Source organism: Ceratotherium simum, unplaced genomic scaffold (genome assembly GCF_057802395.1).
Source record: "Ceratotherium simum simum isolate JZ-2026a unplaced genomic scaffold, ASM5780239v1 HiC_scaffold_45, whole genome shotgun sequence".
NCBI classification, from domain to species: Eukaryota; Metazoa; Chordata; class Mammalia; order Perissodactyla; family Rhinocerotidae; genus Ceratotherium; species Ceratotherium simum.
The window spans coordinates 129982-232144 of NW_028261261.1; the positions used below are offsets into that span (position 1 = coordinate 129982).

The following is a 102163-nucleotide window of genomic DNA, read 5'->3' on the forward strand; positions in this document are numbered from 1 at the left end:
GCCTTCTCATCCTGTTGGTTCTTGGGGATCTGGGCTTAAGTGGAGGTGGATAAGGTGCCCACACCAAGCTCCCTCCAAATCTAGGATCTAACCGCCAGAGGCTCTGATGAGACTGCTCGTTCACGTCCAACCAACCTGTAGTGAGGCCCGACTCCTTGCCTGAGTCACGGCCCTGTGTGATCTGGTCCAGACACCGTCCCCAGAGTGCACCCCTCACCGCACCCCACCCTCCCTAGAGCCTTCCTCCCCAAGGACCCTGCCAAGCCCCTGCCCCATTCAGAGCTCCTAGCCTGCAGTGCCCCTCCCCCGAGCCGCCATCCAGGATGCACTCACCTCTGTGCTGGACTCACAGGCCACCTCCTCAGGCTCCTGTGCTAGCAGAGCCTTTAGGGTCAGATTGACCTGGGGTCAAACCCACAGCTGCGTCACCTCACAGCCCTGTGACAGGCAAGGTCATGTGGTGTCTTCTCAGAGCCTCAGTTTCCTCCATGAAAAATGGGGTCAGTGACTCTGACCTCAGGAGGGTGTGTTGGGATTCAAGCAGGGAGAAGAAGATGCCCAAAGTGCTTGGACTCAGGAGGTCGCCTGGCTGGGGGAGCCCCAACGCACGACAAGGCCTCGATGGTCAATGCTGGGCTCAATGCTGGTGAAAATCAAGGATTTCTAGTCCCCTGTTCACATCTGGACTTGGTCACTTAGAGCAGAGTCACCTTGAATGCTGGGACCACTGGTCATCTGTAAAATGGGGTGCAATCACTCAGCACCCAGGGGGCTCCCTAATAACAGTAACTCCCTCCACTAGTTGTCCAGCTGGGCTCCCTTCAGCTCCTCCTACACCCGCCAGGGCTTCAGGCAGGGACTGGCTGGACCTCATGTGGCAGGGAGGGGTGTAGAGGAGGAGGGAAAAGGGCGGCCTGGCCTTCTCCCTGCCCAGGGTCTGTGTCCACCACTGTCTTCGTGTCCGCAGGACCAGCCATGCATGGAGCTGGACCCTGGGATGCAGTCTGTGGACCAGGACAGTGAGGTCGGTGTATATTCAGTGACCCTCACGTCCCCAGATGTCCAACCTACCCAACTGCGCACCGTGTGGCCCACCTGGCTTGTGTGGCTTGTTCCCGGGACGTAGGGGATGTGAGGGTCACCGAGCAGTTGGCTGGAGGAGGGGACAGATGAAAGCAGCCATGTCAGGGGACCGTTGTGTTACACGTGTGTGCTGCGGGCTGTGTCACCCGGAAGTGCTGTCTGCAGGGCCCCTCTGTGTGCCTGACCGTGGACAGGAGGCCTGGTTGCCCCACAGGAGAGAGGCCTGTGAGACCGTGAGGGTATCCCTGCCACACTCATGCGGGCAGAGATCCCGGGCCATGTCCATGCTCATCGGGGCTGATGTTGCTCCGTGTCCAACCCTCACAGGACAGTTGAGAAACTGAGGCCAGGACAAGCAGGGACAGGCCCTGGGCCCAAGAGGTGGGCAGAGTCCAGAGGAGAAGAGAGCATTCCAAGCTCTTAGGACAGCCTCAACACTTCCAAGGGGTTTGCTTTGGGAATGAGAGCCCCTAAGATCCTGGCGGACCCCTGCCAACATCCCCCATGTAGGGCCTTTTCCTCTACGCATCCCCACGTGGACACACTCACACACACAAGCATACACACACACTCTGACTGCCCAGCCCTGTGTCAGAAGGAAAGTGCACACTGGGGAGGTGACAGGAGGAAGGAAGAAAGAGGTTGGAGGAAGCTCTGCCATGGGGCAGGGGCATCCAGTCCCCTAGCAACATGTGCAGGCACATAGCATGAAGAGGAGAGATGCCAGACTGGTGGGCAGGGGGTCCCCAAGGTGCATAGGGGGATGCAGGGGTTGGGGCCATCCCTAGAGCAGCCTGCAGAGAACCAGGTCTGACATCCTGTGTCCACCACTCTGGGCACTGGGAACTAGGATGTGACCCCCTAGGGGGGAGGGGATACAGGAGAGAAGGCCTGATCTTAGGCCTCTGTAAATTGGGGTGCATAGATGGGGTGACTCTAAGGGTCCCACAGGCTTGTAGAAGAGTCTATTGACCTTCGTTCTCCATCCATGACCCACTGTTCTCTGAGTCCTTGTAAAATGCATTCCATTCCCTCGAGGTCTTGCTGAGCAGAGGGCAGCCTGAGAGCTTGGGGACTGGGGCCCCAGGCAGTGCAGAACATGGCAGAGCACTGGTCGACTTGTCTGGGGACCAGGGACAAGGCCATCCATGTCGGAGCCTCGGGGGCCTCCTTTGGAAGTGAGGTGGAGTCATTGCCCTGGCTGGGGTGAGGAGGCCTTGTGAGTCAACTGGACACACCAGGGCCAGTGTAAGGAAAGCGGGGAGCAAGAGAGGCTTCTGAGGTCCCTCACGTCCCTCCTGGAGTCCACAGGTCCTGCTCCTTTGCGCCCTCGGCCCTGGTGGAACCACTACCTTGAGGACCCCAAACAAAGAAAGGTGTGTGTTTTGCTTTCTGCTTTCCTGTCTGGGGCTGCAAGGCTGGGGCTGACCACCAGGGGTGTCCTGTGTTTACTCGTGCTCAATGGAGCAAGTGGGGCAGGGAAGGGACGCCCAGGGCTCTCGTTCTGGGTGTTCCCCTGTCCAAAGCAACAGGCATCTTTGATTACTGGCATCCACGTCCACAATGGGAGCTGCTCAGAGGCGGGAGGGGACTCTGAGATCCTCCCATGATTCTGTCAGCTACTGTGGCCCCAGCACTCACCCTGAGCAGGGCCCATGTTAGTCCTGAGGGCAGTGCTGAAAGCACCCGCATGGTCCCTGTTCTCCAGGAGCTCACAGCCTAGAGGTGGAAGGGACAAAATCATGAACAAATCCATGCGAAGAAGAGCAGGTGCTACAGGGCAATGAAGCAGGGTGCTGGAGGAGGGAGGGCCTGGAGCCCCTAGGTGGGTGTACAGGGCCCCCCTGGGGACATTTGTGCCCTGAGCAGAAGGACAAGAGGAAGCAGCCCTGCATCTGTCTGCAAACAGCGTGTTGGGGGGAAGCTCAAAGGCACAGAGACTTGGAGGCAGAAGAGAATTTGACGAGAGAGGAGGTGAGAAAAGAGCCAGTGTGGCTAGAGTGAGCTGGGGAGGAGAGAAGTGAGGGAGAGAGGATGGCAGGGCCAGACCCAGGCTTGGAAGGAGGTACTAGCTGTCTATGCTGGGTGACAGCATTAGCCTCACTTAGCACTTATGAGACCTATCATTGAGCATCTGACAGTGTCTCTACCAGGGTCCAGGCTCAGGTCAGCTGGGAGGCTCCCCGTCAAGGTCTAGCAGGAGGCTTGGGCTGTGTTCTCCACTGAAGCTCGATAGAGGCAGGAGCCATCTCGGAGATCATTCACAAGTATCGGGGCAGTGGTAGGATTCAGTTTGGATGGGGGGTTTCAGGCCTTTTCTGTCTGTGGGCCGGGACCCTCTGCCAGTTCTTTGCATTAGGGGGTGCCATAGGGAAGGAAGCTCATAATATCTGATCTGGCTTCTCCTGAATAGTGGATCAGAGAGACAGAAAGAGAGAGAGAAAGAGAGACAGAGACACACAGAGATAGAAAGATGGGTAGGAGAGACAAAGAGAGGAGACACAGACAGAGACAGGGAGACAGAGAGGAGAGACAAAGAGAGAGACAGAGAGACAGGGAGAGACCAAGAGAGATACAGACAGCCAGAGACACAGAGACAGGGAGACAGAGACAGAGAGAGAGACAGAGACAGAGAGAGAGAATGAACACAGGAGAGACAGAACCAGGCAGAAGTCACAGACTTTTCGTTAAGCCGACCGTGGAAGGACATCCCATCACTCGGCCCTATTCTATTGGTTAGAAGCCAGCCGCAAAGTCCATTCTCACTGAGGAGCGGGGATTACGTAGGATGTGTGCCTAGGAAGCGGGAACGCTGGGAGCCATTGTGGGGGCTGCCCACCACATAGGCTGAGATGACCGCCACTCAGGCACTTGGACCTGAGTCTAAACATAACAGGAGGCCCTGGAGGGTTGCGAGCCAGAAGGAGATGATGTCTGAACGTCATTTCATTTCAACCCTCCCTAGGGACACTGGGAAACAGGCAAGAGGGGAAGTGCCTCTCCCAAACGCCCAGCAGACCCAAGCCTCTTTGCGTTGTATTCTCTGCCACAGCCAGCCCTTCCTGTAATCCTTGCACTGCCAAGTCTGTGCAGGAGCTACGTGTGGGAGCAGCCCACGGGATTCACAGACTCTGAAGGGATCTCTAGGTCTATACACCTGATGACATCCCTAGGAAGTAGATGCTAGAATGACCCCCACTACACAGAGAGGGACATGAACACAGGAGAGACCCTGAGAGGGGAGGCCCTGAGAGGCGCAGGGTTGTCCAGGGTGACATCACTGGCAAGAAGCAGGAGCGGGACTGAATTCAACTCTGTGTCCTCAAAGCTGGGGCCCCGGTTGCGTCCAGACCTCCCCAGAGGCTGTGGGGTGGACTGTGTTGGTGTGACTGTGTCTGGACAGGGTATGGAGATGGAGAGTGAGCAGTCAGCAGCCCGGGGGGCCCTTAGGAAGGTCTTGTGTGAGGAGGAAGCTTAGGTAAGTGGATCCCAGGAAGTGACCTCACAGAGCCCAACAGAACTTGGAACCCTGGTAACTAGGCACCCACATCCTAAACACAGCCCCCAAGCGAGCTCACTTGTCTAGCACTTGTCTAGAAGGAGCAACATGTTTAGTTGCTGCTTCCCAATGACCAGGGGCCGGAGCCCCAGGAAAGCCCCCAAAGACCGATGCAGACGCTGGTGCCCCTCTCACGGCCGACGGCTCTGGCCGTTTACCCGGAGGGACGGAAAGGTAACACCGGGAGGCCCAGGGAAGGCCATTCCAAACCAGGCTACCACTGTGGTCCCATCTGGGCAGCCCTACATCCCCTCCCCATGTGTGCCTGGAAGGGCGGGTTCATGTGGGTGGACCACTGTGAACAGGAGCAGTCGGTGAGATGTTAGAAGCCTGGGGGGGTCGGTCAGGTTCAAAGCCCAGGTCAAGGCCGGCTGGGTGGGACATGGAGTGCAGGGGCGGCGCCCTTCTGCCTGAGGTTTATCCCAAGCCCCTGAGGTGTAGGTCTTTCCTCAGGGGCGGAATACTGTGCAGACACAGGTGTGTGCCTGATCTGGGAGAATTAGGTCCAGAGGGCAGAAGCAGCAGCAAGGACAGCTGGGCAGGGCTCTGATGCCTCTGGGACGGAGCCAGTCACTGTCTTTGCAGAGCTCCAGACAGGAGATCAGCATGGAGCTGCTGGAAGGGGATATTCCATCCATCTCCCCGATGGAGGCGCCGGTGTCCCACAGGACTGGATCAGCAGCTACCGGGAGAGGGTCTGCAGTGACAGTGATAAAACCCTCAGAGCCACCAGAGGACCCAGCCTCAATCCCGGGAGAACAATCATATCCACCATGTCCTGGAGCAGACCAGGAGGCAGCTGAGGCCCCAGCCTCCATGCAGGGAGCGCCATCCCCTGCACAGGCTCCTGTAGGATACCAGGAGGCAGAAGAGGCCCAAACCTCTGTGCAGGGAGAGCCATGCCCTGCACAGGCTCCTGCAGGAGAACGAGAGGCAGCAGAGGGCCCAGCCTCAGTGCAGGGAGAGCCATTCCCTGCACAGTCTCCTGCAGGAGACGAGGAGGCAGCTGAGGCCCAAGCCTCTGTGCAGGGAGAGCCATGCCCAGCACAGGCCCCTGCAGGAGAAGAAGAGGCAGCTGAGGGCCCAGCCTCAGTGCAGGGAGAGCCATCCCTTGCACAGGTGCCTGTAGGAGACAGGGAGGCAGCTGAGGTCAATCTCTGTGGCCGGGGAGAGCTGGCTCGAGACCCTCCCTCATTAGCACCTCCAGTCCCACCTATTCCACCTACTCCCTTACCACAAATTTCCTTCCCCACCCTCCTAATTGTGTTTCTCTATTTCTTGGTTTCTTACATTGATTTTCTTTTATTGTTTATATCTTGATTATTAAAAATAAATTTCACTTTCATCTTTTAACACTTTAATGTTTTTCATTTTAAATTGTACACTTCATGAGCATTAAGTACATTCACAATGCTGTGCAGACATCACCGCTGTATGGGTTTAGAATATTTCATTCTCCAAAAGAACACCCTGTTCTAAAAGCACTCACTCCCACTTTCTCCCTCAGGCCCTGGCAACCCCTAATCTCTTTTCTGTCACTGTTTGTTTGTTTTCTTTTAAATCTGTTCAAGATGTTTCCTATAAGTGAAATCATGCCGTAGGTGGCCATGTGTGTCTGCCCATTTATTTTCACACGACCTGATAGGTTTTCCTTTTCTGTTTTTATTTGTAATAGAATTTCTCTAATTTGATAGGAAAATCCCAGATGGAATCTAGATTTGATGTATCAAAGAAAGCCCTTTTGGTAAATATGTGCATAATCTTGGGGTACAGACTGCTGTTCTAAGTGGGACACCAGAGCCAGCAGCCACACACGAAACGCGTTGCTCTTCCTGCGGCCAAAACAAAAACAAGAAAGGGTAGAAAGCTGGAAAGACAAACCACAAACCGGAAAGTATTCCTCACAACACGAGGCCAGGGAAAGGTTACGCATCCTTGGGGTCCAAAAAAATGCTCGAAAGTCAGAGTTTTAAAAAGAGATAAAGAGCAAACACATTGAACGCCAACGAGACGTGATACACAGGGGCAGCATGTGTCAGAGATGCTCGAGCTCCCCGAGGAGGAGACGCGCACATGGAGACAGTGTGGAGAGGGCACTGGGCCCCATCATACGGGCTGGGTTCCAGTGTGGTGACGACCAGCCCTGGTGACAATGTGAGGAAGCAGAGGCCCCAGTAGACCCCTAGTGACAAGTGTTAAAGGACACTCCTCTCTGGAGACCAGCCTGCAGGACACATCGCAGTCCCCAGAGGCACGCCTGTGCTGGCGGTGCTGATCCCAGGACTTCATCCCACAGAAATTCCTGCTCAACTTTTCAAAGATGTATTTTCCAGACTATTCATCACAGCACTGGTTGCAATAGCAAGCAATTGGAAGGAACGCTACTGTCCATGGCGAGGCGATGGGATCCATCCGTCCCATCTGTAAGACCACGTATATGTGATATCAGGCGGGAGACACGCATCTACGAAAATGAATCTGTGTGTGAGAGAGAGACAGAGACAGACAGACGGAAAGAGAGAGACAGAGCCAGAGAGATACGCACCAAATTGTCCATGGGGTTCAGCTCTGGGGATGGGAATTGCCACTCGCTTCTCTTCTCCTTTAGGGGCCTGCGTGATGTTTCACCTTGATAGAATGTGCCTCTATTCCTCTTATAATTCTAACAAGATTAAAATCACATGGTTAATGTTATCCATTTATCACTCATCTTTGGACTGAAGTACATTATTTAGTTTTTCTTTGTAAAGGTTATTATTACAAAGACAATGAACGTTTATTATAGTAAAAGAATGAATTCTAAGGGAATTAAGAATTAAGTGGAAACTCAGGAGTGCCCTTAACAGGCAGTGTTCACCGTTTCAGTCCTTTGCCTTTGTATGCACGTGTGTGTGCACGTGTGTGCATGTGCCCATTCAGCTGTGTGCATCTGTATGCACATGGGTATGTCTATGTGCAAGTGTGTGTGGGTGTGCACTTGCGGCTATCGTGTGGGAAGGACTGCAGGGGGTGTGCTCTTCTGGAACCTGATTTCCCCAGGGCTGGACCCTGGCCAGTCAATCCTCTTCCTCCTCTGCGTCGGCCTCAGAATTGCCTAAGAGCCTCTGCTGGGCAACACGGATCATTTCTGATTTTTCACCCCCGTCATCTTGCTGAAAGGAACACCTGCATCCATAAATCTCTACTTCTTTAGGACCGATCCCTAGAGGTGGAGATTCTGGCTCATAATGTAAACGTGATGTTAAGGTGTTGGTCACAGTCTCTGACACCCAAGGTCTCCTTCTATGCTGTGATCTTGTTTGGGAACAGAGAGTCCAGAGACCCTGAAGCAGAGACCTGAAGGAGGGAGGGAGGGAGAAGGAGGAACAGCTAGGATGTAGGGGATGAAGGTACCTGGGGTGACCTGCCCAGCTGGAAGGCCCCGCTCCTGTTGCTTCTGTCCCTACCACTCCCCTCACCCCCGGCCCCGCCCCTACCACACCTGACTCCGCTTTGGCCTTGCCCATGCCCCTCCTGCTCCCTAACTCACCTGAGCTGAGCAGCCCGGCCTGCCATCCAGGACAGATGATGATGAGGGTCTGGACACTCCTGCCTGCTCCCTCTCCCTCCAAGCAGAGAGCCCCATCCTCAGTAGGGAAAGCACATCTAGGGCAGTGCAGTGAGTCACAGGGACCTCCTTGAACATGCTCCCTCCAGGGGGAGTTCTCAGTTGCAACAGCAGGACCCACTTGAGCTTGTGTGAGCAGAAGTGACTTTGACAAGACACAGTGGAGGTGTCATAGAAGGTGCCAGAAGGTCAGAGCACGGGGCTAGAGGCTTTGGAGAAGGTCATTGTGCACAAAGCACACCTCAGGGTCTTCCAGGAGTGATGGCTGCCTCAGGCACTGTGCCAGCCCCAGCCCACATATCCAGCACATTCAGCCTCTGCGATGGAGGGGCCCTGCTCAGTGGAGATGAGGGAGAGAGCCCTGGTGACCTCGGAGAGGCACTGCCATTGGAGCCTCGGTTTCCTCACCTGTGAAGTGGGGTGGCAGCCGACATTTCATGGTGGTGTCAGACAAGTTCGCTGAGGCTGCACCTGGAGTGCCCTGCACCTTCTCAGAGCTCAACAGCTACTAGCTCTAATGAAGAGGAATCACGGGAGGAGAGATGGGGCTGGGTCCTGGATCCCCACCTGGCTGGCTGACAGCTGTGGGACGAGATGGGGTGGAGAAAGGCATTCCAGAGGAACAGCAGAGTCAGAGCGAGTGGGGCATGCCTGGTAGGAGAACAGAGTGTGCAGAGGCGAAGGGCCCCAGGGGGCTCTCAGTGGGGTGACATCAGCAGGAACAGCTCACAGTGATGAGCACTTACCGGGGCCTCTGTTCTCCTCTTGAGCTATCTCCTTGAATCCTCCCCACAACTCCTTCGGGGAGGAGCAATTATTGTCTTCATTTCACTGATGAGGAAACTGAGGTTCAAAGAGACTTGCCCCCTCTGTGCCCTGCAGAGTGGCAGAGCCGGAATTTGAACCCAGTGCCTCTTAGACCCCATGGGGCCTGCCTGAGAAGGGCTCCCCCATGCTGAGGGAGGGACCTCTTTTCCCTAAAGTTCTGAGAACTTTTGTTCCTGATGCCCAGAGAGACCTCACTCTGCGGGGGGATAGGCTGGTCCTTGGTACTGGGAGAGCCCACAGCGCCCACGGCTGGCCATTACCCGGCCACCCTACCCAGCCCCAGGCAGACGGAGTGGCCCTGTCCCTTTAGTTCAGTGATGGCTGGAGGCCAGAAGGGTTCAGGCCCCCGGGAGGCCAGGACCCCTGAGCCCGAGGAGGCCACAGTGCAGGACAGTGGTTTGCAATGATCCGAAGTCAGAGAAACAGGGGTCCTCGTCCCTACTCAGCCTCTTTCTAGCTGGGGACGCAGGTGAGGCTCTCAGCCTCAGTTTCCCCATCTGTACAATGAGGAAATAACTTGGCCTCCTGATGGGCTGTTGGGAGACTTCCCTGAGGAATGGCTTGAGCATCTCTAGCCTGGTGCCTGGAGCGTGTTAAGAGACCCCTGCCAGGCTGTCACAGTGGTCCTCCAGGGTGCAGGGTCTGGGAAGTCCCTCCTCAAGTTCCCTTCCTGCTGCCCTGCTCCCGGGAACATTCAGCATTGTTTGAGGAGGAGCTGAAGAAGATCCAGGACCACACTGTGTTGCAGGTGACGAGGCTCAGTGCTGGAAGCAGAGCTGAACATGCTCCATGCCACCGTGCAGGGCTGTGCTGTGACCCCCTGTGAGCCCGCCACACTAAAGTCTCCTCCTGTGTGGATCAAGCTTGTGTGGTTTATTCACTTCTTACTTCATTCACCCAGTCATTCCTTCACTCATTCCCTCACTCACTCACTCCTGCACTCATGTACTCATTCATGCATTCGTTCATTGTTTCACTCACTCATTCAGCCAATACACTCTGGTCCCGGCCATGGGCCGAGCACTGTAACTTCACCAGTGAGTATGACCCGACGTGGTCCCTGCCCACCTGGAGCTCACATCCACTGTGTGACCTGAAAGAGGGCTGTCCCTCAGGTTAGCAGGGGTGATGAGCACCAGGAATCCACTTCTGAAAGTAGAGGCCACCCATGCAAAGAGAAGAACGGAGAAAACCCACGCTTGGCACTTCATCGACAAAAAAAATAATTAAAAGTTAAGAAAAATAAAGATAGTCTATATTCAACAAAATGTGGGTTCTAATCACAAGTGTGCACTCATTCCTACAACCAATGAGAAGTAATTCAGAGTGGACTGGGTATTTGTAACACATTTTTCTGGCCAATAATAGCATTTCAGTAAACATACTCCAGGGCCTCACGCTATTCCTAAGGCCTCTGTGATCCTGCAACACTTAAATCTTTCTCCTTGGAAGCCTCTGTCCTGTCACCCTCCTTGTCGAATGGCCCTTCCACTGTTCGGGGGCCTACCCTGCACGGCCACACTCGTCAGTGACTCTCCACGTTGTTTGGACAGGCTGCCCGCGTTCCTCCCTCAGCCTCACGAGCTCCTGTTTCTTTGGCAAGGTTGGTCTTTTCACTGGGTGATCACCTGGCATCCCTCTTTGCAGTGGTTTGCGTCTTCCCACGCTGTGTCTCCTTTCAAGACTCCGGGAGGCAGGCCTTTTGTCCCCATCTTACAGGTGAGGAAGCTCAAGTCCAGAAGGCTGGACGACCTGCTCCAAGTCACAGCCAGCGTGGAGCCTCGGCAGGGTTTGGGCCCCCAAAGCAGACAAGGATATAGGGCAAGTGGTTTGTTTGCAGGTTATGGAGGAGTCCCGAGGAGGCCAAGGGGAAGGGAGCCTGGAGGAGGAGAGCCAGTGCGGGGCCTGACGAGGGAGCACTGAGGTGAGCATCCCTTCTAGTCCTCTTGGGAGACAAGATCCCACCTGGACTGGCTCTGTCCCCGTGGGTGGAGGGTTTACCCAGGGGTCGTGAAGGCTTCTGTGCTACAGGCTGGCACAGGCTTGCAGGAGAGGAAGCTCCCGGTGCAGGAGAGAGCCCTCAGGCAGAGAGTGGATGCAGGTGCTCCAGGGGGACACTGTGGGCCTGCTGGGGACTGGCTCCCAGGGACTGCAGGGACTCAAGTGGGCTGAGGGAACTGAAGGGCAGCAGCAGCAATGTCTGCAGCGGGGGTCTGCACACATGTCCCACACTTATGCCCCCAGAAAGGCTGCTCTGCATGGCATTTCTCCTCCTAGATGCGTAGTTGGCCCAAACCGCCCCTCCACTCCACACTCCCAATTCCTTTCCACTCGTCTCAGGTTACTAGAAATTCAGAATATTTTAGTTGGTGTTGGAGCCCAGAGACTTTTGTTTGTCCTACCCATGTTCTAACATTGCTGGCTTTTTAAAGATCTCAGGGCTTTGACTCCAAAACAGCAAGATGCTGAGGATCCCAGAGAGCTTTCTGGAAGCAAGACTTTATGCTTTGCAATACTGCCATCCCACCAGCTCTTCTCAAAATCCCTTCATGACACAGACTCACAATCTTGGGTCCTCAGATTGTTGAAAGGATGCGCCTTCAGAAAGTGATCGGGGTGGGGCGGCAGGACACACCGAATGGTGGAGTGAGGCATTCAGCCAATCCTCTTCCCAGAAGCCACGATCACACTGGACATGCTGTCAGAAAACAACTCTGGGAAGAGCCCAAAGACATACAACCAACTGAGGAGCATTTGAAGCTGAGGGAAGAACAGTGAGAGTTGTGGTGTTTTTGCCCAGGGCAGGTCCCGTCCCCACCCTCTCAGTGTGACGGCCCTGTGAGCGGCACAAGCCTGAAGGGGGGTGGCTTCACTGTCAGAAGTTGCCCACTTGATGTCACCATGGGTGGGCAAAGCCCAGCCCCTAAGCATTTCTGGAAACAGTAGCCATCTCAGTGGCAAGCTGACGTGGAAGGTCAACTTTGCAGCCGCCTGAGGTTGGATCTAGAACAGAGCAGCGAATCAGCCAGGAAGGTGAGACAGACAACCACACAATGAGACAGACACAGCAGCCTTGATGGGCTGCACATAACCCCAGGGGGTCTGAAAGGTTGTGTACTTGTGCAGGCCTGTTCCCAATCAGGAGAGACCAGGAAGATGGGCATTGTGGGGATGCTTAGAGACCTGCCACCAGCCTAGGCCCTGTCCCCAGGGGTTGCTGCCTCCAAGGAAGTCCAAGTTGACTGAGGGGACAATGCCCAGCCCTGTAGAACGTCCCTGTCCACTCTGGGGCTCCCATGGAGAGAGGCCTTTCCACCTGCAAACTTCTCCCCACGTCTTCTTCAGAGGCTGAAACGAGGTGCTCTCAGAGCAGAGAAGATGGTGAGCAGTGAGGAGAGGCTCCTGACTAGTCGGCCCTCCTGGGGAAGGAAGCAAAGGAGCTGGGAGGGGGGAGTGGTCCCTGCTTGCTCTGGCCTCAGCCCCCTCAGTGTACATCTCCCTCCTGGAGGGGACAGGAGCCCAGGGAACCCAGGAGAGCACACCCGGGCCCCGAAGAGCAACACTCCCAAGGAAGAGGATCTGAGCTCAACATAGGATGAGCCCAGGTAGGAAGGGAGCCTTTCACCACCAGGACAATCGAGTCAAGGTCAGCTTGCCCCTGCAGGGATGATCTCCCTGCCTGTTCTATACGTCCCTGTGGACCAATGACAGCTTAGGGATTGGCTCTGACCAGCAGACCAAGCACAAGTGACAGGACGACCCTTCCCAGATTCCACCTCCGAGGCTGTCATTCTCTCTCACTCACTGTCTTGTGTTCCCTCTACCCTCTCCCATTGCTCCCCTCTCTCAGTCTGTCTGACCCCTGGACCTTGGGACATACATGGATGTCCTGAGCTCCCCTATGTAGATGCCCACACAGAAGAAACCAAGGGAGTGCCCTGGCCAACAGACAGAAAGGAGCCGGGGTCTCAGTGAAGCTGATCCTGACGGAGCCCACAGGAGTTAGCTTGACAGCACATCTCATCCTGGTTCAGACTCAGTGGAGGCCACAGCCCCAACCTGGAAGAAGCGATGAGCAGAGGCTCCAGCTCAGTTGTGCAGGATTCCTGGTCCACAGAGATGGAGAGAGAGCGAATATTTGTGGTTTAAAGATGCAGGGTGGGGAGCAGTGTTGTCAGAGAGGAGGAGACACCTCACACCATCTCCCAGTTCCCGGGTCTGGCCTGCCCCCTCCCTCCTCTCCCCTGCAGGCTCTCTGCAGCCACAGTGCCCACCTCTCTAACCTCCTCTGGCCAAACTCACTTCTGCCTGGGTGTCTCCACACCAGCAGTGCCTTCTCCCTGGCACGCTGATCACAGGTGAGTGCAGCGCTGGGTCCTCCTGTCATTCTGGTCACAGCAAATGTCACCTCAGTCAGGCCTTTCAGACCCTCCTACCCAGTGAGACCCCAGCCCTCCCTGCAGGACACTCTTTATTTTCATTCCAGTTCATGCTCTTCTCTTTCACGTGTCTCTGATTTTGTGCTTTTGTCCATCTGCCTCCAGACTGAGCTCCTGGTGGGCAGGGACCACTGGGTAGATTTCAGCACCACCCTTGGGTCCACCAGGGCTCCTGGCCCAGGGTGAGGGCTTGGCACGTAGCTGCTGAATGAACAAAACGGGGCATCGTGGATCCCTCCTTCCTGCTTTTGCTCCACTCAGATGGTGAAGAGGAACACTAGTAATAGGAAGTGCAAGTGGGTCCTGAGGCAGGCGGAGGGTCAGCATGACTTCTGCATGAATCCTCCTTTCTCCAATTGCTCCAGCAAAGCTCAGTGGGCACCACTGACACAGGAGGCTGCCACCTGGTGGCCGTCACAGGAACTGCAGCCTCAGGCAGGGACAGCACAGCACCAGGCAGGCATATATTTCTTGTGGAGAAATGCCTATCCAAATGCATTGCCCATTTTTCATTGTGCTATTTGTATTTTATTGTTGAGAGGGGAGAATGTATTATATATTCTCAATAGTAGACCCTTATCAGATATGTAAAGATCTGTAAACATATTCTCCCCTTTTGTGAGTCGTCTTTTCACTGTCTTGATCGTGTCTTTCAACGCACTCAAGTTTTACTTTTGATGAAGTTGAATTGATCTGTTTTCCCTTTGGTTGCTTATGTGTTGGGTGCCATAATTACAAAAACATTGCCTAATCCAGGGCCATGTTTTCTTCCAAGAGTTTTATAGTTTTAGGTCTTACATTTACATCTTTGATGGTAAGATGATGTAACATTTTTGTATACGGTGTGAGGTAGGGGATCACCTTTATTATTTCACATGTGGATCTCCAGTTGTCCCAGCACTACTTGTTGAAAGATTATTCCTTCCTCATTGTCTTGGCATCTCAAATAATTCTAGAATCTGTGGTTGTTGCAGGTGGTGTGACTTACAGTGCCTTAGAATTTTTCTTTACACGATGGTTGCTTTTCTCTGGCCTTGTGGACTTTCACCCACTGCATATGTAGACTGATCATTAGCGAAATAATCATATCACGTATTTTGACTAGTCTTTTCTTTGCTTGCGGTGGGTATGTAAGTCCACACCCTGTTACTCCCTGATGGCTGGGTACACCACATTGCACCATTGTTCTGGCTTGGATTATCGCTGTATCCTTCTAACTGGTTTCTCTGCCTCTATATTTGACCCGCAATCTATCCCCAATGCACCAATTGGAGTGACCCTTTAAAACCAGATGTCACACCCTGACATTGTGAAATCTCTCAAAGGGCTCTCCATTTCTCTCAGGGGGAAAGTTCAAGTCCTTATGATGGACCTCAAGCCCCATACAGTTGGTCCCACACTCTCTCTGACATCATCTTTGGCCAGTAATCCCCTGTACCTCTGCCCTCCATTATGCTCCTGGTACATGCCAGGCACTCTCCCACCTGTAGACTTGCACTGTATGTTCCTTCCACTTGGAATCCTCTTCCACATGATGACTTCATGCCTCATCTTCTTCACTATCTTTAATTGTGTTCAAATGTCATCTTGGTGAGGCTGTATTGACCATGTCATTTAAAATATAAACTATCCTCTTGTCCTGACACTCCCTATCCAACTTGTTCCCCTTTCATTTTTCCCCTTAGCACTAACACCCTATAAAATAATATATAATGATAAGAATCAGTGTTCAATCAGGACACGGAAACCAACCAATAGATTGAGCAGGGACAGTTTCTATAATGAACAATTAACCATAAACCTTTAAAGGGAACTATAGAGAATAGCCCAGAATTACAGTAGAGTAGTTAAGAAAGAAACAAATTTGGGAGAGGACCCCCTCGCCAAGGCTGCCTTCAGGCCTTGTTGGAGAAGGAATGATTGCAGCACAGGGATGGTGGAGAAGATTGTCATGTTTCCCAAGGCCAGTACCGGTCCCTGGTCAGGGCAGAGCTCAGCAGGTAGGGAACAGCAGGCTGAGACTGGCAAACAGGAAAGCCCTGTCCCCTCCTGGGGGCAGGTAGGCTGAGGCTGGGATGCCAACTGGATTCACTGGGATTCCACTTGCAGGGGTGCCACTCATTCTCCTTATTAAGCCATCCAAGGGGATCCACTGAATCCACTGTGGATCACCCACTGTGGCTGAGTCCCTGTAGACACCCCTGAATTGTGCCACTGCTGGTTGTACTGCAGGAGAAAGAAAAAGAAAAGAATGGAAGCACCCTGGAATTAGGAAGGAAGGCCCTTTGGCCTAAACCTTCTCTGACAAAGCTTAACCCCTGCCAGGTGCAAAAGAGAAATGTCTACTGGGTGCAGCTCCATTATTGCAGAACAGACAATAGAGGCAAATACTCTGATGTTGTTATACAGGGGCAATCCATTGATAACTGGCACCATAATTCCCTTATTATTTTGTTTACGTATTCCATGCTTTTACTTCCAACTTGCCTCTATTGCTTTATTTGAAGTAAGATTTTGAAGACAGCATATGGTTGTATCAAGGTTTCTAAAAAAAGGTATTTTGACCCCCCAAAATACCATTATTAGATCAAAACAACAGAAGAATGAAAAGTACAAAGTAGCTATACTATCAGTATCTGCCTTAAGTAAATAGTTTACTGTCAAATTCCTCTTATATAAGAAAGCACCATGCAGTTTCATTTTAATGATGTTAGCCTCAATAATCTAGTATAATAATAAACTCCTTTGTAATGATTAACTATATAAAATGAAGTTACAATAATTTACAATTTACGTCTGTGACATGACCCAACTACTCTCTACAAGCACCACTGAAATCTTGATTGATGCTTGGCTACCTTGTTCTACTAGAACTAACGGGAATATTTCACTGCCAACAAATTCTGTTTACCTGCTGTGTAGTTTATAAGGGTTGAATTCTTCTCTACTTGAAAATCACCATTTTCATCTCTCCATATGGATACCTGTTTATCGGCAGATAGCTTTGCAGCCAGTATAGTTTTTTTCAGGAGAGTCTTATATAAGAAGTCATAAAAAATGAGTATAAATAACTTACACTTAGGGAATTTTTCTTTTTCTTTTTTTTTCCCTGCTTGGAAAGATTTGCCCTGAGCTAACATCTGTTGCCAATCTGCCTCTCTTCTTTCTCCCTTCCCAAAGCCCCAGTACATAGTTCTATATTCTACGTGTAAATCCTTCTAGTTCTTCTACATGAGCCACCACCACAGCATAGTCAATGAGAGACGAGTGGTGTGGTTCGTGCCTGGGAACTGAACCTGGGATGCCGAAGTGGAGCGTGCCAATCTTTAACCGCTAGGCCATCAGGGGTTGTTCCAGGAAATTTTTCTAGAAAAAAATTGGAATCAAGATGTATGATTTATTTCTAAAAATTTCATAACATACTTTAAAACATGAAATGCTCAACATGTTTAAAAGCACTTTACCACTCAGTTAACCTTAACAAAGATATAGCAAACATTTTGAGAAATGTACTTTCAACAGGAAAGTCCAATTGTAGCTTTATGCTTTTGTAGACCACTCCCAATAACGTGGCTTAAAAAATATAACTGTAAGATTCTCTCAAGAAAATGTATTTCATTTCCATAAACATCGTTCTTTACAGTGTCTCAATGTTTGTTTCCTACTGAGCTTCTCAATGTTCTTTAGGCTTAACAATATAGTAGAATCAAGCTCCTATAATCTAGCTTTTAATCCCACAATCCGGAAAGCTCTATCTCAAGGTCATCAATGACCTCTTAAATCACCGAATAATATTATTCCCATTTTATAAGTGCGAATACTAGGTTTTAAAGAAGTCAAGTTCATGCCCAATATTGTTTAGCTAGTAAGAGGCAGAGCCTAGATATGACTGACTCCTGCTGTCTGATTCTAAAATCCATAAGCATAACCTCTAGATATACAGCCAAACATAACACTCTGTATTCTTGCAACAGAATAAATGCATTTGCTTTTTCCTTAATGTCTGTAACACGGTTCTTAACTATTCCAATACATTGGTTTCTCCCTTTCTGTAAATGAGAGTGTTCTTCAAAGTACCTTCCTTCCTCTCTGCTCTTCTCTATACATTCCCTCCACTCCCAGTGCTTGAATTCATTTAACAAGCATTTATTTTATTGAGTCCATACATTTCCAGACCCCATGGAAAAACAATGAAAAAAACCCAGTCCCTGGCCTTGAAGGATTTACAGACTACTAGGGGAGAAAGCCCTATAAGCAAGTCCAATACTATTTTTTTTTAATTTGAATAGAAAAGAAATTTATTGACAGAAGATTAATCATTGACAGAATTCACAGGAACACTGGAGAATAAAACAAAGAAAATGGACAGGGATCATTGAAATCTGAACAACTGGACCCACAGCCAAGGAAAAGCCCGGGAACAGCCCCTTTAGGACATCTCTGTTTCTGCCAGTGAATACTGGACACGGTTGTTGACACCCAGCTCAATTTTTATGAAAAGAAAGACTTCAAACTACCAAGTTTAAAAATTGGATGTTTTTTTCTAACCTGAGAAGGTAGTTAAGAACACAGCGTCTCTTTAGGTGAAAACATTTTTGTTTTGTTTTGTTTTGTTTTCTTTTGTTTTTTTAATTTTTTGTTTATTGCAGTAACATTGGTTTATAACATTGTAAAAATTTCAGGTGTACATCATTGTACTTCTATTTCTGCATGGACCACATCATGTTCACCACCAAAATACTAATTACAACCCATCACCACACACATGCACCGAATTATCCCTTTCACCCTCCTCCCTCCCCCCTCCCCTCTGGCAACCACCAATCCAATCTCTGTCCCTATGTATCCGTCCATTGTTGTCACTATCTACTACTTAATGAAGGAAATCATACGGTATTTGACCTTCTCCCTCTGACTTATTTCACTTTGCATTATACCCTCAATGTCCATCCATGTTGTCACAAATGGCTGGATTTCATCGTTTCTTATGGCTGAGTAGTATTCCATTGTGTATATATACCACAGCTTCTTTATCCATTCATCCCTTGATGGGCACTTAGGTTGCTTCCAAGTCTTGGCTATCGTGAATAAGGCTGCAATGAACACAAGGGTGCATGTACCTTTGCAAATTGGTGTTTTCAAGTTCTTTGGATAAATACCCAACAGTGGAATAGCTGGATCATATGGTAGTTCTATCGTTGATTTTTTGAGGAATCTCCATACTCTTTTCCATAGTGGCTGCACCAGTTTGCACTCCCACCAGCAGTGTATAAGAGTTCCCTTCTCTCCACATCCTCTCCAACACATGTTGTTTCCTGTCTTGTTAATTATAGCCATTCTGACGGGCGTGAGGTGATATCTCATTGTAGTTTTGATTTGCATTTCCCTGATAGTTAGTGATTTTGAACATCTTTTCATGTGTCTGTTGGCCATCTGTATATCTTCTTTGGAGAAATGTCTGTTCAGGTCTTTTGCCCATTTTTTAATTGGGTTGGTAGTTTTTTTGTTGTTGAGATGCATGAGTTCTTTATATATTTTGGAGATTAAGCCCTTATCAGATGTATGGTTTGCAAATATCTTCTCCCAATTGTTAGGTTGTCTTTTCGTTTTGTTGATGGTTTCCTTTGCTGTGCAGAAGCTTTTTAGTTTGATGTAGTCCCATTTGTTTATTTTTTCTATTGTTTCTCTTGCCCGGTCAGATGTGGTGTTTGAAAAGATGTTGCTAAGACCGATGTCGAAGAGCGTACTGCCTATGTTTTCTTCTAGAAGTTTCACAGTTTCAGGTCTTACATTCAAGTCTTTAATCCATTTGGAGTTAATTTTTGTGTATGGTGTAAGGTAAGGATCTACTTTCATTTTTTTGCATATGGCTATCCAGTTTTCCCAACACCATTTGTTGAAGAGACTTTCTTTTCCCCATTGTATGTTCTTGGCTCCTTTGTCAAAGATTAGCTGTCCATAGATGTGTGGGTTTATTTCTGGGCTTTCGATTCTATTCCACTGATCTGTGTGTCTGTTTTTGTGCCAGTACCATGCTGTTTTGGTTACTATAGCTTTGTAGTATATTTTGAAGTCAGGGAGTGTGATACCTCCAGCTTTGTTCTTTTTTCTCAGGATTCCTTTAGCTATTCGGGGTCTTTTGTTGTTCCATATAAATTTCAGTATTCTTTGTTCTATTTCTGTGAAAAATGTTGTTGGAACTTTGATAGGGATTGCATTGAATCTATAGATGGCTTTAGGAAGTATGGACATCTTAACTATGTTAATTCTTCCAATCCAAGAGCACAGAATATCTTTCCATTTCTTTGTGTCTTCTTCAATTTCTTTCAGAAATGTTTTATAGTTTTCGGTGTACAGATCTTTCACCTCTTTGGTTAAGTTTATTCCTAGGTATTTAATTCTTTTTGTTGCAATTGTAAATGGGATGGTATTCTTAATTTCTCTTTCTGCTACTTCGTTGTTAGTGTACAGAAATGCAACTGATTTTTGTATGTTGATTTTGTATCCTGCAACTTTACCATATTTGTTTATTACTTCTAAAAGTTTTCTGGTGGATTCTTTGGGGTTTTCTATATATAAAATCATGTCATCTGCAAATAGTGACAGTTTCACTTCTTCCTTTCCAATTTGGATCCCTTTTATTTCTTTCTCTTGCCTGATTGCTCTGGCTAGGACTTCCAATACTATGTTAAATAGGAGTGGTGACAGTGGGCATCCTTGTCTGGTTCCTGTTCTTAGAGGGATAGCTTTCAGTTTTTCACCATTGAGCATAATATTAGCTGTGGGTTTCTCATATATGGTCTTTATTATGTTGAGGTACTTTCCTTCTATACCCATTTTATTCAGAGTTTTTATCATAAATGGATGCTGGATCTTGTCAAATGCTTTCTCTGCATCTATTGAGATGATCATGTGATTTTTGTTCTTCATTTTATTAATGTGGTGTATTACGTTGATTGATTTGCGAATGTTAAACTATCCCTGCATACCTGGAATAAATTCCACTTGATCATGGTGTATAATCTTTTTAACGTATTGTTGTATGCGATTTGCTAGTATTTTGTTGAGGATTTTCGCATCGATGTTCATCAGTGATATTGGCCTGTAATTTTCTTTTCTTGTGTTGTCCTTGTCTGGTTTTGGTATCAGGGTAATGTTGGCTTCGTAGAATGAGTTAGGGAGCTTCCCCCCTCCTCAATTTTTTGGAAGAGTTTGAGAAGGATAGGTATTAAGTCTTCTTTGAATGTTTGGTAGAATTCACCAGGGAAGCCGTCTGGTCCTGGACTTTTATTTTTGGGGAGGTTTTTGATTACTGTTTCGATCTCCTTACAGGTGATTGGTCTATTCAAATTCTCTACTTCTTCTTGATCCAGTTTTGGAAGGTTGTATGATTCTAAGAATTTATCCATTTCTTCCAGATTGTCGAATTGGTTGGCATATAGTTTTTCATAGTATTCTCTTATAATCTTTTGTATTTCTGAGGTGTCTGTTGTAACCTCTCCTCTTTCATTTCTGATTTTACTTATTTGTGCCTTCTCTCTTTTTTCTTGGTGAGTGTAGCTAGTGGTTTGTCTTTTTTCTTGATGTTTTCAAAGAACCAGCTCTTGGTTTTATTAATTTTTTCTATTTTATTTGGTCTCCATTTCATTTATTTCTGCTCTGACTTTTATTATTTCCCTTCTTCTACTGATTTTGGGCTTTGTTTTTTCTTCTTTTTCCAGTTCCTTTAGGTGCATTGTTAGATTGTTTATTTGAGATTTTTCTTGTTTGTTGAGATAGGCCTGTATCGCTATAAACTTCCCTCTTAGAACCGCTTTTGCTGTATCCCATAAATTCTGGCATGTCGTATTTTCATTTTCATTTGTCTCCAGGTATTTTTTGATTTCTTCTTTGATTTCTTCATTAACCCTAACCCTAACACCTCCTCCCTCCTTTTATGTTTTTGATATCATATCTAACCTCTTTTTTGTGCATTTGTATCCATTATGTTCTAATCGTGGAAATAGATAATATTTCCTATTTGTGGTCTTCTCTTTTCCCCTTAAATCAGTCCCTTTAACATTTCTTGTAACACTGGTTTCTTGGTGACAAACTCCTTTAAACTCCAATACTATTTTCCAAAAAAAAAACCAGGTTTGAGTCTGCACAAACACAGAAGGCTATCTATGCCACACAGCACGGGTTTTCAAGCCTTTTCTGAGGAAGACTACAGTTTTTTAAGAAATAGCGTTTAAAATTTCCAAAAAAGCATGCAAGACCTAGAACTTCCCTGATCCACTGTCCCCTTCCCACTACAAGCCATGTTTTTTCTAAGACTCTTAAAAACATCGTTTGAAAACCACTATATTCTAACATCTTAATAGTTTTGCCTTTCATACCTAGGTCTTTAATCTACCTGGAATGGATTTTTGTGTACGGAGTAAAGTAGGGTTCCAATTTGAATTTTTTCCATACTGATATCTAATAGCCCCAGGACCACTTAAAGAAACGCCCCTCCTTTGCCCTCTGCTCTGTAAGAGCACTTCTATTAAAAGAAATCAAGTTTCTGGATACACGTGGAATTGGATTTGTGTTCTCTACTGTTTTCCACTGGTCTAACACTGTGCTAATACCAAAGTGCTTTAGTTACTATAGCTTTATATATAATAAATCAGGATATCTCATAGATCAAGTCTTCTCACCTTGACCTGCTGCTTAAAAAATATTTTGGCTATTCTTAGTCCTTTGTATTTCCATACGTATTTTAGAAAACACACGTAATTTTGAGCTCTGTAATTTCCTGACAAACTGGTAAAATACCCACAAAACAAATCTAGATCAGTGTTTCTCGACCGGGGCAATTTTAACACCCCCACCTCCCACCCCAGGGACATTCAGCAACGTCTGGAAACATTTTTGGTTGTCATAAAGTGGGGGGTAGGTACTACTGGCCTCTAGTGGGTTGAGGCCTGGGAGATGTTGCTAAGCATCCCACAGTGCACAGGACAGCTGCCACAACAAAGAATTATCCCATTCAAATTTTAATAGTGCCACTTTTGAGAAACCCTGACCCAAATAAATCAAGGGGCAAATTTGCATGGGCCCATTAAAGGCCAGGGAACGTCTACCAAAAACAATAACTTAGTTTTAGAAAAACCAAACTGCCCTGTGCTAAACGAGATTTACCCCAATTCATTAAAAAATAAATCATATTATTTGCATATACCAAAAGGCTTATCTTCCTGTTCTCTATAGCAGGGACATTTGCAGGAAGCTTATTGGAGGGGTTAAGTCTTTAAAATACAAAGTTATAAAGAAACAAGACATAGCCAGAAGGTATTAAAAAAAAAAACTCATAGAAATCAGTAAGAAACAACCCAATAGAAATATGGGCAATCTGAATAGACAATTCACTAAAAGGAATATTCAAATGACCAATAAACATATATAAAGATTCTCAACCTCATTAGTCACCAGAGAAATACCAATTCAAACTCATGAGAACACCATCCATGCACCAGAATGGCTAAAATTTTAGAAGACTGGACATATCAAGTGTTAACAAGAATGCTGAACAAAGTAATTCCCATATACTACTGGATGTAGTGAAGGGGTTGCATAAACTGGTTCAACCACTTTGGAAAATGTTGGCAGTCTCTACTATAGCTGAACATATCCATACACTATGACCAGCAATGCCATTCCTAGGGATATATCCAACAGAAAATACTTACCTATTTGCAAAAGAATGAACAAGAATGTTCATAAAAGCATTAAAAGCCTAAAGGAGAAACCATCCAAATGTCTAATAACTGCAGAACGGATTAATAAACTGTGATATGTTCATAGAAGGAAATAATATACCACAACAAGAACTACTACTATACGCAACAACACAAATGAATCCCCAAAATACAATGTTAAGCAAAAGTACGCAGACTCAAGAGTACAGATATCACTCCATTTCTATAAAGAGGCAAAACTCACCAATGGTGACAGAAAGGAGGAGAGCAAATACCTGTGCAGAGAAAGGACAGTGACTAGAAAAGAGCATGAGAAGGGGCTGTAGGGTGTTGGTAATGTCCTATTTTTATCTAGGTGGTAGATACACAAGTGTGTTTACTTTGTGAAAATTCATCAAGCTACACACTTAGGATTTGTATGCTTTTCTGTATTTAGCTTACATCTTATTAAAGAATTTGCTTAAAAATATAAAGAATACAACCCTGATTTACCGCATCTGATGCTTCAAGAGACTATTCTAAACAGCCCTAACTCATGATGATGTTAAAATGCAAGTTGTGTATATATTGACAACTGATTTTTTACCAAGGCACAAAGGCAATGCAGTGGATAAAGGATAGCCGTTTCAATAAATGGTGCTGAACAATGAGATATCCATAGGCAAAATAAATGAACTTGGATCCATACCTCACACCATATACCAAAAATAACTCGAAATGGATTTTAGACCTAACGGTAAAACCTAAAACTATATTTGATAGAAAAACACTTGTATTCAAAATATATAAAGAACTCTCAAAACTTAACAATAAGAAAAAAAAAACAGGCAAAAGATTCGAACAGACATTTTATCAGAGAAGATATACAGATGGCTAATAAGCACACGAAAAGACGCTCAACATCATAAGTTATCAGGGAAATGCTGATTAAAACCACAATGAGATACCACACTACATGCCTATTAGAATGGCTGACAAGACTGACCATACCAAGTGTAAGCAAAGATGTAGAGAAATGGGAACTCTTGGACACTGCTGGTGAGAATGTAAAATGGTATAATGTATAAACACTTTGGGAAACAGTTTGGAAGTTTCTTAAAGAGTTAAACATAAGTGATCCACTCACTCCACTCTTAGGTATTTGCCCATAAAAAGGAAAGCACATGTCCATAACAAAGACTTACATACAAATGTTCATAGCAGCTTTATTCATAATAGCCCAAAACTAGAAACAACTCACATATACATCAACACGTGACTGGATAAACAATTTGTAGTATATCCACAGAACAGAACATTACTCAGCAACACAAAGGAACAAACTGTTGATACACACAACATGGGTGAATTTCAAAAGAATTATGTTAAGTGACAGAAGCTAGACAAAATCAGTGTACAAATGTCTGATTCCATTTATATAAACTCTCGAAAATGCAAACTAATCTATAGTGATAGAAAGCAAATCAGTGGTTGTTTGGGGAGAGTAAGTCACAGAGGGGTGCGAAGGAGGGATAACAAAGGTGCATGAGAAAACTTTTGAAGGTAATGGATATGTTCACTATCTTGACACTGACTGAATGTTTCATGGAGGTACACCTTATGGTGGAGGCCATAACTTATCAAAGCGTACCATTTATTTTATTTTTTATTTTTTCATTTATATATTTTTATTTGGAAATGTTTATATCAGTACAGTGAAACTAAATTTTAGAGACACGGGATGTCATTAGTTTGGATAGCATTAGTTTATTATAAAAGAGAGACATGGAAATTATTTACATGATGAAAGATTTCAGTACTTCAGTGGAATGGGCAGCTTCACGTGATGCCATTTCAATAGTGATTCATTTCAGTCTACATACTTTCCAAGAATGTCACCATCTCTAAATAAGAAATAATCCTTGTCGTCTAGAGCTACTTTGGTGCCTCCGTACTCTAGGAGAAGAACTTTATCTCCCACTTTCACACTAACTGGTTGAATGTCTCCACTCTTTCCTTTAGAGCCCAATCCAACAGCTACTACTGTTGCTTGCAATACTTTTCCTTGAGATTTTTCTGGAAGCATAATGCCTCCTTTGGTTACAGTTTCGGCTGCACTCCTTTCAACCAAAACTCGGTCAAAGAGGGGAAGAGACTTTCTAAATCCCTGTCCTGCCATGACTCCAGCCGCCGCAGCCCACGCTCCGCTCTAGCGCCGCCTTTGCAAGCAGAGACCCGCAGTCCCACCCTCGAGACACGTGAACTTGGGACAAGGCACCCGGCGCGCAGGCGCGCTCGCCCCCGGCCCCCACCCCTCCCCGCGCGAGGGGGTGGCGAGGCAGCGCGCGCTGCGATTTGCCAGGAGGGCCCTGCGTAGGCCCTGACGCGAGGACCCCAAAGCGTACCATTTAAATAAATGCAGTTTGATTTGTCAAGTATGTTTCAATAAAGCTTTTCTAAAAAAAATACAGGTTGTATATAAATATTATAAACCAGAGTTTCTATAATTAGCTCAAAATCAACTCCATTCATTCACACGACAAATAGTTATCTAGCACTTACTATACGCTAAGCACTCTGCCAGGTGCCAGGGTTAGAATGGTAAGCAAACTGACATGGCTCCTGACCTCAGGGAGAACACAGTCTGCTAGGGGAAGCAGAGATCAATAAAAGATGCACACAGACACATGGATAATAAAAACTTCACAGACAAATGCTGTGAAGGAGACAAACAGTGAGATGACACAAAATAACAGGGAAACCAAATCTGATCTAACGGAAAGGTCAGCATGGCTCTCTCAAGGAAGTGAAATTTAAGCGATACCTAATGGAAGAGGAGGATAACAAGTTGAAAATGTAACTTTCCTCAGAAGAGACACTAACACAAGCAAAGGCTCTGAGGCACAAGAAAGCATGACCCTTTGAAGGAATGGAAAGAAAGTCAAAAGGGCTAAGGGTCAAAACAGTGTAGACAACACTATTGGTCACCTCTCCAGTAACTATTCCATCTCCTCTTCCTCACTCCTAACAGAATCACACTTGGGTTCCAGCAGCCACCCTCCTCCACACATAGTCATGTGCTTTAGAGGAAGATGACTCCATTCTTGATTTTAGGAAGTGGATACTGTTGAGACTTAAGTCAGTCATGGCCACCTCTTTTCTCCCTGCCAGTGATTAGTTAAAGAATGGCATGAGTGAAAGCAGGAAAAGAAGTTATTGCATGCTCTAAACAAGAGATGGTAGTTTGGACCAGGGAGTTGTCAATGGAGATAGAGATTTGCACGGAGAAATAAGGTAGAGCAACGTGTACAGGATGTCTCCTAGGTTTCTGGCTTAGGCAAATAACGATCAATCTTTTCCATATAGTCAAATCCAGAGAAATATTTTTTAAAAATTAAGAGTCTTATGTTATTCTTAATATATTTCACTTAAATAAATCTAATTAGAACTATTCAAGGATCATACCTAAAACATATCTCATCCTCATGCAGGATACTGGCTTCAGAAGTTCATGCAAACTTATCAAGAATGAATGAGGCTAACTAGATTTTGTCTTACAATACAAATCAATGTTTTCTAAAATTCTAACTTATAATTAACAATCCTGCCTACAAATAACATCAATTTCTGAATATCATTTATTTTGCCTTGCCTGCTTCAAAAAATGATTTAAGCTAGCAAAATGTCCAAATCAATTAAAAGCCAAGAATAAAGTAGTCCAAGGATTTCTGACCACTCTTGTGTTATCTAAAAATAATTCCAGAGAAATTAGATGGAGGTACCTAATGAATTATGCTCATCAAATTTATCAAATGAAGTCTCATAACAACAGTAATGAAGGTTCCTATTACACATACCAACAGACCCAGGCAAAAATATAACCTACCTTGACAAGTTGATGAAGTGCCATTTCTTTCAGAAGGTGGTGTACTTGGACTGCTGAAATGACGTGAAGCTCCTCGGCCCTCGCCATCGTTTGTAACACTCTTTGAGTGGCACGTACAACGACGTGACAACGGCACTTCAGCTTTTTCGCTTAAGCGTTCATCCGCTGGCTTCCCTCAAAGTGAAAGAACCTCTATTCATAATATTTCTAATTAAACAAACATTAATCATCCTCTGCAGGTAGAGTGAGCAACCACTCGAATTTGTCCAGGATTGGGAGGTCCCCCAGGCTGTAAGATTTTCAGGGCTAAACCTGGGAAAGTACCTGGCAAATCTGGACAAGTTGGTCACCCTATCTGTAGCATCAAATTAGGACAGGAGAGAAACACTTATGCTGTCAGAGACATTTATAGAGAAATGATCATCAATTTACATAACTTACAAAAAGATAATAGTCAAAGATTAATAATGTAATAAAGACACAACCACTTGAGTATTTGTTTATATTGAGACATTAAAATATCAAGCAGGGAGGATTAAAAGAAAGACCAAAAGTATATTCTTAGTTACTGCTATTTCTTTAAATGAATCATTCTGGATAAAAAGTACTTTATTATATTTTTTTCAAGTCCCAATAATCAAGCTGAATATATCAATCAAATACTCACCACGAAGAAGAGCCTGTGGCCACACTAAAGCAGCACAAAGTAAGACTAAGCTGTTCCCACTTCCTGTAGGGCTCTCCAACAAACAATGCTGCTTACTTTTTAATCCTCGGACAATCTATTGACACAAAAACAATAAAAAAAATCAGTAAACAATTTACTTCATTAGGGTCTGTCTCCATCACAAGTACAAACACAACAAGAAGTAAGGTTGTACTTGAGGGAACATAGCAATAGCAGAAGGGAGAAGTAGTATTTAGTTCAATCTAGACCTTATTCCTTTATCTTTCTCCCTAAAATTATGTTGGACTTAAAAGCATATAGGCATAAAAGAAATGAACAAAGCAATTTGTGCCTTAATGATGCAAGCACCGTCATTTCTGTAAAACTAGAGTACACTAATACCTTTGAAGACAACTTAATGGAGGATTCTGCTAGGGGGAGTGTAAATCGCTACAACCACTTTGGACAGAAATTAACAATTTCTAGCAAAGTTGAAGATACCCAACACCAGGAAGTCCAGTCCTATGTATATATCCAAAACCTTTCCCACAGGAACATAAGGAAACATGCATAAGAAAGTTCAGAGCAACATTGTTTAGAATTGCAAAAGAATGTAAACAACTTAAATGTCTGTCAGAAGGAAACTGGATAAAAAAATTCTGGTACATTCATACAATGGAATACTATACAGAAATTAAAATAGATTAACAATCAATAAGGCTACTTCTTAAAAATAATGTTAAGCAACTAAAAACACTTCTGAACAAATATAGGTACAGTATCATATCATTGTACAAAGTTTAAAAACAGGTAGAGTAATGCTCTATATTGTTTACAGATACATACATATGTAACAAAAGTATAACGACACGTCTAGGAAATAAAAAGAATAAATTCAGCATACTAGTAATGTTACTTGCAAACAAGGTATAAAGTAAATATGGCAAAATATTAAGATGGAACAACTCTGGAAATTTGGCTTACTCATTTGTCTATTAATTTTCTATATGATTGAAACATCTCAAAAAATATGGTGAGAAATATAGTATTCTGTGTAAAAGACAGTAAATACTTTGTAGAAAGTAGTAATTCCGTAAAGTAAATAGAAGTGCCAAATGAGCTGAGAATAGTTTTCAGAATATTCCCCTTTGCCGCCTAACCATATACAGTTTATAGCGATCAGGATTATTTTTCAAAAGGTTACATATTCTTCCATGAACCCAGCAAATATTTTCAATCCATTTACTATCTGAGAAAATGAATGTAGTCACAGATTCAGTATATGTTATGAATTATCAGCATCTTTATCTTAATAAAGACTTAACTGCTGAAAAATACTTGCAGAATTCATTATAGCAAGCTATGATGGACAAGCTTTACAAGGAAAGTTCATCTTCACCCCACCAACTGCACATTCAGACCATATTGAAGAGTCATGCTTTCCTGTTTACTTAGATTCCTAACTGCAGCAGAAACGAAAATCAAGACTGAAACAATGCCATTCAAAGAAAACCAGATACCCAACTAGACTAGGACAGAAGTCTAGAAATAAAAAGGGGATTCCTAAATGTATAAACAAAACAAATGCAAGTAAAAGAATTTCCTAGTCTTAACCATCACAGTGGTTGAGAACATGTCTCGGAATCTGACAAATCCGGATTTGTATCCCTACTCTGCCAAAGCTGTGGACCAGGAGGTAGAAGTACGAGTTCTAGATCAGGTTCCCACAACTCAGATGTGTCTCCTTGATCATGTCTTCACTTCTCTAGACTAAGATCCTTATTTGTAATAATCCCTAATTGAAAAACTGTTGTAAGGGAGAAAATGCCTTGGCACACAGTAGGTGCTTGATAATTCTGATTTAAAGGTCAGAAGGGTATAATGAAAAGAAGATGGGCTTTGGAGTAAAGCAAGCCTAAGTGTGAGTCCCACTGTGTGAATCACTGAACCTCAGTCTGTTTCTTCATCTGTGCAATGGAGATAAGATTATCTACCCGATAGAGTTTTGACGAAAATTAGCCAGGCATTGAGATAAGAATTAAGTAAGGTAATGGGTAGAACGTGCCTAAACCCCAGTACTTGACACAGAGGAGGTGATCTACTTTAATCCCCACCTCTTCTAAACCACCTATGCTTAATCTAGGATCCAGAGACGGAAGTCAGAGACTGTGCTCTCTTGCTATTGCGTGCAGAAGTCTTGGTGCATGACTGCGTTTCTCTGAAGAGAAAGTCCGTGGATTTCTCATTCCCAGAACTATATCCTAATAAAATAACTGAAAACAGAGGGGAGACTGATATGCACTGTTATCAACTGAGGACTTCCTTGCAATAGTGAAAAAAAACGGCAAATTCGACCTGGGGATGGAGGGATGGCTAAAAGAGCAACTCAACAGCTTATGAAGCCAATTATACCCTGACCCCTAGCCTATGTGTTCCAAAACAAGCTAAGAACCACTCTTCTGAGGTATTTCCCAGTTCTAATATTCTGTGATTCTATCTGTGCAACTCTTGAGAAGAGATTTGGTGGACTCTAACCCCTTCACCCCAGCCAATAACGCAACGCCGGCTAGTTCCTCAGATACAGCCTAGAAATCCATCCTGCCTGCAGTGGTCGCAATCCCCCAGGGGATAAAGGACAAGGCCCCGATCCGCCTCCCGCCATTGCCCCCGCTGCCACTAGTCACCGGGGGGGGGCGAGGGGGCCCGGGGCCTCTCCCCGGGGGTCGGGACAGGCTCCCTCCGGCCTCCGTGTGCTCAGACCCCCGAGGCCCGGGGACGCAGTCACCCCGACGGCCCGCATGGCGGCCAGGCGAGAGCAGAAGGCTCCCTTCGGGCAGGCTGCGCACCGCCCCACTAGAGACAGGCTGGCCTGTTCTGAGGAAAACCGAGGCAGCGCTGCCTGGGCTCCGAGTCCCGGGAGAAAAGGAAATGGTATCCGCGAGCACACACTGCGGAGCCTGGCAGAGAGAAGAGGCCCCAAACCTCTCGCCTCCTCACCGGGCTGCCACTCCCGGGCCGAGCGCGGACTCCGGCGCCTCACCCGCTCCCTCCTCCGCTCTCTCCAGGCCGCGCGCCTGTGCTCTCCCGGAAGGAATTCCCGCCTCCCGCCCCCTCGACTCCCAGCACCCAATCACCCGCCAGAGCAGAAACCAAGCAACCAATCCCAGAGTGAGGTTAGGGGGCGAGAACGCTGGCCCCCGAGGGAAGCCTCCGCAATAAAAACCGACGCAAAGTATTTGGTGGCCCGGAGGCCAACCCTTGAAGAGCGAAGGACGGGAGCAGACTGCAGGGTTTAAAGGAAAAGTCTTCTCCGTTTTGAGATTTTGAAACCGGTGACTTAACCCGTGCATCCGTTTCCTTGGAAACTCGCAGTCTCATTCTTCAGGTCTGTAGACCAAGCGAAAGGAAACCCTTTGAAGCCTTGCCGGGTTCTTCCCAGAGCGCCCGTCAGTGCCGCTCACCTCACACTTCCGAACTTCACGGCGGCCCGGGTGTCGCACAGACGGAGGCGGGAACTGCCAGCCGCCTGAGCCCAGCCAGGCGACAAGGCTGGTTGACGACTGGCCGCAGAACCTCAGGATGTTCCAGGCTTCCCAGGACAGCGAGTTCAACCAGAGCAACGCTCTAGAGCGCTCCCGCCCAGGTCACTTCTGCTCCATCAAGGCTCATCCGCCTTCTGTCCCTCCTAAAACCGGGTTGTTATTCTTTGCCACGAAGTACACTTCAGCTTCCTCGAAGGTAGGGAGTTAATCATGATCTCTCCAAATTGTGATTTTGTCAATTTCTGAGTAACTTAAGCTTGGCTCCAGTCCTAGTGTCTCAAAAAAGCAAAACCTGAGACAGTTTCTCAAGTTTGAGCAACTAGTTTGGGGAGAGGTTTGCTGCAGGGGGAACAGCGGGAGGAGAGTGGATGTTTGCCTCCCTTTCAGTTTTACTGCATCTTCCCAAATTGCAAAATGTACAGTGCTAAAGATAAATTCTACCTTTTAATTTAGTAATCTCAGGCTCAAAAATTTATCCTAAAAGAGTAATCCAAAAGAAAGAAAAAGTAAAAATACCTCAGTTGATAACATTGCCTACTGTAATCCTGAAAAAAGTCATCAACCTCCCGGTCTAGTAATAGCCCCCTATACGGTTATGATATATCAGTTTGATCATTATGAAGCCAGTAAAATAATTATCAAAACTAAACAAGTTGCAAAAAAAATTTCATATAAAGTTAAATGAAAGAAAGCAGACTCCCTACTGGGTATTATGAATTCCATTATGTGAGAATATATATGCATAAGCAAAGATAGAGGGAAAGTATAAAAAATGTAACTTGCTGTTAAAACAGTGGAATGAAGGATAATTTATCAATACTTAAAAATATCTTCAAATTTTTATTCTGCTTTTACAATTTTTTTAAATATCAAATCGTTTAAGTAACTGCTCCAGGGAAAGTACTACGATTTTCCTCCGCTCAATTCCTAAGGCTCTCAACCCACTCTAGCCTTGTATGGCCATTTGACGTGTGTGGCCTTAACAGAAATGGATACATGTAGGCTCTGGAGCCAGACAGTCCTGGATTCCAGTCCCTTGAACTGTTCCTTTCAGGTGAACAGTAGTGAAAGAAAACACAAAAAACTACAAGTTCATTTGATAAAGAATAGGAATGTTTATAAACTAATATTCAAAATAGCTACACACATCTGTTTTCACTTGAATAAAAAATCACATTGTGACAAATTTTGTAACTTAACTTAAAATACATGAATATTAACATTTACTAATATAGTTACACATTTTGTTTACATCATCAATGAATGTGATGATAAACAGCATGTTATTATTTAAACACAGCAGGTTTTGACCAGTCTTTGAAAACTGATCCAAGAATGTGTGCTGCATTTAGTTAGAAACCATTTATTTCAACCTTTTCTGAACTCCTAGATGTTTCCTACTCACATAAAATATTTCAAAGCCTCAGTTTAAAACAAAACAAAACAGGAGCCGCTGTATTTAATCTTAGAAGACTACAAAACTGCCTTGTTTAAAAATATGAAAATTCTTACAGTATTTTTCAAGTGTATGCTTTTCTTTTTCGCATCAAAATTACTTAATTGAATGTTAAGCATCTGATATCTCAGGGAAAGCCAGCCCAGTATCCTGTTTTTCAGAGCTGACAAGGTATTTCTGATGCAATCTATGGACCAGCAGAGACCCATTTGACTAAAGAAGAAATAATTAGTCAAGTGTTCTCTAAACATTGTTGCATAATGGAATCAACTGGGGAATCTTAAAAAAATACTAATGCCTGACTCCCATCCGCAGACATTCTGATTTAATTGGCATGGGTTACAATTGGGGATCAAGAGTTTTAACAGCTCTCCAGGTGATTTTAATGTGCAGCAAAATGTGGAGCCACCACAATGATGCAAGACACAATAGTGATCTAAATCACAATTAGCCACAAATGACAGATGCCTATAGAGGAGAACTCACTTTTAAAAAAGTTTCTCAAGTTGGAAATACTTTATAGTTTCTCTCTGTTTCTTAAGATCAAATTTATGCTTTTTCTTAAAGTTATAATGACTCTTTAATTAGTAGTGTTCAGAGGGGTTTTATATTGTTAAACACTCAACGATTTTTTTCACCCATTAAGTTTAGGTTATTGTATATAATCACTGCTATACACTTATCTATTACGTGTAACAATACACTGAAATTACCTTCTAGGCATCACAGTATTAAGAACCATCCATAGTTTATTGACTGTTTGAAGCATTCTCCACAGAACCCCTGAATTCAATAGCTGGTTCATATTGGATGTTAATACTTCTGCCTATGGTATAAGTTCACTGGCAGAGAGTAGAGTCAAGCGTTCTAGAATCTGTATCGTTTCCATATGTCTTACTGGGACAGCTGAAAATGCTAAAGGGGAAACTTAGCAGTCATAATCTAAATTCTATACAGCTTACCAAATAAGAAGTAACATTGCTCTATCAGACTACAGGCCAAACAAATCAAGAAAACAATGTTGCTCTAAATGTAAAACTTTCAATCCTAGCCATAGTTTTGGCCATACTTAAAATAAGGACCTTAAGAAAAATTCATTTAGGTGTAGTTATTTCACAAAGAACAAAACATATCTCATTTAAGAAATCACATTAGTGACCCAAAGACAAGGTTCATTTCCTTGGTGATTCAGAAAGATTTTAAAAATGGATTGAAATATGAAAACATACCCAAATATTGCCTTTGGTAGTCCCGTTCATTTGAAAGATTGGAATTTGTTGATACCTATAAGGGTGGCCCCCTTTATAGGTTGTAAGCACTCAGCAGATTGCTGTTATTCAATAATATCAATCCTGTGCTCTTCAATAGAACAGACACTAACCACATCTGGCTGTTGAGCACTTGAAATGTAGCTAGTCCAAAATGAGATGTGCAGTAAGTATAAAATATACACTGGATTCCTAAGACTTAGTACGGAACAACAGTAAAGTATCTCATTGATCGTTTTTGATATCGAGCACCTGATGGAATAATATATTAGATATATTGGGTTAAATAAAATAGTTGTTAAAATTAATTTTGCCTTTCTTTTTACTTTAATGTGGCTATAGAAAGGTTAAAGTTATATGTGTGGCTTGCGTCTTATTTCTATTTGACAGTGGTGATCTAGAACACTATCCAGTAACCACAAGTCCGTTGCTCTATTCCACGGCACTTATTTCTGACTTCTTTCTATCGACCTTTCACACAACCTGTTTATTGATATAACGTAGGACCTAGGAGGAAACAGATACAAGCATATCAGAAAGAAATGGTTAAAACTCCTTAAACTCAAAGAGAATGATTAAAATTATATTCACCAAAACCTTATTATATCCCTAGGGAAGTTCTGCATGATTTTAAGATTTCAATGAGCCTAACATCTCTTTGCACTACTAAAGGGGAAGAAGGAGTATCAATCTACTATACCTTCTTGGAGTTGTTTAGGAGAGTGGTTTTTGGCATTATTAGTCAGGAGCATTTCCCTTAACAGGGTGTCAGTCCCTGTGATGTTTTCTTAACAGACCCATCTTTCACAATGCATAAATGCGGGTAGTTAGTTACAAGGAGACATAGTAAAGCAGAATGCGACCCTTAACAATTTACAGAAAGTCAACTGGATTCTTCATTCTTAAACACAAAACTCATCTCTCTCCTCTCTCCCCCTCCCTGCTCCCTTTCACTGTCAACAATCCAAAGGAAGTTGCACTTCGTGTGCATGCATACTAGAGTTTGAGAACTTCTGTTAGGTAGTTCAGCCAGGGAATCTGCTTAGATCAAGATCCCCCAGTGATCTGAAACAGGGAAGTTGGAAACTACTACTTTTATCAAAATTTCTCAAGCTTTCTTCCACTCTATCCCAACATAAAAGTCTTTCATCAGGAAAAGTTGTTTGACATAGCCATAGTTCTGGAGTTGAGAGGGGGAGGAAAGAAAAAGAGGAGAAAAGAATGTCCATTTGGGGGAGATCATATATGATTTTAAAAAGGCCTCACTCAGAAATTCTGATGACTAGTGGTATAGCGGTTTGCATACTCTGCTGCAGTGGCCCAGGGTTTGCAGGTTCGGATCCTGGGCACAGACCTACACACCACTCATCAAGCCATGCTGTGGCAGCATTCCACATACAAAATAGAGGAAGATGGGCACAGATTTAGCTCAGGGCCAATTTTCCTCAAGCAAAAAAAAGAGAGGAAGGTTGGCAAAGGATGTTAGCTCATGGCCGGTCTTCCTCACCAAAAAAATAAAAAATAAAAAAATAAAAGAAATTCTGATAGGCTTCTATAGGAGAACATGTCCTCTTCTCCAACCCAATTGACAGTCATTGCTATATATGGGTAAAATTCAAGTTGCTCACTTTAAATGCCTAAAATGTCTCAGGCATTTTATGTATATTTTCTCATTTCACCCTAACATTCCTACAAGGTAAGCAATATTGTCTCCATTCTACTGTAAGGAAACAGGCTGAAAGACATTTATTAATATCCCAAAGTCACACAGCTAAGTATGTCAGCCAGTCGAAGCAGTACTGGTGATACCCACAAGAGGATGCATTTGTCTTCCTTCAAGAAGGGTTAAGGAAGCTCCAAAGGAATGGGAAACCTTCCTTTTTGTAAATCAAATGCTTGTTTCTAATCTTTTGCTTATACCATGGTTTGACTATTCGTGACTATTATTGTGTAATATCAATAATGAGAAAGTAAATGATGATATTGTAAAAATGCCTATTTAGATATATGAGATACCACTATGCTAAGTGCTTGGCACATAAATACTTAATAAATATTTTTGTTACTATACTACTAGTATCATCATCACAGTTGTAAGTGTAGTAGTAATAATATTAGTAGCAACAATGGTACTTTAGATACAATCATCAACTTCTCATGCAACTTAAATCAAATCATACCAGTGCTTAGTCCCAGTAGGGATGGCATGACTCAAGGTTGGGAAATCGCCAGGTGACTCATAGAGAGTCTTCAGTGGCCTTCCCACCTCCTTCAGCTCTGCCGGGCTGACCTCACTTTCTCCACCTGGAGGGAGCAGGGTGGGAGCGGAGCCTCCAAGTGAGTCCCCACTGCTGGGCGGGTGGCTTTTGGGTGAGGCCATCCACCTGCCCCATTAGCTGCCCCACCTGACCCTCCTGCAGGACATCTGCGCCCTCGGTCCCATCCCCTTCGGGCAGCTCCCTGGCCTTGAGGAGCCTCTGACCTCTGCAGAGACTCGCTATGGCAATGGTTCAGGACCCCTCTCAGTAATATATTAACACTCAGATAATGAATGCAGCAATGGCTTTTAATGTCCTCTGTGTGTCAGGCTGTGCTGAAGACTATTATCTCCTTCACCTTCCAAACGGCCCCATGGCAGGGTGCGTGTGTGTGTGATAATCTCTTAATTACACACGAGTAAACGGAGGTCCTGCTGGCTGAGGTGAGGTGCTCGGCCTCAGAGAGGGGACCCGGAACCTCTGGAAATCTCCAACACCCAACACCTAGAGGAGCTCACAGATCCTTTTCTTTTTCCATTTTCATTGTATTTATTTATTTGTTCATTCATTCATTTTTAACAGCTTTGTTGAGTTGTAATTCACACACCACACATTCACCATTGAAAGGGTGCCCTTTGATGGTTTTGGCTTATTCGTAGATAAGTACAGCCATCACCACGGTCAGTCTCGGGGCATTTTCATCACCACAAAGAGAAACCTGGAACTTTAGCTAACTGTCCCCCAACAGTCGGTTTGACCATAACAGTTGGTGTAGTTTGCGATGTCCAGCGACAGCCACCTCTGGCTCGGCTTGCTGACGCCCCCGGGCCCCGAGCTGCCCCTGCCTCTGCTGCGGCTCTGTGCTGTGTCTTCCAGGCCTGCCCAGCTCTTCTTACAGACTGGCCACTTGGGGCAGGAGTGGGACAGGGGCTTCCTTAAAGTGGCCCAGACCGACCTGATGGAGTTACTGAAAACACGGATATAAAATAGGAGCAGACAGGTGGCCTCTCCTCACCTACTGGAATTCACCTCGATCCCCAAGGTCATGCACACTGTGCCCTAAAATGTCCCCCAGTGGCAGGGACACCTGACCCAGCATGGACCCCACAGGCCACACCCTCAGTTAGAGGAGTCCACGTGGCCCGGGTTACACGTGTTACTGCTGCGGGTCTGGCTCGCTGGCTCTGTGCAGGGTCGACTCCCGCAGCATTAAAAGCCTAATGTAGAAACCATCCAAATGTCTAATAACTGCCCCAGTGTCTCCATCCCTGTGCCTGGGTCGCCTGAAGTCTTTGCGCGCTTACCAGTGGACACTTATTTCCTCTGTTGGCAGCCAAAAATTTAACTTTTCTAAAACGATTTTCACTTTGTTCCTAGTAGTTTGTCTGTGTTTCCTTTAAGTGGCATGCGGTAATGGATTCATCACTGTTCTGGGGAAAATTGTTTTAGTCTTTTTTTTAGTTTTCAGTCATTAAAATGTAGGTCATGTTTAAAGCAATATTTATAGACAATTGATTTATTTATATTTAAGAGTTCTGGGGCCGGCCCGGTGGCTTAGGTGGTTAAGTGCACGTGCTCTGCTGCAGCGGCCCAGGGTTCGCGGGTTCGGATCCTGGGCGCGCACTGATGCACTGCTTGGCAGGCCATGCTGTGGTGGCGTCCCACATAAAGTGGAGGAAGACGGGCACAGATGTTAGCCCAGGGCCAGTCTTCCTCAGCAAAAAAAAAAAAAAAAGAGGAGGATTGGCAGATGTTAGCACAGGGCTGATCTTCTTCACACACACACAAAAAATAGATAAAACAGCTCTGTAAATTCTGTGAGCGTATTACTACTTAAATGGTGTATATCTTCCCTTGCAATTAATCTATCTTAATCATCAGCATTGATGTCCTAAAATTGCCTTTGGATTGTCACTGGCTTTAATTTATCCATTTAACAGTAAATATTGAGTGTCCACTGTGTACCCACAGCTCTGTTAGGTGCCGGGGGTACACCGTGGACAGTCTTTGCCCCAAGGAGCTTAACATCAAAATCTTAGAAGCAGAAAGAGGCAAGGATCTAAAAAGCTTTAAATAACTTTCCCTTTGTCTAAATCCTGGTCTTTCTAGTTAGATAGCCCTGGCTTCGCCACTTAGTGAATGGCTTTGTCAACTTACTTGACCTCTCAAGTTGTTTCCGCATCTGTAAACTGGAAATAATTCACGTGGTTCTCACGATGAGTTGCTGATGGACAGACAAATCTCATTAGACACAAGAGATGCAGTTTTTAATGGCAACGGATGCAGAAACTACAGAGCCCACACACAATGCAGAAGATAACACGGCGTCTCCCTGTGGAGGTCCCTGTCAGGGACATCCAGCTGGGTGACTCCACCCATGGCGGGGAGGCCTCCCACAGCTGGGGGCTGCCCTCTGCCACTCTGATGGTGGGGGGTGAGCCCCCGTCCAGCCTCGCCCTGCCTGCCTGTGCTGTGGCTCCGGCCGTGGGCCTGCCTGCCTGCCACCGCATTCCTGCGAGTGTGCTCGGACCGGTGAAGTGGGGCAGTTCCCTAGGAGAGCCCTCAGCACACCAAGGCGTCAGGCCCCTCTGAGCTCCATACCAGTGATGCTGGGACTTAACTCCAGGATTATTTTGACAGTTAATAAGGTAAAGCTGTTAGTATAGTGCTTAGCACACAGTAAGCACTCGATGAATGTATTAATACCGTTAATACGTTATGACATAATACATTAACAGCATTTTTCTCAGTGAAATAAAACACTAGACAGACTATTTCAGGAGTATGTTATTTTCCAATTATGGTTAGATAACATGCTGACATAACCAAACGTATTTTCTCTTTGGTCAAACATACACCTAAAGTTTTTCTTCTAAATTTGAGAAATTCTTAACAATGAACCTCTGCTGCTACTTTTTTTTTCAAGCAAAATAAGTGAATATTGTCTTCTTCTTAACTCTCCTCCTCCAACCAAAAAAACAAAACAAGCAAACAAAAACCACCTACAAAAAGTGAAATGATGATTTTGCCAGGATTATTTGAAAATGTCCGTGCAACATAACGCTATATTTATTATGCTGTTACTCACATTTCAGTCTTAGAGGACTACAATTCTTGCAGTGATAAGCAGCTAAGTTTCTACTACTTAACGCTCTGTGTATCCTCTCAGTTACCTAACTGGCCTGTTTTTTTCGTTCTAACTATGTTTTGTCCTTCTAAACAAGGGGAGGGGAGGAGAGTTGCTAAGAACGCAGCCCTTTCTCCCTGTCCGTCAAGGGTCCTGCTCCTTGCTTGTAGTTGCTGTTCGGCACGGCTGGCAGGCAGGTGATCGTCATGGACTGTCATGGCAGGATGCTGGCCCACGTCCTGCTGCACGAGTCAGATGGCATCCTCAGCATGTCCTGGAACTACCCTGCCTTCCTGGTGGAGGACAGCAGCGAGAGCGACACCGACTCAGATGACTACTCCCCACCCCAAGGTAGCTCGCTGGCTCTGCGGGGACAGAATAATATCAAAGGAGAGTGAACTCATTCAGAGGAGGAAGGGAGAGGTCCACCATATGCCCTGCAACCTAAATTACTGGGAAGAGTTCTCGAACTGAAATGCAAGGCAGGACAAAGCTAATCTCTGGTCTAATTTGACTCTTCTCTCTGCCATCCCTTTTCTCAGAATCACTGGGCAGGTTGATGAAGCTCCATTGGCTTAGGTTTCCGTAGATATAAAGTGAGACTCATGACCCTTCCTGTGTCCCCTGGGGTGTTGGGGGCTTAGATGCTTAGTGAGAATAAAGAGAGCTGAAGATGGAATAAGCTGTGCTGTTACTATAAGTTAATGTGTGGTGTTCCAGCTCCCTGATGTTATTAAAGCTTGTAGCTTTAGTTGTGTGAGAAAGGATTAGTTCTGCCCGTAATGAAGGCCAGTACATTGGGCTGACATCGGTGTTGTTGCCTTTATTTCAGGCAGAACCTCTTCCCTTCCCAGTTCAGAAGAGTCTGCCTCCCACCCTCCCACCCTCCCCTCCTCCCCTCCTCCTCCCCATAAGTCTCACGGTGATGTTAGATTAGATTAGTTGACATTCCAGTTTTTTAGCATTTGGACCAGTAATGAAAGATCGTTTCAGACTCTTGGTGGGGATGATTTCAGACTCCGGCCTCCTTCTCTTGCGGTTGGTTCATCCCTCAAATATGTAAGAGACACCCTTCTCCCTCCCAATAAAAAGCAGAAGCCTTTGATCTTGATGCGGGCCATCACCAACGTCAGCATTCAGCTCTGGCCTGCTCAAGCTCTGGCTCTTCCCCAATATCCCGTCCCCTGCACCAGCCTCTTTATTTAAAAGAAAATATATTGTGAAATAGTGGAAAGGAATGACTCCCTGATGAGACATGGTCATACTGCTTGCTAAGTGGCCTTAATGGGCTAAGGACAAACACTGGACAATTTCTACTCTTCCCTCTGACTACGAGCATGTTCGTCCTATGAAGCGCTGTTCCAGGGAAATTATTTTAATTCTCTTCCCATCAGCATCTGCCTCCATTGGCACTTGGAGTTCTCTTGTTTTGTCTTCTCCCTCCTGTCCCAGACATGATGATATATTATACTTCCCAGAGACATATACATACTCATTCATTCATTTAAGGAGAAAACGACATTCACACATAGAAAACAATTCAGATCAGTGGTAGTGTTTCAGGATCAGTGGGTCTTGGGAGGGAGAGTGTTCTTAGCATCCATAAATCTACCTGGGAGGTAACCATGCCCTTTCTTAGTAGGACTGCAGCCTTGAGTGAAGTGGTCATCATTTCTCCAGCCTCAGTGATACAGTCAGTATCTTCCAACAGTGGATTCAGCATTCTCTTAAAACGTAACTTTACTAGTTTTAATGCCGATTTACATATCCCCATTTATTATTGGAAGAAATGAAATCCAGAGACCAAGTTTATAAAGCAAGTCCAGAGTAAGTCTAAGAGTAGAATTTAGTCCCTGTTTGCTGTCTAACCAGTTACCCTTTCAGAAGAAATGGGGTAATTTGGAAGATGACTGGGATCTGCTTTTCAGATAGAGCATGTTTTTTCCTGGTGGCCTAGGGAATGTGAGCACAGAGGTAGGTACCTATAGCATCTTAAAGTGAAGCAAAGGAAAGTAATAACGGGATGCTCTGCCGGCGGGGCTGAGTCAGGGGTGAGCAAGCGGATGTCAGCTGGCCCGCCCTGGATAGCTGCCAGTGTGGCTGCCAGAGACGAGCTCAGCGTGGGTGTGAAGCCTGCAGGAGTCTTCTGACAGAGCCCTGATTCACCCTGGCCTGTGGGGGGGCTGACTTTCACTTCTTGAAACAACACATGGAAGAATCCAGAACATGGTCCACCATGGCTCCTTCCTTAACATCCACGAGTACTCCTTGAACTTACGAAGCAGGATTTTCCTTATGTGCACTGCAGATGTAGCAAAATTCTTTATGAGTGACGTCCAACCTCAGCCTTCTCTCCATATTTGGGGTCTCTTTTGGTAAAAACTTAGCAAAGAACTCATGGTGGCTGCTGTGGCTTCTCATTTCCTATAACATTCAATGAAAGAGCAGTCAGTGTTGAAAAGTAGCTTCTCTTTGTATGTTGGATCAGGATTAATAAAACGTTTTCATCCCTCTTCTCACCATCCTTATGCATTACATGACATTAAAATGATTTATGTTTACATGTCATTAGAAGCATATAACATTAACATACCAGTTAATAAACTTGTCACACGTGTTCTCACTACCACAGAACAGAGTCCAAGGAACCCCACTCCAGGGCTGCCTCTCCCATCCTGCGTCTCCAGGGTTCTCTAGTAGCACTCCTCTGATGGCCTTGTATAGTTCCCAAGTGGTGTAGGATGTTGCCTCATCCAGAGTCTGATCTGCATCGTCCGGCGATTTTTAAGGCCCTCTGCAAGATGGCAGCCTTGCAGACCTGGATTTGGGTCGCGTGCTCATTGCCTGCTTTTCACTCAATACTTCTTGTTCCCGCAGATGGTCCAGCAGCGTATCCCATCCCCGTGCAGAACATCAAGCCCCTGCTAACTGTCAGCTTCACCTCGGGAGACATCAGCTTAATGAACAGCTATGACGACTTGTCTCCTACTGTCATCCGCTCAGGGCTGAAAGGTACAGAAGGCTGCACGTGACCCCAGGCCCACACACCAGCCCTGTGCACATTTGCCTTCCAGGCTGGGTGCCGTCCACCCAGTACTTACTGATTCCTGTCCTCGGCAGTGACCTCTTCTTGGCTTAATGGAGTCTGTTAATAAAGGTCATTCCCTTTCACTCCTCTGCTTGTCTGACAAGTCAGTACCCAGTCTTATCTTGACAAGGGATTCCTGACAGTCGGTGTGCGTCTTCACCTGCTCTTTACCCGCTCTGACAAGAATGATCCCTCTCGGGTGTACAGTGTGTGCCTCTGGCCGACGCCGTGTCTGCATGGTGTTGGACGGTGGCACCTGCCGTTCCTGAGACAGCAGAGAGTGCACGAGATGGTTTACTCAGAAGCCCCTGTAATTTTAAGGCTTATTAAGGAACTGATGGTTGTGCAATAAAGTTACCTTGACAGACTTGTGGAGGATCCACAGTTGCCCTGCTGAGGCATTGATGTGAATGAAGGTCAGCAGTCAGGTGCTGATGCTTTCTTGATAGACATCGTGAAATGCTGTTATCTCAAGAGAAAATCGGTGTCCATCGGCATTCGGCGTTCTGAACTTTGCAATTCGAGAATACTACTGATGTGACCCCAATGAAGAAACAGTTCTATCTCTTCAGGGTTGAATGGTGCAGTGTGGAAATTCCTGGGCTGCCTCTGGTCCTCGATGTTGAAGGGACCTGCTGTAATCTGAATGGGAGGTGGGGGCCATTCCAGAACCTTCAGTTCAAATTGCTGCTGTCATTCAAAACTGGGCATCAGACCAGATCGTGGCCCTGTGCTTCTTGTCTGCATTAGTCAAGAATCACGGGGCTATAGAGAATTAAATCCATATACTTAACTGTTGATTGGCTGGAACACATCGTACCTGCCTGCACACTCCCAAGCACTTAGTAATTCTGTTTTAAAACGATGCAATATTTTTAGAAGCAAGTTATACTTACTCTTTTGAGTGTCCCATTTTGCTGTTTCAAAACTCTTAACTGTAAGGAATTATTTAGCCTATAATCTCCTGAGGGACGTGAACTGTGTAGAAGTCCTTCTTTATACCACAAAAGGGCCCAGTAAGAGCCGAGTAAATATTTTTTTCTGATGATGTTCAACTTAAATTCCTTGGGCTTTTCCTAAGTTCCTTTTATGAATTTTTTGTCTTTCATGGAGCTAATATATATGGATGGTCACCATAAATTCTCCCATATGTTTCGTAAATTCAAGCGTTACTTTTTTCTTCAAAAATTCTACTTTCGAACCTTTTAACCAAGTTTCTTAATTTCATCAGAACCTATGTCTAATTCTGCACTGAAAATAACGTAATTACCACTCAGTTCCTTTGCATTCTTTATAAGGTGAATTTTTCTAGTTTTTTACCATCTTGCCTACCTATGGAAACTTTATTTTTTTATTCCTCGGATGTATTATTTTGTTCTCTGTCTATCAGACTAGACTGTGTTGGAGCAGCACTTCTAGCACATTCCCAGCAACTTTGCAGTAGAGGATTAAGGACACATATGAGGTGACGTGGGGAGGTGACCCAAAGTAGCCCTCCCAAATGTGAAAGTTTTTGACTTGAGTTTTATCCTAAAAATACAGGCAAATTTAGTGTTGTTTTCATTGCCTGACTAGAAATCTAAATCTAATCTAAAAATGTTTTCAATCATTTACACTTTCATGGAGGGGGGGATGCATTTGCACTGAGTCTTCCTAATTTCTGAAAGTCAGATGACGTTTCAGTGAACTGCTGTTATCGACTGGGTGCTGCGTGAATGGAGGCAATTTCCTTTTCTATCTTGGTTGCAGAATATTTTAAGGACTCAATCGTACATGTGGTTTGAACAGCAGTAGTTATTTTTTTAATTAATTTATTTTTTGTCCACTGCTTTGTGGGATATGTTAGTAAATACTGAGAAGAGGTAGTCAGAATGCTGTCAAAGATGGCACACGGCATCTTTTTCCATCCACCGGAATCTGACCTGTCCTAGACAGGTCAGCCGCTTGTCTCCTAAGGTGGACTGAAAGAGTCTCATCTTGCTCTGTCTGTCTAAGAACTATCCTCAGAGAACTTATCCAGTGAAGAAAGGTGACTCATGATAGTCTCTAGTTTACCATCAGTACTGTAATTTACGTCAAGTGCAAAAGAACTTAGAATGCCAGATAGCTCGTATTCCCCGTGAGCAGCCCTCTTCCCCACCACCTGTCAGACTTCACCTTCTCTGCAGAATCACATGGCGGGAGTGGGGATTTTGCTTTGGAGATGTTTGTTGACGAAGTTCTGCCTTCTGAGTATCCCAGCTTTGGGGACTTCTGTCTATCAAAAAATGAACTGTAAATCGGTTCGCCTTATTGGGGGTGTTTACTCTTTGTTGTAACTTTACTCTTTCTTGAGGATGTAGGGGAGGAAAGACTGTTTCCCTCTACCCATCTTAGGCTCTCTGACTGGGGCCCTGTAAGTTGGACTGACAAAAGACAGATTGAGGAGAGAAAAACAGACAGAAGTATATTAACACGTGCATTGCACTTGCTCTTGGAAGCAAGCAGAGATGAGTAACTCCAAGGGGTGGCTTATATAGCATGTTAACCAAAGAGCAATACATTTGTGGAAAAGTGACGAGACGGAGGAAAGGGCTTTAAACTTCTAGGGCCGCACGTTGTGGGAAGGTAAATGTATGGAGGAACTAATGGAAGATAAGGGCTGGTTCCTAAAGTTTGTTACGTGAATTCCTCTGGTGTCCTCTTGGCTGATCAGGGTCTAGAGTTGTCTCCAGTGATTAACTTCTGTTCTTCCTGGTAGAAAGGGGAGGGGACTCCTTTGCAAATGTATGTCCTGCTTTTAGGCAAATAAGGGAGGGCACAGAGCTTTTGTTGTACCTGCTTCCTCTCAATTGCCTTCAGCTCAAAATAATCTTTATGCCAAAGTGGCACATTTTGGGTGGCACATTCTGCTGCCCTTCAAGGAAAAATGATTCAGTCATGAATTCAGAAATTCTCTGACCAAGGCAGTGCGTCTCTTGCTGTAAAGCATGCTTTCAAAGGGACTTCTCGTTTCACCCCACATTTGTCTTAAAATAAAAGAATTCAAACCCCTGGGCTTTGTTTCTTTGCTTTGCAGAATTTCCTTTGTGTCACTTGACTGGGCACACTGAGGGGGTCAGGAGTGGGTTTGAGTAGGGCAGTGTTGGTCTGTGGTACTGTCTCCTCCCACAGTTGGGCTGGCGGAGATCTGTACCCGTTGGGCTCATAGTGCTCAGGTTCACTGTGTTAGTCTTCGAGCCGTCTCTGAATGGCTTGTGTGTCTAGGTCAGCCCTGCAAGGGCAACAAAACACTTCTCTGTTGGGAAAAACCACCATGTGACAGAATTCAAATAAATGATTGAAATTTAAAATAAATAACAACCAAAAAAACGGTGCAGGATTCACTCGCCCACTGAGCAGAGCGGGTCAGCTGAGGGCCCTCGGGAATTGGGTGCTGTCGTCTTTATCTCTGCGGTGTTGCAGGGACGTTTCCCTCCTAAACAACAGTAGACCCCGTCTTTCGTGATCTTTGCTTGTTGATGTCAGTTGCTCCTCCCTTTGACTTCCTTGTGTTTCCAAAGCTGCCATCCAGAGGTCATTTCAGCTTCATTGTCCCGACTAGGCTTTTCACTGGAGCGACGGGGCCAGCTGGATGTCCAGAGCACATTTAGTAAATGCAGAAGTCCTAGCTTCCCCTCTCATCTGTTTAAAATCTCATTCACTAGCATATTCACTTGATTCTTTTTGGTTTGTACTTAAGCTTAGTTGTATCCTTTTATAAGAAAAAGGAAAAAAACTCCTTATTGATGCTCTCACTGTCTCAGATTATAGAAGTTTTCATTTTGTGTTTGTCTATTACTGCTTCTGCTCAGCTTTCTGCTGCCTCTTCCTCTCCAGTTTCTGTCTGTGGCTAGCTCGACGAGCAAGCTCTCGGTTCTCTGGGTCTTGAGAGCCATCTTTTCCCAGGAACCACTGTCCCATCTTCAAGGGAAGTTAAGGAACATCAGTGAGCTTAGAATGCGCTGGTATTAACATCAGAATCAGTACCGCACATGAATAAGAGAAGGATGCTGTGATCAGGTGTGACCTGATAGACCTCAGGAGCTTCTGAATTCTAGGCTCCACTCTGAAATACTTCCCTGTCGTAGCAGAGCACCTTTAAATTCCATCCAGCCTCTCTGCAGAACAGGGCGCTGGGTTCCAGATTTCAGGGATGAGAGATGGTTTTAGAGTCTTGAGGGAGAAAACTATGCTATAAATCCTATTAGTACAAATAACGTGTTTTACCAGCAAGAATAAGTAAATTGCTCACATTGGTATTAGACAAACCATTCAATAGCCATTTCTTAGAGGTACTGAATGCCTTGTAGGTGGGCATCACACCTCCAGTGGGGAAATTTCTCTAACAACACTACCACCCATGAGAAGTATTTAGCTTCTTTCTTAGGCCCCCACAACATCCAAATGTTGACTAAAAGTCAAGGCCTTCATGTGCAGATATATCCTTTATCTGAACTTTGCCCAGTGGTGCACAGAAGTCAAATGAATATAAATGCAGGCTTTGCTCTTGGTTGGCTCTGAGCATTTGTAAACCCTCTGAGCCATCTCTGGGAGTGGGGGCACAGCAGTGGGAAAGGCAGCACCTAGGATGTACAGTCATAGGTTTTATTATCTTACCTGCTGTCTCAGTTCTGCAGGTGCCTTTATGGAAATGCAGGTATTGGAGTTAGATGTTTAACATGCCAGCTTTATCATATATGATTTTTGATGGATTTAGTTATGTTTCAGGGGAACTGCAATCCCCATCCATGTAATAAACACCTGTTTTTAAATAGAGTCTATATTGTCTTCAGAGACGGGTAGCTGTTGTCTTCATGAGAGAAAGGGGAAGAGCCACCGTTGTATTTGCTCAGCAGCTCTGTTTTTAAACTGCTGAAGTGAAAGGTTCAGAGAGGGTCCCATCCTCATGCTGACCATTTCTTCTTTGTGTTTCAGAGGTGGTGGCCCAGTGGTGCACACAGGGAGACCTCCTGGCAGTCGCTGGTGTGGAATGGCAAACCCAGCTTGGTGACCTTCCCAATGGCCCAACGGCCCTCTTCTGAAGAGTGCCATGGTCAAGTTCTACAATGTTCGCGGGGAGCACATCTTCACAATGGACATGCTTGTGCAAGTAAGGACTTGTGTCAGACACTCACTGTGATGCCACTGTGTTAGAGGCCCCGATCTCTGTTAAATACTCGCGAGTTGCTTATGCTCATTGTAATTATCTTTGACAGATTTTAATCTTTTGTTGGGGTATAAACTAGAAGAAATAAGGGAAAAAGAAATTTGTGCCTTTTAGCCAGAATACTTTATTCCACTCCCCAGTCGGATGAGTGGACAGTGAGTGAGCAGAGGGAGCTGGTGTTTGTCTTCAGTCTGAAAAAGACATCAGAATCTTGCAGAAGTAAATGCTGAACCTTCGTTTATTCACTCTGACTTCATGTTTGTTATGCCAGTAATGTACTTTTACATTTCAGCTAAATTATTGTTAAACAATAAGTAAAAAAGCTTCAAGGCCTTTAAAAAAGTATGCACAAGTGGGCCCTTTCTATCTGTTTTCATTTCCCAGAAATCTTTAGACCAGTTCGTTTCTGGTCTGCATCTGTTATGGTGGAAGATGAAGTGCTTAGTAGGGTGTAGTGGAGACGGGTCTGGGAGGGCGTTGGTGACTGATGCACAATGAGGGGCCTCTGCCCTAACCTTACCCAGCTCATCAGAGAGGCAGGTACAGCAGATCTGGCAAAATTTGTAATTAGATGCAGGCGTTAATTATTTAAATGTCTTTTTTTTTTAATTGTGGTAAAATACACATAACATAAAATTTACCATCTTAGCCATTTTTAAGTGTACAGTTCAGTAGTGTTAAGTGTATTACATTGTTGTGTAACCAATCCCCAGAATCTTTTCATCTTGTAAAACTGAAACTCTATACCTTTCTGTCTCTATGAATTTGACTACTCTAGGTACCTCATATAAGTGGAATCATACAATGTTTGTCTTTTTGTAACTGGCTTACTTCACTTAGCATAATGTCCTCAAAGATCATCCATCCTCAAAGTCCTCAAAGTTCATCCATCCAAAGTTTGATTCACACATATTCATATTTATTAGAATTCACACATATTTATTAGACTATGTGTGAATCAAAGTGCTGAAACACACTCCAAGTGTGTGTTGTAGCACTATCAGAATTTCCTTCCTTTTTAAGACTAAATAATATGCCATTGTATGTATATACCACATTTTGTTTATCCACTCATTTATCAATGGGCATTTGAGTTCCTTCCACCTTTTGGCTATTATGAATAATGCTGCTGTGCACAGAGGTATACAAATATCTCTTTGAGATGCTGCTTTCAGTTCTTTCGGATAAATACCCGGAAGTAGAATTGCTAGGTCATATGGTAATTCTATTTCTAGTTTTTCAAAGAACTGCCATCTATCTTCCATGGTGGCTGCACCATTTTACATTCACACCAACCATGCACAAGGATTCCAGCTTCTCTACATCCTGACCAACACTTATTTTCTGTTCTTTTGATAGTAGCCATTCTAATGGGTGTGAGGTAGTATCTCATTATGGCTTTGATTTGTATTTCCCTGATGATTGGTTACGTTGAGCATCTTTGCATGTGCTTTTGGACATTTGTATGTCTTCTTTGGAGAAGTGTGTATTCAAGACCCTTGCCCATTTTTTAATTGGGTTATTTGGATTTTGTTGTTGAGTTGTAGGATTTAAACATATCTTTTGACAATGTAATATCTTCTATAGGCACATAAGCATATTTGTTTGCTCATTTGTTCAAGCATCCAGAAAACATATTTTCAGGGGCTCCTGTGCAGCTGGCACTGATCCCTAAGCTCTGAGTGCTAGTGTACAGGAATATGATGCAGGAGCCATTCAAGATAATAAGCTGAAATTAAGTCCCAGCCAAAGCTGGATAGTGTTCATTGAAAGTGAGAATTAATGCTGTCCATGCCTTCTCTACAATCCCTAGAGGCAGAAGTGGTCCAGATTGCCTAAATTTAGGAATTGGAAAGATTACTGTAACAGAAAAACAAAAAAAAGAAAGGAATTTAGGGAACCACTAAGGATGTTATAAAAATGGGCAGCCATGGAATCTGGGTGGGTGGATGCCTTATGACCTGAGACTAGGGAATGTGAGGTCATAATAAGGCATTTTCAAGAATTGATCAGTAGAGGCTGGGAAGTTGTGGTTGGATAGGAAATCCAGCTTCCTGTGTTAGAAGTGAAGTAATTCTAAGTGGGGAGGCAAACCCGGGGAATAGCTAAGTGGAGGAGAGTGGAGGCCATCAACGTGAGGCCAAGGAATGGGGCAAAATAAGCACAGATACTGGAGTCCCACAGATTTGGGATTGACGGAGAGACTACCTTGTTTACAATTGTGACCCTACTGCCAGTGCGTTGTCTGGAACACAGTGGTGCTCAGTAAATATCTGCTCAGTGGACTGGTGGATGGACAGTTGTCAACATATGCTTTCTTCAGTTCTTTCTGTTGATTGTTGGAACCCGTGAGCTCTGTGCCCTTCCCAGTCAAATCTCATGCTAGCTTTCTATCCCTAGCCTAACTGAAAGACAAGTAGGCGAGGATGGGAATTTTCAGCTCTCTCTGAGTTAATAAGGCTTTCATATTTTTTAATGATGTTTTCATAGTTTATAACATTATGAAATTTTGGGTTGTACATTTTTGTTTATCCATCACCATATATATGACTCCCTTCACCCCTTGTGCCGACCTCCCATCCCCACTGCCCCTGGTAACCACAGTACGGTTTTCTCTGTCCATGCGTTGGTTTATATTCCACATATGAGTGAGATCATACAGTGTTTGTCTTTCTCTTTCTGGCTTATCTAACTTAACATAATACCCTCCAGGCCCATCCATGTTGTTGCAAATGGGACAATTTTGCCTTTTTTATGGCTGAGTAGTATTCCATTGTATATATATACCACATTTTCTTGATCCAATCGTCAGTCGAGGGACACTTAGGTTGCTTCCACTTCTTGGCTATAGTGAATAATGCTGCAGTGAACATAGGGGCGCATAGGTGCATAAGCCTCTTTGGTTTGTTGATTTCAGATTCGTTGGATAGATTCCCAGTAATGGGATAGCTGGATCATAGGGCATCTCCATTTTTAATTCTTTGAGGAATCTCCATACCTTTTTTCCATAGAGGCTGCACCAGTTTGCATTCCCACCAGCTGTGTATGAGGGTTCCTGTTTCTCCATATCCTCTCCAACATTTATTGTTTTTTGTCTTGGTGATTATAGCCATTCTAACAGGCGTGAGGTGATATCTTAATGTTGTTTTGATTTGCATTTCCCTGATGATTAGTGATGTTGAACATCTTTTCATGTGCCTATTGGCCATCTGTATATCTTCTTTGGAGAAGTGTCTGTTCATTTCCTCTGCCCATTTTTTGACCCACGGTTGTTTGTTTTTTTGTTGTTCAGTTGTGTGAGTTCTTTATATATTATGGAGATCAACCCCTTGTCGGATGTATGTTTAGCAAATACTCTCTCCCAGTTGGTGGGTTGTCTGTTCATGTTGATTCTGGTTTCATTTGTCTTGTAGAAGCTCTTTAATCTGATAAAGTCCCACTTGTTTATTTTTTCTTTAGTTTCCCTAGTCTGGGTAGGCATGTCATCCGAAAAGACTCCTTTATGACCAATGTGAAATAGTGTGTTGCCTATATTTTCTTCTATGAGTTTGATAGTTTCAGGTCTCACCTTCAGGTCTTTGATCCATTTTGAATTAAGACTTTCATATTTATTAGAATATGTGTGACTCAAAGTGCTGAAACACACTCCAAGTACGTTCAACGTTGTCCACTCTTCTGTCTGATGCAGGACACCTTTCTTGCCGGCGTTCTGTTCCCTCTTCGGGGAATGTTCTTCCTGCCATCTCAGCTTGGGGAAATCCATCCTCCTTAATACCAGCACAGTCAGGTCCTTTGGTAAATCTGCCCAGCAATTGCCATCCCTCTTCTCTAATGTACCCTCAGGGTGCTTAATACCTCTGGCATATATTAGACTTTTCTGTCTATTTGTCTTGTTTTCTTGAACTCAGAGACCACATTTTCTTTATTTTCCTGAACTTCAGTGTGCCTAGAATGTAGTAGAAGTTCGAAGGCTTTACCCACTGCAAACGGCCTCATCAACTGTCTCATGAAACTGACGTAAGTCCTGAATTTAAACTATTTGGGGCTCAGGGACAAGAGAGGGGCTGATCTTCCTTTGGGGAAAAATGTCCATATAGTGTCTCAGAATTTTAAATTATTGATTCTTCTTTTCATTTGAGGGTCTGCTTCAATCATTGAAAAAATTGCCTCAATAATAGAAAGTTAAATAATGATGAGATTAAGAATCAAGTACAATGTAAATTATATGTAGCACCAACTTAATTCTTGTCTGTAATGATTCTAAAATCACATGTTATCTGTGCTATGCTATTCAAGTTGTCCAAAGGCAGGGACATTTGTATAGCAGGAAGGAAGTTAGGCAATTTGTTGGACTGTTTATGAAAAGAACTAAATGCAGTTTAGATTGGATAATTTATTTCCAAGTTAATTAGATTGTAGGTTATTGCATACAAAGCCATTGCCCAACACAAACATGCTGCAGCCTCGGCTTTAAAATTGATTCTCCTGATTTACACATAACAGCAATGCCTTACGTGTAAACGGCAGAAGCTCTTATAGGGAAATATGCTACAATTTATTTTCCTTTCCTTCCTACTTGTTGTAATTTGAAATTCTATAATTCATCTCGTTAGCTGTTATCTGTGACCGTCTATATATATATATATATATATATATATATATATATATATATAATTGCATATCTGATAATCAGACAACAGATATTTAGAATTAGCACTACTGACTGAAGTTTGCAGGCTTCAGTAATTTGGGTCTGGGTTTTTGTTGGTTGGTTGGTTTTTTTGTTTTAGCTTTATGAACTTTTTTTGCATTAAAGGCAAGTTGGAAGGAGTCACCTTATATTCTATAATGTTCGGTTGTTGATGTAATATATTTGGGTAAAAAAATTAAGAGAGAAAGAAAAGGAAGAAGATGTAGGTGTAGGAACTGAAAAGTTAAATCAGATTGCATCTGTGGTTATAGACGTCTGTGCTCTTGAAGGAGAATCCTCTGGCAAAAATGTCTTGGCCTCCTTCTGTTGAGGATTGACTCCACTGTTCTCACGAAGCTGCCATAGGTGCGCTTTTCCTGTTGTTTGCTGTCAACAGATAAGAAAGTCCTTCCTGAGGTTGTCTGTTTACAAAACACAAGAAGGGTGTATGCTTTTGTGTGTGTGTGTGTGAGGAAGATCAGCCCTGAGTTAATATCTGCCAATCCTCCTGTTTTTGCTGAGGAAGACTGGCCCTGGGCTAACATCTGTGCCATTTTCCTCCACTTTATATGGGACGCCGCCACAACATGGCTTGACAAGCGGTGTGTTGGTGCAAACCCAGGATCTGAAACCCGGGCCGCCACAGCGGAGTGCACGCACTTAACCGCTGCGCCACCGGGTCGGCCCCGAGAAGAGTGTATGCTTTTAAAATGGAGATTTCAGTGACTGAATCCTGAGTTGGCTTTTATTACTGCAACTTCGATGGTGGCCACACCATTGTAGCTTAGTATTCAAAACTGTGCATGGCTCCAACCAACACAATTTGATGGTGACCAGTCACCAGCTTGGTCTGTTTGAGTGAACTATTCTAGAAAGCTTTCCTTCTTTGTACACACATGCACAAACCTTAAACGTCCCCTTCTGCCAGGGGCTGTTCAACTTCTGAAGTACGTTTCCTCTAAGACAGAGACGCCCACCTTCTTCTTAGGGGGAGCTGAGAAAGAGGGACAGAGTGTGGGAAAGGGCTGTGGGGACCTTCCCAGGGATCGGACTGCTCCATGGGCCCGGGAGTCAGTCCTCCGCTGGGCCCACCCGCTGGAAACCGTGCACTCGGGCTGCCTCGCCTTCACTCTCGGGCCAGCGTGGCTGCTATTGACCCTTGTGTTGTCTGTTGACTCTAATCCTGCTTGAACAGCTTGTCTTTAATCTGGAAATTATCTTTCATCTCTGAAGTTTTTAGAAGACTCCATACAACTCACTGCTCTATACAAACATAGTGATGTAGTGAGGAAGCTTCCAATTCCAATTAAAACAATAAGGAAACTCCCTCCTCTCAGTCAGGGGTCGTGTGAGACTCCTTCGTTGGAGCAGCCTTCTCTTCCTGCCTTGGGCTGAAACCACCCCCCTGCGCCTTCTCTGGCCACTTGTCTTTTTCTCTTTTCACTTCATAGGCTTTTAACTGCCTGACAGTATCAGGTGGCCCCTGCCAGAGAGACTTGGGTATTTATCTGTCTCCGTCCAGCCTCAGAGTGTCAGGTCCGTGAGGGCCAGCAATTTGTTTGATTCAGTGTCAACCCCCAACACCTGGAATGTGCTGGCCCATTGGACACATTTAACAGATATTACTGAATGACTCATTGCTAACTCAGTAGATGAATAAATGATCGCATGGGTGCATGGCGTATATTATATAGCAGCAGGAGATAAGGTTGGGGGTATTTAGTGTGTCTTCTTCATGTGCCATAAGGGGTTGAAACTGGCATTTACTAACACATCCCATGATGCTCTAGCAGGGGAAGGAAGGTGAACCAGGTAACTGCACTTCTGTGAAATGGCTCAGCATCAGACGTGGCGAGAGGGAGACACTTGGGAACAACTTGACTATGCATTAACCACTCACCTAACCTCCCCATGAACAGCGCACGGGCCTCTCCAGCTGAGTAACACCTCTCGTTGTTCCATCAAACTCACCAAAGCCCTGGATTCCGCCACACTAATGCTCCCCAAAACACAGCTCATTTTCTTGCCCTTCTGCCTCGAATTTAGACGTGCAAAATATATGAACTTCCCTACACAAATGAAGATTTGAATGTTATCAACTTCACGGTTCTAAAAATAGTCATTTTGTGTGATTTGGGAAAGAGATTAAGTCCACAGATTTACAACTGAGTTTTTCCCTAGCAGGTGGCAGCTGTTCAAACACAAACATTAATCTGTGGGAGTTGCATCTGTGTGCACCCTTGTGTGTTCCCAGGTTTATGGGAATTGATCTTTTGTATGTTTCTCGTCTGCCGCAGCTGGTCCCGATAGGTGAGCAGTTCCTGGGGAAGACGGTGCACTGTGGGCGAGGGCTGAGGGCCGGCAAATGGGGCGGACTCGTGTTCTGCCAGCGTAGCAGATCCTAGAGGAAGGAGTGGCAGAAATTGCTGGTTGTGAGACTGCTAAATCAAGATGCCCCACACCCCATGCCTGCAGGCATGTGCACTTTCCTCCACTTCGACTCTTGTTGTTTCTGAAAACGGCAGAACATCTGTAGTGAGGGTTCTGTAGGCTAGAGTACCAGTAAACAGCACAGAGAAATGAGCACCAACAGGAAGTGAGACTTTAAAAAAGCAAGATGACGTATTAAAAAAGTATAAAGGTATAAAAGGATATTGTGTGTGTTAATTTTCTTATTTGTGTGTGTTCGTTTCCAGCTGTATTGAGATATAATTGACATGAATATCGTGTAAGTTTAAGGTGTACAACTAATTACCGTTTCTTTTCCATGGTGAGAACCTTTAGGATCTACTCTCTTAGCAACTTTCAAGTATACAGTACAGTACTGTTAACTATAACCACCGCGTGTTGTGTTAGATCCCACATAAAGGATCTTCTGCGGGCTCACAGGACCAAAGGGGATCCTGAGAGATCACAGCCCTGCCGCCCAGCCTCACACTCGACGTTAATTACAGTAATCGATTTCCCCACGTCAGTGATACCTCAAAAACCTTCAGACAAGAGGGTCACCTCTCACTGTTTATAAATTCTTCCTTATTTTCCTAAGACAGCCTTCAAATTTATTATGGCAAGGGTACCAGTATGTATTTTGCTACTTCATTGTCTCACGTGGAGTGTGTGCTGTAATTATTTTAATAATTTAGTTACCTTAACTTATCTTTATAAATGAGGATGTGTTCCCCCTTTGCTGAAGTGGGTAAACTGTCACTGACCTGAGCGAGTGAAGGCCACACCCCAGGTTACTGAGCCGTCAGTGCCCTTGGTGGTCTCGTCCTGCGGGGAGAAGGGGCGGTTTCCTGCTAACCTAGCTGCAGAGAACGACTGTTCCTTTGAGGCCCCGCAGCGTCGCTTCTCCGGGCGGCATGCTTTCAGCTCTCTTCTCCTGGGCTCTAGCTTTCAGGCTTCCCGGTCCTTTTACTTCCTGCTGAGAATTCTAAGTTTTCTCCTTGATGCAAGGCCCAGCATGAAGTAGCACGGCCCTTCCTCACCTCGGAGACAGGCTGTCTCACTGCTGCTTCGTGCTCATCTACCAGGACTCCTTGGCTACTTTATCCCTGCTTGTGGGCCCACGTGACCTCTGGATCCTTTTCTGCCGTGAGGAATCATTCCCGTCCTTGTCCATTGGCTGGCTGTTTACGCGGCTTGTTTCTCCTCTTGTCTGTGTGTCTCTTCTACAGACATGTTGTTCGGTTTGTTTCTGGGTAAAATGGCCTTGAGCAAATGAACTAAGGGGAGACCAGAGGGGAGAATTTGGGCTCGTTATTATCTGTGATGGGCAGATAGTTAAGTTTGGTAGTGGGCCATTACGCGTTCTCAGGTGGTTGTATCGCTATACTGACACCTAAGAGAGGCAGCACTGGGCCGGCCCCGTGGCTTAGCGGTTAAGTGCACGCGCTCCGCTACTGGCGGCCCGGGTTCGGATCCAGGCGCGCACCAACTCACTGCTTCTCCGGCCGTGCTGAGGCCGCATCCCACATACAGCAACTAGAAGGATGTGCAACTATGACATACAACTATCTGCTGGGGCTTTGAGGAAAAAAACGAGGAGGAGTGGCAATAGATGTCAGCTCAGAGCCGGTCTTCCTCAGCAAAAAGAGGAGGATTAGCATGGATGATAGCTCAGGGCTGATCTTTCTCGGAAAAAATAAAAAAACAGTAGTTACGTGGATGGATTTAAAATATTTCATGAAGAAATGTTTTAGTGTTTGAATTTTACATGTATATAAATATAAAATATATATTGTACACATAACATATGTGAGCCCTTTTTGTGTACAAAGCCATATGTGAACACTATAGTGGGAAAGGTTGGAAAATCCATATTAGTCTTGTCTTCATGGAATATCTAATTTAGTGAGAACGAATTAAATCTTGAAAGAAATAGATAATAATGCACATATTACTAAAATAGAAACAAAATCAACAAAGAGGTAAAATGGGGTTTTGTAATTTAGGTTACTAGAGCAGGAGACATCCCTGTGTGGAAATGATATTTTGTATGAGATCTGAAAGGTGATTAGAAATAAATTAGAAGTGGATAACCTGTAGGTAGCTTCAGAAGGGTGCATGGATGGTTCATTGATTGGTGAGTTTGGGGTGGCAGGCTGTGCAGAGTGACACCAAGGGGTAGACAGCTTATTACCACAAATAAGTGAGTTTGGGGACACTGAGAGAGAAGCAAATTATTTGAGGATGTGATTTGTTGAAGTTGGGACCTGGTCACTGTGAGTTGAGTCATCACTGATGTGGTGAGTGGGCAGGTAGATAAATGGGTCTGGGGGTCAGAGTTAGGTCTCTGTTGATTATTTGGACATGTTTGGCTCATTAGTGGTATTTGAAGCCAGGAAAATGTATGGGTTTTGCCCAAGAAGGAGGGTGCAGATGGGGAACAGGTGTCAGAGCAGGGCTAACTTCCGAGAATCATCCATCGTTGTGGGGTGGTCATAAAGGTAAGCAAGGATGTTGCTCAGGAAGTTTAGACAGGCAAGAACAGGACAGTGTAGGGTGGTGGATCCCAAGGACAAATCGGCTTTTAAAAGGACATTGTTGTCTGCAATGTCACCTGCTACTGCAGAGCATGTCAGACAAATCATGAAAAGTCCCCAGTTGATTAGAAAGAGACACGGCTTGTGAGGTTAGCAAGAGAAGCATCCACAGAATGGGGATGGGATTGGGTGGGCACTGTGGAAACAGAGGCATTGGGATATATGTGAACTTTTTGCAATGTATGCCTGGCAGGAGGAGGAAAGTAGGGGCGTGGAGGGTGAGGACTATTAGGAATTCTGGATGAGAGATTCGTTTGTAGATGGTAGAGATTTGTGCATATTTGAAACTTGAGGGATGATTCCAGTAGGGAAGTTATGGAAAGCACAACAAATATTGAGGGCATAATGTCATTGAAATGGAAGGATAAGATAAAAATCAGAGTGGTTTCAGCCAAAAAATCAATTTCTTTGGATATAACAACAGAAAAGTTGTGATAAATTAATTCCTTATGAGGAATATTTGTAGATCTGATGACTAGAGAGTGAAATAGTTCTTGTCTGGTGGTTTACAATTTATCTGTGAAATATGGAGGATGTCGGGATATAGAGATTTATGGAACTCAAGAAATGGAAAGAATTGAGCAGGGCATTCAGGAAGCATTAGAGCATGCATATAAGTCCATTGGTTGCTGTTGATTCTCTGTTGGGATCCACAGGTTTCTGGTGCATTCTCTCTTCAGTGCAAGTGTCAACATGGCATGGCAGGTATTTGAAATCATCTTAAGTGTGCAGGGTGGATATGATGGCAATAAGGAATCTTGGAGTATGGTCAGTGGATGACTGAAATGATGCACTGTGAATCTGAGGTTACTAGAAAGGAGTATGAGAAGAAAAAGAGTGGCTTGTGAAGATATTCCTACTGGAGTAATCTAGTTTATTGAAGAATGATTATTTAGAGTGGATTTATTTGTGTAAAAACTGGAAATGTGGAAATTTGTGGTGGGAATATGGTGTTTGTGAATTACTGATTTGTGAGCAGGAGAATTTTGGGTGAAGATAGGATCGGGGTGTGGAAGTGAATGACTAAGGATGGAATAGTGAATAATTTCATTAGAGATGAGGCACTAAAAGGATCTATGGAGTCCTTGGAAGTCGTGTGTCCCAATAACAGTTGGCTGTGGGGAACCAGCATGTGTGAATTTGACCATGACAGAGAGAGGAGGAGAGGAACATCCTGAAGCAAGATGGCAGAGGGAAGTTGGTCTGGATTTGACACTAGATAATGACCTGGCTATTTCTGTCCTTGTCTCACCTCAGCTTGATGGTGTCACTGAATCCTGGTCTCCACGTGTGGTCCCTGTACCAGCAGGATCAACATCACCTCTTAGAAATGAAAATTCTCCATTCCTTCCCTAGACCTACTTGGGTTGAGGTCCAGCACTCTGAGTTTTAAAAACCCTCCAATGATTGTGATGCACAGTGTGAATTGAGACCCATGTGTCCAGGGAGAGAAGGAGGGTGGAATATCTATGTGAGCTGAGAAAGATCTCCATGGATGGTAATCTTCATCATCCATTTTGTTCAAATTTCAGATTTTATTTTGTTTTGAAAGAGAAAGCTCAAAAAACATGCCCTGACTTCATAGTGGAAACAGTAAGACCATGAAACTAAACCCAATCAGAAAACTGAAGTTCTACGCACCCAGAAGCCTAAGCAGCTCTATGTTCCAGAGGCCAGTTACTGGACTAACTGCCCATCCTGGCGGTGAGGTCAGATGCAGCCAGTGGGAGGAGACCTTGGAGAAGCCGCAGCAAGTCTGTGGATACTGTAGACTGCAGGGACTCCAGGCCTGCAGCAGTGAAGGAGAACTCTTACGTTCTTTGGAGTCGCAAATACCTTCTAAACAGTCGCACAGACTGGCCCATGTGAATCCCTGGACCATGCTGGGGCCAGGCATCTGTACACCAGCCCTGAGCCCACCCCGGCCCACTGTCCATATTGGGCAGAGATGAGTCCAGGGATGGGTCTGGGTGGCTCACAGCCCCTCTGCAGACAACAGGCATCTTCTAGAGATATCAGGAGACAGACACAGAAAGTGAAGAAAAGCATGGGACAGACTGACGGTGGCCTCGAGGACAGACGAAATTGCCGGGGAGGCAGAGAGAGCAAGGAGCCAAGAAAGCCATCATGAAAACAGTGAGGAAGGCAACATCAGGTCTAAAGAAAAGGAGAGTGGTGCCGATGAGAAATTCCCCATGAGACAGGCTTGACTCTCACAGCATCTCTTTGTAATGGCCATCGTGATCTTGACCTTTCATGGTAAACCTCAATTTTTATTTACCATGAGTTTTCTCCTTTTTATATTAAAATTGATAGGATAATTGAAGCTGAGGAATTAGTGTTTTGAAGTTACATTTGTATTTTCTAGAACTTACACTCAATGAAGAGATAATACCTACTTGAACAAGATTTGTCTGTTAATTTCTATTAAATCCGATTCCATAAATTTTTATTGTGATTTTGCTTTTTTTTTTTTTTTGCTGAGGAAGATTCATCGTGAGCTAACATTTGTTGCCAATCTTCCTCTACTTTGTATGTGGGTCACCGTCACGGCATGGCTGCTAATGAGTATTGTAGGTCCATGCCTGGTAACTGAACCTGGGACACCAAAGCAGAACATGCCAAACTTAACCACCTGGCCAGGGGCCAGCACTATGATTGTGCATCTAGTTATAACATAAAATCCATCAATCTTCTCTTCATTGTCACATGGTAATTCAGACATAGGTGATTTCAATATCATGAATTAAGTATCTCTTATCTGTTACCTGACAAACTTGTGTAGCTTTGATTTTGGAATATTAAAAATGAGCATACCCCCTGGGGGCATTATTTTCCACTTAAGAGAAGCTTGCAGCAGGCTCATTGCCTTCCTTCCCACACTAGATCCAGAGTCGTGGAAATGTGTCTGCCTTGCACACAACACAGAGCACAAAGGAATTACTCAACAAACAGGTGATAAGTGAATAACTGGTGGGATCATCAGGTCATTCACAGAAGCCAGACTGAGAGAGAGCTTCCTTAGGTCAGGAAGGAGAAGCATTGCTTTAAATTTGTGATGTTTTAATTTGTAACATTGTAATATGAACAGCAAGTATACTACATTTATCAAAATTGTGTTCTGAAGGTTTTCAAAAATCTCTAAATCTCAGAATAGAGAAAAATCAATCTCTGTGAACCTGTTACTTGCTTCAAAGATTGTCAACTCGTATACCATCTGGCTTTGTTTATCCTCACACCAAGTCCCCAAGAATTAACCAGAAGAGATGGCTGAGAGCACATCATTTCAGCTGTAAATATTTCCGTTTCTCTTACAGATGAGGGATTTTTGGAACACAAACACAATAATATTATCACACACAAAAATAAAAATGTCATTCGGATAATCAACTGTCTAGTCAGTATCCCAAGTCTCCCAGTTTTGTCAAGGTTATTTCCTGGTTTTACATTTTATTTGAGTCAGGATCTTAATGAAACCCTTCTTTTGCAATTGGTTGATCTGTTTCTGAAGTCACTTTTAATCTCTTAGTAGTTCATGCATCTTGGGATTTGGGTGGGATATGAGTGTGTGTGTTTGTGTGTCTACACTGATGCATGAATTCTTTCTTTCCTGGATGGCAGTGTCCTGAAAGGAAGGACCTGGGCTGTGGGAACAAGGATTTCTACTCTGCTTCAGGCTGAACTGAAAAGGCATCCGTGGGTGACACTTGCAGCCTTCAGAAAGGAGGGGGAAGAAGTACCAAGGAATTCAAGACAATGGCCCTTGTCTTACAGGGTGTTTCCAGGGCATGATGTTCAAAATGCCAGGTGCTAAGACTTTAGCTCCACGTCCTTGGGTGGATTCTCAGCATGAGCTCTGAGCAGTGTCTGTTCACCACCCACGTGGGCAGCATGTCAGTATTTTAATTGTTAAGGTGGTGTCTGTTGTGTCTGTGGTGTCTAAGATTGGTGGCATTCCCCTGCTGGACCCACTTCTATACCTGCCCCTCTCCTGCCTCATCTTTCAAAACTCCCAACAGGAAAGTTTCACATCCCTGTAACACAAATCCATATAACCACAGCACAGACTGGGGAAAAGAACACAGCAGTCCCAAGGACTAAGTGCTCTATTAGTTCAGGCCCAGCTGCCACTTTGGGACAAGTCAGTAACGACACGACTGAGTGTGTAAACTAGTGATTGTCTAAGACCATGGACCTCGGAACCACATGGGCCCAGATGTCACCCAGGGCAGCAAGGGATGGTGTGCGTCATTCAGTGGACAGGATTAAGGTCTATTGTCCTGGCAAACCAGAGCTCACCACTGATCCATCAGGCCCAGCCAGGGAGGAATGGCCACGATGTACCTGACAGAGAGGCTGGGGGCCTTCTAGGGAATTTCTGCCAAAAAAGAATCATACAAGGAAGTGCGGGGATGCTGGAAATCCTAGTTCACAGGGAGTGGTGAGGTTTATGGAACAAAGTCCTGTTGTAGGTTTAAAAGCTGCATCATGAATCTTTCCCTCTGGATATGAAACAAGCGGGAAAAGGACTTCCACGGGCATGGGCCAGGATCCCAGGTTTCCAATCTTGGTGAAGGGTGAACAGGGAGGACTAGAGGCGGCCTGATGGGGATGTCCTGTCGGCCCTTAGTCCATCTGCACATGGTGTTCCTCTGGCCTTGTCTGTTGCACAAGCAAACTTTTATCTTTTTACATTTTTCCTCATTTAGTGTTGATGCGAATCCAGACACAGATTAGAAAACGGCAAGTTCCAATATCTGATCAAAGAAACATCAACAAGAGAAGCAAAAAACATTCCTTCTTCCTGATAAGCTGTAGAAAGACAGCCACTATCCTGGGGAAGGACATGGTCCTGGTAAGTGCTATTTGAAAGACACCCACATTTCAGTGGTTATTGCTCTGCCTGGGAATGTCCCTCCAACCTCTACATCCAGGGAGATCTGAGGGGCTGTCTCTGCTCCTGGCCCAGGTGAACCACACAGAAATGCACCTGTCCTCTGAGGAAGGGGGACTTGAGGGTGTCATTCAGTAGCCAGGGAGGAGGCTGGCCCTCCTCCCTTCTCCCACATACAATAAGATGTGACCATACACAAGTTCTTAATTCAAGGAGGAAAATAAGATTCTGTGTCTCTTTTACATGAGCATAAGAAGTGAAAGAACCACACCACAACACCCAGGCTGCGACAGAAACAGGATATAACATAAGAGTCAAACCTACCATTTACTATTAAAGAAATAATATCACTCCTCCCCAATGGGTTAACGGTCGCAGGGGTGGAGATGTCAGGGAGTTGGAAGGGGTGGTGCCCTCCCTCTAGGGCTTTAGGGGAAACCAGGGAAAGTCTTAGGATGTCATCGTTCACTCAGGGTGGGAAGAGCTGGCCCAGTGCACCACGAGGGCACCAGTGTCACTGCTGGTCAGGAGGAGCTGCTCTTGTGGTCTCCAGAGTGTGACGCCTCATCGCCAAGGGCGTGGTGGCTGAAGAGAAGAAACAGATTATTTTGGGGTCCCTCCCTGAGATTCATGGCACACCTCCCTGCAGCCCTGCACTCTGAGCCAAACTCTGTGCCGAGTGCTCAGTCCATCAACAGCACCCCGTTTGTCCCTGATGCGAGAGGCATCATTTAGCATCACCCATTTCAGAGGATTCAACTAAATCCCAGAGAGGAGAGGGGAGCGGCCTGTCCCAGGCCTGCTCAGCAGTGGAGCTGGGATCCAGTCCCATGCTTAGCCCGAAGCTGTACTGAGCCCCTTGGATTCAGTTGCGGTTGGTCCCAACACTCACTCGGCCCTGAACTGGAGGATGTCCGGTTCCTCTTTCTCCTGAAGAGCCGCATTTTGCTCGCCTTCTGGCGTGCGGGCTCCAGCTGGCAGGAGACCCAGTAGCTACAGGACAGAGTGGCCTGTGAGCTACCAGGAGCCACACCTCAGGTGCCCCTCCCAGAGTCTGCCAGCAGCTGAGTCCTAGTGCCCCATGGGTCACCATGCTACGAGTTCCGTGGCTGATCAGCGAGCCAGGCCACAGGCTCTGGAGCTGGCCATCAGAGAGAGTCTGCCCTGCCCTCACCCATCTCCTGTCCCCCTCACCTCTCATGGACACTGATGGGCTCCATGGCCTGGAACCAGGCCCCAAATCGCTCGTCGGGCTCCAGGTCATATGCATTTGCAGCCTGCTGGAGCAGCTGGATCCTCCGGATGAGTGTGAATTTCTGGGAGGAAGGACAGGATGCAGACAGGGCTTGGTGGGGAACGCTGCCAGGGACTTGTGCGGAGTGAGGATCTGGTCTGGGGTCTGTGCTCACTCGGGAACCCTCCTTCCTTCCCACTCCATTCAGGACTTGCCTGTCCTCACAGTTGGCTTGAATTCGTTCCTCATCCAGGAAGGTGTCCTTGATGCCAGCCCCACCCGCACCCACCAACGTGATGGGATTCCCAGCTTTGTGAATCTGACTCTCCCAATAAATGTAAGACCCAAGGGATGAGGCCAGAGAAAGTCTTGCCAGGCGAGATCTCTGATTTCCACATCCCCATCCTCCCCATAGCTGCTCACCTCACAGCATTTCTGGAAGTTGACCCGATTTCCCTGGAAGGGAGACAGCCCATGTCCATCAGAAACAGCCCCCTAAGCCCAGAACCAACCCCCATCCCACCCCTTCTCAGGCTGCAGGAATGTCAGGGCCCAGCAGAGGGCAGACCTTCCACAAAGAGAACTTGACACTGGGCCAGGCTCTGGGCTCCAGAGCAGGAGGGACAGGGGAGCTGAGGCCAGAGACCTTATGTAGCACACCCTCTCTGATGACAGACGGGGAGACTGAGGCCTCAGGGAGGAAGGGACAGCTGGAACGCAGAAGTGCTTCCTCACTTGCAGGGGCTGATGGAACTCCCCCAGGGGCAGGGCCTGGGGGGAGGCTGAATCCATCCCAGACACAGCCTCCTGCAGCTCTGCAGGCAGGCAGCTATGAGCTTCACCAGCCCAGGTAGACTGGTGCAGGGCTTATGCGGAGCGTCTATTCACGCATTGCTAAGATGGGCCTGACTCCCCAACTCCCAGGGGTGGCCATGGGGCTCTCATGAGAGGAGGTTTGCCAGGTACTGAGAGCTCAGGTCCCAGTGCAGGGCTCTCGCCTCCCAAACCTCAGGATCCTGCTCCATGTCCCCACCTCCAGGCTCACTCACTTCCAGATCATCCTCCATCCTAATGTCCAGCAGCTTCAGGTGATAGAGGAACATGACCAGGAACGGGACGAAACCCTGTGAAATCAGGGTGGGAGTGGTGAGATGAGTCCCACCTCTCAGGTGCCCCCATGGACCCTCCTCCAAATCCCTTCACCCCAACCGCCTGCCCACCACAGACTCCCACAGAGAACAGCCTAGGACCCTCAGCGGCCTCCCCCCAGTTGCCGCCTCCAGGACCACCCAACTTCCCCAGTCACCTCCCAGGGGCGGCTTTTGGCAAATCCCAGGGTATGTGGTCCCTGCCCCTCCCCACCCTAACCCATCCTGGGCCCAGCCCTTCCAGGCCTCCTCCTGGTCACTTCCAGGGCAGGCCTTTCAGGCTCTTGGGCTCCTGGAGCTGGGCTGGAGGAGGAGGGACCCCTCTCTTAGTGAGGCCTCCAGCCGTGAGGTGAGTGACCCCTCCTCTGACACCTAGACCCTCCCCCTCAGGCCACCTCACCTGCTGCTGCTGTCTCTCCTGGGCTCCCTGGGGGTCCATCTGCAGGGTGGCCCTCACAGATATCACCTCCTGCAGGGTCAAGGACTGGCTCAGGGAGGCATGTTCCATTCCCCATGTCTCCCAGGCCCCTGATCTTGGACCCTGGACATCTGGTGTCTATGGCTGCTCCCATTCCAGGGTGCCCTGATGCTAGATCACTCCCAGCTCCAAGACTCCCTTCTCTGTGCCCTCAGGCCTGCCCAGGCCCCTAAGCCTCTCTCCTCATCAGGAAAGTGTGAGGAGGACTCCCCATGCATCCCAGGGTCCCCTGAGGACTCAGTATCATCTGACTGTCACCAGTGCTGTCCCCTTCCCCCTCGAGGAGGAGGAGCACAAAGCTCCTGCACATTCCTCGCCCCCTTGTACCTCATCACCCCTGTGAGGCCTGCACCACAGATCATCTCCCTCCATTTCCCAGATGAGGAGACCGAGGCCCACAGAGGGGCAGTGACTTGCTCAGGGGCCCACAGAGGAGACCGCTCCCCCTCCCAGCCAGAGGCCCTGGCCCCAGGCCTTCACTCCTCTTCCAGACACACCTCGGACCAATGTCCTGTCCTCTGGACTCTCGGGGTGTGTTGAGGCCCTCAGTCAACCTGAGCCATGGATGGAGAGGCACAAGGTGTCTCGGGGTCCCATGCAAGTGGCTGTTGTGTTTTCCAGCCCCCTGGGGTTCTCTGACACCAGGCTGGATCTGAGGCCATGCCAAAGTCCTCAGCTCCCTAGGATCCCCTCAGGATGGTCCCTGCACAGAACTCCTCCTTCACTCACTCAGGAAGGGGACCCCCGTGTGCCACATCTGAGTGACAGTGTAGGAGTTGACCACGGCACTGTGTAATGGTGACATTTGCATCCTTTTTCACTTGGAAACTTCTAATGTCCCTTCTCCTTTCTCAGCTCTCATGTTTGAAGTCTGTGGTCTGAGCCTTTGCACAATCCTTAGGCCCCTCCTGCCAGGGCCTCGATGGAGGCCATTAAGAATCTGTCAGGAAGGTCCATTAAGAATCTGTAGGTTCCTCGATAATTCTCATTGCCATCTGGGGCGTATCCTTGTCGACAAGGCACTGGGGGAGACTTACTGGTTTGTCAGCAGTGACCACTATCGGGCTAGAGTGCACCGTCCCAGAGGTTCTGCCCAGATCCACCATTTGGCCCAAGGCTGTGCAGCCCCTGTGTCCACAAGGCCTGTGTGACCTCACAGTGCCCATCCCTGGGACAGGCAGAATGCCCTCCCCTGTGAGGTGCAGTGAAGACAGAAGGAGCAGCAGGGGCCTGGCTTCCTGAGGACAGACTGGGCTGCTTTAGGAAGAAAGGAACCCCCACCCACTCCATCCACCCCCCAGCCTGGAAGATGATGAGGGGCAGCTGATGGGTCCGCATGGAAGCCAGACACCTGCTCATTCTGCCAGCTCCTCACTTCTTGGAACAGTCCAGGCGACACCACTGTATCCCGTGACCAAGGCCTCCTGCCCCAAACAGTCCCCACCTGCCCCTGCAGCTCACACCCCCCGCTTGCTGTCCAGCTGGACAAGACAGACCCTTATTTCTCGGGGAACCTTAAGTGAAAAACTTACCAAAGCACATCCTGCCTGGTCCCTCCCCACCTCACCTCCCGTCCTTCCATTTCTCCAGCCTCCACTCACCTCCTTGGGAAGCTTCCTGCTCTCCCGGTGGCATGTTTGGATGATGTTTTTCAGTATCTGACAGTTCTTCCTGAGGAGGGAATAAAGGAAAGAAACACTGTGGAGTGGTTTGAGGGTAAATCCCTTTTGTTTGAAAACCCAGAAGATCCAGACAGCCTGGATGAGCATTTTCACTGTGTCCTCTGAGCCCTGAGGTGTCTGGGACTGGGGAGGGGACTCTCCTATTGTCACCTGGGGCCTCCATTCTCTTATTTTCTCAGCAGATGTCTTTTAAACAGTCTTAATTTCACGTGGACAGAGAGTTCTGTTGCTGCAAACACTTGAAAATCCTCAATTTGGTTCAAGCCGTGATCTGTCAATTAGGGAAACTGATTCCTGAAGCAGAACCACTGGCCTAAGTTTTCAGAAAGACTCCAAGCCTGCCAACCAGGTCAGACCCTAACCCCAGGGTTTGCTGTCTCCCAGGAGGTCCCAACTGACTGAAGGGCAATGCTAGCCCTGTGGGGGGTGTCTGGTCCACCCAGGTGGTGCTCGCATGGAGAGAGGCCTACCCACCTGGACACCTGTCTCCACGTCTCTTTTAAACGCTGAATGGAGGGGCCCTGCAGAGCCCAGAAGATCGTATGGAGAGAGGAAAGGTTCCTCAGGCTGTGGCATTCCTGGGGAAGGGAAGAGAATGAGCTGTGAGGGGGAGCTGGAGCCCTGCTTCCTCTGGCTTCTGTCACCTCATTGACGTCTCCTGTCCTGGATGAGACAGCGGCTCAGGGAACCCGGAAAAGGCACAGATGGACCCTCATGAGGAACACTCCCTGGGAGGAGGATTTCAGCTCAAGCCAAGAAAGGAGCCCAGGAAGGGGTGAGCTTCCCACCACTGGGACCAGGAGTCAGGTCATCGAGGCCTGGCAGGAGGGGCCTAAGGATTGTGCAAAGGCTCAGACCACGGACTTCAAACATGAGAGCTGAGAAAGGAGAAGGGGCAGTTCCCCCGACTCCAGAGAGGGGCTCCCAGGGCCTCCAACATCTTACCTTGGCCACCTGGATCCAGAGCTCCACCACCCTGGGTCTGTCCTGGGCCGTCATGTTCGGGTCCCCAATGCAGGTGGTGACGATACATTCGACCACTCTGTTAAAGTGGGTCATGGTGGCATGGATGGTGGGTCCCACGTGCTCGTTGCCCCTGTTGTCACACTGGGACCAGATGGAGTCCAGAAAGTCGTGGGGCCTCACTGTCTTGAAGAGCTCCTGGGGAGGACAGGGAGTGTCACCCAGCCCTGCCACAGCCTAGCTCAGCTTCCGCAGCCCCCAGTCCCAGGCCGGGTCAGTGGTGAGTGTTGGAGCTCAGGAAGCTGAGAATGTGGCCTGAGGCTTGTGGGAGTCCCTGGGTCTTGCCTGTGTCCCCTGAGGGCACCCAGCACAGGATGACCCAGGACCCGATACTGTGGCGCAGGGAAGTGGCATTTGCTCGCCGCCCAGTCTCACTTCCTCCAAGCACCAGAACTCGGCTCCTGCTTGACCATCTCTAGGGGCATCTTCCACCCATTCTGACCATCCTGGGGTCTGACTCCTCTTTCAGATGCACATTCCCCCAAGGCAGAAACAACCAGGGGCTTTGTTTGTCTGCCTTGTAGTCATGTACACATGAGGTGCCTAATTAGTGCTGAGGCTGTTGAGGCCTCCTGGGCAAATGAGTGAACTACCCAAGGACGAGACAACACTTCAGTGTACTCCCCTCCCCCACCAAAGCGCAGACTCTGCCCAACTTCTTCTCTGCTCCACCTCATCCATCTGCACAGCTACTCTGCATGGCAGCTGCTCTCAAAGTCCATCCCTACTGTCCACATGAGGACAGCAAAGGCTTGGGAGTTAAGAAGGCTGCTCAGGTCACATGAGGGTAAGTGGGGAAGCAAGAGGTTGGACCGAGATCATGGGATTCTGGATCAGGAAATGGCAGGTGTGTGGCAGCTCATGGCACAGGGAAGGCCGGCCCCACCTGCCCTGAGAGCCCCGCTGCTCACCACATCCATCAGTGTCAAATGCTCTGCCACCAGCCGGGGAGGGAACTCCAAGAAGTCAGGCTTCTCCTCCCTCAGCAGGTTCTTGGTGGTCACGTCCCAGTGGCAGGTGGGCTCTGGGGCTGGATCTGGCTCTTCTGTTATCTCTCCAGGTGGAGGCAGGATTCTCCCTGGAGCCAATGGTCCAGCTGGCTCCAGCTCAGGAGCTGGCACTGGGGCTGGGGCTGATGTTGGTGGTGGCTCTGGCCCTGGAGGGACTGATGGAGGTGACACTGGCTCCAGCTCTAGCACAGGTGGTGGAACTAGAGCTGGAGCTGGATCTAGCTGTGGAGCTGGCCCTTGCTCTGGCGCTGGAGCTGGAGGGAGCTCTGGAGATGGTCCTGCAGCAGGAGAAAGAAACAGTGTCACTCAAGTAGCTGACTTCCCCTGTGCCTGTCAAAGCCAGGAAAGACCCCACTGCCTTGAAGTGAACCAAGCCTTTGAACACTCTGCAAATTATCTTCCCAGACTGCAGTCGCCTCACCTTCCAGCTCTGCCTCAATGGGCCGTGGATGCTCCAGCTGGACCTGAAGAAGGTAGGCGTGGCCCTGCAGCCCCGAGCCAGGCAAGCTGAGATGCAGAGAGGCCAGCTTCATCCTGAAGCAGGGAAAGTGCAGGGGTTCCCAGAAATCCTGCCCTGGGTCCAGGCAGGTTCCCACCAGAGAAGAGATGGCACTGGGGGAGGCAATTGGGCAACAGAGTCAGAGGCCTGGCCTTTCCCTCCACACTTCTCACCCAAGGCACCATGGCTTGGGACTGGGCCCTATGCCTCCCCCTTTCCATCCAGGTGAGAGCCACATGGCAACCCTGGCCCCTGTGAGTCTGTCCTGGCAGTGGCAGGCCTGCTCATCCAGCAAGTTGACACAGAGTCTGTTGTGACTCTCTTCCCACGGACACTCTTCTCCTGAAGGTCTGGGACACAGCCCACCCCAGCCCTCCATGCACTTGTGCAACTGGATTGAGCACTGAGACAGATTTGTGACCAGGTTGCTCACACACCTCCTGTTCTGGGCCTGGAGGCGGTGGTCAGAAGAGGTAGATGTGGAGAAGGGGAGGCAGATTAAAATGGGTCTGTGTTGGGAATGGGTTTCTAGGGGAGACCTCAGCCCAGCCACCCTTCTGGTTCCCAGGGGTCCTGGCACCCATCCATAGCTCTTTGACTCCTGTCCTCCTGGAGTGGAAGCCACCGGACCTCTGCCTTCCCATGGGAATCGAAAGATGCGTGAGATGCGGCTTCTGACAGGCTCACCTCAGCCACAGCCTCCATCTCTCCCCCCACAGCTTGTTCTTTAGAGACAGGAGGCCGTCCTTCTGGACCCAACGACCACTCACTTTTTTAGGTGGTCCTGCGCTCTGCCCTCCTGGCTGGAATAAGGGGAGATGCCTCCAGATGTAAAGGAGGCTATGAGGGCATCCCTTGGGATGGACGGTGGATGACAAGACCTGCAAATGATGTCGAATGTCAATGTCTGACTCTCAGACGGAAATTGAGGCCACGCATTGTGTCTCCTTCATTCACTGAGTTTACTGTCTCCAAATGTCCTGCATGCAGTAGGTGCTTAATCTACATGGTTTATTGAATGTAGTCCACCCAGAACCATCCCAGACACCTGAGTGGGCCTAGGGCCTCTCTGCTGCCCCAGAGATCCTTGATTGGCTACCCCAAGGAAAAGGACCAGGACCAGCTGGATGGAATCTCCAACTCCTTGACAGGGTGGTTTCCATGTGCTTTTCCAAACTCAGAAAGGCCGCATCTCAGAGATAGGTGAGGCAGACTACTTTTCACGGGGAGGAGAGAAATAAACACCATGAACAACCACAGCACGTCCACAGCCCTCTCTGCAGAGCCAGGCACCAGGTAAGCACCCGCCATGGCTGATCCCATTAGTTCCTACAAGATCCCCATGAAATTTATCCTCTCCCACCCTACTTTTCAGAGGAGCAAACTGAGGCTCAGAGAGATTTGGTGACACTCCCAGGACACACAGCTGGCAGGGGGCAGAGTCACCACTGTGCTGAGGAGGGAGTGGCCACTCACCTAGTAAACTGCTGGTCCACGACCTGGTGGGATGTGTCTAAGGCCGAGTAGTTGACCATGAAGGTGGTGAAGCTAGAGATGTTCCTCCTCAGGAAAGCTGGTGCGATGGACTCTGTCAGCTTCTCCATCATGCCTGTCTGGAGGGCCCGCATCCTGCAGGCCTCATTGAAATTCACGGTGGACTCATCCTCACACTGAGGGAGAGGAAGAGGTACATACACTCAATGACATCATGGTGAACCAGCGGGAGGATTGAGGTGACTTTCTACCCTCCTGTGTAGCTGGTGGGAAGGAGTGAGGGTCCAGATTCCTTTGGGAGTAGGACCGTGGAGCAGTCTAATGAGAAAACCCTGGGGGGTTCCAGGGGAGACTCAGATTTGAGTCTGCATTCTAGTAGTGCCTTGGTCCTCTCAGAGTCCAGGGTATGAAGACCCCTCTGCACCCACACTCACCTCAGACCAGCCCTCTTCATTGATGGACTGGTGCACCTGTGTCCTCTCCAGGGAGATGGCGAACTGGAAACCATCTACCAGCTCCTCAACCATCACTTGGGTGCAGCTCTGCAGTGACAGTGCCCAGAAGTCAGGCCAGCAGGCATCAGGGGCCTGCCTGGACTTCGCCACAGAGGGAAACCCCACCACAGTTCAGGCACAGAGGGGCATCTGCATAGTCTCCATCAGGGAAGGAATGTGATGACACCTCGACTGCCTGGGATTCACATGTGGGTAGAAGAGCTTGGTCCCCAGCACTCACCTTCCTCTCCTGCAGCCAAGATCTTCAATATGAACATGACACACCACCAGATCTCCCACCATTTAGCTACCTGCTGCTGCTCAGGGTGGTTCCTCCTCATACTACCTTCTCTAACTCCACCTCACACACACACACACACACACACACACACACACAATGAGGGTCAAGGTGTGTGGGGCTGTGCATTTGGGATCACAGTTGTTGCCTGACGTAGAGTGGCCTGCCCTGGGCTACGCTGTTACCTGATGGTTCCTCCTGCCAAAAGGCCACAGACATTCAAGGTGAGGGCTGAGCCAATGTCTAAAGCGACTTAACATGCTCTCATTCTTGGCTTTCCAGGGGCCAGAGCCTCGGAAAGTCACGGGACAACACGAGAACATCCTGCTGTGTCGAGTGTCTCCACTCAAATGAACTGGACAGGAGGCTGTGATTACAATGTGGGTGCCTGGTAACCAGAGTTCTAAGTTCTGTTGGGGGCTGTCACCAAGGAAGTGAGGTCACTTCAAGGTTCTATTACTTGGCCCCTTCCTTCAATCAGACACACCCAAAGCCCCCGCTAGGCTGTTGGCTGCTCTCCCTCCTTGCCCATGTCATCTCCATCTCTGTACACAAATATCCATCACCACCCTCTCCACAGCTCCTTGGGAGTGGAACCAGTGGCCAGCTTTGAGGAGACAGAGCTGAAGTCACACCTCTTTTATCCTACCAGTTCTGTGTCCTGGAAAAGCCACTGTGCCTCTCAAGATCTCCCCAGTCTCCCAACCTGCATAATGGGGATGGTGCTAAAAGCAGCTTTCTAGGATCATCGTCAGGTGTATATGAGATAATACCTACGACACCTGTGGATTGGTGTCTCATGTGTCTAATGCTGAACCTCCCATCTATGTCAGTTCCATCTGTGCAGCCTCCAGAAAACCCCACTCCATACTTCTTGTCACACATCATTGGCATGAATTTGGTCTGGTCACTCTTATCTGCAAGAGGGGTTAGGAATTTTAGTTTGTTGAATTGCCACCCAAAATAAAACTGATTCTCTGTTCTCAATATTAAGGGAGAAGGTGAACAGTGGAAACTACCCATGCTCTCTCCCTACACTAACCTTCAAGTTGAAGGGGAGGAGATGAGCTTTTCAGATGAATCAAGCATGTATTTACCTACCACAGGCTCTCTTCTCTTGTTGTTTATTCATCCACAGAGAACAAGAAGTCTTGCTTCCAAACCAGAATGTATGAGACGTCCACTGCCCTCTGTTCCCAGCAGAATGACCAGAACCAATTTGTTGGCTTTTATTTGCCTGGCCCTTGTAAGTAGATCTGAGAACATTCTATGTCCTTCATAGAGTGGGTCTGGGAGGGTCTGAGGTTGTAGAGAATTGTAGGCAAATAGCAGGCTCCTGAAAAACTGAGTCAAATTTGAATCTCTGTAATTCAAAGAAGGAGAGTGACATCAGCATCATGGTGGAATAAGACACCTCCTGTTTTTCTACTCCTGCACTAACAATGCTTTGGCATCCATCCATAGACAAAAGTGCCTTTGTGGGAGAAGTGGGATCTAGCACCATATGCCAAGGGACCCAGAGGGAGTCTCACCCACCCATGTATCTGGTAATAGACAGACAGACCTCGGTCCCAGCTCTGGACCCTGCAGTGGCCCATGAACCAGCTCAGGTTCCTTTCAGCTGCTGCATGGAAACCCCTGAAAACACTGTCTTAGATCATGACACACAGAGGAGAGGGCCTTTGTGGAAGTCCAGGTTTCAAGAAGAGAAGTTCCAGCCCTCTGTTGCAGCACAAAAATATGAGTCTGGATGTGTTGAAGAGTTTGGAGGCATTGGCAGATAGGTACTCTTAGAGGGCTTTAAAGGATGTGGATCCTGTAACTGCACTGAGCACTCCATCAAGAAGTCTCCCATGACTTGTGGGGTATGCCTCACCCATGGATCTCCCCAGCTGGCCCTTAGGCACCCCCAGTGCTCTGCGTGCCTCACATACACACACCTCCACCCTAGGGCTTCTTCCTTGTGTATGCTCCCAACAGTGTTGGTTAGAGTGAATTTTGGAGAACAGCTAGTGAGCACGTGCAGAAACTTGGTCCAAATCCTCAGGCCAGAGAGAGACCACAAACTTGAGGTTTCACACAACCTCTGGAATACAAAAGGGAGGCTGTCAGCGCCCAGCCTATTACATCACAGCATCAAGAGAATGCATACAGGCTGGAGAATTCTGCCATTAATGAACAAATTAAAAATGCTGAGATTATATTGGTATAACACATTAAAATACAAATGTATTATTGAAACATATATTATCTTTAAAAAAATGACATTTCAAATGTTGGAAAAATTAAGTTTGAGAAACCTTGTAGGTGGTCAGTAAACATCTGTCCCTCCCTTCCTCTCCAGAGCAGCCGTATGTATATGTGTAAATACACACACACACATATATATATATAACCCCTATAAGTTATATATATAGAGAGACGCATATGTGCATGTGTGTCCACAAACACTCATAAATATATATAATGCGTGTACCTATGTATATTGTATACATGTATGTATACATGATAGAATACTCACATGCATATGTGTGTATCTCTACAATTTCACCTTCAATAAGGTAAATTTCCGGTTTGTATTGACTCTAAATAACTCTGCATTTTAACTGGTTAGGTTTGTTTCGGTTTGTTTTCCCCAAACTTTCTGGTTAGTCCTTTGGGCACTTCTCAATTGGATAACTGTTATGGTTTTCATTCGTTGTTGTGCTTTCATTTTCTCTTTTTAATAAACATATTTGTTGAAATATGACATACAATCAGAATAGAGCGCAAATCCAAGTGTAAAGATTGATAAGTTATCAAAAAGTGTACACATGTGTTAACATCACCCAGGCCAGCAAACAGAACATGACCAGTTCTATTTATAGTAGATTATACATGATATATATAATACATAATAAGCGCAGTAACCCAGAGTATTATTTCTCCTTTTCAGGAAGTAGCACACTGAATGGCAATGCATAAAGCAAATTTGGACATGATGTCGCCTCCTTCAAAAATATAGCTGGATTTGGAAGTTTAATTTTTTTTAGGAATACATGAGTTTAGTTCCAGAGAAAAAGAGGCTTGTAAATTTCCTTTCCTGTAATGACCTTGTAAGATTTTTGTAGCAAAGTTAAGCTATTCTCATAAAATGAATCAAAAAGTTTTTCCCATTTTTCCTGTTCTCTGGAAGAGCTAGATTCAATGTGTATTATTTCTCTCCTGAATGTTTGGTGGAATTTGCCAGCAGAGGTGTTAGCCATGATGAAATATGGGAATGTTTTACACTATGGATTCAGTTTCTTCTTTAGATATGGGACTATTCAGATTTCTCATTTCTTCTTGAGACAGTTTTGGTAACTTTCATTTTTTTGGCAATTTGTGAATTTCATCTAAATGTTCAAATGTATTGACATGTTATTTATAATGACACGTGTGTTGTCAGGGAAGGTCTGGGGTGAATATTCTGGGGGCAGAAGTCAAGCTCAACTCACGGGTCCCTGCAGCTTCAGGCACCTGGATGCTGGAGGGAGAGCTTGTTCTCATTGCAGGACCAGAGGCTGAATGCTTTTCTTTTTGCCCTCTGCTCTCCATTCACACCAGCTCAGGAGACCTTGTTCCTGGGCAAGTTGGCGTGCAGGCAACGCCCCATGTAAATTCTTCCAGGCCTGGTGGATATTTGGAAATATTTTTCTCAGATGTTCTCTTGAAACCACATGGACACATTTGTATAATATTCTCTCTTTATTTTCTCTTTGAATCAGTTTTGGTAATCACATTTTCAATTTTTAAACTGTACAAGGCTGTGTCTCTTAGACTCCTAAGTGTTTTCAGTTTTAACTCCTTGAAACTTCTCCCAGATGTTTCTGCCTTATGGTGATTCCTTCTTCATCGGAGCTCTGAAGCCCTTCCTAGCTCCCTGGTTGTTGATGGTGGCATATACACGAGTTTCATGGGGCAGAAGTTTAGGCAGTTTGATTGCCAGCCTTCTGCTGCACCTTTCTCAGCCCACAGACGCCGAGCTTCTCTGCTTGTCCCAGAGCCTTCAGTTGTAATTACTCTTCCTCCCCAGGGCTACCTCCAATCTCATGTTGATATTATTGCTGTTCTCTGAAGCATTTGATGATGTGTTCAAATGAACAAGCATTTTGGATCCTGAACCAAAGAACCATTTACAAAACGCACTCTGAATGTGATCTGCTTTTCCATTCATTAAACTTTTCTCATAAACTTAATCACTTTTCTCCATGTGTGTGGAATTCAGTAAGGATATTCCAGAGCCAAGGTGATGTTACTTGATTTAGATATAAATTCTAAGGCTTCAAGAGAGCTGTTGCCACAGATGGAATGAGTTGGCTGGGCATTCTTCCTTAATTAAGTGGTTGCATTGGATTTGAAGATAATTGTGGTTTGAGTCTTTTCCCTAAGGAGCCCCATCCCTCTCAGCAGGTTTCAGTACAAGAACTAGCAGTATGTTCTGGCCTTGGTTTTTGCCATTGAGAAAATCAACAGAAAACCCCATCTTTTACCCAACATATCTCTGGGAGTTGATCTCTATAATGTCCTGCACACTGAACAGAAGGCACTGGAGAGTTCCCTCATTTGGGTCTCAGGGCTGGGCAAAGACAACCCAAATTACACCTGTAGGAGAGAGAGCAAGTCTCTAGCAGTCCTTACTGACACAACATGTGCAATTTCTGCCCAGATGGAACACTGCTGGAACTGTACAAGTTTCCACAGGTAAGGGTGTGTGGTATGGGGAGACATGAAATCATGTCTACTTTGATGCCATTCTCAGGTGCCTGAAAAGGAAGAAAGGAGGAGACTGTGTTTATGCATCTCTCACTGGATGTAATCTCCAAGGACGAGTGTATAGAGTCTTAGTGATGTATGCACATTTCCTTTATTTGGCAGCCCTAAGCACTATGATTTCATCCATGTCCATTGATAACAAGGTTCCAGGGACCATCTGCTCTTGGCCAGATTGGGTCCCAAGCCTGAGTCAACAAGTCATTTGCATGAACATCATGTGCAGTGATGCAAATGAACTGCATCAGAGGAGGCAATGTCAGGAGTAAGGTGCAAGTGTCAGAAAGGGCCCATGTCACTCAGGGCTCAGACAAGAACATTCTAGCATCACAGCCTCCAAAGTGCAAGATAGGGAGGGACAGCCTCACACACCCAGGGCCCAGGGCAGCCACAGGACATTCTATGTGTGACCCATGCAGGGCTGCACACCAATCATGAGTGCAGAAACACCACAAGCCCATGAGGCCCTGCCTGGGGAAGCAAAAGTCATGCTGAATTTATAGGATTCCAAATCAGTAACTCAAGATTAATGCAGAAATAAAGTTGCATTTTTGATTTTCTAAAAATGGACAGCCTTTCCTTTTCCTCAGTTCTTTTAACCATGCTAATTCCGGGATCAATATGTTGTGATGATCCACTTCTGCACCCTCAACCTTGGTTTCCTCCATTATTAATGCTGTTGTGAGAAATTCCTCCCTTTCCTCACCCTAAAGCAGAGGATACTAGCTGGAAGGAACCCCTGTATTCACCATCACCAGAAACATCTATGACTATGACAAAGGTCACACACACCTCTATGGCCCTTGAGCAAAGGGGATTTTAGGGCAGTGAAACCATAGTTCTATATTATTCTGTAATGGCGGATACATATTACTATGCATTTGTCAAAACCCATAGAATGTACAACACAAAGAGTGACCCTAATTCGAACTATGGACTTTCATTAATTATAATGTATCTGGACTGGTTCAGGAATTATAACAAATGTACCACACTCAAGTTAATAATTTGTTGTTAATAATGTTACAGTAATAATGTTATATAAGTTATATAGATTACTAATGAGATGCTAATAATAGGAAAACTATGCTGGGAGGGATGAGGGGATATATAGGAACTCTCTATAATGTCCACTTAATTTTTCTGTAAACCTATAACTGTAAACCGTTATAAGAAATAAAATCTATTTTTTTAAACCATATTTTCCTATCTGGTAGCCTCTAGCTACATGTCACCATTGAGAATTTGAAATGTGGCTAGTCTAAATTGAGATGTGCTGTAAATGTAAAATACACTATGGGTTTCAAGGATTTTATATAAAAACATGAATGTATAATACCTCAGTGATAATTACATATTAACTACATGTTGAGATAATAATTCTTGGGAGATGTTGGGTTAAATAAAATATATTAAGATAAAAAAATGAAAGGCTTACATGGCTACTGACTTGGGAATTGCAAGATGCACCACCACACACACACACACAAGACTCTGGCTGAGGCAGGGGGTTCTAGGTTTTGCAACCACCTCATAAATGTATGGCCTCCCACACTCAAACCCTCCTCTCCTGACTTGGAGCAAGGCTATTGCTATGGGTTGAATTGTGTCTCCCAAAAGATATGTTGATGTTCTAATCCCTGGAACCTATGAATGTGACCTTATTTGGAAATAGGGTCTTTGCAGATGTGATCAAGTTAAGATGAGGTCCTTAGTGTGGACTGTAATCCAATATGACTGGTTGGAGAGGAAACAGCATTTGATGACGGAGGCAGAGATTGGACTGATTCAGCTGCAGCCAATGAACACTGATGATTAGTGGCCACCACCGCAAGCTGGGGGAGTCAAGGAAGGGCCTGCTGATACTTTGATATCAGATTTCTAGGCTTCAGAACTGGGAGAGATTGAATTTCTTTTGTTTTAAGTCACCCACTTTGTGCTATTTGGTTACAGCAGCCCTGAAAAGTCATACAAGTATAAATGGCAGAGCTCATGTCACACAGGAAACATAAAACAGAGGCAGAAAAAGGGGGATTTATTCTCTTCCTTCCATGTTGGAGTGATTTCTAGACAAACTGGTTGCTGTAGCAGAGGTCCCTGGTGTCACTGTGGTTTTTCTGGGGCCACAGGAGCTGGTGAAGCTGTTGGGCTTCTTTGAGGAGACAGAGATAATGGTATGCAGAGCCCTAACTATTATGCTGGAAATTACGGAGATATTTGTGATTCAAGAGTCCTTAACTGGGGAAAAGGCCATCACAAGGTGATTGGAATCAGGTCCGACTTGTCCCTCCCCACTGATGTCTGAGAACAATGGGACCTTGTCCAATTCATGATGAACCAAAGAAGACCTTCCATGTAACCTTATTTATAATATTGAAAATTTTCCAAACTCTTAAGTGTCTATTGATAGGATGCTGGTTAAAGATATTATAATAAATTTCAATTAAGTAATCTAGTCATTAAAAATCAAATCAGAGTCTATTTTGGAGCAAAAACTAAGTTTAGCTATTATAGGATACCAACGTTGTGAAATGAAATTTTTATGTTTATATACATAAGAGGAATATTGGCTGGAAGACAAAGCACCAAAATATTAATAGGGAATATCTTTGAAAGATGAACTTACAGTTGACTCAGTTTTCATTTTTGTCTCTCTTTGCTTACCTGATTTTCTACTAAAATGATCATGCAATTTTGGTAATAAGGAAAATTGTGTATTGTTTTACATGACTAGACCATAATCGCTGAAGATTCTAATGAAACAGGTGGGAGAAATAAGGGATCAGGTGTGTCTCTGACTTTTGTCAGGAAACAGCGCTCAAATCTCTGGCTACAAGAGGAGTGCTGCTTTTCTAGGGTAAGGGCTTAAACAGCTTATTCCCTCTCCAAAGAGAAAATTATCTAACGTGTAGTTCAAGCCTGCAGATAAACTGCGGAACCTAAAAACAGTTGTCTTCAGATCACTGTTATAATCTCCATCTTCTTTTAGTCTGCTAAGCTGCAGCATCGCTTTATCCATCCTATGTCATCCATGCACCCTTGTTGTTGATGTTAGTGGTGGTGGTTGTGTGTGTGTGTACGTGTTTGTGTCAAGGTAAAGGTGAGGGGAGGGAAAAGGTCAAGGAAATAATAATGGCAAAGATTGCATCATAAAATTGAGACTTCACAAGTACTAGCCACCAGTCTTAATCTTACATGCACCTTAAAATTCTATGTCATTAAAATGTGGCACTGGTGACAATCCCAACTAAATAAGAATACACCTCTCACTGTTGACTCTGTTTCACTCTTGAGTTTCTGTCCAACTTTTGTGTTTTGCTTTTTTTTTTTGTGTGGCAATATTTTAGTTTCTAAAGAATAAAACTCCTAGGAAACAGTCCCTTAATAAACATCAAATCTGATTCCCAAGGGCCAATTATCCACTCTTATAATGGTCTCTCCACCATCAAAAATGTGAAAGGCCATTGGCTAGAATGGAAGTCTTGGAGTTATGCCAGTGGCACACTGTATTTCCCTAATTGAACTTCTGCACCTGGTTTGGCCGAAACTAAGAGACAGTACTGAACTCTGCAATGTGCAGGATGGCAAAAAAGGTCAGCCCCAGGCCGACTCCAAGACCCAGAGGGCATTTGTGGATGCCAGCTATTAACCTAAATTATCTTTGTTCCCTCTCAGGACTCTACTGCTTTCTTGCTTTCATTGAGATTCAAAAGTTTTCAACCCAAGGTTTGTTGATGGTGAAGGAAGTGGTTAGTACCTCTTGCATTTCTACAGCACTGGGTTTTCAACACAGTCCCTGTGTGTGATTTTGTGTTATCCTACAACCATTTGGAGGTAAGAAAGACAAACATTGTCCTCAACCTCTTTCCGATGGAGAAAGTGTGGCACAGAAATGGTAAGTGAACTTCTTAAGTAATGAAGAGAATATCACACAGAGAATGGAGGCCAATGCTATTTGATCTACAGTTAGACAAATGTATTTGAACCTCTGCTCCCATAGATCACAACAGATGACCTTGGGGGAGTATGGAACCTCTCTAGGTTGCTTCTTCCTCAACTTGAAATGGGAATGATAATCTTTAGAGGATACGACTATTTTGAGGAAATGCAATAAAATAAATAGAACATCTGCACAACATGTCGTGGGATGCCTTATGTGTGATAAATGCTTAGTAATGATAGACGTTATTTTAATCAAAGCTACATTTAACTAGATTCTTAATTGCAAAATGAGATAAGGCAAAATGATTCACTTCCTTGTTAATAAATAACTTTCTTAGAAAATAATGCAAAATGGCATTGTCAATTGTTTCCATTATGTAAAAATAATGACCCTTCAAGTGCTTCTGATACTCATTCTTTATAACCATAAGAGAGGAATCTCATTGTTTCCTCACTTCCTGGGGCCATAGAGGTGAAGCTACAATAGGTAAAATTTTTGCAATATTTTGCAGAATATATATGGCTCTTTTGTCTACTTGAATATACTTCTTTTTTTCCCTAAAAATAACACCTTAATCAAATGAGCATGTATAGGTTTTCATTGGAATGTAAATCTACGATATTTGCATTTGAGTATTACATTACTCGCTAAAATGGAAGCTGATTTAGATTCAGAAAGGATATGGATTTATAGCTGTTAAGGAAGATAAGAGGGTACAAAATATTTGTACATAATTTGAAAATTACATGGAATCTAAAGACCAGAATTATCCATCAGTAGTTTCTCCTGGGAAAACCTAAAATGAGACCCCATTATAACTGCTGTTGTGTGTCCACAATGATGCGCGTGCACATTGAAGCAGTGTGCTGTAATAGCCCCTGTGAATATATTTCCCTAGTATGCCAGACTCTATCCGTCCTGCAATCTTCTAGCTGGGAGACCACGGGCAAGTGACTTCTCTTCTTTGAATCTCATTTTCCTGGTCAGTAAAATGGCCTTAAGAGTTACTGTATGAGGGCCGGCCCTGTGGCTTAGCCGTTGAGTGTGTGCGCTCCACTACTGGCGGCTGGGGTTCGGATCCCGGCGCACACCAACGCACCGCTTGTCCAGCCATGCTGAGGCCGTGACCCGCATACAGCAACTAGAAGGATGTGCTACTATGACATACAACTATCTACTGGGGCTTTGGGGGAAGAAAAGGAGGAAGGATTGGAAATAGATGTTAGCTCAGAGCCGGTCTTCCTCAGCAAAAAGAGGACGATTAGCATGGATGTTAGCTCAGGGCTGAACTTCCTCAAAAAAAAAAAAAAAGAGTTACTGTACGAAGAGGCCTGCTTCAATGGTTAAGTAAGATAACTCCACTAAACTGTTCCAAGGTGACTGCAGATTATTGTCTGACCCATTCCTCCCATCTTGGCCTGTTTCCCATCATGGAGGACCCATGAGTGTGAGAGGAGCCAACGAGGGAGATTGATCTGGAAGTCCTGGTGAATCTGAACTTCAGAAGATGAAGCAGAAAAGGGGAACCTGAGACTGTCAGGGCTCCAGGGAGTGGGCAATATGGAAGAGCCAAGAGGGCTTTATACAATGTTATAAACCAATTTTACCACAATAAAAATAAATAAATAAAGGAAAAGAAAGGAGCTGATGATTCATAGTTCATGGGAGAATCTCAATGCAGCTTTCATACTCAACTTTCATAACTGTGAGAGAAATTCCCACATACACACATGAACTTACATACAAAAGTCACTTCTTTGCTTAGACGGACCACAAAAATTTTCCATTGCATTTCTGAATCCTGGTTCAATATATAGAGGGGGAAAAACCCACTGATCACCAAGTCTGCTTCCTTGTAGACACTAGGCTTTATGTACTCAAAACAGTTAGAATAACTCATTGCGCACATGGAATGCGGAAATTGCCTGAGGAGGGGCAGAAGAAGCAGAAAGAACATCCCAGCTGTGACTCGCCAGTTTGAGGCAAAGCCCCTAGTCAGTGGTGGGCGGAGGAGCAGAGCTGGAAGGAGACCTGCAGTGTAGCCCTCTGCAGGGAGAGTTTACCCCTGTGCAGAGTACATGTTGCATCTAAAATTGCTCGGCCATTCAAGCCCATAGAAAGATTTGTTATTCATCAGAACTAGGGCATTGTCAGAAGCAATATATGTCGGCTCAGATCTCCCCTCAGAGTTGCTATGGATCAGAGTTGCTTCTGGTCTCCTCTTTCTGTCACTCTGAGTCCAAGCCCACCTGGTCACTGCTCTCAGTAAGGAGCTCAGTGGTCTTTCCTGCCCTGGGGCTCTGCATCTGGCACCTTGTGCCCTGGTAAAAACAAAAGTTAAAAGCATGTTTGAGCAACATCTTCCATCACAGTTGCCAGTGATTTCATCAGGGCTGGGAGTCAGCAAGGCTCTGGGAACTACCCCATCCTGAGACTGGATTCTTTCTTCCCCAGGCAAATATTCTGTTTCTTGCAATTAACTGAGAGATGTTGCATCCATCAGAACACAGCATCAGAAAGAGTCAGTACTGCGATCAGCAAAAACAGCCCAGCAGGATTCCTGTGATGCCCAGGGAGGAGGTCACTGACCAGGCCTTGGGTAACCCTCAAGGGTACTTTATGGCACACATCTCCAGCCTCACCCTTAGGTCTATTTGACCATTGTCTGAAGAACTGGTCTCACTTACAGTCCAGGAAATGGATATCCATTATCCCAGTTCATATCAGTTTGGCAAGTGATAAAATAAAGCCTAAATTCACATAAATTTACCCCAACCTATTCCTTAGACCTATGTCCTGTGCCACACTCAATGACCAGTTTATTACTCAGTGGACTCCGGCACTGTTTTCCTATTTCTCTGCTAATCATTAAGGCAAACATTTGCAAGGGTTCTTAGTATTTAAATATTCCTCTCCTTCAAATCACGTTCTTTTCTCAACTCACTTCAATCGGGTTTTGCCCACTATGTCACTCAATCTGTTCTCGTTAAGGACAATCAGCAACTTACATGAAGCCCAATACAATTGTCATTTTTTATCCTTATTTTATTTCACCACACAGCAGCATTTGACCCAGCTGATGGCTTGATCCTTAGGACACTCATTTCTAAGTGTTTTACTTTTTCTAATTTCTCTCTGTTGTTCCTACTTCGTGTGTATCTCTCACTTGATCTCCTGTATGGTAGCCTCTTTACTTTATTCACCTTTAAATGCTTGGTTCTTTTCTTTCATGGATCTTCTTTTGTTCTCTGTTTAAGAATATTTTTTAATATGCCTCAAACAATGAAGATATTTGCTGTCTTCTGAAGTTTTGTTGTTTTACCTTCTACTCTTAGATCTAAAATCCAGTGTGAAATGATTTTATCTACCTTGTGAAGTAGGAATTAAGCTTCATTTTTAATACAAACATCTAGTTGGTGGAGCACTACTGATTAAAAAGACTGTCCTCTGTCTACTTCTCTGCAGTGGCATCTTTGACATAAATCAGAGTTCCATATGTCAGCATGTCTCTTTATGGACTCTATACTCTGTTCCACATTTCTATCTTTGCACAATGCCATACAGTCTTAATTGCTGTAGCTTTATGGTAAGTCTTGATATCTGGCAGTGTATAGCCTCCAAATTTCTTCTTTAAAAACACCTGGAGAGTGACATCAGCAATGTGGCAGAGTAAGCTGTTCCCTTTGTCTCTCTCCCTCCAAACTGCAATTAAATGGACATTCATTGATCAGTGGAGGATATGGACACAGCACATCAGGTTGCCTGAGAGACCTACACAGCTATACATCAGAAGAGGGATGGACTACCCCCAGGGAGGTGGTGGAGATAGGTGAGCACTCTACGCCCCCCCCAGCATCCCTGTACATGCATGCAACTGCTCTCCCAGCTGGAGCACCCATAGCACTGCTGCAGCCCCGAGGGTGGGCTCACACCTCAGCGTGACTGCGGGAACACCTGACAGCATCCGTGAGCCCCCAAGTGATTGCTGCTTTCCCATCCAGTGGGAGAGCCCACAGTGCTGCTGTGGTCCCAGGGAGTAGCCCAGGCTCAGAGCCAGTGGGGAGGCCCTGCCTGCCAACCCCAACAGCTGGTGCAACCTAGGAGGAGATGGCGGCAGATTTGTGCACCTGGGTGAATGAGCTCCCAGCTGCCACAAATGCCCATAGTACTGCTGCAGCCCTGAAGTGGGGAGTTCATCTTGGCAGGACTGCGGGAGCAGCCAGCAGCAGCCCTGAGCCCCCATGAGATCACTTTGCCATTTGGTGGGAGAGCCCACACGGCTGCTACAATCTCAAGGAGTGGCCCAGACTCGGACAGGCACAACTTCCAGGGGTTACAACAAGCTCAGAATACATAGCTTCCCCCACGGGCAGCAGGTGGAATCTGTGACCAGACACTATCACTATGCGAAGGCACAAATCCACCCCATCAAAGAGTATGAAGAAATATATTAATACTCCAGATCAGAAGGAAAAAGACAAACACCCGCAAATCAATCCTGAAGGCACAGAAATCTACAATCGAAATGACAGAGAATTCAAAATAGCTACCAAAAAAAAAAAAAAAACCTCGAGTTACAAGAGAACTCAGAATGACGGTTCAATGAAATCAGGAACAAAATTAATGACCAGAGGGAATTCTTCACAAAAGAGAATGAAACTATAAACAAAAATCAATCAGAAATGTTGGAGATCAAAAACACAGTGAATGAGATACAGAAAAATCTGGAGTCCTTAAGTAACAGAGCTGATAATTTGGAGGATAGAATTAGCAATCTATAGGATAGGAATATAGAAATCTTCAGATGTAGGAGGAAAGAGAACTAAGAATAAAAAGAAATGAAGAAATTCTCTGGGAAATATCCAACTCAATTAGGAAATGCAACATAAGGATTATAGATATTGCAGAGGGAGAAGTGAGGGAGAAAGGACCAGAGAGCTTGTTCAAAGAAATACTAGCTGAGAACTTCCTAAACCTGGGGAAGGAGCTGGAATTACAAGTAAAAGAAGCTAATAGAACACCTAATTACATCTATGTAAAAAGACCTTCTCCATTAGTAAAACTGGCAAAATCCAATGACAAAGAAAAAATATTAAGGGCAGTAAGGCAGAAGAAAATAACCTACAAAGGAATTGCTATCAGGCTTTCAGTGGATTTCTCAGCAGAAACCTTACAGGCTAGGAGAGCATGGAATGACATATTCAAAATTCTGAAAGACAAAAGCTTTCAGCCAAGAATACTATATCCAGCAAAAATATCCTTCCAATATGATGGAGAAATAAAAACTTTTCCAGATAAACAAAAGCTGAGGGCATTCATTGCCACAAAATCCCCTGCAAGATATGATCAAGAAGGTCCTCATACCTGAAAAAAAAAGAAAGGGTTTACAAAGCCTTGAGCAAGGAGATAAATAGGCAGACAAAATCAGAAAATTGCAACTCTCTATCAGAACAGATCAGCAAATAATTAATTATAACTTTAAAGATAAAGGGAAGAAAAACATCAAAAATAAATATAATCACTTCATTTTAACCACAAACTCACAATACAAAATGGAATAAGTTGTGACAACAATAACTTAGAAGGGGAAGAGGGAATGGGTGGAACCTGATTAGACTAATGGAATAAGAGGCTATCAGAAAATGGACCGACTCATCTACGAGAACTTTTACACAAACCTCACGGTAACCACTAAACAAAAATCAGACAGAGACACAAACGATAAATAAAGAGAAAACCATCATAGAGAAACACCAAACTGAATTGGTATTCCGAAATACACAGGACGAAAAACAACGGAAATACAAAGCAGCTGGAAAACAAGTGATAAAATGGCAGCATTAAGCCCTCATATATGAATAATCACTCTAAATGTAAATGGATTGAATTCCCCAGTCGAAAGACACAGAATGGCTGGATGGATTAAAAAACAAGATCCAACAATACGCTGCCTCCAGGAAACATTTCTGAGCTCTAAAAACAAATGCAAGCTTAGAGCAATGGGATGGAAGATGATACTCCAAGCTAATGGCAAACAAAAGAAAGCAGGTGTTGCCATACTTATGTCAGACAATGTAGACTTCAAGATAAAGAACACAAAGAGAGACAAAGAGGATCGGTCTGTAATGATAATAGGGACACTCCACCAAGAGGAAATAACACTTATAAGTATATATGCACCTAACACAGGAGCACCAAAGGAGATAAGGCAATTATTAATTGACCTAAAAGAAGATATTAACAGCAACACAATAATAATGGGGGACCTTAACACCCCTCTTTCATCAATGGATAGATCAAACAGACAGAATGTCAGCAAGGAGATAATGGAACTAAATGAAAAACCAGACCAGATGGACTTAACAGATATATATATAGAACACTCCATCAAAAATCAGCAGAATACACATTCTTCTCAAGTGCACATGGAACATTCTCAAAGATAGACCATATGTTGGGAAACAAGACAAGCCTTAATAAATTTAAGAAGATTGAAATCACAGAAAGCATCTTTTCTGACCATTATGCTATGAAACTAGAAATCAACTACGAGAAAAATCTAGGAAGTGACAAACACGTGGAGACTAAAGAACATGCTACTGAACAACCAATGGATCATTGAAGAAGCTACAGAAGAAATCAAAAAAATCTGAGGACAAATTAAAATGAAAGTACACCATACCAACTCATATGGGATGCAACAAAAGTGGTCTTAAGAGGGAAATTCATAGCAATACAGGCCCACCTTAACAACCATGAAAAATCGCAAATAAGCAATCTTAAACTACACCTAACAGAACTAGAAAAAGAAGAACAAACAAATCCCAAAGTCAACAGAATGAGGGAAATAATAAAAATTAGAGCAGAAATAAATGAAATTGAAAAAACAACAACAAACAAATGGTAGAAAGGCTCAACAAAACTAAGATCTGGTTCTTTGAGAATATTAACAAAACTGACAACTCTTAGCCAGACTCACTAAAAAAAACAAAACAAAACAAAACAGAGAGAAGGCTCAAATAAATAAAATCAGAAATGAAAGAGGAGAAATTACAACAGATACCACAGAAATACAAAGGATCATAAGAGAATACTATGAAAAACTATATGCCAACACATTGGACAATCTAGAAGAAATGGATAAATTCTTAGACTCATACAACCTCCCAAAACTGAATCAAGGGCCGGCCCTGTGGCTTGGTGGTTAAGTGCGCGCGCTGCGATGCTGGTGGCCCGGGTTTGGATCCCGGGTGCGCATCGAGGCACCACTTCTCCGTTCATCCTGAGGCCGAGTCCCACATACAGCAACTAGAAGGATGTGCAGCTACGACATACAACTATCCACTGGGGCTTTGGGGGGAAAAAATAAAAATAAATAAAATCTTAAAAAAAAAGATGGAATGAAAAGAATAAAAACATAAAAACCTGTTGACATTTAAAAAAAAAAACTGAATCAAGAAGAAATAGAAAATCTGAATAGACCAATCACAAGTAAAGAGATTGACACAGTAATCAAAAACCTCCCAAAAAATAAAGTCCAGGACCAGATGGCTTCTCTGGAGAATTCTACCAGACATTCAAAGAAGATTTAGTACCTATCCTTCTCAAACTATTCCAAAAACTGAAGAAGATGGAAGACTTCCTAACCCATTTTACGAGGCCAACACCACCCTGATCCCAAAGCCAGACCAGGACAACACAAAGTAGGAAAACTATAGGCCAATATCGGTGCTGAACATAGATGCAAAAATCCTCACCAAAATATTGGCAAATCGAATACAGCAATACTTAAAAAGGATCATACACCATGATCAAATGGGATTTATATCAGGGATACGGGGATGGTTCAACATCCACAAATCAGTCAATGTGATACCCCACAATAAGGAAATGAGGAATAAAAACCACCTGATCATCTCAATAGATGCTGGGAAAGCATTTGACAAGATCCAATATCCATTTATAATAAATAAATTTAAAAAACCTCTCAATAAAATGGGTATAGAAGGAAAGTACCTCAATATAATAAAGTCCATATATGACAAACCCACAGCCAACATCATACTCAATGGGGAAAAACTGAAAGCCATCCCTCTGAATTCAGGAACAAGACAAGGGTGTCCGCTCTCGCCACTCCTATTCAACAGAGTACTGGAGGTTTTGGCCAGAGCAGGTAGGCAAGAAAAAAAATAAAAGAAATCCAAACTGGCAAGGAAGAAGTGAAACTCTGGCTGTTAGAAGATGACATGATTTTACATATAGAAAACCCTAAAGAATCTATCAGAAAACTATTAGAAATAATCAACTACAGCAAAGTTGCAGGGTATGAAATCAATGTACAAAAATCAGTTGCATTTCTACTCTAATAACGAACTAACAGAAAGAGAACTCAAGAATATAATCCCACTTATAATCTCATAAAAAAGAATAAAATATCTAGGAATAAAAACACTTTGGGTATTCTTGATCCTCTTCATTTCCATATAAATTTTATTATCAGATTATCAATTTCCACCTATCATCTGCCAAGATTGTGATTGCGATTACTTGGAATTTATAGATCAATGGAAGAGAATTGATATCTTTAAATAAGTGATTCCAATAATGCATGAAGTTGGTTATCTCTCCATTTATTTATATTTTAATTTCTCAGTAATATTTTGTACTTTTATTTGGACAAGGCCTCGCACATCTCTCATTAGATTTAATTCTTTTTCATAGTATTAAATGTTTTTGATCCAGATCTTGTCATTGTATGACACGTCTCTAATTCTCTTTTTTCTGTAAATTCCATTTGTTTTTCTTTCTGCTTCAATTTTGGATTTTTTTTATTTCCTGAATTTTTTGGCCTCTCATCTAATATTAAATCCATCTAATATATTTATAATTTTGTATATTGTATTTTTCTACTTCTAGTATGCCATGTAAGCCTTTTTATAGATCCCAATTCCCTGGTGGAATTCTCCATCTTCCCCATTTTCTCCATTTCTTATACATATTAATCATAGTTATTTAAAACTCCTTGTCAGGTAACTCCAACATCTCATCTGTGGCTGTTTCTATTACCATTTTTTCTCTTGGTTCAATTATGTAGTTTTGCATTTGGCATATCTCGCCATGCTTTGTTGAATGCTGTCATGTGCTATAAAATATTGTAGGAGCCCAGATGATAGTATCGAATCATAGAGAGTTAACCCTTTCTTACACACAGGTGAGAGAGTTGTGACTCATCACTCTAATCTGACTGGGGACTGTGCTGGGTTGTGGACTGTACTCTTCAACCTCTGCCTCTAGTTCCACCTTGAGTCTATGGGATTTTAACCTAAAATCCTGGTGCAGATCAAGATGGCATCATAGGACATTCATGACTTCTGTTACCCTCACAAGAAGACCAACTAGCAACTGTCCATAGACAAGACACCCTTGAGAAAATCCCAGAGCCTGAGAGTGAGGCTGCAGCACCCCTCTGGACTACAGAGAAGGACCCCATTAGAAGGATAAGAGGAGCGGATACACTCTGATTAAATCATCCTTCCCCCAAGCTGACATAGTGCCACACTGAGAGGACCCCCTGAGCCTAAGTTCCTCTAGTGGGAAAAAGAGAGTCCAAGGTGGACATCCAGCACCGCCCCCCCACCACCAGTATTGCAGAACCCTTCCTGGGAGGCACACTTGGTTTTCACCTCACAGGGATCACTGGGGAATCTGCAGGTCTTGAGCACTGGGGATCAGATAGAAACAGAGAAGGTAGCGGGGCTGACAGCAACCAACGCTCAGGGCTTGGCAGACCACATTCCTCCTTACAGCAGCACCCAAGCAGAGATCCCAGCCAGCACCTCTGCCCATCTACACAGCTGAGTAGGTGGCCCCGTCTGGTCAGGGAGCTCTGTGCTCAGTTCTACCTCATTCAGGTCTCAGCCAATGAGCTGCACTGGCCATGGAGCCTGTTCTACAGCCCTGCCCAGGCAGGGAAGCAAACTGGAAGCCCCACCCAACTGCTGAGCATAGCTTCCAGTTCTGCCAGCCCAGGAAGCCTGGCCATAGATCCCAAGCAGCTGTGTAGCCCATCCAGCCATCTTGCTGCACTTGCACTCATAACTCAATAGTAAAGGAAAAAAAAGCAATTAAAACATGAGCAGAGGATCTGAATAGACATTTTTCCAAAGAAGATATACAGGTGGCCAACAGGCACATGAAAAGGTGCTCAACATCACTAATCATCAGGGAAATGCAAATCAAATCAACAATGAGATACCATATCACACCTGTTAGAATGGCTATTATCAAAATCTCCAGATAGGCATCGACGAGCATGTGGAGAAAAGGGAAACCTTGTGCACTTTTGGTGAGAATATAAATTGGTGCAGCCACTCTGGAAAACAGTATGGAGGTTCCTCAGGAAATGAGAAATAGAACTATAACATGATCCAGCAATTCCACTTCTGGGTATATATCTAAAGGAAATGAAATCAGGATCTTGAATATCTACACTTGGATATCTACAGTTGAATATCTTGGATATATACACTCCCGTGTTCATTGCAGCATTATTTACAATAGCCAAGATGTAGAAACAACCTAACAGATGAATGGATAAAGAAGATATGGTATGTATATATATACAATGGAATACTATTCAGTCATGAGAAAGAAGGAAATCCTGTCATTTGCAACAGCATGGATGGACCTTGAGGAAATTATGCTAAGTGAAATAAGTCAAACAGAAAAAGACAAATACTGTATGATCTCACTTATATGTGGAATCTAAAAAAGCCAAACTCACAGAAACAGAGTAGGATGTAGTTGCCAAGAGCTGGGAGGTGGGGGAAATGGGGAAATATTGGTCAAAGGGTACAAACATCTGGTCATAAAATGAATATGGTCTGGGGTTCTAATGTACAGCATGATGACTATATTATATATAGTTGAAAGTTGCTAAGATGGTAAATCTTAAATATTCTCACCACACACACACAAAAAAGGTAATCATGTGAGGTGATGGAGATATTAACTAATTCTATTGTGGTAATCATTTCACAATATATACATGTGTCAAATATCATGTTGTACACCTTAAACCTACCATTGATATATGTCAATCGTATCGCAATATAAAGCTGAAATAATAAATAAATAACTAGACAGATAGGGAAAAAACCTCCTGGGATATTTCTCTTCTTTACTACAGAGGTTTATTTAATCAGCTGTGGAATATAATTTAACCCTGAGACTATAGTTACTGCAGAACTTATTTTGCATACATGTTATGGTGAATTGCATTTATTCACTACATGTCTGTTATAAGAAATTGTACTCATTAGAATATGTCTGGGTAGGAGATTGGACATATGTATCTAAAATGTGTGTGCCTACCAGCACTGTTAATGACCTCACTAACTTTATTCCATGATTCCATTTCTATACAAATGCATAAACCAAATTTTTAGTCAGAAACCTTTAAGGCTTTTTGTCTTGGATTTCTTTTTATAGGTTTATTTCAGAAAAATAAATTGGTGATTCTAGAAGAACAACAAAAAATATGTCATAACCAGGGGCTGACCCAGTGGCGCAAGCGGTTAAGTGCGCGCGCTCCACTGTGGCGGCCCGGGGTTCGCCGGTTCGGATCCCGGGCGGGCACCAATGCACTGCTTGTCAAGCCATGCTGTGGCGGCATCCTATATAAAGTAGAGGAAGATGGGCATGGATGTTAGCCCTGGGCCAGTCTTCCTCATCTAAAAAAAAAAAAAGAAAAGAAAAAGAGGAGGATTGGCAGATGTTAGCTCAGGGCCGATCTTCTCACACACACACAAAAAATGTCATAACCATTGGGAATAGTAGAGAAAAAAGTTATGAAGATCTGTGTCATTGATGACATCACTGAGCCACAGGAGGAGCCAACACAGACCCACCATATGCTGAAGGTCCTTTGACTGGGTTTGGTCTTAACTGCAGCTGAAAACATTCTCCCTAAGTCAGGAATGGAGATGCTTCATCAGTTGTGTCTGAGTATTGTATCACAGGCGATCTGTACACACAGTGACAGCAAAAGTGACTTTTTTTTTTTTGGTGAGGAAGATTGTCGCTGAGCTAACATCTGTGCCCATCTTCTATTTTGTATGTGGGATGCCGCCACAGCATGGCTTGATGAGCGGTGTGTAGGTCTACGCCTGGGGTCCAAACCCATGAACCCCAGGCTGCCGAAGTGGAGCACATGAACTTCACCACTATGCCACTGGGCTGGCCCCTGACCATTTTCTTAATCATGGCCAAAATGAAGAATTTGTGAAACTGAAACAATGAGTCTTTACTATTTCCCCAGATGCAGAGCACTGTATCTGATGACCAGCTCATGAGTATCCAAACAGTGAGAGAAATGACTGTCTCCCCAAGGTTGTGACCTTCCTGGCCTTTGAGGATTACTTAGAATGGCTCTGATCTGCACAGCTCTGTGCTTCTCTGCCATGTGCTTCACAGCTCTGTGCTCTCAGCTCTGTCCTTCTCACCTCCCTCCTCTTGTGCTTCCTCTGCTCCTTACTTTTCATTGGCTATCCCAACACAGCCACCTCCATCCTCCAACAAATCACATGTGGAGCTGTGTCCACTGTGGCTGCTTCTACTGTTTTGGCCAAAACCATTACCATGATTCTGGCACTCAAGGCTATGAAACCAGGAGGAGCAATGAGGTGGTTACTGGTATCAGGGGCTTCTAACTCTGTTATTCCCATCGGCTCCCTGACTCAACTGATTATCTGTGGAAACTGGTTGGGAACCTCTCCTCCCATCATTGACATAGACGCACACTCTGAAAACGGCCACATCATCATCGTGTGCAACAAGGGCTCGGTCACTGCCTTCTACTCTGTCCTGGGATACCTGTGTTCCTTGGCCCTGGGCAGCTTCACTGTGGCTTTCCTGGCCTGGAACCTGCCTGACACCTTTAATGAAGCCAAGTTCCTGACGTTCAGCATGCTGGTGTTCTGCAGTGTCTGGGTCACCTTCCTGCCCGTCTACCACAGCACCAAGGGCAAGGTCATGGTGGCCGTGGAGGTCTTCTCCATCTTGGCCTCCAGTGAGGGGCTATTAGGCATCTTTGTCCCCAAAGTGCTACATTATTCTAATGAGACCCAATAAGAAAGTCTTTGAAAGGTTTAAGGAGCAGAATAAGTTTCAGGGGCAACAGGCATTCTGAGGTTTTATCTCATAAATCTCTATCCCATTTTTAGGTCTTTAACCAATAAACCACTCTGGTTTTTCATTCAGATATTATAAAACAATTGAAATTGCTATATCTGTTTATCAAAGCGTCCTCTATTTTTTCTTTCTTTTTTTTTTTTTTTGGTGAGTAAGATTGGCCCTGAGCTAACATCTGTTGCCAATCCTCCTTTATTTTTTGTTTGAGGAAGACTGGCCTTGAGCTAACATCTATACCAATGTTTCTCTATTTTTTATATGTGGAACATCCCCACAGCATAGCTGAATGAGCGGTATGCAGGTCCATGCCCGGGATCTGAACCTGCGGCTGCAGACCCTGGGCCACAGAAGTGGAGCACGCGAAATTAACCACTCGCCACCAGGCCGGCCCCTCTCCTCTATTTTTAAGAGTTCCTCTATTTTTACAACTCCCTTCAGCCATCAAGGCTCACAAATAGGATTGGATTAATGGCTATCCTCAAAGATTTTGCTGTTGACTCTAGCTATTTCTTCCATTTTTATGTATACAGTAAGCACATTCTGTATTTCTTCTTCCACCTCTCTAACCTCAAAAACTCATTTCGTAACTTAGAAATTTTCAGGCCATCCTCCCTTGTACCCTCTCTGTTTTGTTTCATCAACTGATAGTTACTACAAAGATTCATAGTTGGGTAGAATATCTAGGTTATACATATTTCCTTTTGTTTTCTTCTGACTTCTTCAGAGTTTTACATTTTAGCTTTCAAATATATTTGGAATTTTTTCCCAAATCAAAAGTTACTTAATTTTTTAACGTAGACAATATTTTCCTCAAACTATTTATTAAAACATCATTTTCCAACTTATACAAAATGCTAACATTATCACAGACTAAGTCCATACACACAATGAATTGTTTCTGGACCCTCTATATGCCTCCTTCAATTTGTCATTTTTGTTGGATTTTTTTCTCCAATAACAAACGTTAGAGAATGCGTTGGTATGTCACTTTTTCCATATTCCCTCTCGTGCTTCTTTATTTGTCTAAAAAGTTCTTATTTCTCCTTGTAAAATTTCTAATTCATGTGAATTTGAGACCCAACATTTTCATTTTGTAAAAATTATATTATGCTTGTAACTTTATTATGTTGAATCAAATACTGTGAGTGGAAATGACCTCTCTACAACAGTAGATATTGATAAATACACTATTTCTCTACTTAATCAAGGATTTTATTTCCTTTCATAATGCTTTATCACTTTTATTTTATTTCCTCGATTGTATTTATTTTCAAAGTCATTGATTTTTGTTCCTATTTTTATTATTCCCTTACTTCTGCTTGCTTTGGGTTTACACTGCACTTCTTTTTCTAATTTCTTGAGATTGGAGCTTTGATTATTGGTTTAAGGACTTTCCTGTTTTCTAATGTAAGCATTTAGTGTTATAAATTTCCATCTTGTCATCGCTTTAGCTGCATCTCACAAATTTTGATGTATTTTCATTTTCATTCAGTTCTATTTATTTTTATTTCCTTGGAGAGTTCCTCTCTGAAGCATGTTTATTTATAAATGTGTTCATTTCCAATCATTTGGAGCTTTTCCAAACAAAATTGATTTGGGATATGGTCAGAGAACATACTTCGTATGATTTCAACTATTTTAAATTTGTTGAAGCTTGTTTTATGACCCATCTTGGTGAAAGTTCTATGGGTGCTTGATTAGAATGTGCATTCTGGTGATGTTGGGTGGAGCATCCTATAAACGTCAACTGAGTGGTTTGTACGTGTCAACTGGATACTGTTGTTCGGTGGCATTGTTCAGTTCTTCTCTATTCTTGCTTTCTGTCTAGCAGTACTATCAATTGCTAAGGGAGGTGTTGAGAGGGCCATGGAAGTCCCTAACTGTATCTTTGGATTTCTTTCTTTCAGTTATCAGTTCTTAATTCATATATAGTGACGCTCTAATTACTATCTTCTTGGTAGATTGACCTTTTTATCATTATGCAACGTCCTTCTTTGTCACTAGTAATTTTCTTTGGGCTGATATCCACCTTATGATATTAGTGTAGACACTTGGCTTTTTTTATTAATGTTTGCACAGTATAACTTTCCATCCTTTTACTTTCAACCTACCCAAGTCGATATATTTGAACTGAGCTTCTTGTAGACAGCATATAGTTTGGGTCATGGTCTTTTATCTACTTTACTAAACTCTGCCTTTTTTTTTTTTTGTGAGGAAGATCAGCCGCGAGCTAACATCTGCCAATCCTCCTCTTTTTGCTGAGGAAGACTAGACCTGGGCTAACATTCATGCCCATCTTCCTCTACTTTATATGGGACACCGCCACAGCATGGTTTAACAAGCGGTGTGTCAGTGAGCACCCGGGATCCGAAGCCCGGCACTTAATCCCTTGTGCCACCCGCCGGCCTTTAAACTCTGCCTTTTAATTGGTGTATCTAGATCATTTACATTTAAAGTAACTGTTAATATGTTAAGGTTTAAGTCTGCTACTTTTATTACTTGTTTTTATTCCATTTCTCATTTCTCTTTTCTTGCTTTCTTGTATTTATTGACTTCCTCCCACAGCCCTCCCCTTAGAGCCGCTGAGTCCCAGTCCACCGCACACCACACCCTAGCCTTATCCCTCCCATGTATTCGCCCACCAAACCTGGTACCCGTTCACAGCCCCGCCCCTGGAACTTGTCTCTGCTGACAGCAGCTCCGACCATCCGAACTTGCGAACCCTGGGCCACCGAAATGGAGCACGCACACTTAACTGCTACACCACCGGGCAAGCCCCAATAATTTCTATCTTTTTGATGGTCTCTATTTGGTAAGAGTTCCATTTCCTTTAGTTCTTTGTACATGGATTCCTTTATCTCTTTGAGCATACTTAAAATAGTTGATTTGAAGTCTTTGTCTGGAAAGTCCCTTCTTTGGGGACAATTTCTGTTAATTTCCTTTTCCTGTAATGGGCCAAGCACTTTTGCTTCTTTGCATGACTCATTTTTTTTGTTGTTGAAAACTGGACGTTTGGCATTATAGTCTGGCAATTCTGTACATCAGATTTCCCCCCATCCCTAAGTTTTGTTGTTGTTGCTTGTTGTAGTTGGTGTTGTTTGTTTGGTGACATTTCTGAACTAATTTTGCAATGTCTGTATTAGTCACGTGTGGCCACTGAAGTCTCTGTTTTGTTAGCTTAATGGCCAGCTAGTGATTTGTCAGAGATTTCCTTAAATACCTAGAACCCAAAAACTCACAGTCTTTGCAGATGGTCTCTTTGTATATCTTGGAGCGTGCCTTCAAAACTCAATCAGGCGATTGACAACTCTGTCTTAGCCTTCACTTCCTGCTTGTGCAGAACAGGAAGGTCAATCAAAGGTGAGGGCTTAGTGCCTTCTCAGGTCTTTTCTGAGCACGCACCCAGCCCTGGGTATGTGCATGGTCTTACGTGTACCTAGGAATATGTGGGAGCTTTTCAAAGCTTTTTTTGTCTGAAACATCTTATTCCCTGCTTTCCTCTTAGACTTTTTGGTTAGTCTTTTGTTTGGTTCAATGGTTTTCCCTTGCCCCAGGCAGCAGTGGCTAATACATTTAAATGTGTTTGGCACATGCCCCAGCCCTCCACCCTTCATAGCCACCTCAGCACTGAGAAGAGAGTTTGGAGCTAGACAAAATAAAAGCAAGCCCTTTGAGCCAGTCATTCAGTGAGCCACCAGACAGGTCAAAACAAGCAACCACAGCTCTTTGAGAAGAAAATCCGTTCTGCTCCCTCCAGTGGTAGGAACACAGGCTGCTGTCTTCAAGGTGACTGCTGTGGCAGGGAACAGGTGATGGGCCAGGGTCAGTTAAAGTGTCACAGAGCTCTCTTACCAAATTCACTTCTTTGTTTTGATTAAGCATTCTTCTGGTTGCTGTAAACTTTTTATAACTCTCCAATGTTCCAATCAAGTTGATTCTGACAGTTTTTACCAGTTTATTTGCTGGTGTTTTGTAGAGTGTTGGACTTTGAGAGTTACCTACTCCACTATTGTCACTGACATCACTTCTCACAAGTCTTTCTTAAGCACCTTTATGTTCCTGGGTCTGTGCTAGGAATTAGGAATATGGTGGTGAATGAGGTCTGTGCTAGGAATCAGGAATTAGGGAATTAGGTCCCTACCATCCTGGAGCTTGTGGTCTAATGCCTTCCCTATCAACTGAAGATCTACTCCTTGCCCTGACTTCATGTTCTCCATGGATAAAAGCCTTGGGGCTTTTAAGTCTGTATTTGAAACTGGGCATGAACTTCTGGGACCAGTTATCCCCCGTCACCCTGGATATTGACTGAGGATGCTTGCATTTTTTTTCTTGGTGAAAGATAGTTTTACTATATTTGTTAGAATTTAGGGATAATTGTACCTCTGCTCCTAAAGTCACACCTGCTCATCTATAGAAGTGTGGGCTTCAGTTCCATGGTGAGGCTTCTTGTCGCATGCAGAGTCCCCTACATCATGTGTCTTTTCTCCATGTATAGGGAATCAAGTTGATAAACCTAGTCTGCTCTCCGAATTGGAGCAAGAAGATAAAGCGATGACAGAGGAAAGAGGAATTCTCCCAGGCACCTGTCCAGGTGAGCACCAGGTATATATGAGTCTTTGTCAGGAACCTCTCTGGCCTGTGGCTTGACAGTTTGGAGTATTACATTAGGAAATGTCAATCAGAGACATTTGTAAAATGCCCTTTTTTCCGACAAGAAGGCCAAAAACGTTTAGTATGAGCCTCCTCGTGGACTTCCTTTTCTTTTTCTTTAACTTTCTGTTCATTATCTCATACTTTATTTTGGCCTCAGAGGGGGAAAAAAGATCTCTCTCTTCCTTCTTAAATTTAAGTCTCATATGAGCTCTTTGTCTAGTTCCTTCTCACTTTACATTCCTGATAATTCCTTCTTTCCATCAGCATCAATCTCAATCTTTCTAGAGTCTTCTTTAATACAAACCTAAAATTTTCACACTCGTGTCCCTTTCATTGCAAACCTCCTGAAAATCTCTAACCCCTTCAGGTCTACCTTCACTAATGTGTGCATTTTACCTTTTCTTTCCTTCATCAACTTAAATTTCTTTTCAATTTGTTTCAGATTTGGAGACTCTACTTAAAGTCCAAGGGTTAACTTCTAAGCAGCATGTTTTTAGAGAAGAACAATCTGAAGGTGTAAAAATGGTAAGATTTCTGATTTTCCACAGTAGGAAAATGCCATAAATTAGAAAAGCCACAAAGTTACCAAGAGATTCATTTTCCCAAGAAAAAGTTGTCCCTCTGGAGAGATACCCTGAAACTCTTGTGAATTTGGAGAAAAGCATAAGTTATCTCCAAAATTGTTTCTTCCCTGGGTGTTCACACAAGTAAATGTTTCCGTAAATGTGACTTAGATATTGAGTGTTTCAAACATAAATTTGTCTTAAACTTATCAGAAGATTCTCTGTGAATCTGATAAGGTCTTATGGCAAAGCATCCATCTTTTTTAACTTCTAAGAACTCAAACTAGCAGAAATCATATACAGGCACTCAAAGTGGCAAAAACACCAATTATAATGATGTTATACATAGAAGAATTCCTGGAAGAAAAATTCCTATGATAGCATTGAATATTAAAAATATTATAAATTATAGTTAGCATTCATTTCTTAATCAACAGGAGAGAAGTCATCTTGGAGTGAAACTCAATGAATGTAATCAGTGTTTTAAAGTCTTCAGCACAAAATCTAATCTTATTCAGCACAAGAGAATTCATACTGGAGAAAAACACTGTGATTGCAATCAATGTGGCAAATCCTTCAGCAGCAGTTCTTACCTCACTGTTCATAAGAGAATACATAATGGGGAGAAACCCTATGAATGCAGTGACTGTGGGAAAGCCTTCAGTAATCCCTCATCCCTTAGACTGCATGTGAGAATTCACACTGGAGAAATGCCCTATGAATGTAACCAGTGTTTTCAGGTCTTCCCCACTAGATGTATCCTCAAAAGGCACAAGAGAGTTCATACTGGGGAGAATCGTTACGAATGTAATCACTGTGGAAAGGCTTCAGCACGAGCTCCTCCCTTACTGTCCACAATAGAATGCATACAGGGGAGAAACCTTATGAATGTCATGATTGTTGTAGAGCCTTTAGGAAGAGCTCACATCTGACACAGCATGTGAGAACTCATACTGGAGAAAAACCCTATGAGTGTAATGAGTGTGGGAAATCCTTCAGCAGTAGCTTTTCTCTTACTGTCCACAAGAGAATACATTACGGAGAGAAACCCGACGAATGCAGTGACTGTGGGAAAGCTTTAAATAATCTCTCATCTGTTAAGAAACATGAGAGAACTCACACTGGAGAAAAACCCTATGAATGCAATCACTGTGGGAAATCTTTCACCACTAACTCTTACCTTTCTGTGCATAAGAGAATTCGTAATAGGTAGATATGAATATAGTAACTGTGGGAAAGCATCCATTGATCTTCCATGCCTCGGACATCTTCGGGACTCACATTGGATGTATAAATTATTTGTTGTGTAATAAATTATCCCTAAAATTTAGTGGTTCAAAACAACAAGCATTTATTTTCTCACAATTTCTGTAGGTCAAGAGTTCAGGAATGGATTAGCTATGTAGTTCTAGCTCAGGATTTCTCATGAGAAACAAGACGTCAACCAGAAATGCAGTCATCTAAAGTCTTTGGGACTGCAGGGTCCACTTCCAAGGTAGCTTACTCACATCCCTGGCAAATTAGTGCTGGTTGTTGGCAGGGGTCCTTCAGTTTCTCCTTATGTAGGTCTCTCCATGGTGCTGAGTATCGTCACAATGTGGCAGCAGGTTCCCTCCAAAGGAAGTGATCCAAAAGAGCCCATGCAGAAGCCGTAAGTCTTTTATGACCTAGCCTCAGAAGGCCATATTCTCTCTTCATCTGGATTGTGTTGGTCACCCAGACTGATCCTGCCACACAGTGGGAGGGAACTACACAGGATATGAATACCAGGAGACAGAGATCACTGGGAATCCTCTTGGAGTCTGGCCTTCAGTGAAGAAAAGCCTTCAGCACACCCTCATCCTTCTAATCTGATCAATATGGAGTAGCATTCAATAACCCACACGTTAACTCACTCTGGAGAGAAGCCTTCTAAGTGCACTGTATGTGGTAAAACCTTCAACACAAACTCTGACCCTACTGTGTGCCATAAGATGACCTACTGGGGAGAAACCTAAAGAATGCAATGGCTATAGGAGAGCCTTCGGTGATAGCCCTAGGGAGTCATGTGACAATTTACACTAAGGGAAAACTCTATGAATATCATCAAAGTGGAAAACCCTTCAGAGGACCCTCATCCCTTAAGACACACATGAGAAACACACTGCAGAGGAACACCCTGTATATAAGGAATATGGAATGGCAAACACTGGCACTCTCCCCTCTAGTCTACACTGCTCTGTGCTTGGGGAGGTTGATGGACCATATCAAAGAGCTCATTTGCCTTAGGCTTCTGTTTGGGTTGGTCAGTGGGGAGCCCAGTTAGGACTTCAGAGGGCTGGAGGAGAGTGACTCCATGCCATGACTATATCCCTGCAGGAGAACTGGGGTCCGGATGTTACCCTTGAGCTCTTCTCAGCCCCTGTGGTGCAGCTGTCTCCCCTTTGCCCACTATGACCCCAGACTCACCCCCTCCCCTCACCTTTTCTTCCTTGCTCTTCCAGTGACTGAATATGCAGTATCCCTCTTTGGTTTCCCTACACACTAGTCCTGTTAACATGAATCATTCTGGCCTAGTGACACATCAGTGCAGTGCACGGAGAGCATAATGAAAAGTCTGTATCATTTCCTACAGGGCCCCCAAATAATCAGAATTCATCACATTGCTGACCTCACCTTCCACCTCTCTCCTATTTGCTCCATCCACTGTAGCCATACTGGTCTTGCTGTAGCTCCCTCACCCCAGCACAGTTCAATGTCAGGGTCTCTGTACTGCCTAGACTGATATCCCCCAATGCAGCCACATGGCTCACTCTCAGTTCACTTAGGTCTCTGCTCAAGTGTCCCCTGAACGGAGAGGCTTTCCTTCTCACTCCAGATACGTGAGCAAGTCTCCAATTCCCACATTTCTTATCATTATTGGGAGATATCGTCTCAATAGCACATATCACCATCCAATCAACTCTATATATACTTATTTATTTGACTAATATTTATTCCATCCCAACTCCCACTAGGTTGTAAGCACCATGATGGCAACAACTGTGTGTCTGATCCATTACTGTAGATCTTGTGCCACAAACCATACCTGGTACTGAGGCAGTGCTCTGTAGCATAGAGTTTAAGAGTATGGACTCTGGAGAGAGACCATTTGGTTTCAAGTCTAGACTCTACCACTTAATAACCTGCTCACCTCAGGCAAGTAACATGTTTTGTGCCCCAGTTTCTTCATCTGTAAAATGGGAACATGAGAGTGCCTACTTCGTAGACTTGTATTAAGGATTCAATTGGTTGATATATGTAAAGCACTTATGAAACTTCCTGGTATATAGGAAACACTGTATATATATTTCATCT

The 102163-nt window shown here is 44.7% G+C and overlaps 4 protein-coding genes, 1 long non-coding RNA gene and 1 pseudogene across 12 annotated transcripts; 2 read left to right on the forward strand and 4 right to left on the reverse strand.

Moving 5' to 3' along the window:
* Positions 1-13189: 13189 nt before the first annotated feature.
* On the reverse strand, positions 13190-31219 carry LOC147911234 (uncharacterized). 6 transcript variants are annotated; one of them, XR_015551385.1, is made up of 5 exons: positions 29885-30211; positions 27771-27885; positions 27104-27272; positions 16428-16551; positions 13190-15742 (listed from the first exon to the last, which is right to left on the reverse strand). It is a non-coding gene; the product is annotated as an uncharacterized LOC147911234 (long non-coding RNA). The 6 variants fall into 6 exon arrangements; XR_015551383.1 differs by lacking the exon at positions 13190-15742 and having other exon boundaries at positions 15753-16551; positions 27104-27277; positions 29885-30363; XR_015551382.1 differs by lacking the exons at positions 13190-15742; positions 29885-30211 and adding an exon at positions 31113-31219 and having other exon boundaries at positions 15754-16551.
* LOC147911235 (10 kDa heat shock protein, mitochondrial pseudogene) lies at positions 24876-25411 on the reverse strand (annotated as a pseudogene).
* On the forward strand, positions 30992-77665 carry LOC147911236 (tubby-related protein 4-like). Of its 3 annotated transcripts, XM_087428396.1 has the most exons (11): positions 30992-31508; positions 39592-39772; positions 42299-42433; positions 47466-47640; positions 62142-62287; positions 69307-70696; positions 70776-71133; positions 71380-71597; positions 71969-72066; positions 72825-72932; positions 74622-75903. In XM_087428396.1, the coding sequence occupies exons 1-4, from the start codon at positions 31350-31352 to the stop codon at positions 47570-47572; spliced, it is 582 nt and encodes a 193-aa protein (XP_087284522.1). In that variant the 5' UTR covers positions 30992-31349; the 3' UTR covers positions 47573-47640; positions 62142-62287; positions 69307-70696; positions 70776-71133; positions 71380-71597; positions 71969-72066; positions 72825-72932; positions 74622-75903. The 3 variants fall into 3 exon arrangements, with proteins under 3 accessions (XP_087284522.1, XP_087284523.1, XP_087284524.1); XM_087428397.1 differs by lacking the exons at positions 69307-70696; positions 70776-71133; positions 71380-71597; positions 71969-72066; positions 74622-75903 and adding an exon at positions 76467-77665; XM_087428398.1 differs by lacking the exons at positions 62142-62287; positions 69307-70696; positions 70776-71133; ... (2 more) ...; positions 72825-72932; positions 74622-75903 and adding an exon at positions 58690-58887.
* LOC147911237 (ral-GDS-related protein-like) lies at positions 64502-70306 on the reverse strand. The gene is made up of 6 exons (XM_087428392.1): positions 70171-70306; positions 69323-69513; positions 68803-69179; positions 67814-68029; positions 65109-65177; positions 64502-64684 (listed from the first exon to the last, which is right to left on the reverse strand). The coding sequence occupies exons 2-6, from the start codon at positions 69432-69434 to the stop codon at positions 64502-64504; spliced, it is 957 nt and encodes a 318-aa protein (XP_087284518.1). The 5' UTR covers positions 69435-69513; positions 70171-70306.
* Positions 70873-71729, reverse strand: LOC147911238 (ral guanine nucleotide dissociation stimulator-like). The gene is made up of 3 exons (XM_087428393.1): positions 71700-71729; positions 71329-71436; positions 70873-71070 (listed from the first exon to the last, which is right to left on the reverse strand). The coding sequence occupies exons 1-3, from the start codon at positions 71727-71729 to the stop codon at positions 70873-70875; spliced, it is 336 nt and encodes a 111-aa protein (XP_087284519.1).
* Positions 77666-93098: 15433 nt separating the features above from the next.
* Positions 93099-100040, forward strand: LOC147911239 (uncharacterized). The gene is given in 3 exon segments (XM_087428394.1): positions 93099-93521; positions 99265-99649; positions 99652-100040. Coding segments are annotated over 3 exon segments (1197 nt in total).
* The last annotated feature ends 2123 nt before the right edge of the window (positions 100041-102163 follow it).

Coding starts and splice junctions, on each gene's coding strand:
- LOC147911236 (XM_087428397.1), top strand. CDS start 31,350: ATGTTCCAGGCTTCCCAGGACAGCGAGTTCAACCAGAGCAACGCTCTA. Junction 31,509..39,591: donor ACACTTCAGCTTCCTCGAAG/GTAGGGAGTTAA, acceptor CCTTGCTTGTAG/TTGCTGTTCGGCACGGCTGG. Junction 39,773..42,298: donor TGACTACTCCCCACCCCAAG/GTAGCTCGCTGG, acceptor TTGTTCCCGCAG/ATGGTCCAGCAGCGTATCCC.
- LOC147911237 (XM_087428392.1), bottom strand. CDS start 69,434: ATGAAGCTGGCCTCTCTGCATCTCAGCTTGCCTGGCTCGGGGCTGCAG. Junction 68,030..68,802: donor ATTTGACACTGATGGATGTG/GTGAGCAGCGGG, acceptor TGTCCTCCCCAG/GAGCTCTTCAAGACAGTGAG. Junction 64,685..65,108: donor AGGAGAGACAGCAGCAGCAG/GTGAGGTGGCCT, acceptor CTGATTTCACAG/GGTTTCGTCCCGTTCCTGGT.
- LOC147911238 (XM_087428393.1), bottom strand. CDS start 71,729: ATGAGGAGGAACCACCCTGAGCAGCAGCAG. Junction 71,437..71,699: donor ACCACCCTGAGCAGCAGCAG/GTAGCTAAATGG, acceptor CTGTCACTGCAG/AGCTGCACCCAAGTGATGGT. Junction 71,071..71,328: donor ATGAAGAGGGCTGGTCTGAG/GTGAGTGTGGGT, acceptor CCTCTCCCTCAG/TGTGAGGATGAGTCCACCGT.